Source organism: Alosa pseudoharengus, unplaced genomic scaffold (genome assembly GCF_046254945.1).
Source record: "Alosa pseudoharengus isolate Yale_2024_CS ecotype anadromous, Long Island Sound unplaced genomic scaffold, YU_APseudo_1.1 YU_APseudo_1.1_scf_5, whole genome shotgun sequence".
In the NCBI taxonomy this organism is placed as follows: domain Eukaryota; kingdom Metazoa; phylum Chordata; class Actinopteri; order Clupeiformes; family Clupeidae; genus Alosa; species Alosa pseudoharengus.
Window position 1 is genome coordinate 25809499 of NW_027468837.1, and position 141895 is coordinate 25951393.

The following is a 141895-nucleotide window of genomic DNA, read 5'->3' on the forward strand; positions in this document are numbered from 1 at the left end:
CCAAATTGTTGTGAGGAAGACCTATCAAACTGAATTACAGTCAATTTCAATCAGACTTGAGGCACTGCAAAGTGGGGGGTGGGAGTTGCTACTTGCTTGTTGACATTTACAAATTGTTAAAAATATATATAGGAATATTTTTGTGTAATTATTGTGTTGTGTACTCGTGTATGTTAAATGTGAGTTTGGCATAAATAGTTAAAAGTGATAGTGGACACTGAATTGTTGTCCCACGGTGGGTCGCCAAAATGTTTATCTTGATGTGCGTCACATCTTACGTTCTTACCATAGCATTCATTTTACTGGTTTATTGTTGTGCTATGCTCTGAGTGTGTTGTCATTGAAAATAGCAAGAAAAGTCCTGAGTTCCTTTCTAACTACATGTTGTGCAGAATGGACAGTGGCCACACTGTGAAAAACACTGCAAATTACCGGTTGCAAATAAGGCGCAACAGCACGTGACAATAGATACACATTTAAAATGTGTTTTTGTGAAAAGGTCTACTGCAGGCCAGTTAAATACTTTGAATGGGTGAGGAGATAACTATTTTATCTTCTTTTTACAAAAACGAAGAATTACATAATTGGCCACTTATTGGTAATAGGAACAATTCACTGTGATTCACTGTTGCTTGGTAGAACATGTAATACCAAAGATGAAAAGGCCGCACTTTGCATACAACCGTATGAAAAGTGCAGCCTTTTCTTCTTTGGTATTACTTATACGTTTGGCCAAGCACTCTCAAAAATAAGTAAGAAACTGAGTGAAGCCTGCTCCTACCACACAATTCTCTGGTAGGACATGTCACATTTGCCAAAGTTTAGTGATGTAGTAATGTTCTACCCATGTTAATCACAGTTTCACAGCTTTTCATTCGCACTTGAGAGGAACAGCAGAGCAACCTATTTGACAGTGTATTCTGAGATGTATTTGTCATATCTATGTGTGTGTTCAGTTGAACATTGGCGAGGCCTACAGGTTTGTTACCTGTGGATATCAGTGTTCTGAAAAGGAAGAGATGATGCCATTTCACAGCTACGTGTGCTTGAGGGTGGTCCAGATTTAACAACCTCTCTCCAGTAAGTGTTTACGTCATGTTGAACAACTCAGTAAGCGTTTTATGGGGTGAATTAGCTCAATTAAACATCACAAAAGTAAACCAACAGCGTCGATACTCAGCATGCTAACCTAAAATGATGTTCTCTTGCTCTCTTGTTCACCAAATCTCATCACAAAACCGTGGAGGCCTGTCACAGATAATGCAGTGATGGGTAAATAGTCTCGGAGTAGCTTACCTACGTCATTATTCTCAATAAGCAATGCTTTTTTTTAGCGTCTGGGTGACTGGGAAAAGCAACTTGCAGTTGCAGATTCTTTAATTAGAAAGTTGCGTGATAGTTTCTCCAGCTTCAACCCACAGAGCGCCTCTGAGTCACAGAGAACAAAAGTGCGTGCGAGGGAGGGATGGAAGAAAGGAGGGATGGAGGGCGAGAAGGAGGAATGGAGGGTGAGAAGGAGAGAAGGAGGGAGCGCAACACAGCTGCAGTGGAGCCACAGCTGAGGAGAGGAGCCCACCGGCCACCACGGGGACAGACGATGGCTCCTACCGGTGGCGCCCTCTCTTGCTCTTCTGAGTTACCCGACTTGAACACATTCCATCCAGCCAGGTGTCAAAATGCAAGACTCAGAAGAACCCCTTTGGTTCCCTTTTTAAAAGGAACGATGGTGCGTAGTAGCATGCTTGGAGAGGTAGTGTTATCTCATGTAAATAAATGATGGGGTTGAGTGTTCTTGTTGAGATCCACCAGTGTTTTTTTGTAAATGAATATGATATTTAAAGGGAAGCACCAGCAGACTGGAGAAAAACTGGGGACAGGCCTACTGCCAGCATTCTGGTGAACTGGGGCAAAAGTGAAACCTTTAGGTCCCGCTGACAGCAATAGCAGTAATAGTATACTCCAGAGAATCGGCCTTTCAAACTGCTCACTGGACACTGAATGGTCGTTTATTGGCCGGGTTAAAGAAAACTTCCTATTTTCAGTAGATGTTGTTACAATTCAGCATCTGCTTGTATTGAATGGTTTGCCAATATAATGAATAATCTATCAAAACAAACAAACAAACACACAAGCAAAAAAAGTCGTTCGGTGACCCATTTTTAGCAATCAGCAAAGCTGAGGAAAAGGCTGTGGTGTTCCAACAGAATCAACATTGGCCTTTGAACCGTTTATCAACACTAGACATCTGTCACTAGGAGTATGGTGTGTTTGTTGACTTTCTCCTCCAGAGTCCGCGAGCATCACAGGAATTCTCTGCCCAGAACAAGTTCAGAGGGCCTCCTGCTCTCCCTGCCTCTTTCCCTGTCCACCCCGTACTCACACTTAAACTCACTCTCAAGTGCCTTCATGTACTTCTGCTTGCAGACGTTCTGAGAAGCGCACTGGTGCACAAACACTTTACGGGGGAACAAAGAACCCTGCATTGTTCCTTCACTGCGAGAGGTATTCCGGAAAAAGAGAGAGAGACAGACAACAAAACATAACCAGGTGCGTTGCTGTTGGAGTTCAGACACCAGGAGGAAAAGAGGCCCCAGAGGTTGAAAGCAGGATGGACTGAAATTTGAATGAAATGACAACAAGACCCAAAAAAGAATATGAGGAGGGACATGAAAGACCACGACATAAAAAGTAAATTTAGAAAATCTTCGAAGTGCCCCCCCCCCCTTCAAAGTCTACATCAAATCAAAGGACCGGAAGTTGTGAATGAACAGGAAGTTGTAAATGTTTTTGTTTGCGTTGTATTCTAAGTAAAGCATCACCAATATTTTCATCCTGAGACATTGTTGCTATCACCCTTTGTGTTTTTGTTTAGCATTGTTTGTCACTGAACTGGAAGAGCAGTGAATGAATCCTGTAGGTTTCAAAAGCTATAACTTTCCTTCCAGGTCAACGTGGTCATGTTTTCATCTCCCCCCAGTGAATTTACCTGCACTGAAGTCAAAGTACTGTGTGATCGTGAACATTGGTTGCTGCCTATCCATTAGTTCCAGGGATTTGTACCGAATGGGGTGAAAGGGGAAGGGAACTGCAGAATGCCGGTGAGAGAAACCCAAACAATGGTCTACTCCAGGACCTCTGATCTCCCTGAACTCGATGAACGCATCTCCGAGAGGGTTCTCTTCGCTCTCCTACAGAGAGATTTTTCTGCGTGCAGCAGGATTTAGATGAGTGGAGTTTCTTTTTTTCTTCTTTTCTTTCTTCTTCTGTCTTTGCAAACCTTCTCATTTCGTCTTGTGGCTGCCAACAACAACTGACAGGGGCAGAGCAAGGAATGCTGGGTAAGCATGAGATTGAGCATAGTCCCCTACAGCAATGGAACCAATGACTGACTGATTCTCAACATGCTGAGATTCTGAAGTGCTCTACCCTCCCCACCCCAACCCACCTCAATCTTCCTTTCTCCAAAACCTATTCTTACCTTCATCCCTGTAGCTTACGCCACACAGTGCAAAAAAGAGTTGAAGGTTTTATAGTATTACTGGGTTTACAGAGCCATTGCCACCCTTGTAGAAACATGTGGGAAAAAATGTGCAATAAGCAGAGGGATGTCTTCCTGAACAATGAGGCTTTGTGGGATTGAGAAGGTAGACGTCCTGGTTTCTCTTGCATCCTGACATGTGATCCTGACAGACAACACTGGCCTGAGGCAAAGCGTGATAACTCCAAAAATACAGTTTTCCAAATGAGATGTTACATAACTGCTCATTAATTGCACCTCTGCAGGTCCTGGACTTTTTCAACGAATCCTGCATGCTAATGATGCAGAATGAATAATTTTGCATGTTAGCTGTTGTGACATCAACAGCATGCTTTTCATCTCAATTAGAGTTGGGGCTTATGTATTACACACTCTAACACATTGGTTATGAACATGTTCCCAAATCCTATACAGAGTTGGCTGTCATGCCCCTCCAAAAAAACTGCTAACGACTTATTTTGTGATTCACATATTATCTACAACCATGTTGTCCAGTGATACGTTTCACAGGAATCCGCCTCAAGTCCTCATCAATGAACAGATTGTACTTATGCTGATATCGTTTTTCATCGGATTTATCATCTGAAATGCATGTTAGTGGTTGTTTATTACAAACATAAGAGCATTGTAATAATGAACACCACTAAATGTATACTGTACACTTGCTATTACCACTGCCTGTATCAAATAAAACATATTATTTGAAACCTATATAAATTAGTAATACATAATGCAGACATGCAATCCAGCCCAGAATGACGCCATGTCCACATATGAACATCAACACGGGCGGAGACAGAGTACAGGTACAAGGAATGGAACTGAGGAATAAGAAATATTTTCACTCACTTTGTCTCTTTACTCTGAATGTCCCCCATTTCAGCTAATACGAATCTCACTTAAATAACAAAACAAAAACAACATAGATAGTTTTCGCCTGTATGTGTTTTCCAAATTTCAGTTATCGCCTATGTGGTGTGTATAATGTTTCCTTTGTAATTTTCCCCACAATATTAAAAAATGTTGAGTGAAAAAAGCATGAAAGAAATCAGAATTAGGTCTTATTACTTCCCTTGTGCCATATTGCTGACAGAAAAATAAAAACTTTACCAAAAAGGCAATGCATATGGGTCATTCTACTCCTTATGTCACATTGTGGTCCCTCTCTACTCATAAAAACTGCCCTGTCACACATGTCCTCGCATCCACTGGACTGTTTACCTTCATGAATGTAGCCTTCACCAACACTGAAAACTGGTGTGCCTCTTTCTCCATACCAACCTCAACTAATATGTAACATTTCCATCAGCGTCAGTAAACACGCTCAGGGTGGATGGCTCGAATGTTTTAATACTTTGTAAGCCTGTCTCTAGATGTGTCTTCTTTTGTTTCTGAAGGCTGAGTCAGTGGTGTTGTTAGGCTTGGTGGAAGATTAGTTTTGCAGGGCCTCATGGAATCTCCATTCTGTTCATATGAGTACTGGTGCAAAGACTGTAAATGTGTGACTTGAGTTCATAAAAGAAAAAAAATATTTAATAAAATATTGTAAAGTTTCTTATGTCTTTTCATCGCACCATATACTCAAAGTGGTATTTCCTAAAGGCTTTGTTAAAAATCTATTGCTGTCATTGTTTGGGGTGAAAAGCATCACATTTGTTTTTCTAGGGCACTTGCCAAAGAGGAACATGAATCTACAATGAATTAATTTCTGTTTAGTTTTTACTTCATCTCTCATGGGTTCAGTGTCATTTACGCATTTGGTATGGACGTGCTCTTGGAAAGACATTATTGGCTTACATTAATAATATACTATGTGAGACCGCTGCATAAATTTGCTTTGGTTGTTTATAAACTTAATTCAGACAGGCCAGTTGGAACAGGAACAACAAACAGTCTCCCACGAAGGTATTCACAGTGACATTAATGTCAATTAGACTAGAATTTCAATATAAATATAAACATGTGAAGAACAGTACAGTTGAAATACTTAAAGAAGCATATCACAAATTATATTTTACAGCAAATTATATTTTATGGTTGCCAGGCAATGGAGCTAGGAAGCATACAGTATAACGCTTAGATAGGAGATACTCTACTGAGCGACTGTGGCAGGATGCCCAGCACCACAAAACTCCAGCTCCAACCCAGCCATGTCTTTTAGCCACTTGAAAAAGAAAGAGAGATGGAGGGTGAGAGAGAGAGAGAGACAGAGGCAGAGGAACAAGAGAAAGAGGGAGAGAGGTGGGGGAAGAGAGAGACAAGGAGAAAGGGAGAAGAGAGAGAGAGAGAGAGGGAGAGAATGAAAGAGAGGAGTCAGGCAAGGACAAGTCTGCAGAGGTCAGCAGGGGACAGTCAGGATGTGGACATACACAGAGCTACTCCATCCTCATCAGGGCCAGATAGTTCAGCACATCGTGGTCAGACTTAGTCACAGATGCAGCACATTGCTGTGGTGCTAGGATGTGGGTTTGGATATCATTTCACACGGCTTCAGACTGCATTAGATCAGACCTAATAGGAGGCTTAGTTTTGCAAAGTACTGTTTTGAAAATGACACATTACTTTAAAATATAATCCATCCGTTTTTGGTTATTGGATCTTATGCCACATAATGAAAGGGATTCCTCCAGGAGAATTGCATTTCACCCCTAAGTCAGTTCCAAATACATCAACACTGTTTAAAATGCTTCCACTGAGTCATTAAGAGGTTTTCTTTGGCACCAGGTTTTTGATAGAACCATCCCTGCACCATCCACATAACACCTCACTGTATAAGTGGTCTGGATCTGATCTGGCCCAGACGTGCTGCTGGATGTGTGTCGTTTCAGGGCTAGATTGATTCCAGACTCACATGAAATCCAGTAACGTATGGACAGACTTGTCATATGAGAAAACTAATTTTTTGACTAAAAAAAATATTCTGTGTCCAGCACTCATCCAATAAATTTCCCCAAAAATATGTGTGTGTGTGTGTGTGTGTGGTGTGTGTGTCATTTTGTCCCTATTTATAAACAAAGACACATGCATCCACAGACACGTTCAACTCTCCAGTTGGCTTGGAAGACATGAATATTCATCTGTTGCCATGTTTGTGGTCTATCCTAGTTCCCACCACTGGCCCCGAAGGCAGGTCCAGAGTGCCATGGCCTCAATCAGATCTGTGAGCGTGAAGATGCCGGAAACAGCAGATTAGACACGCAGCGACACAGTTCACTTTAGCCATCAATAGGAGCGGAAAAGGAAATTGCACTTTGGACTGCGGTGGGTGCTGGAGAGGAGAGAGTGACGGGGACTCGTGTGAACCCTGCCCTCCGCTGACCTTGAGGAAGCCATGGTAACCAGAAAAGAGTCTTCCGCAAGTGCAGAGTATAGCTTACACGGAAAGTTGAAGAAGAATGAACATGAAGACAGAATACAAATTCTTATCAGTGACAGCCAGGAGAATAGTTTTTGCACTGTGACTTAATTTACGACAATAGCTTTTCTGTGTGTCTGTGATATAGGACATTGTTTCACTGTAAATACAACTTTAGAGGTGCTGCTACTACAAGCCTCAAAAGCTCATGTGTAAGCCTACATAACTGTAAATATGCATGTTGTTCAGCCACCACTGTGTGGTCATGAGTGACCAAGCCTCTCATGAAAGGCCTCTCATGTTCGAATGCATCGTTGGCCTCGTTACTGCTCCAATTAATGCACAATGGTAATGAATCCAGTGTTCATGCAAAAAAACATAAAGCCCCTTTCACAGAGGACTATGCCAATTATGTAACAGGTCACTGAGATTTATGCTGAACTCAACAACGTACCCCCCATCATCCTGCCACGTCAAGCCCTGTTGACTGTTGGCTCTGAAGGAGTTTGCCATCATCCGCTTTAAGTGAAGAATCATTAATCAACACGAAGATAGAGAGAGAGAGAGAGAGAGAGAAAGACATCAAAGCCTGCCGACGATTGTTAATCTCGGGGAGCTTGAGCTGTCACTCTGTCTATCAGAGACACATAGAAAAGGGACTGGAGAGAGCTTAGGCGGCATGCCAAGCTTGTCACATGGCCGCTACAACCTGATGTGATGACTGCTGTGCAAAAAAAAAGGATTTGTGCTAGCACTGTTTTTATCCCTTACTTTCTCTCTCTCTCTCTCTCTCTCTGTCTGTCTTAAATAAATAAATAAATGAGCAGAATGTGCTGGGAGTGTTTGAGCTGGCATGTCTCGGTAAAGCCACGAGAGTGTGGGGACATAATAGTGATGGCACGGACCTCCACCGCCTAACACTAATCCAGCACAGGTTCCTGCCACCACAGCCACAGCAGGAAGCCGGATCCAGGCCATGGACGCAGCAAGTGAGCAGAGAGAGGGGGTTGGGAGGGAGGGAGAGGTGAGGGATGAACGACAGAGTGTTTGTGTTTCATTTCATTTCTCTCTCATGGTCTGTTTGTTGAAATCCTCTTTATTGAGTGGCGGGTGAGGTAGGCTGAGGTAGAATAATATAGTAGCCTATTCTATAGATATTTTTTCATTGTGTTCAGTAATTATGACCGCCGCGCAGCGAAGCAGCGGTCATATAGGTTTAGTCAGAATTTTTTACATTTTTTTTATTTTCTTTTTCGCATGCCCAAATTTCCGTCAATGAGTCCCGGGACACTGTAAGACCGGGGTACACGAAACTTGGTGGGCATGTAACCCCACATGGATAGCATGGAACCATCATTTTTCGTTTTGATCTGTAGCCCCCCCGCTGGACTGGACCCCCCGAAAGGAGGGTAGGGCAGACACAGTTTTCTGTGAATATCTCGAAAACCGTAGGGTTTAGGAGGACCATTTTTTTTTGTATGTTGATCTCAAGGGGCCATGTCAACCCATTCCATAACCACTCATTTCATGTATAGCGCCACCTAGTTAAACACAAAAAAGTAAAAATGAGGTGTTGTAATTGAAGGTATCTGTGACCTATCATAGTCAAAACTGCATGAAATTGGAAGTGTAGGATCATTATGACACCCTCTGTATGCACGCCAAATTTTGTGGAATTCCGTTCATGGGGGGCCACACAATAAATTAATTTATGTTACTATACACCAACTGGCCTGTAGGTGGCCGGAGACAGTTTTCTGTGAATATCTCGAGAACCGTAGGGCCTAGGAGGTCCACCTTTTTTATGTATGTTGGTCTTAAGGGGGCATGTCAACCCATCCCATTACCACTTATTTCATGTATAGCGCCACCTAGTTAAAAATTAAAAAGCAAAAAATTAGGTGTTTTCATCACAATATCTCTGGCTGACAAGGTCAAAACTGCACGAAATTAAAAGTGTAGGATCATTATGACACCCTCCGAATGCATGCCAAGTTTTGTGTACTTTCGTTCATGGGGGGCCTTACAATAAAATAATTTATGTGTACATTTAGTGACGTACACCAACAAGGATTCCCGGGACACTGAAAGACTGGGGTACACAAAACTTGGTGGGCATGTACCCCCACATGGATAGCATGGAACCGTCATTTTTCGTTTTGATCTGTAGCCCCCCCGCTGGACTGGACCCCCTGAAAGGAGGGTAGGGCAGACACAGTTCTCTGTGAATATCTTGAGAACTGTAGGGCCTAGGATGACCATTTTTTTCCGTATGTTTGCCTCCAGGGGTCATGTTAACCCATTTCATGTGCACACATGTGCACAAACAGATACACACACACACACACACACACATACATTCACAGTAATCATACGTATGACACATACTCACACAGTAGACATATGTACGGGCACATACGCAGGCACGCACACAAGCACGCACACACACACACACACACCCACACACACATTTTAACAAGATAACAAACTAAAGGTCTCTGGCCTTCGATGTGTGAATAACACCAATTAATTGTAGAATGGGCTTGAGGATAAGTGACTGAAAACCATCCCAGGTAAGGGGTAGATAAACATAATTACCATATAGAACAACCAACGGTTGCCAGACCCGTTTGCAATAGAAGCCTAATTAATTTACATTTAGAGTGTAGGAGGTACTTTGAAACAGCATACATGGCTAGAATGTGAGATTCTGGCTGCTCACTGCTGAATCTGGAGCATGTTAAACATGCTGCTTTTTACTGAAATAAAGACCGAATGCTGCATCAACCAAAGGAAACTTGGTTGTGCTATTGACGCATAGGAATTTCATTGCATTGTGATTCACTTGCATTATGATGTTTTTACATATACATGCCTTCACATAATCAATACATTTGGTGTTTTTATTGAGTAATGAACAAGATTGAGAAACCAGTGTAACTCAAAATGATTTGAAATGTATGCTAAACATCCATGGTCCTATCCCATAAGCTCCCTAATACTGAATGGGCCTACTAAACACTCATGGTTTTGCTGAGTGAAGTTCTTCCTACCTGCTGAGAGCTGACAGGTGAGCTCATTCCTGTTAGAGCCCAGTGCTGGTTGGGCTGTCCAGAGTGTGAGTTCAGCTTACAGCTGATATGCTGTTGCACGCTGGCTGGCTGCTAACCATGAGACAGATTTGCACACGGTACTGTGTTCACAAGGCAGCCTGTCACACTGACTTCACGTGACAAACTCCGGGGAAGGGAACGCTCTCGCCGCATACATCCAGTCTCGTTGCCAGTGTTTTATAGCTATTCATGAAAATGTACTGTTAAGACATTATTGAATTTAGGCTTTTTTTCTCCTTGATGACTGTTGCATAAAATATTTTGCCATCTTTTGATTAAGACATCGAGCACAAAGACAGTTGCATTTTTATGCATTTATTTTTGTTTTGGAAAGGTGTGCTGTAACAAGAGGTGAAAGTGTGTTTGCTCAGTGTATTTGTATTCTTTGGTTTAATACACATGATACAAATACTGTCCTCTAGTGGAGAATAGGAAGCCCTCAACTCAGTTGTATTTTTACTTTGGGCCATGCCCCAATACAAGTCCTCTGCAATCCAATTAAAGAAATCACATCATGTCTTTGCAAGCTATCCATATTAAACACCATTAATACAAATGTCTGGGTTGCTTCAGTGAGTCGCTGTTCAGAGTGAAATGCATACATAAAAAACCCCATAGTATGAAGTATAGAAATGGTCAAGTGTTTACGGACCAAAATGACAAAAGCCCCCACACACTTAGGTAAATTCTATATTGTTTTGTTTACTGGCACCTCAGGTATCCACAGCCCGAACACACAAATTATACTGGAGAGACCAAACAGTCCCAGTGCTTTTTAGCACATCATAATCATAGGTGCTGCATGGGGTAAACATCCACCGTTGCACAACCAGAGAGGAGCACTGTGTTCTATAAACAGACCACACTCAGAGAGACACAAAAGAAGGAAAATTAGAGGTTTAGAAAGTAAAGAAAGAAAGTAAACACACTGATATGTCGTGTGAACCACTGTGTCTGTGAGTGTGTGAGAAAACTTTAGGTCTTTCATATGAATGTGATTAGCTACGATACAGTAGACTGACTCAAAATACACAGAGCCTCCAATTCATCCAATCAGGAGACCCTGATGCATGATGCTTAAAACACCACTGTTAGGTCTGTGTGAATAAGTTAACTATATCATATCTATTATGGAGAATTATACAGTTTGACGGGTCGAGTGGGGATGTTCAGACATAGACGGACACAGCCACCCGACTGGACCCGGTGGGCACCAGCAGGGGCTGGGCGACCCCTTCCTCTGCCCCCGTGCCACTGGAGGAGAAGAGGGATGTGGAGGTGGAAGTGTCGGTGAGAGATATGGGCACTGGCTCCTTCTTCCCGCTGACCCTCCACCACCACACACCGCGGCGCAGGTCCCAGGCACCGCCACGCAGCACCACCTCCGCCAGCCAGCGCCTCAACAGGTGGACGTTCCACAGCAGGAAGTGGAAGAGGGGCAGGCAGACCAGCGTGAAGCCCAGCACGGAGAGCGAGGCCGTGAGCGGACACGCGCCGAAGTCCAGCACCTTGTAGATGAACGGCTCGCCGGCCAGGTTGGTGAAGCCGGACAGCCAGTAGAGGACGGCAAAGGTGGCGTACGCGCAGCCGACCAGCAGCAGGTAGACGTAGTGGATGAAGTGGATGGGCGTGGCCGAGAGGAAGAGGTCCAGCAACGACTGCAGGGAGTTGCCCACATGCATGTTGACGTTGAAGGCGGACAGCTTGTGGTCCTCCACGGGGTAGACGGCCAGCCAATAGAGGAAGGACACGGTGAGTGAGTAGGTGCTCACGAATGTGAGGAGGAACCACTGGAGACTCAGCGATTTGATGAGGGGGGAGGGGAGAGGGAATGGGCCCAAAGAGCCTATGGAGTTAGCTGGATTGACTAAATGTATGAACAATTTGAAAAAAGAAAGAAAGAAAGAAAGAAAGAAAGAAAGAAAGAAAGAATGGATGAGCAAATGAATGAATGAATGATTGAATGAGTGAATGACACTATATATAGGACATACCTTCGCTAACAGTTCTACACTGATCCCTGCAGTGTCGTCTGACCAGCACTACTGCTCCAGTGAGGTTAGCGGAGGCCAGCAGGTAGTAGACCCCCAGGAGGCAGTAGGTGAGGTGGCTGATGTAGATGAGCCATTTGGGGGTGGAGAAGAGCAGGCCAGAGTACATGCACCAGCCCAGCGTGTAGCCCAGCATGAAGAACCTGTAGAGAAGCCAGAGCCATGGCGATATGTCCCACTGTACACAATACACAAAGGGCTAGGGGTCAAACACAGGGAAATTGGAGCTGTAAGGCCATTCCATTGGACTTTCATTGCCAATATATGAACAGGGTGACTATTATTACAAACCACCTAACAGCAAAACAAAACACTTCTAACAAACAAAATACTTCTAAATATATTATATGCTATTCTGACCATACAATACAAAATACAGATCATATCATTTGATATGAAGGCCCAGGACTTAAGTTGCAAAAATAATTCTGTGCATAAGACTGTTTGAGAGGAAACACTCTCCTCTACTAAAAATGAGATGTGTCTCCATACCTGTGGGTGCAGCAGCAACTCAGGTGTGTAGGGGTGAAAGGTCAACTTCCTCCTGCTGAACTCCTTCCTCCAGCACTGAGTCCAACTCCATGTCATCTTCTTCTTCACTGGCCGGAGACAGGGAGGAAGAGCAAGAGCCTGCACATGGGCTGAAACAACCTCTGAACTTCCACAACTCTGTGGATTAGACTCACGAAGAAAAGACACACAAGATTAACTGAGGTGATGTTCTAACGTTTTGTGCGAATTTAACTACATTTTCGGACGCTCATGACTTGGCCTGTTAAACTTAAGACAACACAGAGCATTGCCCTCACAGAGCATTCCACACCACCTTGGCTATTTCTGCACTGTAATGAAGTAACTACATTATGCTAATTTTTCACCGTGACTAATGTTTATCTCTTCTCCCAAGGCACACAACAGAAGTATCTATGGAGAGAGGTATCTGTATGTTCTATGCTTCAGTATGAAAGCCACGGATAGTCAATACAAAGAAGAATGATGGCATTAGAGAATTGTGAACCTTTGTTGTCTAACTTCAGATAGATCAGTGTCAACAATAGGCAGGCTTGTTGACCTTCGACACAGTGTCCCTTTATGTGGAGGTCGTGCAAACAAACTCCCCTGTTCATGTCATTCGCCCAGCTGTGAGGGCTGAATCGGACATCTATACAGTTAGACATTACGAAATCAAAAACTCCTGACAAACTCCAACTGGACACTGGTGTGCCTTTTAGGCCTCACTGTACCAGCTAAATCTTTGCCAAAACTTTCAGTAGGCATACACATTCAACCCCCCCCCCCCCTCACACACACACACACACACACACACACAGACTCACACACACACCCATCAAGTCGATTCCTGATACATAAACCAAGAGAAAAACAATTACCTTCTAAGGAATGATTTCCCAAGAAATCAGTCTTTGTTCAATGGATGCAAGCTGCAGGAAAGCTCTCTCTTAGGGATGGGTGGTGTGTCTATATCAGGAGGTCTTCAGACACCTTTTGGATTTTATGTCTAGAAGACTCATTAAGAATGTAGTGGTCACACCTCCTTGACCAGAATAGAACCTAACTGGTTTCAACGAAAAATGCTTTCATCATGCAAAGCATCAGACAAAGACACGATTCTGCTCAGCAGCGGTTCTAAAATCACATAGCAGCTGAAGTTTACAGATCTGGACCTGGCACAGATGTAGTAGATCTGTGACTTCTAGACCCTAGTCAGATGCACCATGAGTAGCCATTGCAAAACATCATTGGCTTAATACAAAAAGAACATGGAAAAAGCAATCATATACATGTTTTAAGAGATAGCAACACATGGAAATACACATAAAATATAGATCAACTAAAATGAACAGATCACATAATGGCAAATTTATGTTTGCCAGCTTGACACCATTAAACTATCCATACCATCATTGGCAGCAGTATCGTGCTAGAGCAGATTTAGTCTGCTGGGATTCAATCTTGTAACAAAAGCCTTGTAAAATGTCAGTACTGTTGCATGGGGAATGTGCACCCATGCCAGAGAAAGGCTGTGTGTATATGTGATGGATACTCTGTACATATGGCATCAGTTGTGTGTCAGACATTGCAGAAACCTGCCACCGCAGAGAGGTGTTTAATCAATCTCACTGAAACCAGCGAGCATGACCTTTTGAGCAGCTTCCTGGTATGTGCCTGCCTGGAGCTGACTGGTCCATATGAGCCTGTTTGTGTTGAACGTGCACCTTTATTACACCTCAATGAGACCTTTATTTCTTAATGAGACAAGACAGAGAGAGGGGGGGGGGAGGAGAGAGAGAGAGAGGGAGAGAGAGAGTGAGAGAGAGAGAGAGAGAGAGAGTGACAGACAGGCTGAGAGAGATGTGGGGAGAGATTGGGAGGAAAGATAGTGGGGAGGGAGGGTTGTTATTTGAAGCACACCAGGCGAGAAAACCTATTCTCCTAATTAGGATCCCATAGACACACACACACACACACACACACACACACACACACACACACACACACACACACACACACACACACACACACACACAGTGTACCCTTTCATGCACACACAGCACAGACAGAATGCAACCTACTAATATTTGAAAAAGGCACCTCTGGAATCCTCTCACACACACACACACACACACACACACACACACACACACACACACACACACACAAATGAATACATATACAAACCACTGCCCTTCTTTAACTCATTGTCCATTGCTTGAGAGAGAGAGAGAGAGAGAGAGAGAGAGAGAGAGAGAGAGAGAGAGAGAGAGAGAGAGAGAGAGAGTGTGTGCATGTGTATGAAGGTATCATGAGTTGTAGTGGCTTTAGCAAATCTATCATATAATATCTGATTATGCCTAGGTACATGGTCCTAAGAAATAAATATGATTAATCATCTTCACCTGTTCTATTCCCATTACACTGTTCTACAAGCTTTGTCTTTTAAGGTGTGAGTGTAAATGTGCCTGTGCTGCTGAACTGGGGGAGCCACTGAAGCACATCTTCAACTGGAGTCTACGTCTCAGACAAGTTCCAACACGCCATGGCCGACCAAAGAAGTTGAGTGCACATGCTCAGCGTCATATCCAGATGTTGTCTTTGGAAAATAGACGTATGAGTACTGCCAGCATTGCTGCAGAGGTTGAAGGGGTGGGGGTCAGATTATACACCGCACACTGCATCAAATTGGTCTGCATGGCTGTCGTATGGTTCCGTATGGAACCATATGGTCTGATGAGACCAAGATAAACCTATTTGGTTCAGATGGTTTCAAGCGTGTGTGGCGGGAACCAGGTGAGGGGTACAAAGACAAGTGTGTCTTGCCTACAGTCAAGCATGGTGGTGGGAGTGTCATGGTCTAGGGCTGCATGAGTGCTGCACTGGGGAGCTACAGTTCATTGAAGGAACCATGAATGCCAACATGTACTGTGACATACACATATCACATAGTGAAGCAGAGCATTCGGAAACTGGGCCGCAGGGCAGTATTCCAAAATGATAACGATAACCCCAAACACACCTCCAAGACGACCACTGCCTTACTAAAGAAGCTGAGGGTAAAGGTGATGGACTGGCCAAGCATGTCTTCAGACCTAAACCCTATTGAGCATCTGTGGGGCATCCTCAAATGGAAGGTAGAGGAGCGCAAGGTCTCTAACATCCACCAGCTCCATGATGAGTGGAAGAGGATTCCAGTGGCAACCTGTGAAGCTCTGGTGAATTCCATGGCCAAGAGGGTTAAGGCACTGCTGGAAAATAATGGTGGCCACACAAAATAGTAACACTTTGGGCACAATTTGGACATTTTCACTTAGGGGTGTACTCACTTTTGCTACCAGCGGTTTAAACATTAATGGCTGTGTGTTGAGTTATTTTGAGGGGACAGCAAATGTACACTGTTAAACAAGCTGTACACTCACTACTTTACATTGTAGCAAAGTGTCATTTCTTCAGTGTTGTCCCATGAAAAGATATAATAAAATATTTACAAAAATATTAACTCAGTTTGTCCTCATGAGTTTTACATTTTGTTGATCACCGTCCACCCTCCGCATTGGACTCTCTCTCTCACACACACACACACACTCACACACACTTTGCGTGTACTGTAACACACTGGTACTATAATCACAGATAGTTTTGTCTCAACATGGTGTGTGTGAAAAAGGACATTTTGCATGTGTGTGTATGTGTGTGTGTGTGAGAGAGAGAGAGAGACAGAGAGAGACAGTGTCAGTGAAGGTGTGAACTTTATTTGTAAGTGTGTGCATATGTGTTTGTGTGGGTGGGTGGGTTGTTGTGAATGTGTTTGTGAGAGAGTCCATGTGCATAGGTGTGTGTGTGTGTGTGGTTGTGAATGTGTTTATAGATGTGTGTGTGGTTGTGAATGTGTTTGTGAGAGAGTCAATGTGCATAAATGTCAACCTCTGACCCGGGACTTTTTAAACCTCCTCCTTTAAACCTAAATTTAGTTTAAAACAAGCTGTCACCGGCCCAACTCATGAAAAGGGTCACATTTTAGATCTTGTGCTGTCCTATGGCATTTCTGTCTCTGCTATTGAAATCTGTGCCATGTCTTTTTCCGACCACTCCCCAATTCTGTTCACTCAGTTCCATGCCCAGGTAATACCCACAGTGTATCCAAACAGGTATCCCACACGCTAAACCCCTCTACTGCCGGGCATTTTTCTACCATGTTCAATGACTCCCCCTTGTGTAGGCCCTCATTAGACTCTAAGTACACTGCTGATGAGCTTCACTCTATGCTCTCATCATCCTGCACTGGCATTCTGGACTCCATCGCCCCTTTCAAACCCAATCGCAAAAAAACACAGTCAACTCCATGGCTCAACGACGCAACACGCGACCTCAGACGCACCTGTAGGCGGGCGGAGCAAAAGTGGCAGAAGGACCGGCTTCACGTCTCCCTCCAAATCCTCCATAGCTGCTTTTCGGACTACTACTGAGCCGTTAAAACTGCTAAAACTCAGTACATTTCACGTCTCCAGAAACAGACCCCAGGTTCCCCCAGGTTCAGACCCCAGGTTCACAGACCCCAGGTTCTTTTTAATACACTGAATTCTCTCATAAATCCTCATAATGAATCCCTTGTTGTGCCATCACCCGCCCTCTTCAAAAATTCTTCATTGACAAGGTTGCTGCTCTAAGGCCTTCAGATACCCCTGCCATCCCACTCCCTGCCCCTCCACCCCTCCCCCTGCCAGCTGTCCTCAAGCAGTTTGAGCCCATTTCCCTATCCTCCCTCTCTGACGCAGTCAGACATCTGCGGCCCTCAAACTGCCCCTCTGACTGCCTACCCCCCCGTCTACTCAAGGATGCTACTGTCCTCGACACGGTTGCCCCCTTCCTCCTGCTGCTGATAAACACCATCCTCACCTTTGGTTGCGTCCCGGCTGCCTTCAAGCATGCTGTGGTTCAACCATTACTAAAAAAGCCCAACCTTGACCCAGCTATACTCTCAAACTTCAGGCCTATCTCCAAGCTACCGTTCCTATCCAAAGTCCTTGAGCGAGCGGTTTATGTCCAGCTGCAATCCTTCCTGTCCAACAATAACATCTATGAGAAGTTCCAGTCTGGCTTTAGAACAGCCCACAGCACAGAAACTGCGCTCTGAGAGTCCTCAATGACCTGCTCCTAGCCGCTGACTCAGGTAGCCCTGTGATTCTGGTGCTCCTAGATCTAACAGCAGCCTTCGACACGGTGGATCACAGGATCCTGCTAGCTCGGCTCGAGCATCATGTGGGCATCAAAGACTCAGCCCTGGAGCTCTTCCGGTCCTACCTGGCCGATAGGAGCTTCTTTGTCCAGCTAGGAGACTCTATCTTCTCTCCTGCCCCCCTCACCTGCGGGGTCCCTCAAGGCTCTATTTTGGGTCCCATCCTCTTTTTACTGTACATTTTACCCCTAGGGGATATCCTGGCAAAACATAACATCTCCTTCCACTGCTTTGCAGATGACGTCCAGCTGTATATCCCTCTTAAGGCTGATGGGCAGGCTGCACTGCATCTACTGCGTGACTGTCTTGCTGACATCAAGTCATGGATGGGTGCAAACTTCCTCAACCTTAACGAGAGCAAGACTGAGTTTATTGTCTTTGGCAAAACCTCTACGGCCTTCTCCACCAATGCCCTGGTCCCCATTGCCTCTAACATCAGGCCCTCTGTCAGAAATCTGGGCGTGATTTTTGACAGCAAATTCAAGTTTGAACAGCAGGTCAGTGCAGTAGTTAGGAAGAGCTTTTTCCACCTCAGAACCCTAGCTAAGACCAAAGCCTACCTGCCCCAGAGCGATCTTGAGAGAGTCATCCATGCCTTCATCACTTCACAACTGGACTACTGTAATGCTCTCTATACTGGCATTGATCAATCCCAGCTCCGCCGCCTGCAGTTGGTTCAGAACTCAGTCGCCCGACTCCTCACCTGCACTAAAAAACGTGAACATATCACCCCAGTTCTGGCTTCACTCCACTGGCTCCCCATCCGCTACCGCATCAATTTCAAACTCCTCTTGACTGTATACAAATCTCTCCATGGTCTGGCCCCCACCTACCTGTCTGATCTTCTACACCACCATTTCCCTTCCAGAGCACTACGGTCAGCAGACCAACTGCGGCTGGTAGAGACCCAGGGCGAGGCTGAAAACTAGGGGGGACAGAGCCTTTTCAGTGGCAGCCCCTAGACTCTGGAACTGCCTCCCCCTCCACATCCGTTCAGCTTAGTCTCTAAATGTTTTTAAGTCCCTTTTAAAGACCCATCTCTTTTCACTTGCCTTTGGCTAGTGTCTCCCTTTATGCTCCAGTGTTTAGTTTTAAATGTTCTTTTTTCTGCTTTTCTTAATTTATTTTAACTGTAGCCCTTTTTGTTTTGTTTTTGTGCCTTCCTGTTTTTATTTATTGCACTTTATTGTGAAGCACTTTGGTGCGGCTAAGCTGTCTGTAAATGCGCTTTATAAATAAAATTGACATTGACAAATTGACATAAATGTGTCTGTGTGAGAGAGAGAGAAAAGAGTGTCCAACGTGGAGGGTAGACAGTGAGCAACATGTAAAACTAATGAGGACAACATAACTAGTATCAAGCCTCAGAAACTACCTCCGACTACAGGAGGTGCAGCACAGCACTCTCTGCGGGCATATCTCCAGACCAGAGATTGGGTACTGCTACAAAATCCATCACTAGATGTCCTTGAGTGTGGATAGAAACAAGGAGAACATGATTATGCACCAGTCCCTACACCAGATCCCATTGCACCAGACTACTTTCTGAAGTTCGTCAACTGCAACTGTGCAGGCGTCTGTGACACTCTCAGGTGCTGCTCAAGTGTATTTCTGCTTGTTGGAACTGTCATCTTAACTCTTGCCAGAACATCAACCAGCCAGATGATAACAGGAGCGAGGGAGTTGAGGGATGAGTTTTGTTAAATTTTAAACTGATTAAGGAAGTTTTGTTTTGCAATTGTTTAATAAAACCACTTGTTATGGATTTGTTTATGGACTTGGAGTCATTTTTACTCAAAACTAATGGCTGGGATAGATTCAGCACCCCTACAAACCCCTAGTTAGACATCTCAAAAGCTAATATTGGAACACAACCTATAGGAACACATAGTAAAAAAAGCTATTGGTAAGATTTTGTTTTTGCAGATTGGCGAAAAAAAGCGTAACTTTCCCTAACTATAAGATTCCATTCAGATCTAAAAGTAGTTTAAAAGCAGCACAGCAACTCTGCATACACAAATGCACGCATCCTGTCACTTTCATCATGGAAAGCTTACTTAGTTCTCTGAAGATATACAAAGGAAATATATAGATGAGATATATGGAGATAAACTAGAGATATAATGAAAGTTCCCACTAATGCAATGTTGTATAACCTGAACAAAATTGGAGTGCATCTAAGTTTGATTGTTCCGAGGTACAATTTAACTCTTGAATCACACAAAGAATAAAACGATATCTTCTCAGTAATAACATGGTCCATAATTATTTTTTTCTGTACATTCATTAAAGCACATTAGCCATCACTGCCAGCTCTTTAGGGCTAATAAATAAGCATGACACACACCAGTTACACTTGATCAGCCCATCTGTATAGATTCCAATGAAAAGAAGTATGAACTGTTGTCTGTATTCATTAGGCTTCTACTATTCTACATTAACTCCAAACAGAACAATTGACAAGCTAAAATTATTTTCAACTTCCTTTTAAGCATTTTTTTAATACAAATGTAAAATCAAATACCATTGCATACAAAAACGAAATTAAAAATGACAGACAATTACCACAAGCGAACAAAGCACTTTGGCATCTCTTCTGTGGCATGACATGCTCAACAACATAAAACACTCGTGGGGGCAGACATCCATATGCAATATACGAACCACAGTATGCAAATGGAGATCGTCTCAGGACAGTCAATTAAATTTAGCCTACTATTTGTAAAGCAATGCAGTAGGGAGGGATAGGGTGATCCTAGAGATGCTTATCTGTTTGATATAACTCAAATTACAAAAACTGGCAGATTTATTAAATATGGTTTCATTGCATGATTACAGTATCATAGTTTGAAGTTCAAAATTGAGCAGTAACATCAACAAAGTTCACAGGATCCAAATAAGCTGGCATTTACAGTGAAGGTGCACAAAAGGGACATTCCATCTGACAATTTGTGGATAGGCTAGGCCTATTACTTTACAAAAAAGGGTAAACAACAACTTCCAGTCAGTATTAGTAGGAAAAATGTAATGCCACTAATTGACATATTAAACTGTTATTGATGGAAACACATTATGTGATGTGTATGTGTGTGAGGTATGGTTAACAGACTTTCAAAAAACTGACGGAATATAGGAGGATTTCAGGCAGAGGTTCTGCAGTCTGGTCATCCTGGTTTAGGTCAATGTTTCACCCTTGGTGACCTGAAAAATATGGAACATTTCCAAAATGTCAACGTGCTGAAAAAACAAACAAAAATTTCACAACACTGCCGAAAATTGTAACGTACTCTGGCCTCTATGTACTCAATCCTCCTTTCCAAAGCAGTGAGCTTTTCATTGAGTGTGGCCAAACGAGACCGACATGACATATCTGGGGAAAAAGAAAAGGAATATATGTATCATGAAAATAGTCTCCAACGTTAAAAACACGGATGTTACGAAATTAGGGAGGCTAGCTAGCAATTCCGGTTAGCTTAGTGAGCCAACGTCAAAGAGCTTTCAACATACATACACATACATACATATTTATCGTTAACAGTGCAATATCCTTCTGCAATACCTAGCTAAGTTGAGGGGCTCCATTAAATGGGCAGCACAACAAATGTGTTCTCTTTGCTTAGCTGCTAGAGAATTGATGCTAGCTAGCTTGGCAGCTAACGTGAAACGGCTAGTTAGCATTTCACTAGGCATATCCGAAACCTTGGCATATAAATATGATTGGCTTCGATGTGTGTTATTCCTTACCAAATGAGTTAAGAAAATCCGCGATTTTCTTAATGCTGCTTGTAATAACTTCGATATATTCTCGATTTGCCCAGTCTTGGTGAATCTCTCTTTGAACAGGATCTTCCTGGCCTGCCATTTTTTCCAGCTGATATTTGCTCCACCCAAAGCGGAGGAAGGTATTAGAAATTCAGCCAGCGGAGGGCGCACACAACCACTTCTCGGCAGCTCTGCTTCTCGGACGAAAATAATAATAATAATTGCAATTATGTATATGTTGCAATTATGTAAGTACATAATGTAATCTGAAAACTGCTGCCCTGATTAAAAAAAAAAAAAACATTGCAAATGCTCTCAACTGGTATTCTGTCTATATGGAGTGGAATGGAAATGTCTAAGTGTCTCAAAACTTTTGACCGGTAGTGTAGCCTATATAAGGGGAAAGTCGTACGAGTGTTCTGTTATTAAACAATATAATGTTATATTAAGTTAAACCTGGAGATAATGAATGTGAACCTTGAAAGATGTTACCGTGAGCCAGCTACATTTTTATCACTAGGTGGCGGTATTATTCTACGTAGCCATAACCCCTGTCGCAGTTTTCTGTCATCAGTACACGTCATATTTCTGCGTCCAACCGTGTGGGAACAGCGATACTTTTCACGGATTCCGAGGTCTTCTTTCAACTGCGAATATGGTATGCAAACATTTATGGACTATTGTAATTATATGATACAAACACTATTTTCGTCTCCAAATGACTCGTTAGCTTTAGAAACTTGTTTTCAAAGTCATTTTGTACTTATATTTCCTCTCGCCAAATGGCTAGCAAACGTTGGCTAGCATATGAAGTTGCTTTTCAGAAGGCTTCTCTAAGTGTCGATTTTGCTTGTGCAAAGTTTGTAATTATGCTATCAGGATTCTCATATTAACAAGCGATGTGAACTATTTTGATTTATTTACCATCCTCTGCTCTTGAAGGGAAACCCTTTTGGCATCCGTTCAGTACTGTTATTGTTACGATGTTGCATCGTCTCAAACTTGATTTGAGTAGAAAATTCCTAGATGTGCTAACGTTAAAGAGAATACGTGTCCAAAGGTGCTCACCAGAAAAAAGTCAACACCTTAGCTGTTCTCAGCTCAATGTTTTTTGAAGGGAAGTTCTGTCACAATGTTAGCTATACGATTTTATTTTCCATTTGGATGATTGAAATGTTCTTTATTTTTTTGATCAGGCTCGAAATGCAGAAAAGGCCATGTGAGTATCTGTCATTTTGACTGCTTAAAGTTGTATCCTCTAGTTACTAGTAATGCTATTTCCTCTGAGTTTGATGGTGACAGAGAATGTGTAACCAATTTCCATGACTTGTGTGTAACAGGACGGCCCTGGCTCGCTTCAGGCAAGCCCAACTAGAAGAAGGCAAAGTTAGGGTAAGAAAATTGTTATAGGACTGTAGTGGATAGAACGGTTTTGATTATATTTGGTATATTTATGAATATGTGGAGAAATTGTTTGATGTAGTGTCTAAACTCACTGTTTGAAATATTACAGGAAAGAAGACCATTTCTTGCATCAGAATGTAATGAGCTACCCAAAGCAGAGAAATGGAGACGACAGGTAGGAAAACTGAGCTTTCCCTCTCCAACAGTGAAACTCTTTCCAGGTTGTGTGAAATAGCCCGATTTTGACCTCTGGAATGTGCTAAAGTACATTAGGAAGAAGTATGCTCAATTATAAGTTACAATGCAATATTATGTGCATTGTAACCTGTACTTCTGCAAATGACAAGCTAAGAAGTTTTGTTTCTTTCTAACTTGCCAATTGTGAAAAATGGCAATTCAAATTCAGCTGAATAGTGTGCTTATCATGATTCCCCACATATATAAATGTCTGTCAGAATAAGTATGTATCTCAACATTGAAGCTCTAGGATAGAATTCTGAAAACTGATTCTGTGTTTAATCCTTATTGTAGGGATGCACGGATTGTGAAGTTTGGGCCAATACTGATACCAATGTTTAAAATAACAAATTTGCCTATAACCAAAGTAACCAAACATTACTTTGTTTTTGTTGTTAATTATACCCTTCAGTGGCAGGGAAGCAGAAATATAATTGACTGAACCATTTTCAAGTCTTTCAGCCCTACATAGCACCATCTCTGAATGTGACAGTCCATGTATAACACAACATTTAGCTAGTGTAGTACTGATGCAACGTAACAGATCAACATCAGCCACGGCCACCGGTAAATGTAATGTTTTTTGCCGATATGCCAATACGAGGGAACAGGCCAAACGGCCAATATATCAGTGCATCGTTACTTTATTGTCTTCTAGGCTTTTGTGATGTGTCGTCACCTCTTTGATGCAGCCCTTAGCATGGAATGAAGATTAAAAAAGTTGAAAGTTTAGTGACTGCAGAGCCCGTCTACGGAGAGCCTTGCCACTCCGTATTAAGTCCCATTGTACCGAATTTTGGTTGCAGTTCCACCAGAGTTCCACTGGGGGCGATCGCCATGAGTGCAGAATGAATGGGAGTCAATGGAGCTAGACGGCTAAATTTGCCTCTTTCACCTGATTGTCGTTGACAAATCTCAGATTTGATTGTAGTTTGTATAACTTCAACATGGGTTATAGGTCAAAAGTTGAATGAACGAGTACTTATGTCCTTTTGATTTCTTACAGGTTGGGTCGTTGTTGCCCATAACACGCTAGCATTGTGCTAATGAATGACGTCATTGACACGTTTGAAAGGCTTTTTAGAACAATTAAGTGACGTTAAAAAATATAATACTCAACCAAGTGTATTTTCTTTGCCTCCCCTTTCGAAAACAATATTCAAATTACTTGGAAAAAAATTATATCCCGAGAAAAGTGGATTTTAAGGGGTACAGCTCCATAGACCTCCATGCATTCTGCACTCGTGGACGAGCGCCCTCATGTGGAACCACAGAAGGAACTGCAACCAGTTCAGAACAGTTTAGAAACCGGAAGTTTTCCGAGAGTGGCAGTTCTCCCCTTATTAGACATTCTCTGGTGACTGTAACAAATGTGTAATTACTATTTCCTCCGCAACATATTTGTACATTGTGCTGCATTCCACTGATTCTGAAGTTGTGCTGTGTATGCATGCAGAAGGTTAATGAGAGGTTGTTTACAATTATGATAGAGAAAGCCATTTATTAAACCCTTTATTAGTTTGAAGTCTACTATATGAGCTCATGTACTACTGAATGAGCTGAGGTTACTAAACAAACTCTTTTGTAGATCATCAGTGAAATCTCCAAGAAAGTGGCACAGATTCAGAATGGTGAGTCACTGTCATGATTGCATCAAAGATTTACACCATTTGTAGCACATGCTAGGTCAGACATAACACTTTCTCCTCTCACACTTCAGCTGGTCTGGGTGAATTTAAGATCAGAGACCTCAATGACGAAATCAACAAGCTACTCAGAGAAAAGGGCCACTGGGAGGTTCGGATCAAAGAACTCGGAGGACCTGACTATGGGGTGAGTGTTCATGAAAGACACCTAACATCAGATGCATGTTGCAGGTTCAACTGATCATAGTTTGTGTGTGTGGTGGAGCAGTGGAAGCCGTCTCACAATATTTATACTATTGATCTTTTTTACAATATAGGACAATAACTTTTGCAGACCTCGATATCGCCTGGCTGTTGTGTTTACATTGATGTCTTTGGTCGAACATCATATTTGTGATCTTGTGCTCAACATGTTGTAGATGTCTGTTCGACTAACGACTAACCTAACCTAAAGGCCTGCCTTATGGTTATAAAGTTGTGCATATTGATGTCTCCAAAGTATACTCCTTTTGCTGTTGCGGATACATCATCCAATCATAGTGTTTGAGCTGAGAACAAAAAGTACCATCGCAGGGCCCCAGCCGTGGCGCAACTGGCTGGGCCACCTGCAACGTACGCCGGTGACCCGGGTTCGATTCCCGCCCCGTGGTCCTTTCCGGATCTCACTTTCTATTATCCTGTCAATTAAAGGCATAATAGGCCAAAAAAATATACTTAAAAAAAAAAGTACCATTGCAGGTGGAGAGAGGCCTTGTAGGTGCATTGTTGTGCAGTTACAGTCAGTAACATTAGGCAATGATAATTATGACCGCCGCTAGCGAAGCTAGCGAAGCGGTCATATAGGGATTGTCAAAGTTTTTTTTTTTTTTTTTTTTTTTTTCCCCGTCATCTACTTCCTGAAATTTTGGTCAACGATACCCGGGGCACCGAAACACCAGGGCACATGAAATTTGGTGGGTATGTAGCCCCACTAGACTTTTACGGAAAAATTTCGTTTGGTCCCCGGGGGCCACTCCCCCTCCGCGCTGGGCCCCCCGAAACCCAAAAAATGCAGTTTTTCCTCAATAACTACCTGAACCGTGGCACCGAGGATGAAGAAATTTTTATGGTATGTTGGTCTCAAGGGCCCACATCAACTTAGCCCATAATCACTCATTTGTGATTTGCACCCCCCCGGTAAAAAATGAAAATGCAATATCATTCTGCTTTAATCGCCCCTCTCTTCAGTAAAGACGTTCAGAACTGCACCAAATTTTATGTGTATGATTAACCTGACATTCTCTGGGGGTATGCCAAGTTTCATAGAATTTCATCCATGGGGGGGTCTAAAAAATTAAGTTATGTGTACATTTAGTGACTCTACACTCATTGGCCTGTAGATGGTGGTGCACACATATACACATGCACACACACACACAGGCACCCACATACTATCGGTATTAGAACGGCCGATACATAATTACAAATTCAGTAGGATTAAAAGAAAGCCAAAATAAATATTCATCATCATCATCATGGCTGCATTTCCAGTATTGGCGATAAGTAGTCGTTTGTCCACTAGATGGCGCATCGTTGCAGTGAGACGTAATTTTGTTGGAAGTTAATCTTAAATGGGTTGGAAAGACACTATGCTTCCTACAAGGACAAGACTGTAGGCTACAGTAGTTTACCGCAGAGAACGTCTAAGAGTAGGATGATTTCTGCATGACATGTAATTCCCATTTCCTCTTGAAGCCGAAATAAATCTGAGAATGTTTATCGGACATGCTTGTTTTTTACTGCAGGTAGGCTACGTTAATCCTATCAATAGCAGAACGTAGGTAAAATAATGTTACCGTTAGCATGGTTGAGTGATGGAGGCCAATTTGATTATTGATGTATTTGTAGAAAACCATAAATGCGTTTATAGGCTACCAAGCAAATCGATAACAGCACTAATTGTATCTTTCGACTGTCATCTCATTTGCTTATGACCATAACCTAGGCTACTAACAGGAGCTAAGTGAGTTAGCCACAACACGTTCGCTACGTGATGGTTTTTTAATGGAAAATATATAGGCTACCTGAAAGATAACCTGTCTATGATCGATCTACAATCTCCATTTAAACCAGATGTTTTAGAGCGCACGTTGAGATGTATTCAGGGCAGGGCTGTACCTACACATATTTGTTGCACGTGCTACAAAAATCATTCTTTGCGATGAATGATTTAGTACCAACGTTACAAGGGTCAGATACAGTTTTGCCTATGGCTATTCCGTGAGACTGAGGCGCTTTTTGTTTGTTCGAAGTGCGTGTTTAGGGTGTGAGAGGGGAGTCGATGTGCTTTGATTCCAGCTTGGTAGTTGTAGTCTATGCGATTAAAAAACACGTGTGTGTGAAGTATCCAAACAATGATAACGCTTTCATTATGGCTGCTTTAGCCACAGACCTTGAGCTACTGTACAGTGGGTTGGGTTCCGTTTAGAAGTGTCCACTTCATTCGCCCTTTCCGTGATTCACAGCTACGTGAAATGTATTACTACTGATATGCAAAACTATTAACTTTTTCGCCAAGGGGTGGCAGCTTGATACTGTAAGGTGTAAGCCATTGGTTCCAACGGAGATTTTATTTGGGTCGCCAGCATAGCCTAGCAACAATTTGTGTTGTGTAATAGGCCTAGCATAGGGCCTACCTTATATAGCTTATAGTTTGTTAACAGTCACGGTTTTGTCATAACTCCCTCTATGCATTTTTGCATTTAGAATAGCTCTAAAACCGGGGGGCGAACACGTCGCAGGGGGGGCGCCAGTGCGTGGATATCTCAATCGCAAAATTAAACAATATTTCTATCGGGCGCCTACCATGGACTAGGCTGGGTGAAAATCAAAAGATTGCGTCAAAAGATTGAGCTTAACCATTGACCTCATGGTTGCAAAATGCAAGGGAACATGAATCAGCATATTATTTGCACAAACAATAACGGAGAGTAGCTCTTCAACTTTGCCCGTTAAAATGTGTATGAACAGTCTCGCAACGCATTTCATGAAGGCCCTTTGGACATGTCAGTTATTTGCACCACTGGGAAAAACGGCATTTTGTTTTAGACTACTGGTATTTCATTTGTGCATTGACAATAAAGCTGAATATCATTTGAACTAGATGACTAAACTTATGCATATGTAGAAGAAGAAACATTCACAAAAATCCATGACATGACCTCTCTTCTTGATAGCTGTTGAAAACTGCATGGAACTGACAGGGATTGTTTTGTTTAATAATAAATAAATAAATACATTATGCTGCTACCTTCTGCTTTTCCCAAATACAATGTAGCCTACAGGTGTACCTTTCATCAGTCCAGTTGCAATGGATGGACTGTGATGAACTGCCCTACTTGTGATTGTTTAGAGATTTTAAAGGTTTTATAACAATGTTACAGATTTTTTGGCCCAGAAACAAATCTATTCACCTTTGCAGCGCCAGTAGGCTACTTTGTGTGCGGAATGTGTGCAAACACACATTTCAAACAAGCATACACAAAAGTTTCAAGAGTGAGGAATGGAGTAGAAGATGGAGACAAATTCATTAATATGATTTATTTTCGCGGAATGGATGTGCAGGACTGAGCGGCGGTCATATTTTGTACCGCTACGCGGTACATCTAGTTATTGCTTATCACAGTATTTTCTGAGGCAGGATATCGTCCAAAAAAACGTCATTATGAGAGGCCAAAACAATAGTGTCTCTGTCTGACTATTGTAAAATCAGGTTTCTCGGCCAAGTATACTTGCGTATACAAGGAATTTGGTCTCTGCATTTGTCCAGTCCATGAATTAGTGAACACACAGTGAGGTGAAGCACACACTAACCCGGAGCAGTGAGCTGCCTTGCTACAGCGGCGCTCACTGACCGTTCCTACTGGTCAGGGATCGAATCGGCAACCCTCTGGTTACAAGCCCAAAGCCCTAACCAGTAGGCCGGGGGCCTGTACTACGAAGCGGGGTTACTGGCTTATCTGGGTAACTTCGAGAGTAACTTGATCACGTGTGGCGTAACTTCCCGATTAACCCGTACTACGAAAGGTGGATATGTTTTAACCGAGGTATGCTGCCATGGCAATTTACGCTGCATCTCAAACCTGCTCCGACCAGGTTATGTTCTTGGTTAACCCGAGGTTTCCGTTAACCACACCCTTTATAAGTACCACCCCTCCACTAACAATTTCTCCCGAGACATGTCGGCGTACCTGGATGATCCATACGACATTGGAGCGCAAATCGTGAGGGACTCTCTTCGCAGGGCGAGGGGTTTTAGAGACCGCCAGAAAATATATATAGCCTACCCGGACGATATTCTCTATGAAGATATATACATTGTCAGCCAAGGGAATTCGTTATCTTTGTCAGATGATCTAGGAAGACGTCTCATAGCAATGCCCGTACGTGGACATTCATGTATTCCATCGGTGATGCAAGAATACTGTATGTCCGAAAATAAATTGGACATAGGCCTACAGTATGCTGACAATCTGAGCAAGAATAGCCTAAAATAAATCGGACATAGCCTACAGTAGGCCTAATAAATTAAAATCACAATTTTAACAAACTTGTTGAATTGAATGTCATATTACTGTACTCTGCACATAAAAGCTACACATTTCCACAGCACCAGAATCCGACCGAATGCCTCCCTCAACCCCCTCCATAATCGGCCTTTCACTATTATTTGCGATGGCCAACTCTTCTGCTACTGTAAAACACGCTGGTGCCTTTCCTCCTACAGTAGTGTTCAAAGACACCTTTTTCTTGTCAGCTGTAAAACAGAGGCCAAGTGAAGGCTATAAGCTAGGCCTACATGTTTTCATAATTAAGAAATATTAATGCAAGCTATAACTATATAAACCTACTATTCTGAATAATGTTTTTGTGTTTCATTTTCACCTGCTGCCATGTGCGTTTGGCAATGGTGTTGCATCTGAAATGTTCACAGGATTAGGCATACACTAAATCAGTCATTGGGGGCTACTTAACCCATTTACTTCTAAAATGCCTGCTAAAAACGCCTATAGAATCCTATGGCATTCTAGACTAAATAACCTTATTTCCTGAGGGTTTTCTGAAAACATACTAAAAATTGTCAACGTCTACCAAAATGTAATATCTAAGCCTCTGTAGCACCTAGAAACATGAAATAAAAAGCATGCTGCGCTACGCAGCATCCAGCGGGAGAGTCAATGTTGCGCTATCTTAACACCACTTAAGATAACCAGGTTTTGTCAACCCTGGTTTAACAAAGTAACCCTGGGTTACATCTGGGTAGGTTAAGCTCCCTTCGTAGTACAGGCCCCGGGACTGTTGCCTGCTTGGGAAGCCTGGGTTTGAATCCTGAACCCACCATTGAGTCTGTGTTGCTTTGGATAAAAGCGTCCGTTAAATAGTCACTTTACTTTCCATAATGTATTTGTTATTGAGCTTTTTTTCTGATTGCTCCTGTTTGTTTATCGATCAACTTAATATGAGTTTTACTCTGATGAAAAGTCTAAAATGGTAACCTACACCATTCTTGGTGTTTTTATTACAGAAAGTGGGACCAAAAATGCTTGACCATGAGGGCAAAGAGGTTCCAGGAAATCGAGGATATAAGTACTTTGGTGCTGCAAAAGACCTTCCCGGTGTCCGAGAGCTGTTTGAGAAAGAGCGTGAGTAGATCTCGTATCATGATGTGTGAAAGCTGTGGCAGAGCACCTTGTTCTACCCTCTGAACTCACTTGGGCCCTGTCCAACTGTATGACCACAGTCTGTTGAAAGAGTATGTTCTTCTGTACCCTTTGACCTAGTTGTGGTGTTGTGTGCCGGTTTTGTCATAAACCTACTGCTCTAAACTAAAACGGACCTTGGTCAGTCGGTTATGTTCAGTGTAAATCTTTCTAATTTTTGTCTTATATGCATCACCATCCAACATGCGTGAATTGATCACAAAACAGCAAAATCCCTGCCGTGTTCGCTTGGCCCCTGACGTGTTCCCTCCCTTTCAGCTGCCCCTCCACCCCGAAAGACCCGTGCCGAGCTGATGAAGGACATTGACGCTGAGTACTATGGTTACAGAGACGAGGATGATGGCGTGCTGGTACCTTTGGAGCAGGAGTATGAGAAGGAGGGTAGGCTGTGCTCCACTTCCTCGCAAGTCTTGCAGTTCGATTTCTATACTTGTATCTATATATGGGCAATTCCACGCAAAACTCACGTCCATAAAGCCAAAACAGTGCCATGGTATGGTATGATGTGAATGATGATTACTTTAAATTTGAGCAGTCACTCTTCTTTGTTGTAGAACTTACATGAAAAACTTTTCACATAATCATTCGCATCATACAAATACCATGGCATTTAGTTGCTATTATGGACATGACATATGGACATGTTTTGCGTGGAATTGCCCATATACAGAATTAGTGTAGCAGCATTCAGAGTTCACCTCCAAGTAGGGTTGGGTGTCATTACAATTTTATCGGTTCTGATTCTGCTTATCAATTCCAGTTTCTATCCATTCCTTATGTACCGAATGTACCAAATGCAGTGTTTAACAGTAATCAACAGTAGGCTTTTTTGCTTGCGGACCATGTTTCAAATTTGAGTTCCTACATCTGTTTTGAGCAAGAATTACTTGACTTCCGGAACATCCTGTTTAAAGGAAAACCCTTCTTAAAATGAAATATCACTCTGAGAATAAACTGCATTTGTCATTATATAATATAGCTTGTGTCCAGAATCTGGGTAGTTGATATTAATCATTAAATTATGTGACGCTATACGCTAAACGTTAAACGCTGACGCTAAAAATCCCAGGCATCTTGAGTATCTCGTGCCTCTGGAATAGTAAGGAGCCACCACGAGGCTCTCAAATTTAAACGTGACTTCATTTCCAGTCTTATACACACACACGCACACACACACACACACATTTACGCACACTATCCACTCTTCATTAGGGCACAATGGGGTCTTTGTGTCCTCCTCGCTGTACAGCTTGTGTCTGTATGCTCCTGATGCTACTAGCAGGGGCATGTGTTTCCGATTTGTACAAATGTATTAGAGCTGCTGACAGCTAGCAGCATGGCAAGCCTGAGGTTGCTCATAAGAGGCAGGTCTGGGTGCCTCGGCCATTGGCCTTTTGGCCATTTCAAGGTCATACGGTTTCTGGTCCACCATGTGACTGACATTGCTGTGCTTTTTAAAGTTTTGTACTGTTGCCAATTCTTAATGATTATTCTTCACAGACTTCCTGTAGTTGAACGGGTAATGCAAGGTTTTTACATAGTTGAATTGCAAGGGGCTATGCATAATTTATTCCTATAAAATAAATGCCTTTTGAAAAGTATGCATGTCTGTACCTTGTTGTTATAAAAATATAATGTATATAATCTGCATTGATTTATCTGTTGTTGATGGTATGTGTTTGTTATGCTTATGAAATATAATATGTATTAAGTGGTCACGTGATCATCATTATTTTTGAAGATGTGCTGGGCCTTACTGTTTGTATACCATGTTGATACATGAATGTCTTTCCTTTTAAGTTAACACTGATGCGTCTGTCGTTTGCGTCTTAGCCATAGCGGAGGCTGTGGCGAAATGGAAAGCTGACAAGGAGGCGCGTCTTGCTGGAGGTGGTGGAGGAGAAAAAGAGGAAGAGGAGGAGGAGGAGCACCTCTACGCCGTCCAAGCCGAAGAGGTAAGTGGTACTTGGTTTAGTACCAGGGCTGAGAGTCATTTCCCAAATGGGGAACAGGTCTCAGATCAGTGATGGTGACTCAAACTCATTTATGGCTGTGTTGGTGGTGACTCAAACTCAGTGATAGCTGTGTGCTGGACATGTTGACCATATATCAGCATTGACCTGAGCAGATCAACAACAGCAAATGATTATGGAACACGTTTGGGGAAACTGTCAACTCATAAATGTTTTTCCTATCTTAAGTCATGTTATGCATGTGAATAGACAATGATATGACATATGACTTCTGAATTAATTGTAGAGATGTGTGTGTTGGTTAAAAAAAGAGTGCAGCATATATTGTGTTAGCCATCAAAACTTTAATCCAGCGTGATTTTGTAAGCTTCACATTATGCAACCACTCCTTGTTTCTGTCTTTAAGCACTCGGATGAGGAGACGCGGGATCAGATGGAGGGAGAGGAGGGCATTCAGACCTTCATCGCTCACGTTCCAGTGCCCTCACAGAAAGAGGTGCGAGACATTAGCTTCTGCTATTTCTGTTTCATTTGTGTAATGAAAATATAATAATATAAATGTGTCATTTTACCACATTTAAAAATCATACTGAATTGTTTCAGAGTAGTCCATTTTTCATTCAACATTCTGAATAAGTAATTGGAGGGTTTTGGACAAGTGTCCAAAGCACAGAGGACAAGTTTGCATGTTTCTGAGGACACCATTGCAGGTCTGTGCCCTTAGTATTCATTTTTTGCTTCTCCAGATTGAGGAGGCCTTGGTGAGGAGGAAAAAGATGGAGCTGCTTCAGAAATACGCCAGTGAGAACTTGATGGCACAAAGCGAGGAGGCTAAAGCACTACTTGGGCTGTAGTCATCTACTCTCGTCTACAATCTGTCCTGTGTTGTTTGTGTTTGTTTGCGTGTGTGTGTGTGTTTGTTGGAGAGAGAGAGAGGGGGTGAGTGAGCAAGCGTGAGAGTGAAAGGGTGTGAGAGAGGATGATGGAGAGAGTATGAAAAAGTTCAAAATGATGTAATAGCCAGAGGAGAATGGTGGTGAAAGAGGACTGTTTTAATGTGAAACATCTTTGTTACCATCTTTCTCATCCAAGTGTTAATCGTGGAATATCTCACTGTAAATATCTGTTTTGTATACATTTCTTTTGCTGAGTAAACTATTTTCTATGAAATGTAAATGTGGATTATGTTAATTTGTAAGATTCCCAGGTGATAATTGCAGTGGTTGATAAGCCTCTTTTACTCTCTGTGCTTTTTAAACTCTAATCTATTAATATGCTCCTCTGTGCCAGAGCTCAAAATACATCCATTCCAGATAGCACAAGTTACTAGACGCAGATTCAATTATGGCCTTGAAATGCAAGGCTGCTTGCTGCATGTGACTGCTCAAGCCATTGGCGTTTGAAGAAACCAGGGTCACACACACACGATCAGGGCTAAATTAAATCAAATCATTGCATTTACAAAATCCACCAGCGTGGTCACGTGCTTCACAGCTCCTTCTGAACACCTTTCATGGAATTTCCATCATGTGTGAAGAGCTCAAATCTTGGTGGTGGAGGTCGTCAGATGTGGATCTGGCCTTCTGTTAACTTAATGTCCAAACTCTGGACAATTATATGTGGGGAACATTTTCTGTTGCTGAATATTGCAACTTACCTATTTCCCCATGCAGAAATGATTTAGGACTAAAACTTAGACGACTTAAGAAGTAGAGAGGGATTTAACAAAACAATGGTGCATGTAGAATGTGTGATTATAGTAACCACCACCACAACATGAAGCCTCAGATTTAGATTAAGGGCGTACTCATACTGGGCACGGCTCACTTGTACCATGTCGGAGTACAGTTCTCTCCAGTTGTTGGTCCGCACTCGCACTGAATATCAAACTGCCCAGTCTACCTCCTCAAGCAGACCCGGGAACGGAAGTCCAAACATCAGGCCCTTCATGCATAGGGCTACATAAATATAAGTTAACATTAACTCTTAACCCATTAAGTAATCTACAAGTCTATGATTATATTGAACACAATTTAGCCCTATTGCCACTAGGATTTCAAATGACAGCCGGTATTTCACATATGACATCACTATCCGTCGCACAGCGGTGCTGGTGGCCTTTGTTTCCTTGTTGCGCGGGCGGTGTTGAGATGCTATTGTTTTTTATAAGCGCAAAAAGTGGAATTGAAATTGGTTAGGTTATCCGTGGACGACGTAAGGCGTTAAAACTGTATCTATGCTTTTGTTACATTGTTATGACCGAGATAACCTCGAGAGGATGATGTTCTTTCCTTCTTCCTCAACGTCGGACCACCTCCTCATGTCGTCACATCTCAAAGCTACAAAAGCTATATGGAGGAATTAGACGAGGCTAAAATCGGACAGGAACAACAGGCGGTGTCAGGGAGGTTGTAAACCGGCGAAATACAACCAAAATGAAGGCCTTACATTCAGTTTATCGCACGGTGAACAGCTTATGCAGCCGGCGAGGCGAGAGAGTGGCCGCGCTGGCCCGATGCGGTTTGTGTGGCACTGCAACGTCAAACAGCAAGGTAAGCTAAGCCCTTGTTTATGTACATTCCAATGGCAGTGCTGTTGGTGTGCATCTATGCTATGAGATCACTGAAATGTTAGCAGCTATTGGTTTGTCTTACTTATGTATGTCTTATCAAGGGGCCGTGCTATTTTTTTTACCAGCTGAGCTGAGTGTGAAATTCTTGTCCTGGTCTAATTCGAGACTGGGTTGTTGAAGACCTACCGGCATATTCAGCACTTCTAAAACTCGCCTTGGAGCTAACCGTTCTTGTCTTTCAATGTATCCACATACCTTAACTAAAATAAAGTTAAAATATCTGATTTGGGGTAGCGGCATGTGTTTTGTCGCAAAAGCCATTAACTGACACTACTATCTGTATCAACTACCATCTGCATTTAATTGCCAGGTTTTTTACACGTCTTCCAGTAATGGAGGCGTTCTGAGGCAAACGTAGCCCTGAAAATGGGATTGTTTATCAGATTGCAATACGATGGAAAAATCCCACTTTCATGTTTAAAACGTCGCAGAGTGGCCCTCTGAGTGTTTATTCAAAAGCAGGGGCTGTAATATTAACATTTCCCAGCTATGTTCCCCGCGGGATTAGGGGGTCAGATAAACTGAGTGAGGGTCTTCTTAGGCACAATAAAGCCTCGTAAGTACACGCATCATTGCACATGCAGACCATTCTTTACATTCGTCCACAGTTTTGCTTAATTGCTGTTTAGTTGGAGCATGGAATCCTATGCATCATGTTGGTTAGCCATATACCATGAAAATGTGTTAATTGACGCATATATTGCTCCTAACAAGACAGAAGGGTAGGCCTAATTCACAGGTTGTAGCATAGGTCAGATGCAAAAATCCCTTCTTCTCTTTGTGAATAGCCTGTATGACATTATTGGAACATAACTGCTGGTGAATTGCCTAATCAGTGTATGGTTTGGAATGCATTGGAAACAGCACAATTTGGAACACTGCAACCAAACCTGAAATGGGTCCTTCTCTTGTTTCCATGACATGTTTGTGTTGTTTCTAGCCACACAAGACCGGGCCTGACTTTTGGGCCTGGGTTTGACCTTGTCCCTGAAATTGGACCTTTTTGGCCAGTGAGGCATACCTCAGACTCGTGTCAATGCCTCTTACCCATTTGATGTGATTGCAGGACTCCTCTTGAGCCACTGACTGCACTGTGCACTCTTTGGTTTGGCCTTGGAATGGGAGGTAGACTTAGTTAGTGTATGTTTAGAGTTAGTGTATGTTTTTAAAAGCAAAAATTAAGGGGGGAAACCGACAGTGCCATAATGGACTCAACGCGTGCTCTGTGTCATTTTCAACGGAAAAGGCCAGGTGGAAGGGAAGGCCCTCTGTCCATTTATAGTCCTCAGAGTCGAATCCCCAGCACGGAGGAGGGTTCCAGTTATACTGGCAGGACACAGCCTGTCCAATGGTTCCATACAACTAAACAAGTGTTCCCAGAGGGAGGGAATTCACAGATGTTGACTCTTGGCGGGCTCTGGTCGCGGCGGACATCATAATCCTCCAGTGCGTGCGAGGAGAAGTGTGCGCCTACGACCTATGCTTGCAAAACGAGGGCTCCGTGTCCGAGAGCTCTGACGGGATGGGCGGGGAGGGCAGCCGCAGTTCAGCAGAATACTCTTCTCTCTGCCACTTGTGTAATCAGATTCCTCGGACAGAGCTCCTCGGCTGTCTTTACTATCCTTCTGTTTGGTGGCGGATTTGGAGAATCTGCTGTGTCATTTTGATGTCTTAAAGGCCATGATTTCAAGCTGTGAGCACTAATAGAGGTTATGTAAATGATTTCAGAGGAGCTGTGAATGACCAGTAGGCCTAAATCGTACTGGTCTTTATTTAGTAGTACAATATAGACTGTGTTATTGATTCTGCAAGGATTTAAGTCATGTTGTTGGTACAGGGATTAATGCACAATAAGACATCCTGATGACTTAATGTTCTGCATCATATTGATACTGTGTGTGTGTGTATGTGTGTGTGTGCACCTAAACGAATCCGAAACAGTTCCAGCCGGACTTTGGCCTGCTGTTTGACATTGATGGAGTGCTCGTCCGGGGGAAGACCCCCATCCCTGCAGCGAAGAGGGCCTTTCAGAGACTGGTGGACTCCAGTGGCCAGTTTGTTGTCCCCGTCGTGTTTGTCACCAATGCTGGGAACTGCCTTCGCCAGAAGAAGGCCGACCAGTTGTCCCATATTTTGGGAGTGCCTGTAAGCTACTTTTAGTTTCCTTGCATGTCTTATACAGTGTTTCACTTCTCTGTTCTTAGTGCTCTGTCTGCGTTTAAGCAAAACAGGCTCTGCTTTGTCAGCGACGTATGAAGATGCCCTTATTTGAACTTGTGTAATATTATAATCTTGTCTGTTGACATGATAATGTTGCCATGCATATAAGCGGTGTTCCGTGAAGTATGTTGTATGTTATTGAATTCTCTGACAGTGCAGTACATCATCTCAATATTTGGCGTTATTATGGACTTGTTTGCACATCTTTGTTACCTCCCTACAGATCTCCCAAGACCAAGTCATGATGTCCCATAGTCCTCTGAGAATGTTCAGGAAGTACCATGACAAATGCGTCCTCGTCTCTGGACAAGGCCCCGTCCTGGACATCGCCAAGCAGTATCCTTATCTGTTGTGAAAGAAAACGTACTAACCGCGTATCACATTTCAGACCAACAGAAAATAGTGCTTCCAAAAGGCCTCTTGTCTGAAATTTAAGAGCTGCTATTCGACCCGGAAAGCAAGCAATCATAAAAAACAGCTCTCCGGGATGAAAAGGCTGTGAATATAAAAAAAAATCACAGGTGTTACTGAAGGGCCATGTCACAGTATTCAATTCCAACAGACCATTGGAGCAACTATTTCCATCAGAAAGCAATGTCCCTCCCCCTGCCGTGTTAGAGAAGGGAGAGAGAAGTGAGCCTTGGTTATGTGGCATGTGTGCGTGCTTTGTGACCTGTGCTGCCTGTGTTAAAGAGGGTACTCTGTCACCTGCAGCACAAACACACACAGACACACACACACACACACACACACAAGGCCACATGACGCTGCATCTGTTTCGCATGCAAGAGGGGGGATGCGATGGTTTGTTTTGTAAACGCCATTTGTCTGTGCTGCATAGATTAAAGTCAACCGCTGAGGTGGTCTGTGATTATGAGGAGGAGCAGTCATCCAGGCCTCAGCCTAATAAACAGTTATGCAATGCAGACCGACCCAAATCTGGGTTAGTCTTTGAGTAATGCTGTCGTCATCAAGACTGATTGTGAGACCCATGATTGCTTTTCTTTGAATAGTGGTTAGTCGGGGGGTAAGCCCAGATAATATCCACGTCAGAGGAATGTAAACACCATTAAGGGGGTCACATAAAAGAGAATGATAATGAATTTGGTTTTGTTTTGTGTTTAAACACAACTTGAAATACTTAAAATATTGTTCCACAGCAGTAGCAGCTTAACTTATTGGGACTCTGGCTAGCAACAGTTTCTGTGTGAGAAAAAAAAACAGTTGTCATCAGTTGAAGGAAAAGCTAATTAAAGGTGATAGTCTGTGTGTAATGGCTCACATAGTAAATGTCTTTAAACAGCCCAGTGCACATTATAGTATGTCATTATGTGATCTTGGTTATGCAAACTAAAGTATTTTGCATCAGTATTATTATCTAGTTTTTGGTGATATACTGTAGTTTTTGGTTATATGAATTACCCTGTCTCTCAAAATAACTTTCTGCTGTGAGAATACATTTAAAACCATTCAAACATTTTACCATTAAAAATTGCAAATTATTTCACTCACCATTACAGTTTCATCCACAAAGAAGTAACTGCTGTGGGTCATATCAAGTGTAAACTCCAAACAGTGCTCAACAGCAGAGATTGTGACTTTCACTTATCCTCTAAACATGTGAATGAGTAAGTGCCATCTTAGTGCTTCAGCCTCAGTGTTGAGTATGGATCCTTATATCGGAACTTGTAGCTTGGGCTTCATGAATGTGATCAGCATAGACATGCTGCGTGAAACCTTTCCCCTGCTGGACATGGTGGATCACAACAGACGCCCCCGGCTACCGGTCAGTTCAATAACCCCTGTCTTCTCAATCTAGAGATGTCTGACCACACTATACACTGTCCTTATTGCAGTGCACTTATTTAAATAATATGTAGTTATCATGTAACTATAACTCATTATATGTTAGTAATCCTAATTGTATCCATCTCCTCTTAATAACCTGATTCTTATTTTTATACCAAATTCTAAATCTGTGTAAATAGCTGTTAAAAATACATAAGTATTACTGTGGTTTTGTTATCTTAATGGGTCTTTGTACTTAAAGGAACCATATGTAAGATTGTGGCCAAAATTGGTACTGCAATCACTTTCAAATTACTGTAGAGCGGTGTATCCCCTCTCCCTCGAGGTTGCCAACCCAGATGCCAAAACACTACTGACTTCGTCATTAGTAAATAGGTGGAGGGTGGCGCATCAGGCCAAAACACAACATGACATGACGAAACACAACATCAACATCAGTTGAGGGCTGCAACTTCACTTTTTAAATGGGTCATTCCGTGTCAAATCACCCAGTGGCTGGCAGGTCACCCTCTCCCAAAAAATCTGAAAAAAATCACAGGTGTTTGTAGACCAAACCTATGCATAAATCTTAAATAGTATATCTGTATCACTAATGGTTCCAAAACTACAGCCCTTTGAAGTTTCAAGTCATTTTAAGCATCGTGGTGAACAATCCTTTTTGTTCAACTTCCAACATTATTGGCTCTTTTGGTATTTCACACACATTAGTGAAACTATGTGAATAGAAGTACATTTTCCTGTTGAATTAAACAATCCAATCAAATCAGGTGTATCTTGTGTAATGTCCCCTCTGCAAAGCTCTGAAAATGGCTATAAATTCATTATGTGAAAAAACATCACCACCTTTGAGGGCTTGTCATTCAAAAAGTATGTGACACAAATTCATCAGATTTTTTTCCCACTCATGTATGGATTATAAGGTCATGTCCATGCATTAACTTTGGTTGTTAACATTATCATATTGTCAGAGCATTTTTATTAAATTGGGCTTGATTTTCAAAAAGCCTGTTTTCATCTTCTCATTTCACCACGTGGACAGTTAACAGGATTTTTTTTAATTTTACCATATATCATTCTGTATGTGAGGATCATCTGCCCAAAATGTCGGCATGTTGCTGAGTTTCTTCATTGAGATAAGATTTTTAAAAAATATTGTCTATAAATCCACTGAATTTGTACTGGATCTGCAGTACCACTTTGCACCACATGTGGTGCTCTTTTAATACAATGGAAGTCAATGGAAGAGTAAGAGAGTCACTTGTTTGCTGCACATATCCAATCTAAACACACAGTTTATGGTTCATATGTTTCAAGTAAAAAGGGGTTTCTAAAATTCAGTGCATTGTCAGATGCAGAAAAATCAATACTAAAGATTTATCATCTTTTTACAAATGCCTCTTGGATCCACGAGTCCTCAAACCTTGTTATGAATACTTGTGATGGAAACACACATGGTCATCTTCATCAAGTGAAATACCTTGATGAACTGAATTTTAGAAACCCATTGTTTGATTGTTTGTTAAAGCACTGATCTCCATCTTGATGCTCTTTGTCTATGTATCACAGAGGACTGCATCCCAAGCATATGACGATGAATATAGACTTTGCCTAACCAGCTGGCTAAAAATTATTAAAGTGCTCACATAGGCACTGATAGGTTGAAGCTGGTGTAGAAAACTCATTACAAAGATGGTAATTATGCTAAATCCTCTTGCTGCATGTATGATGACCAGTCAGTCTTATGTGTGTATAATTTACTTGATCAGTTTATTTTCTCTAAATAAGATTTATGTATGAGTAGTATGTTGTTCATGTTGCAATAATTATTTGGACCAATTCAACTATGAACTGTGTGTTTAGATTGGATATGTGCAGCAAACAAGTGACTCTCTTACTCTTCCATTGACTTCCATTGTATTAAAAGAGCACCACATGTGGTGCAAAGTGGTACTGCAGATCCAGTACAAATTCTGTGGATTTATAGACAATATTTAAACAAAATCTTATCTCAATGAAGAAACTCAGCAACAAGCCCAAATTTTGGGCAGATGATCCTCACATACAGAATGATATATGGTAAAATTAAAAAAAATCCTGTTAACTGTCCACGTGGTGAAATGAGAAGATGAAAACAGGCTTTTTGAAAATCAAGCCCAATTTTAAAAAAATGCTCTGAAAATATGAAAATGATAACAACCAAAGTTAATGCATGGACAGAACCTTATAATTCATATATGTGTAGGAAAAAAATCTGATGAATTTGTGTCACATACTTTTTGAATGAGAAGCCCTCAAAGGTGATGATGTCTTTTCACATTATGAATTTATAGCCATTTTCAGAGCTTTGCAGAGGGGAAAGTATACAAGATACGTCTGATCCGATTGGATTTTTTAATTCAACAGGAAAATTTACTTCTAATCACATAGTTTCAATAATGTGTGTGAAATACCAAAAGAGCCAATAATGCTGGAAGTTGAACAAAAAGGATTGTTCACCACAATGCTTAAAATGACTTGAAGTTTCAAAGGGCTGTAGTTTTGCAACAATTAGTTATACAGATATACTATTTAAGATCTATGCATGGATTTGGTCTACAAACACCTGTGATTTTTTTCAGATTTTTTCGGAGAGGGTCACCTGCCAAATTGCGCTGAAATTGGGTGATTTCACACGGAATGACCCAAATGACAATATCCTGGCTGGACTACTGTTGTCAGTGATATAAGTATTTGAAATGAACATGATTTCTTAATGTCTAGTGACATATCAGGGCCATTTTATGATTAATTGAAATACATTTCTTACATACGGTTCCTTTAACTCCCTAGTGCCTCAGTGTTTATTTTATGTGACTTCCTGTATTGGTGAATATAAGCTTTGAGCTTGTCGACTATTTAGCCCAAGTCATGATTATTAAGTGGGAGCAGTCAAACCAGGGCAAGCCAAGAAAAACAAAGCATGATTTCCTCATTTTTGAGGAAAGACATTTAAGACTTAAGCCTGTTGTAACTGGAGCTGAGAGTGCTATAGAAGATGTTCCCGTGTCTTACAAACAGGCTGAACTAGGTTAAGGTGACTTTGCACCTTGACTAAGCACTTTGTTGGATAGAATGCACAGTTGTTCTGAACACACTCTGTTCTGACCTGTAAGTTAGGAAACCAAAGTTGTTTTTGTTTCCATCACCTTGCTATGTCCCGCTCACCCCGCACACCCCACACACACTAGCTACAATGCAGGTCATTCAGGCCTCAGCCTAATAAACAGTTATGCAATGCAGACCAACCCAAATCTGGGTTAGTCTTTGAGTAATGCTGTCGTCATCAAGACTGACTGTGAGACCCATGATTGTTTTTCTTTGAATAATGGTTAGTCGGGGGGTAAGCCCAGATAATGTCCACGTCATGTTTCCATCACCTGGCTATGTCCCGCTCACCCCGCACACCCCACACACACTAGCTACAATGCATGTCATCCAGGCCTCAGCCTAATAAACAGTAGCTACAATGCTGACTGACCACTTAGTCGCCTTGGGCTGCATTTATTGGAATATCTGATGATCATTGATTGCACTGTACTTCTTAGCCACAAGTAGGCAAGCCAAACAGCCAATCAGTGCAAAACTTTTACAACGGCTTTGTAAATAGGCCGATGCAGGTCTATCGGTGGTAGTACTTCGCACATTGCACCGATTGGAACCACAGACGCTTATCATCCAGCCGGCCGACATATCCGACGACTGACCGTGGCCTTGGTGAGAGAACTTGACAGGGGTGGCAGATAAGGGCAGCCGTGGCCCACTGGTTAGCACTCTGGACTTGTAACCGGAGGGTTGCCGGTTCGAGCCCCGACCAGTGGGCCACGGCTGAAGTGCCCTTGAGCAAGGCACTTAACCCCTCACTGCTCCCCGAGCGCCGCCGTTGTAGCAGGCAGCTCACTGCGCCGGGATTAGTGTGTGCTTCACCTCACTGTGTGTGTTCACTGTGTGCTGTTTGTGTTTCACTAATTCACCGATTGGGTTAAATGCAGAGACCAAATTTCCCTCACGGGATCAAAAAAGTATATATACTTATACTTATAAACCAAGCGTCTCCAAGATGCTTAAAATATATCCCTTCACTTTAGTGAGTCCCTCCCCCACATGATTGATCGGCAGGCCAGTGTTCATGTTGTTTGGGATTAAGGACACTATTATTGCCCCCACCCCACAATTATCTCCTCCTCCAGAGCTTCCCAAAGCAGTGTTTAGTAACATAGTATTTCAGGAATAAGAAGGTCTTTTGATTTGTCACACACTACATTGAAATAACCTGTCATTCGGATGATCTAAATGTACTCACAGAGATTATATTTTATAACACTGTTTATGTTTTACGTTGCTGTTTGTGTTTTTCCTCTGCAGTCCTCTCCCATTGTGAACCTCCCCAAAATTGAAGGTGAATTTTCTCTCTAGTCATTATCCCACCTGTTGCTTTATAAACACATGGTAATGGGGTGAGATGTGGTTCCCTAGTGTACAGTATTTACTTTACCATGCATTGACCACTGCTGTATGTAAACACGTTACTGATTTAACAAGCATGCTTGTTAATTATTATCGAGTTTATCGATCCAGGCTTGCATTTACTTACAGGGTCGAATGTTTGACCTAGCTCCATGGTAACAGGCTATTTTACTGCAGTCACTCGCCATGCTAATGGTAAAGCCATTGGCCATTAGCCATTAAATGTGTAACCTCTCACGGCTCAGTAATAGAGCTATTTTAAGCCATTGAAATATTATTACATAATCACATGAAATGGAATAGTATACTGAAAGACATTCAATGAAGGGAATGAACACAGTCCTCTCTAAAGCAACAGGAAGGGATTTTGGTCAAACACTACCATGTTAGCTAGTGAAAAGGCATGCAAAACTTTACAAAAGATGTACAAACACCAACAATAGCACAGTTTGCCTTGCTGGCATGCTCACTCATGTCTTTAGCAATGTAGTGGATGATGTGCTGTGGGAGCTTCTTTATTACATTTTTGTGGGGTGATCGTACCCAGAGCTGCATGCTGCATAGTCTAAGCAGCTAGTTGCAACGGCAGGTGCAACACCCATGACCACATACCATTAAAATGAATGTGGCAATTACCCAAATACAAGCTTCTTCTGCCAAATTGTAACATACTGTAAAGATTTTTCTTTTTGTGAAATCCTCTCAGACAAGAGCTTTCACAGAGTTAAGATAGATAAGCTGTTTGTTTTCTTGGAAAGAAAGTTGGACTACATCACTGAATGATGAATCAAGTATTGCTTGCCCTCAGGCCAAGGTGGACAATTCTGTCAAGTTGTTTTCCATTTAGTCATTGACGTGCCAGTTTCGATTGCACAAACAGGGAGACTGCCAGTGCAATTAAGACATGTGGATTTGCAGGTGTTGACTGAACTGGATTTGGCCTATATTGTTTATATCCTGTAGCTGTTATCCTGTTTGGCGAGCCCATCCGATGGGAGACGAACCTGCAGCTAATAGTGGACGTGCTCCTGACCAATGGGAGCCTGGGCAACCCCTATGTGAACTCCTCGCCCAATCACCTCCCTCTGCTGGCCTGCAACATGGACCTCATGTGGATGGCCGAGGCGCCGTCTCCACGGTATTAACTCAGCACGGGGCATACAAGGCCACAGGATAGCCGAGCACTGGGAACTGTACATAACCTGTAAACAAACTGCTGGAATCCACCACTGCAATTATTTCTGGAGAGATGAGATCTCGGTGACGGATGGATTTGGTGACTTGAAATGTTAGGCAGTATGATATCTGAAGTGTAAAATTTGTTGACGTTTTTAGCTTTGATGCCATATTTGATTGCACCGCACCGCACACATGTCAAGACAAGCTGAACCTAGAATGGCCCCCAGACTATTGCCTGAGTTTCCACATGTAGTTAAAACGAGCCCCTTCGTCTGTTGTCCAGGTTTGGTCACGGCACCTTTCTGGTGTGTTTGGAGAACATCTACAAGAAGGTTACAGGAAAGGACCTAAAGTACGAGGCCCTGATGGGGAAGCCCAGTGAGCTGACCTACCACTTTGCCGAGTACCTGATCCGGGAGCAGGCGGCAGAGCAAGGCTGGAGGACGCCTGTCAGATCGCTCTACGCCATCGGGTAAGCTCTTGGCATGATGGGCAAATACAGGTAGTAAGTGTGGTAGTGTGGTAGCACAGAGAGACTAAAAAAGTCCTTTGTCCCTCGTGCCATTAGGCTGTACAACTCCACCTGTGGGGAAAGGGGGAGAGAAGTGAGGAGCAAAGGCCTGAACATTCACACAGTGCAAGGACTGGACAGATTGACTAATTAGTACTATAGGATAGCCTTGTAGTATTTATTGATTGACCTTGTGATGGCCCTCTCTCATAGTGCATCTTTGAAGTAATACTATTGTTATACTAGTAATAATATTTATGCATAAACAACACTATCCTACTGTATACTTATCAATAACTATCTATCTTTATATATATATATATATATATTTTTTTTTTTTTTTTTTTTTTTTTTTTAACACATTTTTATTTTATTTTTTGATGTGCTTTCCTACTGTTATTTGTACCATTGTGGTGCTGAGCGACTGGAAGTTTGACTATTTGGACTTTTTGGAGATTACTAAAGTATCTATCTATCTATCTGTCTATCTATCCATCTCTGTGGAGGATTTTGCTGGAAAAGTGCTGGCAATTATCCAGTCAACATTTATGAACAGAAAATATTTTGACTTGTTATGTGAAACAAATTTCATAGAATGTTCGTAAATAATTTGAATTATTACAAAGCTGTAGTCTGTAGTCAAACCTGGCAAACATTGTACGTTTTCCCTTTACGCTATGCCTATAACCTACCACATAGTAAGCATGAATAAAGACATCTGTGTACTGTCCAAAAATGGTTATATTGGAGGTGGCACAAATACCTCCTGCTCTTCTGAAAATAATGAGCCCCCCCTTAGAGATTGTTCTTCCTCTTTCCGGAACTTTAATTAGTGTGGATATCGCTGAATTTGCTTCGTGCCCAAATTAACTGTTCCTGTTTCTTTTCTCTTCCTCCGCTGTGCCATCAGGGACAACCTCATGACCGACATCTACGGTGCTAACCTCTACAACCGCTACCTCGAGGAACGGGCCAGTTGCAAGAGCGCCAAAACCATGGCCAAGGCAGTGGCGGGCGCGGGCCCCTCTTCCACAACCACCACCACTGCCACCAGAGCCACCTCACAGGAAGTGGACTGTGGCTGGGAGAGTGAGCTGGCGTCACCCTCGGCCACCTCATGCAAGTCCATCCTGGTGTGCACGGGCGTCTACAATCCGCACACGGAGGTGCCACCCGACGCTGGCCAGTCCATCAAAGAGACTGTGTTCCACGGCCACCGCGACTTCCGTTTTGACCCAGCGCTCGTGGAGCCGGGACACATCGTTCAGGACGTTGAGGCAGCCGTTGAGCTCATCTTCCAGCAGGAGAAGCTTGGAACCCCCATCTAGAGTTTAGTCTACATAGGATGATATTTAAGAAAGATAGAGAATGAAAATACGAAAGACTGGACTGGGCATTTGGTAGGAAATAGACATCATTCTAGTCAGATAAGTTTGCTGATCAACCATTTCATTAGATCAGTTTTTATTCATCATATACTCAGCATCAGGGTCATGCTGTCCTGGTTAACCCTGAAAAGGTACATTTATAGTGAGTTGGAACCTTCCAGAAAGTTCCCTGTGCAGGCTGTCGCCCTCACCCCAGTTGCACACTTTTACTGATAGCCTTCAGAAGGTCTGATCTGATGGTGTTGTTGATGTTAGCGGCTCAGGCTGGGTGCATCTGGGCCCAATCCACTGAGCTGCTATGAGAGGAAAGAAATGGACACATGGAATGATGATGTCACCACTTTCAGCCCCCCAGTAACCTCTCTAGAACACGCAGATTGCTAACATCTGCATCGTCAGTCTCTGTTGTTGTTGTTGTTGTTTCTTTTCTTTTTTTTTTTGCATGTTTTTCTTCAAGGTGAGGCGCTGTGTAGGAAAACAGACTTGACAAATACCCTGCGATAGAACCACATGGACACAGCTAGTGCTCTATTTCTGTTCCAACTGCCATGGAGACTGGTTAACTGCCATGGAGACTGCTTTAAAGGCTTCACAATCATACTTAGGTCGTAAGAATGGCATCAGACACGCCAGTGGGTGCATTTACAGGTGTCTTTCAGGTGGTGACCGCAACTTTGCTAATATTATCACATACCCGTAGGTCAGTACAACATAGACATCAGTGTTTTTTTTTTTGGCAGGTGTACTCACGAAGAGTCTTAGTCTTATTTAAACATTTTAACTGTAATTTAAGTTAACAAATGATGTTGTTCTTGTCTAAATAAGTGTAAAATAATGGTTAAATGTTACATGTTCAGGTGTTGAGAGTCCGTGAGTAATTGGGAATAGCTTTGACTGCACTGACCAAGAAACTATGAGATGCACACATTTTTTAAAGATATGGTTTTAGCTTTGTGTACTGTTTTTATTGCCCGTAATCTGTCCATAATGAGTTATTCTTGCTTTACCTTTTGGTCATGAACTTTGATCTTATATTTCCACCCATCATGTGTGCATATGGAAATTATATGTGAATCAATGAATCCGTCTCTTAAAAAGAGACATGAAGCTGTGTACAAAGCTCGGCATCTGAAGCTCCGCTTAAGCCATGCGTTACTGGTGGAGACCAGGATCTCTTTCAGATAAACAGACAAACATTCTGCACAGAGTCAATGGCTTAAAAGCGGTTTCAGCCACCTTCCCTCACTTTTCCACTGCTCACATTAAAACAGCAGGAAAATGTTTTTCTTTATTTGAAATAGGCATCCCATTATGCAAAGGGGCTATGGGTCAACCTTGGCTTTATGCATATTTTTCTTTTGGGTATATGAAAATAGGATATTGGGCCTGGGAGAGACTAGTCATTCTTGTTTGTTGTGCAATATGGTGTTGTTTCGATGTAGTAAAAAACATCAATCAAGACTAGCCCACAGGCACCCAAACAACAGTTTAAGTACAACCAGCTGGATGGTAAACATTTGGGGTAAGGAACACAAATAAGCATGCTAAGGTGTCAGGGAACTGCTATGTGTGTGTTTGTGGGGGAGGGTGGAAAAACTACTGTGGCTTCAGCATCTGCAATCATGCACAGTTTGTGTTACTTGTGCCATTGTCTCCTATCCTAAATTGCACAAAATACATTAAGGTTTAAGGTCAACAGTATTAATGCCCAAATAATCGAAGGGCACAGAGGGATGAACTGTTAATGGTCTCACTTTCTTTTTGCAGTGCCTTACCTATGGGATAAGCAGGTAAAATATTTACTTCAGACATGTTTTTCTAGGGAAACATGTAACATTATTATATATTGCATACAAGTTTAGATATTTTAGTTCCCCACAATAACATATTTATAAAGAAAAACATTTGTAAAATTACAAATATTTTTTTCTTTAAAGATATTTACCTTCTTTTCGAATATATAAGGTAAAGAAAAGAAAGTGCTACCATTGAAACAAAGATGCATGTAGAAGGTATTTATTTTTATTAACAACTTTAGATTTATTCTTAAAAAAAATAAACATTTCCAGATGTTAATAAAAGAGTTTATCACTCAGATGTGCGTAGTTGTTATCTGTGTTATTGGTTAGTGTGTCCACCATTTCATTTCCTCACATAAAATGACAAACATATCTGATTATGACGCAATGTATTGTATTATTCATCAGTTATTAGTCCAGTAAAGTTCCAGGATTCAGGAATTCTCAAGCATTCCACAGCATGCCGAGTGTGGTCTCATTTGTCATTGGTAGAACAGTATCCTAGGACACACCAAGTGGGACACACCAACATGGCAATTATTTATATTATGTTTTATTCAATATGAACAGATCATTCGGAGCATCAAATTACTCAAAACATAAAAGGATTACAAACAGAATTCAAAACAATAACTTGTGTCATAGTATTATCAGATAATGCATAGTAACATGTCTTATGGCTATTGCTATCAGTAATTGTTTTCTATTGATATAAAAATTATTTTAAGGCACTCAAAACCTCTAGAACCAACCTTCATATACATTTAACCAAGGTCACATCCTTGTACATAGCATCCAAGAGACAGATCTGTCCTGGGTAACAAGAAGGCATTTTCAATCAGACACCTTTCTTTTCCAATTTAATAAAAGTGAATACAAATCTTTGAAGGTCAATATAAAAATCCATAATTCACAAAGGCCTTCTCACTTGGAATCACTGGAAACATTCAGAAGGTGTACTGAGTCCTGAATTACAGTACCTGAATATGTGCTTTTCAAATATCAATTTGCTAGAATAGTCAATTAAAATCCTGGCTCTGGTACCATAATTAACTAAATGTAATGATGCCATGTACCTAAATAAGGTTGGTTTTCACTAACGAGTGATGAATGTACTGTGTGTGGTAATATTTTCAAGGCTGGATATGGATCACTGCAGTTCAAGTTAACACTGGAAAAAAAGTGCTTCAACAATGCCTCCCGACAGAAACGACACCAACAATGCTTCCCGACAGAAACGACACCAACAATGCCTCCCGACAGAAACGACACCAAGTATGATTGAAGAGAACCACAGCAGAATGGCTGGTCTGCAGACTTATCAGATGAGTATAAGGGAAGTTTATGCTGATGTATCCCTCACATAGCCTACCTTCTTAAAATCCTCTAAATAACTAAGATGACAAAATTCAATAGGCTATTTTACAATGCATAACGTTGCAATCTCAATTCATGAAGTTGTTTTGTACTTTCATAAAAAAAAAAAAAACTACACACACTCACAGTATGCAGTCAAATATCATTGCCTTGGAAATGTGAAACAATATCTAGCATTTCGACATACATGAACTGAAACATTGGACTGTCCGTGGAAATAAAATGGACATCTGGTCACTACTCAAACCATGTTACAGCTTATTAGGAGAAAATGAGGACTAGTCCAGTGGCTCTGATACACATAATATATCCTTGTCTGTGCACAGACAAACTTCATTACACTTTCAGCTTTCAGAATACACATGCTCAGTGGCTTTGAATACATCCATACCACTCAAATCACATGATCGCCTCCTCTCAACAAATTATAGCCAACTACACATCTAAGTAATATATCATTCCACCATGTCTCTCTCTCTCCCTCTCTGTATATACAGTGTGTGTGTGTGTGTGTGTGTGTGTGTGTGTGTGTGTGTGTGTGTGTGTGTGTGTGTGTGTGTGTGTGTGTGTAGTAAGAAGTGGCAGTTGACATTTACATGCCAGTTATAAATATATATATAAAAAAAAACTATTTGAAAGGCTTTTTCCTTCACACACTCCAAAAACACAGCCCAGTAAGGGAGCTTCACAGCATTGGTTCAGAAAGCAACACCACAGTAGTGTTGTCTGTGTGGATGTCTGGTCTCCAGCTGATCCAAACACACGGCCCTCTCTCCCTCTATACTCAGGGGGGGAGGGAGGGGGGGAGAGATACACAAATACCAAAGTGCAGAGGGCTCTCTGCTCTCCTCCAGCCAAGCGACATGTGGGGCCTTTATGACATCACATCCTGGCCACAGCAGCAGAAGCCAAAAGGCCACCAATCAGAAGGCCAAAGAATCAACTCAACTCAACTGCCCCCACCCCTCCCCCAGGATTACCCTCAGAATGAGGCTCACCATCGCCAGACTTTTTTGTGGCACTGATCATAAACAATAAACAATAATGTTATATTCTTTCCTGTTTCTGTTGTTCATTCTGTGAGATGTAAAAAATCCAGTTGGTCAATATTTCCATTATTGGTCACGCCATACCAGAATACCTACTCCCCCCCCCCCTCCCCCCACACACACAAAAACCTAAATGATATGCGGTAAAATAACAAATGAGAGAGCAATGAAGAGAAACGCTGCCCAGTTTTGTTGGAGTGTGTCAGTAATATAGTGTGTGTAAGGGTTTACCTGCGTCAGTATTTATGAGAGACTTTAAACAACCAGAATTGTTGTCAATAGCTCTGTAAATGTGCACTCAGTCTGGGATGACTACTATCTTCTATTAGTACTCCTTGCTGTGGCAATTTTGTTTTTATGGAAACAAAATGAATGCAAGAAAACTAGTTGAAAATGTAACATTTGAAGATGTTTCATTACTTTAGGCAGCAGCAATCGCTACACTTCAGCAACTCTGACTGCCAGTACTGTGAGGGCCACATTCAATAAATGAGACATGTGAATGCATTAGCCAGACTAGTCCATTACCGGACATGTGATTCAAACTTGCTTAAGAACATTCTGAAAGACCTTTTCGTTACATGCCAAACCGTCTGCACACACAGGTCAGGGTTTGTAAGCTGAAGATCCACTACTTTCTTTCTCCTGAGCTTTTCCTGGTGAAAGAATTCCCTCTGAGGGCCGACTGTGATCAATCTGCCTCTACAGTAAAAAGTATTTATTGCTAAATTAAAAAATAAAACTACTGGTCCCTGGGAGAATAGAAAAATAAATGTCCCTTTACAGGAACTCGAATGGTGTGCCTTAAAAGACTGGCAAAAGAAAACGTTCCAGTCGGATAATGAAAAAGATCAACCCGGTGTCTGTCTTCAGGCATCAACAGCTGCAGCCCCAGCCTTCTGCAGTCACATCCTTGCTGTTGAGCTTGAAGCTGTCAGTCACGTTCTCATTGAACATGGGACCCCCGTGTCTGAGAATTAGTTCGGCGGCCATTTTGTTGAAGGCCTCTTCCACATTAGTAGAATCCTTGGCTGAGGTCTCAATGGCGCTGATAAAGTCCAACTGGTGAGCCATGGACTGGGCCTCCTCGAATGGGACTTCACGCACATCGCTCAAATCAGATTTGTTACCTACACCATGCAGGACAGAGTTAATGGCATGCTTTATAAACATTGACATAGTTTTGGATATGACCAAGATAATGAATGCATGTCCTAAAGTTTCAAAAGATACCAGTCTAAATCCTTAGAGCTTAGTGTCACTTTTCTGGACAGGCTAATTAAGACCTCCTTCAGAGTGTGTTCTTTCCAATGAACACTTCCATTTGCCTTAAGTGGCAGTGTTTCTCACACAATATTCTCACACAAATCTCTTCTGGAATTATTTGACAGAAATACTAGTGAAACTGAGGACTTTCAACATAGTGTGAAATGAATAGTAATTACACACTGTGTGGCACAAGTCTCAGAGTTAGATAATTAGGGCAGCACAGACAATCTATGAAGACCAAATTAAGGCACACACCGACTTTTTGGAAATGCTGGGTTGTCGCCTCCACAGTTCATATTTAGCCTACTTTAACCCTGCCCAGGGACACTCACCGACTAGCAGTGGGACGATATTGGAGCCGCCATATTTCTTCACGTCCTCCATCCACTTGGGGACGGACAGGAAGGAGGGCCTCTTGGTGATGTCGTAGGTGATGATGGCGCCGTTGGTGCTGCGGTAGTAGCTTTGCGTTATGGTGCGGAATCGCTCCTGCCCTGCTGTGTCCCAGATCTGCAACTGTTGCCACAATGTTGCCTCAACATTACTTTAGGCAGGGCACACTCACACTTATGGTTTTATATCATAAGGTATGTAGAGTTCAATTATGAGCAAAAGGTTATACATAATGTGTTAAGCAATGGCATTGAACGTATGTGCGTGTGTGTATGTGTGTGTGTACAATTTGTAGTGTTAAAGTATGAGAATAGTCTCATATTCATATTCACCATATCAACTCATATTCATATACACCATATCAACACCACATATGGAGAACCTACGTACCAAACTTATTCACACTGATTGAAATCTACCCTGTCCACAATATATGGTAAAGCAAGGGCATGCTGGCAGCAGAGGTACCCAGCCTGTTAACCAAGGCTAGGCCCGGTTGAGAAAAAAAAGTGCTGACATTAGCTGACTCAGCTACAGGGCTCAACGTGAACACTCGACACAATTCAACCAAGAGTGGTACCCTGCTTATGAGAACCAAAACACCAAAAACACACAGGTGCATTCAAACAAACAGACATGGCTCCAAAATGGGGTCAGATGTTTGGTAAAGTGGCATAGCTGTGGCATAAACATGTAACAATGAGTTGACATATTTGGCCAACCTATGTCACGTTAACAACTCAGTACAATTATTAGATTGTTGGAACACAGGGGAAAAACATATTTTCTAAAGTACAGTAAAAAAAAAAAAAAAAAAACATGACACGTCAAGTGACAAAGTCTGCATCTCAAGGGTCAGACAAATAGGTTATAGGCCTATAATCGAATGACAGCTGAACATTACATTTTGATATGTTTAATACGGTCACAAATAATGAGAGGGAATAGTGTTGTCTATTTCAAGTCATACGATAAGTTTCACAGTCCAATGTCAGTGTTCTGTCTTTACTTTGGACGAATAATAATAATACTTAAAAAAAAGTTGCAGAACCCTGTAAAGTTATGTAGCTCTGTGGATTTACAAATCTAACGCCCTGACATAATAACTGCATAATTTATAATTGCTGTGTAGATACAAGCTTTAGATTTAGGCTGGGTATTTACATCGCATGTCCACATTCAATGTAGCCTACTGCAGTCTGCCCCATCTAGAGCTTCCTATGTGGCTAATCTTCACATTTCAATCTGGACACAAAGTTCGAGCGTAACACGCTAATAATAAAGATTCTAAGAAACAAAGACACATTGTTTCCAGTCGTCTCAATCATTTCTCGATCTTGCTTAGCCTACAGGTAGCATTGCATTCATTCGACAACATTTTGAGCTATCAGGGGGAAGAAATTATTACTGAGATCCACAAACCTTGACTCTTTTTCCTTGAATATCCACAGTCTTCATGGTAAAGTCCACTCCAATAGTGTTGCCCTGTCTTTCGATGAAGATCCCAGTTTTGAATCGTTGCACTACACAAGTTTTGCCAACGCCAACGTCTCCGACTAAAACAATTTTGAAGACGAAGTCATAGCTGTCATCAGAATCAAGCAATGACATGTTTGCAAAAGCTTGTAAATTTCTGACGAGATGTATGTCCGACGGCTATTGCATGTGTGCCGTCAGTGGTCGTTAGCTCTGTGTTTATAGTTCTAAAAGCAAAACTGACGTGGATCTAAATCAGCACCTGCGGAATTGCCAACGCGGAAGGGACGAATGACAGCACAGTTTGTTAGGTATCCCAGCGCCGTGCCTGTCTGTCCCTTTTCAAAATTTGAGGCTAAGATTTTTTTCTACTCATTTATCAGTGATTTTGTTTTGTCACGGCACGAGTTCCAATCAATTAAATCTATGTTTCAAGTAAGCTCTCATAGGCCTACCTTTATGACCGTTGCATCTCGTTATGTATATTGGCCTACGCGTCCTGATAAGAAAAATGTAGCCTACTGCACTAGAAATATTCGTGTTGCATAAGCTTAATAACAACAATCGCCTCACTACAAACTTGGAAATTATGTCTATCACAGGGTAACTGGGCGATGGTACGTTTTTTGGGGGTGGAAGTCGTCGAATCCTAAACAATGACATTTTAATTTCGAATACTGTGAAAAATGAAAAGTTAATGAACTAAAATAGTTTTAGGCTAAATGTTTTAAAGAGTGATGCAAATGGCCTAAATTGGGAAATCTGAATAATGTACGTCCGTAGCATATGTGGTCTTCAATTGGACCTAAATAGGCTACATTACCATCACTGGATAATATATAAGTAGCGATATGAGTAAATATTTGTTATGCCCAGTACACATCTCCATCGTCACATCGTCCATCTCACGACCAAACGCTTGGGGTCAGCAGTAATCATTTCATAGTGGATGCCATACCATTGGATCATTACCATCGAAGAAGAAAGTGGGAAGTGACGACAGAGGCGCCAAAAATCAAAATTATTTCTTCCAGCGGACCATCGGCTGCAGGTAATGAATTGTTGTTGAAGCGGTCAGTGATAAATGAATTATTGTCAATTAGATTTGAGGTCTTTGGACAATGGCACATTGTGCTGGGACTGATGGTAAGCTGAAACGTTGGTGGCAAAGAATTTCAAATGTTTTGATTGCATGCTAATCATTAGCTGGCGCAAGCTAGCATAACCGACACAAATTCTTGTTGCTCTTGTTAGCAAAGTTGTTACGATACTGTTGTTCCTGTTACTGTCAACATGACACGTGCAATATAGATAACGTTACATCTACCTTCAACAGTACAGTTAAAAGATAGCTCTGTCTGCTTTCTGTGCAGAGTCGTTTTATGAATGATTTTAGGCATTTGTTTACTTGGCACGAACAATGCAAATGACTTAACGTTAGCCAAGTTACAACAAGGATGAATGCTGTGCAGTATATTTGGTATCCCATTCCCATTCCCTATAGTCTCAATCAGACAAATGATCGACATAATTAGTTTTCTTTCTCTGCATGTTGGTGACGTTAACGTTCAGTTTACCCTTAGCTCCGTGGAGTGTGCTTACTGTCCATAACGTAGAGTGGGTGTGTGGTCATATACTAGGATGTAGAGAGCTACCCGACACATTATTTCATACAAGCTTACGTCACAGACCACTTGGAGGTGCAAACTGAAACAATATCGGAGTTTTGGTTGATTTGATCATCAGTTAACTTCGAAACAGGGACTTTACTTTGGATATACAATAGCAATACATCATAGGAGTGATTAACGTCAAAACTCTAGACTGGAGTAACTCAACATCTGACACCTCCAATATATTTAGTTCTAAAGACGTCAAATAGCCCATTATAGTTCCCAAATTGATAGCCAAGGAGCCAGAAGTGAACACACATGGATAGCTATAAAACTGGGCTTTCATTATACAACTAAACACAACAAAATACTTTTAGAACCCTTGAGGCAGCTCCTTATGTGACCTCAATGGCGATGCAGCGTTTGTTTGCACCAGAGAATGTCTTCAAAACAGCATGGCGTACGTTGTTACCGCCTGGTTACCGCCTCAAAACGCCCACAAACTCCCGTATGTTTGTGTAAAAGAATAGGTTTATCAAATTAATAGATAAAAAAGGTCATAAACTAAAGTGTAGAGTACTCGAGAATACTAGGGGTTAACAGTGCACAAAAATCAGGTTCGGTGCGTAGCACTATACCTCAGTTTTAAAATCACGTTTCGGTTTATTTTCGGTATGGTAAGCCTGTAGGTACGGCAAGCCTAAAATTCACTGACAATATTGCTGATGCACAACGGGAATAGAATTTTGAAAAGGTTTCAAATGTTTTTTGACATTAATTGACTAACCTGACATATGGTCTTTCACTTAATGTTTGTGTGGTAACTCGAATTTGAAGCATACTGTTGATTCAAGACCTCTTGGTACACATCTGTATCGAACCTAATGCCCTGTACCTAAGCGATTCAGTACGAATATGTGTACCTTTACACCCCTAGAGAATACTCGTTTGTCTTCTTTGCCTTTTTCTTTGCCTTCAGTACCTTCTTCGTTTGTCTTTGCCTATCATCTTTCATCTAAACACTATACCTTTAACCAAGCTATTACTAACTTATAATCCTACTCTTCTCTGAACTGATGTGGCCTTCTTTTAAATGTGTTTCCTCACAGAGGCAATGTGTGACAGCGCAAACACGTTCCCGGTTTACAAGGCGGACGCACTAGTCCAGTTCTTTCGTGCAGAGGTACTTATTGGTCAAGAGGCCAAACATTTTGCTAAAAGTGATATCACACCAACACCCAAGGTAAGTAAAATGTTCAAACCTTCAAATACGTCTCATGGCAACAATAGTTATTCCACGTTGTCTCCTTTAACCAGCTTAGACTTCCTGACCTTTTTTGATGTTTGCCATCTCATTTGCATTTTTTGCTTCTCTAATTGGACTGTGATGATTGCCCCTTGTGGCTTTATTTATGATTTCTTTTGGTCAGGTAAGTAGTATAATTGTGATTATGGGTTAAACTGTCTTTGCAGCCAGATGTCATACAGCGGCTATACATGAGGGTGCTGCAACTGGTATTTCGCATCAAGCCGGAATCCCTATATCTGGTCAGTGTCTTTTAGTGGACTATGCCTGCATTACTATTTGCCTAAATGAGTTAATATAATGCCTAAATGAGTAAATAATAATGTCAAAGTTCTTGATTGATGATTAGTGTGGATGCAAAAGAGTGAGGTGTGACACTGTCATCTTTTTGTGTTTCTTTCAAACAGGCACCTTTGTCTGAAAACATCCAGCATCCTTCACTATATGAAGGGGCTGCCCCAATCATGAATCTCTTCTTGCGCATGTGAGATATTTCTCTGATTATGTGCCTTTGTGTGTAAACACTAGGCAACACAACTGTTAATTTAGACATTCTGTTCTTTTTCTAAATTAAATTAATTTAGTTTTGGGTGATTGTTTTCATCCAGTGTTTAGCTTTATAATTTCTTTTGTCATATTGGTGCATCATTTCTCTAGTGTGTAAAAAGTTGTTTCTTTGTGTTTCAGGCGCCAGTTCTTGCCAATGTGCCATGTGTATGATTTCTCACTCAGTGACCTGCTTACTCCCAGTAAGTCGTTTAATTGTTTCACATATATCTTTATCTGTGTCGACCATTTGCATTTATTCATTTAGCAAATATTGTTGTCCAAAGTCACTTATGTCAACTATATTACAAGGGATTACATTGTCCACGGAGCAACTTGAGGTAAGGTGCTTTACTCAAAGGCACGGCGGTGGAAGCTGGGACAACTTTCAGGCTAATGCACGCTATCCCAGCTCCTTAACCACTACACTACCACCACCCCAATTAATTGGTTATTTTCATGAATTACCCTGTGATTAATGTATTTCACATGTTTGCATTGCAGGGACCAAGCAGACCATCACTGTTATGAGTGGCATCATGAATTTCCTCCACTTCCGGAAACAGAGGATGGAAGTGACTGCAGCACACCAGCAGAGCTTTGTAAGTCCTTTCTCAGTGCTTCAGTCTGCTGCACAGTGCTGCTTTATTAGGGAGCAACATATATATATTGATTGACATACAGCTGACAGATGACTAAATCGTCTGATCTCCATGTTTTGTCACTCTGTTTTAGCGGGAGAACATGGATAGGCAGAAAGCCTGCACACAGGGGATCAAGGATGCAGAGAGAAGAATAAAGGAATTGACGTAATTTTGTATTAATTAATATATTTATTTGTTTACCTATTTATCTGTTTATTTGTTTTATTTGTTTGTTTATTATATTGTGCTATTGACAAAATAATACCTAAATATTACTGGAGACAGCAACTATATCTATAAATAGTTACATTATATGAACATCATTATTACTAATTAGTTCATTAATTTAATGTCTTAGTACTAGCACTGTTCCTTGTATTTATTCATAGACATATACACTAGATGTCGCCTTGACTACTGCTGTTCATTGGAACGAATGCGTCAATCGAGACGCCATCTTGCTTCAGTGATCCACTCCTCTATAATGCATTAGCGTCAATCTGGGCAAAGATCTAGCGAAAATAAAATCACCATAAATCGTCAAAATCTCAAGCAATTATCTAGTTTTTTGGGTTGTTCCAACTGACAGGCATGTATTTATGGTTGAGTCTAGAGAAAACTAAGCTTAAGACGATAATAAAGATACATTTTACCCGTCTAGCCCCATAGACTCCCATTCATTCTGCACTAGCTAGCGGCGGCCCCTAGAGGAACAATGAGTAAACTGCAACCAGGTTCGATACAATGAAAGTAAACAGGCTCTTCTAGACAGGCTCTGGTTGAGGCCACATACCCCTCGTCTCGTTTACTCATGTAAGTTGTAATCTCACCAGAAGTTGCTGTAGATCTGTAGAACATTTACCTCTGCTACTACATAGGCTACGCCAGTCGTTACTTTTATAATCATGGGTCAGTGCGATGGGCAAACGAGATGTAGCTGAATTCATAAATGACAAAGCCATGAGAGGTGATTTTCTTACGTTTCAACAACAAAGAAGCCGATCTGCCATCATTGTGAGAAGTTCCCAAATTTGTCGCTAATCGCTAAAAAGGTTTTCTATCGCTGGGGATGGCCAAACGTCGCTAAATAGGTAACGCTGACAATACAGGAGAACTAGTTTAGCGCTTCAGATCCCTGTACAAAGATGGCGGCGGTGTTGACGCATGCTGAGAAGCAGAAGGCGACATCTAGTGTATATATCTATGGTATTTATTATTGTGCACAATTAGAAATGGTGTTCTTTTTTAATATTTTGCTGTTGTGCACAATTAAAAATGGTGTTCTTTTTTTAATATTTTGCTTCTCTTGACAAAGGACCATCCCTCCTGAACAGCAGGCCGAAGCTAAAGAACTGGACAAAGCTCTAGCTGAGCTACATGAGAACACAGCACAGGCGTATCAGGAAGTGGTGAGTAGGGAACTTGTATGCATACACGCATGTGTGCCATTTTTAGGTTCTATATGTAGTCTGTTCACACACCGTGCCACCATTGTCCTGCACCCTCAGACCCTGGCATAACTCTGCCAAACTGCACATGTAATACTGGCTGGAGAGTTCTCATCCTCACCTCAATGTATCAGAGACTGTCTGTATGTATTTTCCAAAAAGGGCAAACACCAATACAGACCCCAGCACTCTGGTGTGGGAGGGTAAGCTTGAGGTTGTGCAAGAATTTAAATACGGAGTGACCTTTGACTCACAACTCAGCTTCAAGCAGCAGGCAAAAAAACAAACAAGGAACAGAATGAAGTTTAACCTGTCCAATTTTTTAGACATAGAAGAAACAAATTAACCTTTAAAGCGGCTAGATTATATTTTATTGCAATGATCATGTCACTTATGATCTATTGCATAATGAGCTGAGCGTCGGTTTGTAAGACAAGCCAAGTTTTAGATAGAAAACTCAAAAGATTCCACCACTGGCCCCAGCCGTGGCGCGGCTGGCTGGGGCACCTGCACCGTACGCCGGTGACCCAGGTTTGATTCCCGCCCCGTGGTCCTTTCGGGTCCCACCCCGACTCTCTCTCCCACTCGCTTCCTGTCATTCTCTACTTAAGGCATAAAAGGCATAAAAAGCCAAAAATATATATATATATATATATATATATATATATATATATATATATATATATATATATATATATATATATAAAAAAAAAAAGATTCCACCACTGTCAGATTTTGAAAGAACTGTCAGATTTAAAACGTTTCATTGTCTGGCCCAGTGTTTCTCAAATTGTGGTCCGGGGACCACTGGTGGTCTGCGAGCAGACGTGGTGAAATATAATATAGATCAGTTGTTTGCCATATTGAACCCACTTGTATGTAAATCCAAACAGTTCTGCAACACTGCTTATGTAAGCTACGCCAGTAAATCATATGAATCCCCTGACAGCTGACACAATAAGCACGGTTAAAAGACAAGCAAGGTTGTTCAGTGAGTAGGCCTACTGTTTTTTTTATCTAGGTGGTCCGTGAGGTTATTTTTTATTGGCTTTTTTTTTAATTTTATTTTTGTATATATTTTTTTTTTTTTTTTTTTTTTTTTAAGTGGTCCTTGGTCTGAAAGTTTGAGAAACACTGGGCTAGCCCCACATTCACTACAAGATTGTATTATAACATGCTGTATTTTCTTATAGAGCATCTCAAACCTGGAATACAATACCAAGTGCAATACATGAACTGTCAACCCTTACCTCATTTACCGAACACCTAAAAACATGGTTACCGGAAAACCAAAACTGCTGTCATAACTCTGCTTAACTTATTTTTATTTATCAGGGTCCATCAACCTGCCCAAGGGACTAAAGATGGAAATTAGCCAATGGCTACAATCTTACATATTTACATTTTAATGTTTATTATTATGTGCTGTCCCTTTTTTTAAATAACTAAATTACAAAAATTACAAATTTATATGTGTGGCTTGGCAAGTACTCACTCACACACATCGTATGTTCTGTTGAAAGACTAGTTGTAAATGCCTAACATCTTTCCTCTCTCTCCCCACCCAAACAGAATAACCTAAAAGCTGAAGTCAGCGATGGAAAGAATGAAAATAATGAGCGGATGCAGAAACTGGTTTGTCTTCAAATACATACATACCTCTTGACGTATCAGCTGACCCTAGGTCATATCAAATGTGGATGTGGACCAGGGGCCTCTTTACAGAACAATATCCTAACCGCTTGTCCTGTCTTAACTAAAGTTTCAGAATAGTTAGGGAACATGTTTCTGTAATACCAAATCCTAAATGCTATCCTAAACTATGATAAGATGTGAATTCAGAGTTAGGACGTTTCTGTAATGAGACCCCAGGTCTTTTCTCAGTTCTATCTGTACATCAGCCAGTTATCTCAATCTTAGTCCTGTACTCTACTGCACACCAATAAAAAAGGCATTGTGGTGTTGCTGTTCTCACTTGTGCCATTTTGTCATCCTCTGTGGACAGAGTCAACTGAAGACAGATGTCAGTGCCCTCAAAGAGGCCATCAGCAAGCTCAAGTCCCAGATTGTGGAGTCGCCTGAGGACCTCAAGAACGAGATGATGAAGATGAAGGAAAACATCAAAACCATCAAAAATTCTAAAGTACGTAACTGGGACTTTTGGTGATCAGTGAACCCATTTACTCCTAAAATGCCTGCTAAAAACGCCTATAGAATCCTATGGCATTCTAGACTAAATAACCTTATTTCCTGAGGGTTTTCTGAAAACATACTAAAAATTGTCAACGTCTACCAAAATTTTATATCTAAGCCTCTGTAGCACCTAGAAACATGAAATAAAAAGCATGCTGCGCTACGCAGCATCCAGCGGGAGATTCAATGTTGCACTATGCAGCATCAGGCGGGAGATAGAATGTTGAGTCATGCAGCATCCAGCGCGAATGGGTTAATTTGTTGTGTAAAGTGTTTGTGAGTCAAAATGTGCATATACTGTATTTACCGTATGACTTTGCACTGTTGAGATTTTCTTCAAAATATCTTTGATCTTGATGTAAGTGATTTTTAGAATGCAATTTCTCACATAAAAATGTACTGACAAATTCAAAATGTTCAGGAAGTTGGTCATGCGACTTTCTTTTGCCTATTGAATATATACCGTCAGTGAAATAATGTTTCCATTACATTATTGTGTGTGTGTGTGTGTGTGTGTGTGTGTGTGTGTGTGTGTGTGTGTGTGTGTGTGTGTGTGTGTGTGTGTGTGTGTGTGTGTGTGTGTGTGTGTGTGTGTGTGTGTGTGTGTGTGTGTGTGTGTGTGTGTGTGTGTGTGTGTGTGTGTGTGTGTGTGTGTGTGTGTGTGTGTGTGTGTGTGTGTGTGTGTGTGTGTGTGTGTGTGTGTGTGTGTGTGTGTAGGAGCTGGCAGATGAGAAGCTGGTGGAGTGGCAGATCAGTGTGCAGGCGGTGGAACAGAGCAAAGTGGAGATCCAGCTGCTGTACAAATTGCTGCAGGACCTCCAGACCAGCATGACCAAGGCGCACCACCAGCAAGAGGAGGTGAGGGAGAGACCGTCTGTCTGTGGTGAATGCAGGGAGGCCTGACGTATCAACGGGGTGAATGAGTGTATGTACAATATAATTGCATGCTGCTAGTGTGAATAACTGTGATTTTGTGACTAATGCTCTCCTTACACTGAAAGACTTTGCAAAGATTAGGAAAATAATTTTGAAAGACTACAGCCTCATGCCCCTCACATCTAAAGACAAGTCATAGAGTTTTTAAGTCACAGACTAGTCACAGACTGATTTTGCAACGACTAGGGATCTTGCAGGGTCACTGATTACAAGACTGCAACTAGATTCCTTTAAATTATTTCCCATCGTGCACTAGATATCAACAGGAACTCAAACGATAGCCTACTCATATCAAAGTTGTGTTTCAGCAGCACTGTTTCATGTGACATCCCTAACAGTTGTTCTGTTCTGTGGAATAGCCAACTAATAATATATAAGAAACTAAATAACAAATAATCATATAGGCTACAGCTACAACTTTTCCCCTTCCTGTTTGGTGTTGGAGAGAGTTCACTATTGTTTTTTATATTGTTCTTGTCACCATTTTCATGAGCCACAACTAAAAGACTTGTGATAATATCTAATGTTTGATATTGTCATAACGCCAAAACTAGAAAAAGACTGACTTCAACTGACTTAAACCGTTAAGATTGGCACCTTACACTAAATGATCTAGTTGAAGGGAGCGCACCGCGGCTCCAGTACAACTCCCATGATTTCTGTCCGACTTTGGAAATTTAGTTGCCGACTGTGAAATCGCACGAAAATCGTACATGTAAGAATAGCACAACTTGTCAACCAAATTGACTTCAAGCCGCTTTAGTGCATTGGCTTGAATCCTTTGTTGACAAGGTCGGCTACCTTGTCGGAAGGTCGGCTACCTGTATTTGCCAGGGCAAACAAGAGGACATGAGACTGGTGCAGCAGGCTGCGTTGCCCATGGTGCCTTTGGGATCGGGTGTCCATCTCTCTCTCTCCCACTCGCTTCTTGTCTCGCTCTTCACTGTCCTGTCACATTGAAGGCAAAAAGCCAAAGAAGTATATATTTTAGTGTGTGTGTGTGTGTACAGATCCAACAGTTGGCTTCTGAGTACGAGCAGCATCTGAAAGAACTGAAGGCCGTGGGCGTGGAGGAGGCCCAGCTGAAGAGAGCGCACGCCATGAAACAGGACAAAGAGTCTAAGCAGCAAATCCGCCGGCAGAAGAAGAAAGAGATGAAGGACCACCACCTGCGCAACATCATGGGGTAAGCACTGTTGCCCTGGAAACACATACTCCATCAGCAGAGCAGAAACAACCCAGGGGCAGCAGGTATTCTTTTCATGCACTTTGGAGGCAACTGAACAGCCTGAAGGCAGAGCCTATCTACTCAAAATACAATGACTTCTGGTCCACACAGTTGGCTGGATAGGCCAGTCATACAACACAAAAGTAAGTGTGTGTGTGTGTGTGTACCTGCCCGCTCCCTCTGTGCTGCAGGGAGTATGACCGGGTCCATCAGAAGCGAGAGGAGGTGGTGGAGGAGATCCATGAGCTGAGAAAAGAGACCCAGAAGCTCAAGGCCAATATGCAAAACATGAAGGACACCTGCAACAAGGAGATCCAGAAGGCACAGGTACCACGCACTACCTCCGCATCTCCACTAGGTCGCAGTGTAGTCTATTATGAGATGCCACCAAGACCCATTGACTGCTGCCACTAAGATATAAATAAAATTAAAAAAACTGATGTGATTTCGACAGTACCCTGTTAACATAATGGATTAATAAGGTTCTGACTCATGAAATTATGATGAGATTCAAGAAAAAAATTGTTTAGTTTAATTGTTTGGAAAAGACCTAGATATGGATACAAGTTGAAGTGGTTTGTTTTGCAGCAAGTTGAAATGTCTGTCTCCCCTCTTTTTTTTCTTTCTCTTTAAGACCCTCTACGACCATCTGTTAAGCAACCTGGATCAGTTCCACAAGCGCATTGAAAATCACATCGTTGAAGGCAGCGCAGATATTCACAAAATAAAGTCAAATTTCTAGCTGTATTTTTCTGTTACCCTTCCTTACCGTCTGTTATATATTCTGTCCTGTTGTTATGTTGATGTAAGTTTGATTGATTGATTGATAAATGTTGTTATTAAAGACATTGAAACTGTCCTCATGATTTTGTTGCTTATTTCATAAACGTTAATACCTAGACTTCAAGTAGCCTGCTGAAGATATATTTATTGTTTTTACCAATCAGTTGACGTTTAATGCTTGTTTTGGTTTTTGGTGTGAAACACCTCAGTGGTGTAACTGATTTGAGTTTTCAGAATTATACTTTAGTTCTTTTGCTAAAAAATATTTTCAAGATGTAAGTGGCTGGATTGGTTTCCTTTAAAATACTATCAGTTTAATGCGCTCAAGCCTACTGCTACCTGCTGCTGCTTGCAGAGCCCAAAGTAAGAGCGGTAGACTCAAGCTTTCATTTTCGATTCTTCAAAATCATACCGTTTACAAACAGGTCACATGTTCACTGATTAGCTTAGCTCACCATTTAGCCTACCCACAGACGTGGTTGTCTTGGCCACCACTCGTTTGCAATCTTTCTTTTGCTTTACAGTCTGAAACATTACAGGTTTTGGATAACTATTGAGTCGACACATGGATGAGGTGGATGAAGTACCGGTAAGTTGTGGATGGCAGAAACACGAGAAATGTCAAGTAGCGATAGCGATTTCTAGAGTGAGACACGTAGGCTATTTCGAAAACGCTTCATTTAGTTTAGAGTTATAACTAGCAGTTAGGTTTTGAATGTAACGTGTCCTCGTTCTTTAGTAACTCTTTGTTATGTTTTTTTTTTTTCAGGATCTGTATTTGTCAGAGGATGAACTGGGAGCCGCTTCACCAACTGCGCCTCCTGACATTGGTTCGCTATATGTTAAACTCCACTGGCCTGAGGTAGACCTACCAAAAAGGTGGGCGCATATGCTTCAGAAAGCTCTCCAGTCGTGGTTTAATACAGCTCTAGTAGATGAAATGCACATCAGCTGCAATATTCATAGACTAGAGCCTTTGGAAACCCCAGGTTGTGCAATGGCAAAGATAACACCTTTCTCAGGTAAGGATGTCTGGACAGGTTTTTTCTTGTAATCTAGAGGCTATAGCGTATATTTTAATTAACTGTCAGGCCTAACACTTAAAGCCGACAGAATTATTAAATGCAATAGCAAAGTAATCAAAGACAACTAAGTATTTTTTTACTAACTTAAAGTTAATTTGCAACTTTGTCTTAACAAGTTCCTTCCTCACATGTGCAGCTCTTGATGTTCTACTGAGCAAGAAATCATCCAGTCTGACTTTTAAAGACTTGAAACAGACAGCTGTTGTGCACTTTTACAGTAGTGTTCAGATGATCAACGCAGCTGAAATTTCTACTGCCACCGAAATAAAAGATCCCACATATTCCGCTGGTGAGGGGTCCCTCTTTCAGGTGATGAAATATAGCAAACAAGATGTTGGTTTTCATCCATGACATAGCCTAATTACTCTACTTCAAGTGAACTTCATCTGTTTTATTCACTCTCTTATCTAGATCCCAATTAAGGTGAACGCAGTGGTGGATGTGCAGAAATGTAGCTCCCAGATACAGGCTGAAGTAATGGAGAAGTTTGAAAAGCACAGCTCAGGGACACATTGTCTATCCATGCAGGGGACCCTTGAGGAGGTCAACATGTTCTATGCAGAACTCTGTCAAACAGTCATGCAGAAGGAACATGGTGAGAATGATGCGTCACTTAGTGCAGCTCCTATTGAGACACAAGCCTCTGAAGAGGAAGGGTCTCAGGAAGTGAGCTGCCGTGCCCCCCTCTCCCTGTACCGGGCGGCCTGTCAAACATATAGAAAGGAGATGGACTTGATAGAGAGAGAAAACAGTGTGAGGATTCAAGCAGAAATTATTCTGAACTTCAGAAACAGAGGAACTGGCAGGGATATGAGATCGCAAGCCTGCGAGGACATGACCAGACTTCTTCAGAACTGTGTGGAGCCTCCTCGCTCTCGATTAGACCTTCCTGTAGGCACAACTATGACCAATTCAGAATTCCTTGTTTCCAAAAAAGATGCAAGCTCTCACTCGAGGGGTCTTGATTGTCCTCAACTTGATTGTCCAGATAAAACTGAGCACATTTCTGAGGTAGTATGCAGAGTAAAGGGGCAAACTGAGGGAGATGTAAAGAACCACGAGAGTGGCCAGCCAGTAGGAGTAGACATGTCAACGGGAGTTTTGGAGACAGGAAAAATGAAAGAGTGCACGAGATCAGGAATGCAACAAGGAAAGAAGGCAGACTTGACTGCAGTTGGCAAGCCTGGTGCTGTAGCCAAAAGAGCCACCTATCCTACAGGGAGTCTTGGAGACGGCAACATGTTCATCCGCAAAGAGAACGAGAGTCTGCCAGGCTTTCTAGGTCATGACACCCTTGTGATCGATTATGATATCCCAAGTGCTGTTCAGACTGTAAGTTGACTACTGTATTTCTGTCCTTTTTCTTTATTCAGCCATGTTGGCATTAATTCTGGTATATTAAGACATGCAATGACTTAATGGAAGCGTTTAATCACAGGAATTTCACATTCAGTAAACAGGGCTTTTCCACCCTCAATGCCTTTTTGCTTAGAATGATCATCCCAACCCAGGAAAGCCGTTTGATGGTCTCCAAGTGAGTGCTTACCTACCAAACAGCCCTGAGGGACGACAGGTGCTTGAACTCCTGAAAAAGGCCTTTTCACAGAGGCTTGTGTTTACTGTGGGGGTATCCAATAACACTGGAAAAGATGGATGTGTCATCTGGAATGGCATTTCTCACAAGACAAGCAAATATGGAGGACCTTTGAGGTAGATGAAACCTAAATGTTCCAAATCTGTAACTGATGTTTTAATTGCTTTAAAGGTAACATTACCTAAACTTTGGCTTGAGCTCCTTTTCTGTATGTTGTGGTTGGATTTCTTAGAATTCCTAATTGAGTGATATTCAGTATACATTTCCAATGACTCCAATGTTCATTCAACAACATTTTTGATCATGATGAAATGGAAATTCAACAGATGTTTTCATTCTCTCCACAGTAATGGCTACCCAGACCCAGACTACATAAAGCAGGTTAAGCGGGAGCTGAAAGCAAAGGGAATTGAATGAATGAATAAAGCAGCAGTGGTATGGATGGTGGACTTGTACGTAGGCATGTTCATCATGTACATACATCCTGTGAGCCATGCATGACCCTCACTGTTATCTGTATATGAGAGATAAACTTATATGTCTATTATGTATCAATAAATTATATCAAGATATATAAAATAATGTTTTAATAAATTACAACAATTGTGTCATCAAAGTTTAGTATTGTTGTATCAAGTGAAATTGTACAGATTGGTCATGGTGGTGAAAGCAGATTTATGTTTATGATAATTAATTGGCCTAACCCAAGGAAAATTTGTATCCAAACAGATAATTTTTACAATGATTTCCATTATGGAAGAGTTAAGTATAAGTATGTATAAGTATACATTATCGTGAGGGAATCCCGTGAGGGAAATTTGGTCTCTGCATTTATCCCAATCCGTGAATTAGTGAAACACACTCAGCACACAGTGAGGTGAAGCACACACTAATACCAGCGCAGTGAGCTGCCTGCAACAGCGGCGCTCGGGGAGCAGTGAGGGGTTAGGTACCTTGCTCAAGGGCACTTCAGCCGTGCCTACTGGTCGGGGTTCGAACTGGCAACCCTCCGGTTACAAGTCCGAAGCGCTAACCAGTAGGCCACGGCTGCCCCAAGAATTTTTTAATTAGAATTTAATTAGAATTTTTATTTAATTAGAATTTTATTTTTGTTTCTGTGATATTATCTTTGTCCCTGGGGTAATCATTGGTGCAAGTGACTGTTTATGATAGTCAGTGACTTAATCAAGGCAGTCAGTATTCCTCTTTAGTTTCCCCAATAACAAATTTGAGTGCAGGAATAACCAAAGAGTGCTACACTCTAAAATCTTTGGGAATAACTTTCTCCACTTTGGCTGGCGAACCTACAGTCCTCTTGAACAAAATAAAGATAACTGTTTCCTAATGGCAATTGCAACTTCATAAGGAGTGACTGAGGAAGCAACTCAAGATAAAAGTCCTGAACCTATTTTGCTCTGAAACTGAAGTACTTCCTTCCAAGCCAGAAATTCCAGGGGCGAGTTGTTCAAAAGTGATCTGATCAGGTTTCAGCTATTTTGAAAATGGTTGTGCATAGAAGGGAAAGGATTCAGAACAGATCACATAATCCAATCTTGTTTTCAATCTATATCGATTTTTTTTAGTATGCTTTGTTAAAAATGTTTTGGAAGGATTGAGATTCATTTTATTTTTTTTATTTTTTTCTGATCCCATCAGAAGGATGAACAGGATGTGTTACAGGCGCAACATGTAATAAAACATTAAAATTGGTCAAATAATATAACATTTTTGTTATGTATTTGCTCTTGATGTTGCAGTAATAAATAAGAAAAGTGTAATTTTATTTATTTATTTTTATTGTCAATTAGATGGTTCTGACTGTTTAAAAAAAGAACTGGCAATGAAAGGGAATGTTTGTATTGTTTTATTGTTTTCTTTCTCATTAGATAAAACAGTTAAAGCAATACATGCATACATAGCCACTAGTTATGTTTTGATGGAGTCCCATAGAGGCACTGGTAATCTGGACTTAATCCTGAAAATGTGTATCTGGATTAGGGTGATCTAATCCAAAATAGCAATATAAGTAAAGTGGACTACCTGATCTTGGATAAAATGTGAGTTTTCCAAATCCGGATCATTCATATCCAGATTAAACTGTTCATCAACTGGCCCCTAACATAATTATTCTGCACCTGCATGTCATTTACTGTCACCTGATTGGGAAACACTGCACCAAGGATGTCAGTGGGCAGTTAGCAGTACAGTGTTGGCTTATGCCTTTAGTCCTGCACCTCATAACCCACTGTGTGACTGAACACACAGCATATGTTTGTGGTGAACTTCTTGACAGTTTCACTTTCATTCAGTTTCATTTTCAAGGAATAAGAAAGGTGTACTTCCTCAGATGGAATCAGAAGAGCTTGAAATGGAACCGTGTGGGTCAGAAGTGTAAGTCTTTTCTGATAACATAATTTCTGAGTCTTTGAGGTTTTTTTGTTGTGTAGGCTACAAGTCTTTAATTTTACAGTAATATACTTCATAACTGATTATTAAAATGTAGGAGTTTGCTTCAATTCAGACAGAGGCACAATTAATGCCATATTTTGTTGGATTTATCAACCCTTTCCTTTCATCCAACACAACTCTCAGTTTGCTCTTTACCTCAATTTACACTTCTCAGCACTTGTGTAAGAACATCACATGAAATATAACTTTCAAATTCAAAGTAGCACTTCTGTAATGAAGATACTTAATTCAGTCATTGAAATTATCCTGCAGAAAACAGAGCAAGTACTAGGAAAATAATAATCAGAAGTAATCCCATCTTGCTTTGTGTCTATTGGTCACTGAAATCATGACCACATATTTATTTTATTTTCATAGGTCTCATCATAAAAGGTAAGGATGGATCAATTAGTGGAGCCAATGGAGACGGATCAGGCACTGAGAAGCGTGAGTGGCCTTGTTTTTAAAGGCCATCATAATAATCTAGAAAATGTAGAACTCAGGGACAAGTATGTATACAGTAAGTGGGAGATTAACCATTCCCCTTGTCTTCTTAACTAATCCATGAATCATGTGCACATGAAATCTCAAGCATGGATGCCAAATGAATAAAATAAACCCACCAATTACTTGGGCCACTAGGCTGTGCTATATAAGCTCTTTTGTACTTACAAATAGAACCTAAAAAAGGCTGTTTCTTTTGATTCCTTGAGAGGTGCTGAACCTTCATCGGGGCAGTGATCAGAGTGTTAAAGTGGGGACAGTCAGTGTATTGTTGCTACTAATCTTGCTTGCTCAGTTTTGTCTTCTCTGACACGGGTTTAGGCAGAAGTTTATACAGCCTGTCCGAAGTTCAAATATTTAGAACTCAACCATATAACAAGCAGAAGTTACAAAGTTATCAAAGTCACAGAACCTGTTTTACTGACACTTGCTGCACACTCAGTTCCCCAGAAAGAGCCGTGTTGCACATAATGACTTTTTGGCCTCTCCTACTGTCTCATGCTGATCAGGATGTGGAGATGAATGAGGATGAAGGCACAACCAGTAATGCTCGCAAAGGTGAACAGGTTGGTCCACATTTTTTAAAACACATATGTTAATATCTGCTCTGATGTTGTGAAGAGGCATACAATACACAACTCACTTTGACTTCAACTGAAATGTGAAATGCTGCCAGGAAAAACATATCATGAATTGCTTGAATGTAGATCTAATAAATTTAACATTCAGAATAATTCCTTCTTATCATTCAAGTTCACGTTCCCAAGGGTAAAAGCTGTTTATAGGATTTGATCCCTTTTTGATAAGTGTTTTGGTTTCTTAAGGAGCTTGCACACTGCTCCAATAAACTCCAAAATTCTAAAGTTTTACTCAATCCAACATGGGAAAGTTTGTAAGGGTGCTGCACTCCTACAGTAAGTTTACATGAGAATGGTCATATTGTAAATGCTTTTTAGAAAAAATGGAACCACAGTACTGTAATCGAAGAAATCAGAAGAACATTCAATGATAAAATTCCTCAAGATGTCAGATAACATTTCAACTCAGTTGTTGGTTGTTGATTGAACTGCATGATATTAACCTTATTCACGGCAATGCCAATTTCGCTATTGCAGCCTCTCAGATTGACGTCATTCAGAAATGCAAATTTAGCATAAACAGATCATCGGTACTGGATGGAGCCATACGTGGCTTTAAACGACCATCTTACAACCCAAATTATAGCATCAGTGTCATTTTTTAAGATGGGGAATGAAGAAGGGTTACATGGAGTTTTCTGTGATATTTCACAGGCTTTTTATTTTGCAAATAACACACACACACACGTTACCTTGCACATAGAACAATCCTCAATCACATAACATTTAAAGAAAAGTTGTGCTAGCTAGACTATAAAATATAGGCCTACAGTAGGCTAGTTGGTAGGGTAGGCCTACATGTAACCTTTTTGTTTGTGTTGCAATGTAAAAATATAGTATGTTCAATGTAAAGTGTCATGTAGCCTACAGTGCATGTTCCATATGGTTTAAGTGTAAGCTTTTTTCATTTGCATGTGCAAGAAAAAAAAACAGTGTGCATGAGCTTTTCGTGCATTGCAGGGAAAAGTAGGCCTAGATATTATCACGTGCCAGCTTTTTATTTGTAAGTGCAATCTTTCTTGATGTAGGCTATACAGGACTCATCAAATGGTTGCGTTAGTCTTCAGGTAGGCGCAGAGCGCTACAACGTCATGTCGTCACACGGTCAGTCTTGTGATCGCAACTGCTTCCACTTTCGTTTTTGTTGTCTTACATTTTCGCGACGAAAGGCGGGCAAATTCTGTGAACATGCGTGTGTCTCTTGGAAAAATCCAAATGGAGAAAATTAAAGAACCATGTTACATAGTGATTGTCGAGTATTTGGTGTTTTAGTGGTAGCCTCTTTCACCTGCGTCACAGGTAAGGAAGACGAATGAAGTATCGTTGAATGCTGTCAAGTGTAGGCTTACTATGGCCTATTGTGGAGATAAGCTGTATGTCACAGATGGTTGATATGCGGGGTTTTTTTTTTATCTTAATAGTATTATACACTATTACGTATTTCCAAATACTTTCACATTCCCTTGGGGTTGTGGGAATAGTGAATTGAGTATGACGAGAGATGATTATGCGAGTTCCTAACACATCTCTTCTCTACCATGACTGTCAAATGTCTTTGACCCCCCCGATCATCATTTTCAAAGATTGTGTGGAGTCTCAGGCTTTCCTGAGGACACAGTAATGAACCCAGAACAACGCATGGGTGCATCAGGCTCAGAGGATGGTGTATGTATTTGATGTGGTCATTTTCCTAAGTTGTCAGTGTGTCGTTTCGTCTTGTAGTGGTGACACACAACTATTATGTATACAGTATACATTACTATTTTATATACAGTATGATTTATCTATTACATCACCTATGAACACAAACATCTTTGCATTTATTTATTCCACGCATTTTACAGAATTTATACAAAGAAATCTATTTGTCATCCATGACTAAGTTGTATTATACAGAATACTCACCATATCACCTTTTGTGCAGGAGCTGTACTTGTCAGAGAATGACCTGACAGGCAAAGTACCCTCAGCCCCTCCTCTGGCTCTGGGCACAGCTGTGTTACACGCCAGGGTGAAATGGCCAGAAGGGCATATACCAAGGAAGGACTTTGCTCTAAGGAAAGCTCTTCAGACATGGCTAAGAAAGGACTTGGGCTCTGCAGTGGAAATAGAAGGCTTGCAGCTTGAGGATACTACGGAGTGGGCTACGGTTGAAATATATCCATCAACAGGTTAGGTTTGACATATCTTTTTAGGTGTCCACCAAAATGTTGTGTTCTATAACATGTTGTTAGCCTGGCCATCAGTGTTGGGAAGTAACGGCATACATATAACAGGATTACATATTTAAAATACAAAATGAGTAACTGTATTTAAATACGTATACATGTGGTGTATTTAGAATACAGTTACACTGATAATTTTAAATCATTCTAACATATAGGCCAAGGCTTTTCAAACTCAAATTATTATTTTTTTTTTAACCACTAACTATGTTGCCTATATCTATCTCTCAGGTGGCTCCTGTCTCTTTCCCTCTGTGTTTATATTGATAGCCGAAATGAAAAACCTATCAGGGAATGTAGAATGTGAAATTAGTTTTGTTGTAGGTCAGGGTCTATATCTAGCCAGCATATTTTAGGCCGTGTTATAATGTGACTAGTGTTTGTATTAATGTGAACTATATATGGGCAGCGTAATTATTAATGCATAAATGTATAAATACATTTTAAATTTAAACTGAAGTCAGTAAATCACTTGCACTACAAAATTTACCATAAAGACATAATTTGACAATGTTCTTGTTTTAGCTCTTGACATAGTTCTGGACCAGCAGTTTGCACAGTTAAAGTTAAAAGACTCCCGAGTCATCACTGTGGAGTTTCACAGAGACAATTCACAATCAGTGACTTCAATAAAAGACCCAGAGCAGCATGCAGTAACTGAGACAGCCACCTCTACATCAGAGGAGGTAAGATGTCACAAATCACCCAGTTTGTGCAGTATGTCTGCTATGTTGCAGGCTCAATGCTTTTATCACTGCAAATAGTATAATCCCATCCATTTAGGCTAATAGAAATTATATATACTATCAATAAGATCCTTAATTTTATCATATTGTTTCAAACTTTGAACAGACATACAGGAGACGCAAAACAGGAGATGTTTCATTTGTCTGATGTATTCTTTCCCAGATCACTCTCCCAGTGGCCCTGACCATGGCAATTGATGTGCAGAAGTTGGCGCCTGACATTCAGGAACATTTAGTTGAAAAATTCAGCAAATTCAACTCAGGTGCCAACACTTTCACAATGTCAGGAAGTTTACCAGACGTGGATGAATTCTTCACAGAATTCTGCAGCACTGTAAACCCCAAGACAAATGGAAGGGGCAGTGCTTTACAGAGCACACTATCCAAGGCGAACCATCACATGACAGTCCCCCTTGCTCATTATTGGTACCTGAATCAGGTGCACAGAAAGGAGATGGAAAGGCTAAAGCAAAAATATAGAGTCAGAATCCACAGTGACGTCTCTATGCATGTTGAAGCTGACAAGGGTGCCACCAGTGACTCACTAGCAAATGCTTGTCAGGAATTTGCTGAACTTTTCCAAAGGTGCTCTGATAATCTTGAGACCATTTCCCTACCAAGTGTGCACCAAGATCCTAGGGTCATGATTGATTTCATGAAGGACATTTTGAGAGAGGAGAGAAAGTTAATGCTCAATGTGTCCGCTCAGAACTGGAGCCTCTTTGGGCCAGAAGAAAACATTTCCACAGTACAGAAAATAATGGATGTAAAAGCCAACATGGATGATCCCAGAGTGAAGACCAAAGGAGGCAATCCCAAGAGTACAGCCTCCATGGAGCTACACAAAGAATCTGAGGGGAATAAACCAAGACAAGTCCAAATGCCTTATGCATCTGTCCAGAACGTCGAAGAGTGTGTGAAGGTCCATTATCCTACTGCAGAGAAGCCCCCCAAGAAAGTGTTGCTTAAAGAAGTTAAATCGGATGCTCTCATTGACCCTCTTTTGACCGATGGGATTCTCATGAATGACATCCACTGGGGGATAATGACGAATACTTTCAAGATGCAAATAGAAAGCATTAAGACTAGATTTGGAGTGGCTCTGAAGGAGAACAGGTTAAAGGACAGTGTTACAGTCAGAGCTGTAGGGAATCGTGCGAGTCTGGAGGTGAATGCTCTCAGGGCATTGACGTCTCTTTACCAAAAGGTTGTCACGAGAGCTATGTGCTGCCCTTTGCAAAATGTATCCCTCATTCAAACAGAGATGGTAAAAATGTATCTAAGTGACATCCGTGAACAGAACCCATCTCTTGCTGTCAAGGAAGGCTCTGGTAGCAATGGAGTCTGGATGCTGATTGGCCTTCCAGATCATCTACGTTTCGCAGTAAGAGAAATCGAGAAGAAGCTTGATGGACCTGTCTTTGACGAAAAACACAAGGACATGATTGGATTTGACCGACATACTGAATTCCTGAGACCGTTTTCTGATTTACCAGCATGGAATGGATCAAAGGGTTATGAAGGAGTGCAGTGGGGAAAGGGAGCAGCATCTGGGGGGGCAATTTATGAAGATGTTGAAGAGCCAAGGGGAGCAGATAGGGGCGTTTTGGAAGGGGCAGGGAGTCCATTTCTGGGAAAAGAAATATTGAAAGGAGGAAATGGATCAAAGTGGGACAAAGAAAATGTGTGTAAAAAGGTGTTTCAAAAAGTTGAAGGAGACCAGCCAGATGGAATAATGACACACTTAATCAAGAAATCCACACTTCCTGGGTTTAAAAGATGTGACACCATCGTAATTACCTATCATATTCCCAGCGGCATTCAGTCGGTAAGATTTTTAAGAAGTGTCTTATGCAATGTGGCCTGTCATAGATTTGCTTGTACCTTACAAAGTAACCTTGAGAGATCTTGGGAGATTCTTTTAGATACAGAAACAAAAACCCTAAGGGCAGCTAATTAATTGCAATCATCTGGCACAGTAGAAAAAGTCATACCGTTTAAAATAGTGTCACTTGACAAAGTGGTTTCATTGTAAAGGGCTTGGGTGTTTATGCTTAATGTTATCACTTATTAATTCTTGAAATATCACTTCAATTGAGATATCATTTCAATTGTGTGATAAATGGTGTTATATGAATGATTTACATTACATTACAATAACATTCCCTTATTTGTATTTAGAGAAATCATCCCAACCCAGGCAGACGTTTCAAAGGGGCTCACCTAACAGCATACTTACCTGCCATTAGAGAAGGACGGGAAGTGCTTGAACTGCTAAGGAAGGCCTTCAATCAGAAATTGGTCTTTACTGTTGGGACCTCACAAACAAGACAGGGTGACTATGTGATCTGGAATGGCATCCATCACAAGATCAACACTCATGGTGGACCAGAAAGGTACAGTAGGTGATCATTAAAGAGCATGTTGATACTTCATTCATTGTTTCTTGGCAGGATTTCAGTAAAAAGCAAACCCATATAATCTGATAATGACTAATTAGCCTAAAAACAAAAGGAAAAATGTAAACGGATGAATCCTAACCCAAACCCTGAAAATAATTACTATTACAGACATCAGTGTGATTGTTAATTTGATCCTGAATCCTTTATTTTTTTCTTCCTAGTGGCGGCTACCCAGACGATAACTACTTAATAAGAGTAAGAGAAGAACTCCGAGCGAAAGGCATTGAGTGAAGAATCCCACGGCTCAACTCATAACCCAGAACAATTCATTAAAATGCATACTTTTTCATATAATGTACCAGAATCTGTAATGTGGAATTTAAGCTAACATTTTGGGAGGACTAACTAGGCATCTCATTCTTCACAGAGATGTGACCTCTGGACTGTCACCTCCACAACACTAGGTTTAATCATAATAGTAATATAATATGTTCAGATTCAGAGTATATTTTTTTAATATATGTTAATTGTTTGATATGACTTTGATATTGTATCGATTTTACTCTGTCAATAATTACCTTTGGCCAGGAAAGCAACTTATTTAAATAAGCATCAATGTTAATTATAGACAGACTCTGAGCACTCCATGGGGCAACACAGGGTTAGTGTCAGCCGCACATGTAACACACAATAAGGGTTTACCACACACATCAACACGGGGATAAACACATGAGGTAGGCTACAACCAAAGAGACTAACACGCTAACAAATACACAACATGGTAAACGCAAATACAACTACTATAACCGACATTACACATTATAGCATTCACTCGCACTGCATTCTGGGAGACACTTATTCAACATCAGACATATGTACATCCACCAACGCTACAATGTTTGCTTAAATTAAAAATCTATGTTTATTCTTAGTTAAGGGATGTGTTAGTTGTTATAGGCTACTGTCATTGCAATATAAAAAAATGAAAGGAGAAAAAACTCACCTCCACACTTATTCCATACTAATATCTTGTTCACCACTTGTTCACATGGTTAGCCTAACCTACACTATACTTTTTTTTATGGTAGCACATAGGCTACTGTAGGCCTAATCAGTGTGCAGATCTGCCATTTGTCTCTGCTAGCACTACTCCACTGGGATGTCAAAACAGGGCCTATACTACACCTATAATTTATTTTATAAGAATATTCCACCACTCCAGATTTCATATCAATTATAGTAAATATAGATAGATAGATAGATACTTTATTGATCCCTATAGGGGAAATTCAAGGTCAAAGTAGCATACAGACAACATACACACACGTTCACTAACAGCAGAAAAAGTAATTAAAAGTATATAATATAAAAAACACAACTAAGCAATAAGGACTGTAGAAGATAAAGAATATACTAAAATACAAATTATACTAAATAAAACTTAATCTAAATCAATTCTAAAAAACAGCATAGTGGGTGATTAATCAATCAGGTGCGCTTGCAATGAATGAAGCAGGGACTGAGCCTGTGGTCCTCTGTGCATAAGGTAAGGTAGGTGCTCTTTGTGAATGAGTGTCATGGTGATGGTGCAAATGAGTAAGTCAAACAGTGCAAGAATAACGTCTATATATCTATATATAAATAACTATATTAAGAAAGGTATAAGTGTGGTCACAGTTCGGCTGTGGCATGGAGGGAGGGGTTGTGCATATGTGCTATAAAGCACGCAAACAGTGAGGCAGAAGACAATGTAAAGTGGCTAGTGGACAGACAGTTCAAGACATGGAGGTGGTGAAGAGGCAGACAGACTATGCGGAGAAGTCTATTTCTCCTCTTCCCTTAAGTGATGAATATAGCAGCCTATGAAATGTTTTTGTTGATATGACAGGTTGTTTAAATTAAAACAGGCAAAAGCACCTTTGGTTTCACGTTTCGTCTTGATTGACCGAGGCTACAGAATATGAGGGGAAAGGTTTGTCAGTTCGTCAACAGATACAAGTCTTTTAAAGTCCATGAATCTTGTCTATGCATGAATCTAGCGAAAGGTTGTGCTCAACAGCCAATCTAGTGCACCTCTAATGCGAGTGGCTTTCGGTTTCGTTTTCATTGAACAAACAAGGTGCAACCAGAGCCCGTCTACAGACATTATTAGACATTCTCTGGTGCAACTAAAGGCCACTGTGTGTAACTAGCCTACCCCAGACAAGATCCCGAAACTGACAACCTGGAGAAACGTAAGGAAAACAGTAAGAACCCAAATGCAATGTGTATTCGTAACCTTGTATTTAGTAACCTATCTCGTGTTCCGAGACCTTCCGTGTACCTTTACGAGAGAGCTGCGGTATTAAGAGTTTCTGAAAAGTTAATAGCCTCGCAGTTGACAGTGACCAGGACCATGCGACTCTGCACATATGACGAACGACGGAATCATTTGCTTAACTTGTGATTTTAGACAGTTGCCATTTCCAAAACTTGGGCCATGCCTTTTTTATCACACGGTTGAGTTTTGGCAGTAGCAGTCAGCTTTCATTAGCTGATGTTTTCAGGATGTTAAAAGTCATAGCGTGTAGGCTGCCAAAATTAACACATTAAAGGAATGTATTTCTTTAGATTTTTGTAATTTGCTTAATATCTGTGCTTGATGAAACCAGAGCCCGTTTACGGAAAATCTCTGGGCTAAACCGAAACGAAAGTGTTCGTGAGCGCTTGTGTAAGAAATATCAAGTTTTAATAGTGTGCTGACTATTTGCAACCATGTTGTGCTGTTTGTTTAGGCCTAAGCCTACTAGTTTACTATGTTTGCTTACTTTGGCGAAAGTCAACATTCAAATTCAAAATCCATTTTGAAAAGACTTTGGACGGTCATGTGTTCCAGGAAGCGGCCTATGTCTGATGGGTCGGAATATGTCATAAATGGACGTTCTTTTTGTCTGATATCTTAGACTTCTGTGCACTGATATCCAGGACATATTAAAACAATCTCTCAGTAGGTTGGAAAAACATCTGGTGAAAATGGCTATGAACGGTCGTGATTCACAAGGAGATCATAGGCCTATGGAATGTGATGTACCAGGAAGCAATGTAAGTAGCCTAATGTTTGGACATTTACATCAGAAAATATTCTGTAGAATCATTAAGGGTCGCATCCTGAAATTTGATTGACTTGTTAGGCTAACTTGGATCCAAAACAATCCAGTTTATGATGATGTTTAAAATGTCAACATCCGATAAAAACAAAGTTGTATAAAAGGATTCTACAGTCCAGGCTCAGAGGAGGTATTATGATAATTGGTGCAATCGCAGCAGCAAGTCAGAGGTAGGCTGGTAGGATTATGCAAATGTACACTTATACACTTGGGATGTATTCTTTGGTGTACTGTTTACTAGGGTCTCTGTCTCACTCATTACAGGGATTGTGGCCATCTTATACTTAATTATAAACGGCTCAGGTTCTTGAAAAGTGTAGCTCTCACACCAAGTGTATTGTGTGTATCAGTTAAATAAGCAACACCATCAGCCACATGCAAAGGATCCACATAAATATCTGCATTGTATATGAATAAAAATATGTCTTTCTTCTTTACAGATGGAAATACCATCACTGATCTTGCTAATTCAACATTCATTATCTTAAAAGCCTCCCACAGGTCCACCTAAGTCAGCTGCAGTAGGGCCTCCAAACCAGGGCACTTCCATTCACCATGAGCAACAATCACAAATGCAACAAGACATGTCTTCCCAAGCTGATGGAGAAGCAGTGCCACACAGAGAGGTAGATATATTGACACATTGGTGATATTGTTAGTTGCTGTATTTTGATTTAAAGTTTCTGTAAAAGGTTATGATAATTATATCTATAATGTATAATGTTAGTTACGTGTACCAGTGGGTACACCTAATTTTTCCGCTGCAAAATATAAATAATTACATTTAGTAAAAAAAATGTCATTGATTTCTAGAATTGCTATTTTGTTCTGTAGCTGTTCCCCACTACAGGATCTTCATCTGGTGTTGTAGACCCAGCAGTAACACAGGCACACAATCACAGTGATACTCCCCAAAGTTCTACGATATCTGAGGTATAATAATAATAGATTTTTGTGTAGATTTTCACCAGAGGTGCTATGGCCCTGTACCATTCATGCTGTTCAGGTTAGTATAGGGATAGTATCCAGGGTTTCTACGTAGTATTAGCCTGGGTTTTCCCATGCTGCCTTACAAGCGCGATTTTATTCACGCTGCTAGGAAGCCTGGATTCCATGGACTTTGTTTTAACTTCAACGAAGGAACCAATCACAGAACGGGGGGGGGGGGGGGGTTGGGGGGGTGGCAGCAAGACGATGATGACCAAGCGGCAACATTCTAATTTGAACAATGAAGCCTACCCAGAAGTGCGAAAAATTGTAATACATCAAAAATCCGCTAGTCTATGAAGATGACACACCGAAGCGGTTATTAGCTATGTACAGACGCATTTGATAGACATTCGTAGCGCCCAATAAAGTGCTCTGGGCATTCGTTAACCACGTTTCAAATACGAGAAAATGTACATGTAGTTCCCAGACCCCATCTCAATGAGATGAGGTTTGGCGTTAGCCAGGCTAACGTAGTATGGAAAACCTGGAAAAGTATGGAATTAGATTTTTAGTAATTTCCAGGTCTGGATAAGTATGGGGAAAGAAAACAAGGGTATGGAGAAATATTTGTGTTTCCAGACTATTGCATCTACAGTACTAATCGCTTCACTTAGGTCATAATGAACCATCACTACTGTTGTGTAGCTTAACTGCCAGTCCACATTGTCAATATACAATTATATGGTGGTCCTCAGAAAAATGTCCGACAAGGGGACCCTGGCACCAAAACTAAATTGAGACCCCCTGGTCTATGCAAGTGCCCTACACCATTGTGCACTGGTATGTTTGTGTAGCTCTGCTATTTTCGGCTAAAACACTGGTAGACTTTTTCATTTAGATTTTGTAAAAGTTACCAAGACATGGATACTTAATTATCAGATAAATCATTATTGCAAACAAAAAATACTGTCTAAGGGTATTTCTGAGGCCTCTGCCAGCAGTGAACTAGTCTCTATCATATGTAGGTTATGCTGTAGCTACGGAGAACTAAAAATGTGAGTGCACCTTTCAACACAGCGCTTCCTCAATGAACATTATCCAACAATCGTCTTTTCTGAGGGCTAATAAGTTGTAATAATAATAAATAGTAAAGCCTGGTTAGCTATAGATCTAAAATGGCAAAATGTGTACAGCTCTAGGTCTTATTGCGCCCATGTCTTGTCACAGTCTTATGCAACATAGTAGCATATTATATTATATTATCATATCTTTAAAATAATTTATTTAAATAATAAACATTGACTTTGCACTTTCTCCATTGCTGAAATTAGGGCTCTCAGTCAATGAGCAACGTGTCTTATGCATTAACTACTGTAAAGCTTTTGTGTGGCATGTGGGAGCATTCAACTGATCGACTGATTGTTCGTGCTTAAGAGGATCTTTGTCATAGTAGAATTAAATCAAATCAAATAGATTTTGCCTCAATAAAAAGATAGCTTTTTGTAGACTTTAGACTTTTTCCATAATTTACCTTTCATTTGAGACCAGGATTATGCTTCTACACAAAGGGGTTCATGTGCAGTAAACATTTGATTGTCAGTATGCATTTTGGATAACCAATAGGCATTTTCACCAAACGTATGAGCATACCTTGGCAAATAATGGTCTAAAGCACTCATATTTTCATTCTATATTGATCTATTTTTGCATACAGCTTCACAAGTACGGTGCTAAGGCTCAGTTGTGTTTCTAAGTGATATCGAGTGACCTAGGGCTGAAATGTGGTCAGTTCAGAGATGCTTGTAATCCGACAGAAAGAAAAAACTATATTCTACCTATTTTGAAAGCAGTGGCCTAGTAGATTATTTTGGTACCAGGGTCAGTGACAGATAAGGGTTGGTAAGATGAGAAAATTAAAAATATGTTTAAACCTTTAAAACAAAACATGCCTGAGGTTTGCTAAAGTGTATACTTTGTATTTCTGTTGTATTCATATTATTCAATATGACATGTATGCTATTTTTTAACAAAAGATAGAACTAACAGCCTGTTAAATTGTCAAATGGTGTAACCACAAAAATTACAAATATCTAATATTTCACACCTCCTAGAGTTCATGCAATTGCTCTCATGAAATTATTAGTTTATTTTGTAATATCCTATGAGAATGTTTTATTATATTTATTTCTAAATTTAAATTATATGGGTTTTTCATTGTACTGAGCAAGACCATATGCTGTAAATATCTTGTTTTCTGTCTATTCTTTGGCCATTTGAGTAAAAATGGTTTAAACAACCATTATTACAGTAAAGTAGAGTATTAAATCATTATCCATATACATTTTTTGTACATTATTAGTATTTTAGACAAAATACTGGTTACACCAATTGACATAAATCGGTTACACCAATTGACCATAAAACGTTTATAGCAATAGGACAAGAAATTGACACAGAAAATAGGCATCAAGGTAAACTGAATTGGATATTTTGATATGTATTCATGTCATTCATCATATTCCATATCAAATATCATTTTATAACATCAATGAAGAAACTTGTGTTCTATTTGATTTCAATTCAGTTCTCATACAATTTCAGTCTATACCCATTTTTTTCAAAGAGAGTGAGATAAAGGGCCCTATTTTCCCGATGCAAAACCTGGCTCAAAGCGTCATTATTATTCTGACGCAAAGTTTTTTTCCTATCTTACACTTCACTTAAATAATGCGCCGAGGGGTGTGGCAATTACCGACATAAGGTGTGGTCTGGCACATGATGTAAAAATCGCTATCTTACACCGTCTAAAAAGCATTATGCCACTGACCAAGAAAAGCCTGGTCTATAGCGAAAGGCGCATATGAAACACGTCACTGTCACAAGGTGTAAGCAGCAATTCCTCTGCAGAATAAATGTCCTTAGGTTATTTATTCAGTCATTCGAACATTATAGGGGGAAGTTTTGCTTATTTCAGGCTATGTTTTTGCTGGTAACCCATTGTCAGTCAATATTGAAAGTAATTAACTGTGTATAACTGTTTTGTCGTTGACTATGACACCACAGTGAAGTTAGTTTCACTTTGCCTATATGTTCAATTAATAGACAAGTGCAGATGTGTGTAGCCTATACTCTACTCGGTTTTAGTAAAGAATGGCTTAGTGGAATACCTGTTCCATACGGTCTTGCGTACAAGCAAATTCCTTCAAATACACAGCTGACTATCAAAATACTGATGCGCTGTTTGAAGTTGCCCTGCTTGCTGTTAAAGGGAATGACAGATGTCCTCCTCATTGGTTTAAAGGATGTTAAGCCCAAAACACACCCATGACTGATTAAGAAACATAAGAGCCACCTTTTTGCTCCAGGCACCTGACGTTTGATAACAAAACCACCCCAAATGTGGACTGGACAAACCCCTAAATGTATTTACGCTATTTGCTAGTGACCATGCATTTTATATTGCTAAATTAGGGCCCCAAGTGTGTGTGAGAGAGAATAAGAGTGAGTGAAAGAGTGGACATGATAATTTCTTAACAACCAACCGGATATGCGTTCACATGCACTCTGTGGCGAGGCACATTTTATATATAATAGATGTATTTATATATTTGTATTTATAATTTGAACATACTGTTTACATACATCATAATAAAATATAAAAAAATAATTATGGAAGTTTAAATTTAAAATGAAAAGCTTTGATATTTCAAAAATCACTTAAATTGCAATCTAATTAAACCTAATTAAATTGCAATCTAATTCAAATGTAACCGGTTACACCATTTGACTTTTCTATTTAAAAGCAAAATTTGCAGGCATTATTATGGACAACTATGTACACACTTCACCTTTATGTGAATATTCAAACACAGTTTTTACATTACATTGAATATTTTATGATTATTATGATTTATCAACATTTTTAAAAGGTCATACCATTTGACATGTAACCTAAGCTTGCCTGGCCATGGCCTAAAAACACTATTATGTTACTTTAAGAGAGTTGCTAACCTTGACTCATAGCAGTTGGGGTCTTGAAGGGTCCTTCTCTATGACATAATTTCCTGTCACATGATTCTCTGACATAATACATACAAAATTGCTCCTTAAATGGTGGTTCTACTACTTGACATTTTAAGTGGTTGATGTGAAAGACACGATTCCCCATATTAATTAAAACATTCAGAACAATGGGGTTTCATTACTTGTATTAAATATAGAAAAGTTCTTGTGCAAGATCATGCCAGATTATTTTAGAAGGGATTTTGGAGAGAATTTCACATTTTTTTCAGCAAGTGTAATTATTTGGTTCATGTTTTTGTGGTTACACCGTGTTGACAATTTTACCCAAATTCAGTTAATACTCTTTCAAAATGAAATAAATCCAAAACTTTAAGATTAGGGTTTGATGAAAATTATATTTGAAAATAATTTGTCAAATGAGCACAAAAAAATGAGTGTCACGTCATTGACCCACCAATAGATTGACAGTGTGATGAACTGTCAGAGAGTGGCAAAGGGTAGAATGATAGGTTTTTTTGTACATCTCTGGAAATTACCACATTCTGCCCTCTTGGTCATTTATTTTGTCTTGGAAACACAACTGAGGCCCACTACCAGGTCTTATGAATCTGTATCTCAAAGTAGATCAATATAGAATGAAATATGAGTACTTTAGACCTTTATTTGCCAAGGTATGCTCATGCGTTTGGTAAAATGCCCGATGGAAACTCCCCATAGGACTTTTGGTTACCCAAAATGCATACTGACAATAAAAGGCTTACTGTGTGGCAACCTCTTGGTGTAGAAGCACAATCCTGGTCTCAAATGAAAGGTAACACTTTGAGGTTTCTTGTAGACTATTTGGAATGTATATCAGGGGTTCTGATATAGAATGACTACACAAAATATGAAATGATTACACAAAGTCTATATTTTTGCATTTTCTTTGTTGCTTCAATGGGTGTGTATTAGATGGACTATACATCTGCACAAGTAATATTGGATAAAACATGAATGTTCAATTTCTAGGGATTCCTGTGAATACTTCAATACCCAATAAGCTGCATCTACGTATTGCTAAGGGATATACACTGCAGCTAGAAAGTAGGCTGGCACCAGGCATTTTTGATCAAATTTAATCGAGACATAGTAAGATTAATCTCACAATCTAAAACACTATACAGATTGTACATGAACGATGTTGTCATATATGGATTCCCAAGAGTCCAAGCTTTTAAATGCTGTATAATATTATTATGCTAAATAGTAATATGGTGCATACAATTGATTTAGAATGTTGGGGGGAGGTGGGGGCACTGCAATAGTCTATGAGCTCCGCTTGGTGAAAACAAAACCTTGTGGTTGTATTTATTCATTGAAAACTATGATGCGCTAGATAGAATGGCAAAATTATTTGTTCAGTTATAGCTGAGGTTTAGAGGGAGCCATTTCTGCTCTGAGTTTAGTCATTAGAATACGGCAATGTGATTAGTGTGCCATGACTCTTCTTGAATTGCATTGACACCTGAAAGCCACAACTGTTAACTTGCTATGCCTCCATGCTTTCCTCACAGGATGTTCCCAAACATTTAGCTGCTATAACTCAGCAGCCTTCAAAAAGCCCATCATCCCCCTATACATCACATCAACACTTTGGACAATCCAGTAGAGATAGCCCGGTAAGTACAATGATATTGTTTGAGTAGTAGTACAGCACTGTGATGTACAACAGGACAGTATCTGAAGAACACTCTAGGATAGTAGTTTTCAGCCTATGCTTTTTACTGGTGACAAAGAAATAGGTCAAATAGATATTATGTAGAAAGCTGAAGAGTAAAATATCCATCTGCAGAAAAGGTAATGGTTGTATAGATTTATTTATATTTCATAATTATCAGTAGTTTTAATCTTGAAATATATCCATACTTTCCAGCAACAGGCCCCCTTGACCCAAGGAAATTCCAGTCATCCTTCCACATATGGAGAAACAACAAGTTCAGTCCCAAAGAAATTCACTGAGGTAGGTTGAGTCAAGTTATCAACACTTCTGCTATCTTCAGAATCACTTACAGCAGAGATTCCAAGACTCCTTTCTACCCACAGCAAGCTCCAAGGCTAGTGATGTTTTGTTAAATCACCAGCAGAAAATATTTACTTGAATGGGTTAAAGGGAAACTTGGCAGGTTTCCCCCTCTGCTTCCCTTCTCACTTCTCTTTCCGGGATGGTAGTCTCAATGTTGCAAGGTTGGTTTTCCGCCTGGGGACCCTAGGTGCAGCGGGGAAAGTTACCATTTTCACCGGAACAGGTCATGTAATCATCCAAATGATTTCTTAACGGGTTTATTACGTTGAAATAGTTGCCAAGTTCCCCATTAAATTTTAAGGTACAGTAATATCAACAAGCCAAAATAAGTTCATGTATAGTGTATTTTGCACTATGTATTATCATGCAAAAAACCCCAAACATTCATACATTTTAATGGTCTCTCCCACTTTTGGATGCACTTAAGGCCCCTACATCCAAAAAGCACCTCTCACCATTTGATGCAGAGATGGCTGTTTCCAAACAGTACAAAAAGTGCTAGAGATGTATATTAAGGTCTATTCATGAATTTTGTGCTTTAAAAAATGTAAATAATGGTCAGATGCAAATGCAACTTTATCCCAGCCTCTAGGAATGACAACAAATACCCTGGAACAAATACCAAGAGCACAAGAACAGTATGATGGGGCTAAAGGCCAGATGTCACAACAGAGTCCCTTTGGCCAAGGTTCCCAAGATCAGGATGAAATGGTTAGCGAAAACTCCTGCTTTTCTGTACTTCGGTCAAATCAGCGCTGCGCAGATCTGGCTAAACGTAAGGTTTGGTTGTATTGAAAGATTCAGCCACATCTGTGCAGCACTGCATGATCAAACACACCCGCTGCTTTTATTTTTAAAGAGACACCAGGCAAGCCTGATTTTTTTTCTCTATGAAACTCCCCAATCAGTGCTGCTCTCATTCAGTAATATTATCACATTTTGCAATCTGAACACACATGGTTATGGTGGCCTGACCTGACAAGAAGAGGCTACAAGGCCTGTAAAAATAGCTGAAAACCATGTGCCGGTAGGCTAAGGTTTTATCTGGTATGGTTAACAAAACTAAACCATGGAAAAACATTAATGTGAACTGTTAAAATCTGGATGATTTGATTAATTAGAATTTCACATTTAGGGTGATTTATTTGAATGAAAATGGGTTTTCTCTTTAACTTCCACCACCGACAGGCTCCCCTTGTGCTCCCCTAGTTCAGGGTGGGCTCACCGCTTCCCAGCTCCTACACACAAACAACATGGCAGTAAACAGGGAAGAGCTCATTCCCAGGAGGGGCACAGTTTCATCAGTTGTTTGAAAGTTGGTTCGGTTATATGGTGTCAGATCCAGAACAAACAAAGCCAAAGCCATCTAAACACTTCACCTGCTCATGCTACATGATTTAATTTGATGTCGTTATAGCCTACATCAGTGTTTCCCAAACTTTTTTTCTGGGGACCCACTTTTTAAAAATGACAGACCATCGCGACCCATTTCACTTCAAATCTACCCTGCAACCACCAATATTGTTTTAGGCCACAGGTTCTCCCAACTTTTCTATGCCTCCCCCAACCATACATTGCTATAGGATCTAGATAGATAGATCCTGCTTTGAACACGGTTGTGTTGCATTTTGAGCACCATCAAAAGTTGGAAATGACTACTGAAAAGATACGTTTTAATGCGCATCCGAGAGTTGGGGAAATTCTCGCATGTTGCGCAGTCGTCATTCGTCAGCATAGTAAGTAGGGGTGTGATTCTCTCATGTAAAAGACGATATGATTCGCATCTAGATACATGGGCACGATTCGATACAAGAAAAGATACATGTTTATAAAAAACGATTCAGTACGATTCGATGCGATGCGATTCGATGCAATTCGATGCAGTTCAAGAATGGAAAGCATTCTGAAAGATTTTTTATCATTTGCTCATGGTGCATATTAATTTTATATTATCAATTATCATGGTCATGGTTGTCAATTAGGCAAAAAAAATGTGTGAATATGATTATCTAAACGAGGTTTGTTTCATATACTGTATTGAAATGAAAAAAGAATAGTCTACATTTCAGTCAAACACAGCAGCCAAATACAACATAAAAATATTTTTTATAGACTTTATAGATCTTTCACAGATTTTATAGAGGTATATCTGATTGTTTTCATGGAGCTGTAGCCTTGTTGAGGTAAGACAAGACCAAAATAAAAGTGCTTAAGAAACTCTTGACCTTTTCTCATATAGCCTAGCCTACCCTACAAGAATAAAATAGGTCTACAAATCAATAAACTCTCTGGGCTTATTTTGTTCCAAAAGTAGACCTAATGCAGAAACCTATAATGCCACAAGTCTGAGTGAATATTAACAAAATCATTGGCTAATAATTTGTGCATCGTTTTAGCAGCAAGGGCCAAATTATTATTTAACATTAAGGAAATCCCTTCATCAAAGGTAAGGCTACTCTATCATTGCTGTTTAGGAATGCTGTGTTTAAGTGTTTAATTTCGCGCTGGATTTCGAAAAACAAAAGCCGACCGAGTGCAAGTTGTCACATGCTTAAGTTGCAGTAGATGTATGGTTAATGAGGTCATTTGACAACTTTGGGCAATGAATGTAACCAAAAACGAACTGCATTACCCACAATTCCGTACCACGTATAGTTTCAAAACCGGAAGTGGGACGAACGCGCTGCTTGGAACGTAAATGAGAGTCTGAGCGAGCAGAAAACGTTGTTAACCGATTCATAACAAGTAAATCGATATAACGACCGGTTCATTTCAGTTTTTTTCCGATACGGGGCTTTACGTATCGATGTAGCCGTATCTTACACGTTAAAAACGGATACCGATACGTATCGGTTAATCTTTACACCCCTAATAGTAAGCTGTTCCTGTATTTCTAAATAAAAATGTTGTAGGCCACGTTGCGTTGCAGACAAATGGGTCCATAACACTGTGGACGTCAATTCTGATGTCAGACAGCAAATAACTCAAGTAGTTATATTGTATTGTTGTATTATATCATATTGTATAGTTGTTATATCAGAACAAGAGGCTTTTGCGCAATAGCCGGAAGAATGCGCCTTTACTTTGGAGTTAGTGAGGTAGAAAACGAGAGGAATAGTGTTTAAAATGTCCATTTAAATTGTAGCCTAATATAATGCACTGTTGTGCATTTTAAATCAGAAATAAGAATGTGAGGAGATTGCTATTAACTTTAAAGATTGCATCTGCAATCAAAACTATACATGCAAATTGAATGGCCTTATGTCCGGTCTATGGATGTCTGCTTTAGTTGACAGCACGGTCACTAGATTTTAATCGGTAAAGTTGAGGAGCTGGTATCTGTTAATGTTCGTGCAAATAGGCGGATTCATGTCCCTTGCAGTTTGCAACTGCGAGGTACATGGCAGGCGCCCCACATAACGGTTTCATTTTGAGAGGAAGATATATAGTCATGCTGGCACCCCTCTGTGATGCGTTCGTCCCCCAGTTTCATGAGCTTTTATGACAAAAACGTGACTGTGGTAGTTAACAAACTACATCCTAATAGAAAACTGTTAGCTTCCCTGGTATCAAATGACAAATGGTATCAGTTAGGCCTATAACACAACATAAATTGTGCTGGCGACCCAAATAAAATCTCCTGCGACCCACCCGTGGGTCGCGACCCAGACTTTGGGAACACTGCTTTAATCATTCGGTTCAAAGATAAAATGCAGTACAGCATAGCATTATGATTATTATGGCTCTTTGCCTAGAACTGTAGACTTTTACAGCACACAAGGCCCGACAGGTCCACATGTTTGCGCCTCACACGACTCTCCTGCTGCAGTCAGTTGAACATTGTGTGTATACAGCAACCAACACTTGTTACTGTGCATCTGTGTAATCTGTGCATATATTTGTAGATATGTCTTAAAGGGATCTTTTGATTAAATAAACTGTATTTGTTCGTTTAAAAAATATAGCATAGTTGCAGGTTCTGTTGCATGTTTGATAACATGTATGCTTAATTGTTTTCAAACAGAAACCATCAGAGGATCTGATGCAACAGTCTCCCCCCCAAGATGTTGCAGCGGTCCTTGTGGAAATAAAATGCAGAATAAAAGAACAGCCACAAAAATGGCAAAAGAGATTACAGAAGGCCCTCCAGACATTTTGCAATAAACTTCCTGGGAATGTTGAGATATGCCGCCTACACATTTTGGACACCATTTCAGAACCATTGTCAGCAAAGATTATCGTAAACTCTTCATCAGGTAAGAAAAGATGCCACTACAGGGGTCCCCAAACTTTTTCTTTCGGGGGGCAAGTTCACTATGACTGGCTCTAAGAGAGGGCCAGAGACTCTGAGTATATCAGCTTAGTGCTGTGAACAACAGCAGTCTACCTCAGTTGAATATTCCATTACATTTAATAGTAGGCTACTGCAATTTAATACCATTGTTAGCTGTGTTTCTGTTGCTATCATGCCATGTCATTGTAAAATGTAGCTCAAATGAAATAATACTAATAAAAAGACTTTAGCATTCCCAGAAGTATTAACAGGGAGTCCCAAAAGTATTTTATTCAAAATGTGTGAACTCTGAACTCTGTGTCTTTGCATACACAGCTCAAGTTTTGAACAAGCAATATCCTACAAATAATTTAAAGGAGAATTCCGGTGTGATATTGACCTAAAGTGTGTTGAAACATGATACCGAGTGTGAACGTATGTCTCATAGCCCATCTCGGCTTGTCCCCTGCACTCCAAAATCTGGCGCTAGTTTGCCGATGCTACCAACAGCTTTTTCAATGGTGCTGCTTCGGCATCGGGCTAGCCATGCAAATAAATCACTGTTTTACACCATTTACGAGGCTCAATGTATCTCCACACTTCATTGGTAGACTACCGAAGGCCCTGACATTTAAAACAAGACATTGAGAACTTTTAATTCCGTGGAAATGCATGGATTCCAGTTGCTGCTACTGGAAGAAACTGGAATCCATGCATTTCCACTGAATTATTTTTGGAATCTGATCCCTTATCATACCTGTTCATTCTTACTCGTCGCTCGACTTATCGTGACTAAATTCAAGATGGCTGCAAACGCTAAACTTCGTGAAGATACTGTCTGTATAAATCGTCTTGTAAGTAAACTACCAGTGCTTTTTCAAAGTTCTCAATGTCTCGTTTTAAATGTCAGGGCCTTCAGTAGTCTACCAATGAAGTGTAGATACATTGAGCCTCGTAAATGGTGTAAAACAGTGATTTATTTGCATGGCTAGCCCGATGCCGAAGCACCACCATTGAAAAAGCTGTTGGTAGCATCAGCTAACTAGCGCCAGATTTTGGAGTGCAGGGGACAAGCCGAGATGGGCTATGAGTAGGGTTGGGTATCATTTGGGTTTTATCCGATACCGGTGCTAAATCGATACTTTTAAAACGGTGCCGGTGCCTAAACGGTGCCTGAACCGGTACTTTGTTTATAAATTAAAATGGTCTAAAGCATTAATTGCTTTTTTGTATTGATAAGACAAATTTGAACATGAAATTGAACTGTTATATTCAATTTACTATCAATATCTCATTGCTCCTACGCATAATACATTTAAATGTTAAAACAGCTTGCCATGGATGCACACAATGGTAAGCTCTGCTTTCAAGTTTACCCAGTGTAGGCGGTTTGCCATAAGGTATGTTAAAACCGCTTGCCATAGAACTCCCAGGTCATGGACAACGGCATTTGCAAGCAAGCTTATCTAAAAAAACAGGGACTCTACTTTCCAGTTAATTCATTTCAGTGTGTTCCCAAATGCTTCAAGAAATGTCATGTCTTCCCCCATAACACGCAATAGTTTTGAACATGTAAGGCTACATTATGTCGGTGTTGAAGTGTTTAGATTCCCAGCGCTAGTAAGCCTAGCAACTATGGCTATGCGCTAACACCAGTCAGCTGAGTTTAATTAGCGATAATGTACGGAGAATCTCGGAGATGGTTCTGTAGCCTCTTTGACAGCTCAGTGACATCAGGTATGTAACCTACATATTTATGTTTTTGCCAGCTAACTTTTAACATGATCTTCATATTCATATTCATATTTACTGATAACATTTCAAATAAATGCCAGTTAGCGCATTAGCAAGGATATTGTGTAAGGTATACTGTTGATGTTGTTTCATAGCCTTTTGCTTGTGTGTAGTTAGGCCCACTGCTAGATTTAAAGTAAGCTACTTGGGCTCACGCAAGCTGTCAAACACTGTCCACTCGCCTATGTGGTGCACCCCTCTGGTTTATACATCCAGTGTTTATGTTAGCTAACTGTATCTGGATGTGTTGCTATCAGAGCAAGACGTTAGAGATGGCGCATGACATGCAGTGATGCCTCGTAAAAAAAAAATAAAAAAAACGATTTAAGCACCGAAATGAGGCACCGAAATCCACGTTGTTATTCGATACAGTTACTACCGTTTGCGTCGGCACCGGTGCCATATTAGAACCGTGTTTCGGTGCCCAACCCTAGCTATGAGACATACGTTCACACTCGGTATCATGTTTCAACACACTTTAGGTCAATATCACACCGGAATTCTCCTTTAAAGTTCTCAAACAATGAGAGTTGTATGAAGTGCTGGCAAAAACATCTGAAATGACCACCATTCTAACTTTCACTCACCTGATGAGAACTTTGAACTCTGTATGAACATTTGAACGAGTGAATAAAAAAATAGAAATAATTATCCCAGAAAGTCCCAGAAATATGACTTGAATAGAAGTTCGGTAGTTATTAAGAAATTAATTGATAAACTTTTAGAATACTTTGAGCACTGATGCAGTCAGCATAGGTCTCTTACATTGTTTGCAGGTAAGCCTACATTTCATTCCGTTTTCGATGGCAAATGCGTAACAGCGGCAAAACAACCACCAGTGGACAAAAAGAGTATTACATGTGTACTGTTAAGACTCGCCATAGAGAATGAATGGGGGAAATTACGGAGGTTATAGTTTGACTGTGTCGTACTCCTGTGCGGGCCAGATGCTATATGCCACGGACATGTTTTGGGGGAGCCACCCAAAATGAGGTGGCGGGCCGTAGTTTGGTGACCACTGGTCTAGTACGATGGTATTATAGTTTGTATATGTCATTGGTCCAGAGTCTTGATATTATGTCTAATCTCAATTTAATAATTCATTCTAGCCTGTGAAATGCTGTTAAACGAAAAGAAAGTAACACTAAAGCTCAAGGACATAAATGAAGAAGCTACAGTGCTCTTTAAAACTGAAGTACCAGTAGATGAGCCTTCTCCAGTGCCAGCCTTCCGCACAAAATATGCAAAGTCTGGGGAAAAAGCACGAGAGGCATGTATAACAGTTACTGTTATTGCAATTAATGATTATCATTGCATTTTCTCTTTTTTGAAAATAGTATTTTGACAGTAACCAAACTGGTAATTCTTCCCTTTTTATAGATCCCAATGACAGTGAGTGCGGTTGTGGATGTCAAGAAGTATGACCCTCACCTTGCTAATGAACTCCTAAAGAAATTCAGACAACACATTACACAGAATAATATTCTCACTGTGAGTGGGACCTTTGAAGAGGTGGAAGAATTTTACAAGGAATTCCGCCAAGTTGTTGGACAGCCAATAACAAGTAATACCTACACAGTGTCTGAACACACCAACCCCGACCAGATGGAGACTAGTAGAGAGACTTGTAGCGAGACTTTGAGGGTGCCACTGTATCAGTATTGGTACTTGAATCACATGTACAGGAAGGAAATAGAAAGTATTGAAGAGAAACATGGAGTGACGATCAAAGCTGATGTGTGTGTTTCAGTTGAAGATACTACTGGAGCCAACAGCAAGTCAGTCACAAATGCCTCTCAGGGATTTCAAGAAATGTTCCTGAAATGCGCTGCTGATATTGTTAGTGTCCCAGTACCAAGTGTGGTTGATTTGGTGAAGGAGATTCAGAGCTTGGATGACAAACTCATGCTTAATACCTCTGCCCAGAACTGGAAACTAGTAGGGCCACGTAATCATGTAGCCGCAGTACAGAGAGAGTTGAATCTGATGGATTACAAGGATGATCCAAGATCAGAGAGATCTGAGAGGGGACGGCAGGACACAGCTCAAAACATGAATCTCCTTGAGAGATGGGATGCACCCAAAAGTATTCAGATGAACATCAAGGACCCTCTATTATCCAGTGGGCTGTGCATTACGAATGGCTGTTTGGAGCTCATGAAGAAAGCTTTCAAGAAGCAAATTAAGGATCTTGAGAATAAATTTGGTGTTGACTTCCAGGAAAAGAAGACCGATGAAGATGTAACTATCACAGCTCAGACCAGGGGGAATCAAATAGTCAATCTGGAAATGAATGCCCTCAGGGCACTGATGTCTCTTTATCAAAAAGCTTTCACGACAACTATGTACTGTCCTTTGCAAAACGCATCTCACAACCAAACAGAGATGGTAAAGAAGCATCTCGGCGACATCCGGGAACGAAACTCATCTCTTGTTGTTGCAGATGGATTAGAGAATGGAGTCTGGAAGATGATTGGCCTTCCAGATCATCTACGTTTTGCAGTAAGTGAAATCGAGAAGAGGCTAACTGCACCTGTCTTTGATGAAAAACACAAGGACATGATTGGATATGAGCGAGGTATTGAGTTCTTGAGACCATATGTTGATGGCCCAGCATGGGAAGCTGCGAAAGGGCACGAAGAAATGGAGTGGGAACATGGAGCAGCAGGTGGGGAAGGAGTTTATGTGAACATGGGAGAGCAAGGAGGAGCAGGATGGAAAGCAAATGGGGGATTTGAGGGTGATGCAAAAGGATATGGATCGTCAGTGGATGGAGCCACCAGTCCTGATCTATATGGAGAAGAGGAACGAAAACTAGGATCACCTAGGAGGAAGGCAGCAAATGGATATGAAGGACAAGAAAAGCGGGAGGCAGGTTCAAGAGAAGGACCAAATGATAATCATAAAGCACTATCTGGAGGAAAAGATGGAAGTGGACCCTCAGAGGACGAGACCTGCCCTATCTGCATGGATGAGTTTACCGATAAAGACAAGCTGTCGTGTGGCCATGCTTTCTGTAAGGACTGCTTAAGACAGTCAGTGGAAAGCATGGGTGCCACCTGCCCGGTGTGTAAGAAGGTGTTTGGAAAGATTGTGGGAGACCAGCCAGATGGAACGATGACATACAATTTTCAGAGTCTATCCCTTCCTGGGTTTAAACAAAGTGGCAGCATAGTCATTAACTATAACATTCCAACTGGCACTCAGTCGGTAAGGGGTGTATTTTTAAAATCTTTTTTGTCTATATGTAATTTTCCCAATAACAAGGTAGCATACCAGAAAAGTAGTAGGTTAATATTCTGCAGTAGATGTTCAGTACCGTAATAATACGCAATTATATTGAAATTATATTTTCTCTCATTCTTTTTGGCAGAAGAAGCATCCTAAGCCAGGAAGGCCATTCCAAGGTGCACATAGAACAGCTTACTTGCCAGACAACAAGGAAGGGAGGGAGGTACTGGCACTCCTGAAGAAGGCCTTTGACCAGAGGTTGATATTTACAGTGGGCACCTCACGCACCAGTGGCATGGATGACTGTGTGACCTGGAATGACGTCCATCATAAAACCAACATCCATGGAGGAGCACAAAAGTAGGTGGCTAATAAAATAGATGTTTGCAGGTTGCAGAATTTACCAAATTTGGTACATTTGCTAGCTAACACAGATGTGGTTACCAGAGTTTCAAATGTCTATATAACTCATGGAAAAGTGGAATCTCAGGTTATATGCCTGGTGAGCGTGCTTATTTCATTTTATGTTGTCTGAAAACATAACTTAAAAGGTTGTCATTAATGTAACTTTTGCTTCCTTTGTCAGTTTTGGCTACCCGGATGATGACTACCTGAAGAGAGTGCGAGATGAACTCAAAGCCAAAGGCATCGAGTGAAGAAGCTGCAATAATAACGGCTTAGATGCAGACAGCAAGAATGGTTGTCTGAGAAAGTATCCAAGTATTTAGTCTTCTGACCTTTCTGTTCCTAAGATTACTTACATATTTGATTAATATCGGGCTGTTTGAATTGTTTGTGTGATCATAGCAATGTAGGGAACTAGCAGAGAAATGTGTCCAAAGTTTATTTTACTGAAAATGTCTAGGTTTTTCTTGCCGTTTCTTTTCCTTCTAATATCTCATGATGGAGAATTATATATATTGGGGGTCTTCAAATCAACTATCGTAAAAAATAAACAAATCGTGTTAAACTGAGATTCATTTGTGTAAAACATTTCTAGTGTATGAGGTATGAGGGCAAATATAGTTGAAAATGTTTGTTGCCATTATGAATAATAAAAATACAACTGCTAGTTTGGAATATCTTGAGTGTTTTAAGTGTCATTGTAACAGCAAACCATATATATATATATATATATATATATATATAATATATATTTCTGGTGCACGTCAGCTCTTCCTGTTCACATTAGGCCTTCTGGGGCCTATATATATTATATTTTCAGAATGAATTGCTGAGTTATTGATCTGAGTTTGTTTAGAAGGCTGAAAGTGTGATGACTCCGCACCCTTACGGTGCATTCATGGCACCTGGGAATGACCGCCCCCGTGATTACGTTGTTTTTCCCACTGCAAGTGTTCATGTGCTTTGCCGTCGGAATGTGTGAAAAACATGGATGCCACAACAAAGGTTAAAACATACGCTCACTAATCCTAAACAAACAATTGTATTTGCTTAAAAATATAGTGTAATGCTTATGAAAGAAAGATATGCAGCTTTCAAGTGACAAAAACGGCAAATTCCCAAGTTCACATTAAAACTGTTGGATATGAAAGGCCACATGGACTACAAACGAACTACAATGTAACGACAAAAGTGATGATGAGCCCCTAACTGGGAAACTGTTAGCAAAATCTAGCCCCAGTTTCCGACCTCTGATTCCCACATGAAGTGTTGTGAATGATACGGAATGATGACGTTTTCACTGGGGAAAAGTTTTTTCCGATGCCCATGAACGCACAGATAGTGTTGATGAAAACATAGCAGACACTCATCAGAGGACCACAGCAGGTGACTGCATCCATTTCATTGGGCATTCACCTGTACAGTAGATACTAGCGGCAACCTGGCGGGTAGATTGCCCAAGGGGTCTCTGTAAGCTTCCTGGATTTCTTCTATGGACACAGTTCGCTAACCTCACTACATTATCCAGACCTTCACATCCCTGTCCCTGCCTGGTTGGAGGTTGAGGGCATTCAGCCATTGCTCCAGGGTACGAGTACCAAGATGGCCCAGTGGGACTCTGATGCCAATATCATGCCCAGCAGTTTCTGAAAGTAGACCAGCTCTAAACATTTGCCCAGGCTAGCCAAAGGTGCATATGACCGCCAGAATTCTTGCCCCTCTATGAGGGGGTAAGAGATGCCCTCACTGTGAGTTCAGGCAAAGCCCTAGAAAGACTGCTCTTCTTCAAGTTCACCATGAAGCCAAGGGACTGAAAGTGGGGCAAGACTGTGTCTTCATGAGATGGAGTGCAGACCAGTTGTCAAGGTATGGCATGATCTATAAGCCTGCCCTATCATTACAGGTGCCGTCACTTCATGTGATGCTCACTGTAACAGGATGGACGGCGGCGGAGTAGACAGAGAAGGCCAAGTGATTTCAAAAAGTTATTTTTTTTATTTTTCTCTTTCTTTTTTTTTTCTTTTCTAAAACTATGTGCAAATCATTACCATGTCATAACACTCAAAAAGGAAAACAAAAACTGATCAAAATCCCAAAATAAACAGGCACAGAAATTCACCAGGCTATATCTCACTAGACCCTGAGCAATTCAAAAAGACATATTACTCTCACGCCTCTCTCTCTAAGACTGAGCCCATGGGGCCTAATACAGACCAGAACTAGCTGTAGCCCCACCTACTGGACACATCCACTGTCTAACATAAATCAATTATCCCCCCAAACATTTTATCACTACAAAATAATAATTCAAAGAAACAAATACAAAATAAACAAGAATAATTTCCTTTCCCCAAAATAACTCATAAACCAATACAATTCACCTTAAACCACAGAACATCAAAACACCCCTGTCCAGGGGCGCAGGAGGCACGGGGGACGTGGGGGATATGTCCCACGCAGTGCTGAAGAGACTGCCGTCGTCCCCCTCACTTTTGATAAGGAAAAAAAGCCTTATAGGTACGCTAAATAAATAATAACATATAGGATTTGCGTTAACTGTAAAACTCCCCATTAACCCTTAGAACCCGATTGACGCAAAGTGCGTCAAAAAACACACCCTTTCTTCTCTGTTACATTGCTCCGGAACGGTTCATCGCAGCGAGATGAAACCTTTATTGCACGACAGAGCAGAAGTGGGGCTTTCCAACGAGACTACACACTTGTCTGTACGATCAAGTATGAAAATTAAAAAAAAATCATGAAATTAAATCAAATTGCATCATATTTACAGTCTATACTTCTCTGCTTTCACCTGCACACACATTACTCTAGTTTGAATTACTCGCGAACCCGTGATCGCATCGATATGGCAAGCATATCAGATGAAAGAGGGGGCACAGGGCTATCCATTGGTACCATAAAACCAGACGAAGTGACTGCAAAATAATAACGTCATGTACACAAACCAACGCTGCACACTCATTACTCTCGTTTGAATTACTCGCGGACCCGTGATCGCATAGATATGCCACGCATGTCAGATGAAAGAGGAGACTCAGAGCTATCATTTGATACCAAGTACATCCTTCTGAGTTAAAAAACAGACGAAGTGACAGCAAAATAATAACTTCATATAGCTGGACTTACCCCATGTTTTTGTCTGTTCTTGTGGCAAAGCATGTTTATAATCCAATGCTATCATGTGTTTCTCTATGGCAAAGCATGTTCATATTCCGGTTTTGAGATCCTAGCAAATTCCTGCATGGCATCCAATTCAAGGCTCACATTGCATCCCAATTTGTTCAACAAATAAACACCTTTTTGCCTTTACTTTGTTCATGGCAATGCAGTAAAAAGTTGAGAATTATTATGACTGCATACACACAGGCACGCAGGCTAACACGCAACCTCGGGTCAAGTCAAGTCAGATCAGTTCGTGTCACAGATATGGAGCGCATAAAGGTCATTTTTCATCACTAAATAAAAAATGCCATTTATTTCCGAAAATCACACAGCAAATATTTCTGTAAATTGCTTAGCCCCAGAGTATCCCTCCAACATGGCAATTATATAGCCCGATTCAGGACAGTCTGCCCTATACACACATGAAATGCATGTAGAGCTGTGAGCTTGCTGTGGTGAGATACATGTCGAAATATAAGAATTTTTATAATACACTTTTTATATTTTAATTCTTTAAAAATCTAAATAAAATCAATGCTAGTATTAATACATGAAATGATGGCAGATCTGAATAGCCTAGACTCTCCTGAAAAAAACAATATTTAATATATGTGTGTGGCACTTACAATGACCAGAATAAATCCTTATGAATAAAGGTAGTGAAAATGCCCTAAAAACAGCTTAGGGTTCTAAGGGTTAACAGCATCACATCACTAACCACAGCCATCTACAGTACTGTAAGACTGCACAATCTCATATTCACTCTGTTGGATATCTGAAGCCAGTTTGTAACAATCATAAAATAATCCAGGCTACTTGCTTAGCATAAATCATTTATCATCATCTTTATTTGAGGCAGGCTGGTATTGGAGGCAGGCTTTTTAAAATATGTCTAACCTGCATTTAGACATGCATTTCGTTTGGAGCGGCATGCATACCGGTAGGCTATCAAAAGCATTTTCGGTTTGGTTTGGGATTTAATTTACTTTTGGACTGTTTGATTATATTGCTAAATGTTGGGACTGATGGGCACTGAAATCTGGGAGATATTTGATGGTTCACTGTTAAGTTTCATGCAGTTGAAAAAGTGTCGGGATTTCCACTGCTGTTTATTGCGAGACAAGGCAGCCCTTCATTGAATAGAGGCTGTGCTGTAATGGAAACCTTTTTGGGTAGACAAGTAGCCTAAATTGAGTTATTGTTTAATTATGCATGATTTAGTATTTAAAAAATAAATAAAAATCGTAGGCTGGAATGCCTTGAGTCGCAACAATTGTGTTTAATAGGCTTCAGCCTCTGGCAATTAGCTCGAAAGGGGCGGCAAGAGAATGAGCTTAAGAACGTTTGTTGGAGACCCATGGTAGGAAAACGACTTTTCTTTGCCAACCATAGGCTATTAATCCAACCAACATAATACAATACAATACAACATATAATAAAATATTAAGAAGAGGTTATTTCATTGACTTAAATCGAACAATGTCTTCTAGTGGACTAATGGCAATTGTTGGTATGGTAGGCAATTGTTACCCCGTCTTGTATGGGAACCTGCCTTTATTTGTCCTGAAATAGAATCAATCCCGGGCATAATTTGAGGATTTATGGTAGCCTAGTGCTCAACTTCTCCTGCTCAACATGACGTTAGCTGTTATGTTTATGATAACAAACTCAACTAGCCTATACTTATCAACTTGTTTTCACTAGCCTAAAATACAAGTCTATCAACGTTTTTGTTCAAGACACAAATTGGATACTTCAGTTACCTTGGTGCATAAATCCCAGAGAGTAGGCTACCACACCCCAGAGTGATAGGCCTAGCGTTCTTATGCGTTCAGTGTGGGGTATAAACAAGCTGAGAATTTAGCAGTGTCACGTCTGCCTGTCACAGACGTGGGGAGCTCTTTGAAGCTTGGGATAATGTGATAGTCACTACAGTAACAGTATTTTATTTTACTTCTTATGTAATTTTTTTTCAATTTTATAAATGCTTTGTTTAAATGCTGTTGGAACAAATAGTTGATTATAAAGGCAACTTTCTGTTGCAATTTTCTGAGTGTTCTGGACTGGTAACTTGTTAAACCAACACTTGTTAAGTTCTAACGTTGCATAAATATTAACTGCAAACACACAGTGGAGAGTTGATTTGGTTTATACCAGACAATTTAAGTAGGCCTAACTAGGCTATTTGATCATGTAGTCTATGTTTGGATCATAGGCATGATGATTAGCCCATTTCACAAGATGGGGTCGCTGTGTAAATCAACTTCCTGTGGAACAGCACAGTCCCATACACAGCAAAAGAAAAGTCCACAGGAAAGACAAAAGAAGGAAGACGTTTTACCCTGCCAATTAAGGCATCATTAACATCAATGAGGCCGGACACCTGGACACTGTGAAATAGGCTTATTCATTCATGGCTTCATAAAATATCAACATCCCATGTTGCTTTTTTCTACCATTGGCCCAAGTAGTGACCAGTATTCTACCATTGGCCCAAGTAGTAAAAACAATTGTTTGAAAACAATTAATGGTATTATCTTAATATTCTGGCAAGTTTAAAATATGATGGTCGAAAGTGGGCCAGAGGTGGCGATCCGATATCTGGAAATCTGATCTCACTATGGGTTTGTGTTCACAATTTGCTCCCCCTCACTTTCAAAATATCTCCTGCGCCCCTGCCCCTGTCAAAATGGTCAGGCCAACATCAACCCGGGAAACCCCTCTACTTGTACCCCTAGTGGTAGTGTCCCTCGGGTTTCCAAGCAAGGAAGTAATGTACGATGCGGTATGGTGGTGAGTAAAGTGAATACAGTGATGTAGTTAGTTTTAACAAATAAATGAGAATGTTTTTAACGGGCAGTGTGTACAGTTGCGTTTGTCAAATGTAGATGGAGTTAATACAGATGAGATGTGGAAATGACAATGAGTTGTGAACGAACTTTTCAATGGAATACTGCATACCCACAATTGCCCTCGCGATATGCCGGTAGATGGCTACCTGTCGCTATGCACTGCGCATGGGTCACGGCTCAGTCTGTGACACTCACTCTTGTGCATAATGTCTACATCCTAGCAGTATTTGTAGTTGCTAGATTTGGAGAATAGGTTTGATACATATTCATCCCTATTGTCATGATTTTTGCATCACAATTCTGTTCAAACTTTTTGTAGAGCAAACATCCAAAACCGGGATCCTTTCAAGGTATATAGGTATATATACTTTTATTTTTTGATCCCGTGAGAGAACAGAGAACAGCTTACTTGACAACAAGGAATGGAGGGAGGTACTGGCACTCCTGAATTGGCATTTGACCAGAAGCTGATATGTAAGGGATACAGTAATGTATTGTCTGTCAGAAAATAAATCCTGACAGTGAACAGGATCCCAACTCAAAAGCAGAGGACCACTGGGTGGTCTCAGTTTAAAGTGGCTGAACCCTAAGACATTGTAATGTGGAGTCGAAAAGTTAATCTTTTGTCTTGTTGGGCTTTTGATTTCATCCTTACATGTACATTATGTTTCAGATAATGCATGGAAAGAGTTTGGTACTAATTAATAACAATAATAATGATAATCATCATCATGACAATCTTTATTGTTCACAAAAGTGGAAATTTGGAATTATTTTTTTTTTCTTTTTAAAGTTGTGTCTACTAAGCTGCCCAGTGTGCAAGAATTTAAAAAAAGTTGAAGGAGACCAGTCACATGGAACAATGACATACAACATTCGCTTCCTGAGTTTAAACACTGTGCATAGTCATCAACAATCCAATTTCCAGCTAGTGGTTAGTTTGTTTTTCTCTATTTTTAGGCTATAGTCCAGTAAAGCATTTAAACGGGTAACATATTTGGGTAGAATTTGAGGTGGTGCAGTGTTTGCTCTGTTGCACAGCAATGATGGCCAGGACAGCCATTCATGGCATGAATTGTATGTGTACTGTAATAACACTGTAGGGAAGCTCAGACTACTGTACAATGAAGAAATGTAAATCTTATCTGGTGAAATCTCGAGGATATCCCCTCTGTTCAGGGGCGCAACTACCCATTTGCTTATATGCAATAACAACATTGCCCCCCCCCCCAAACAAAAACTAGGCTGCTGTTTTAGTTATGATTGTGATTAATCTTACATGTATATGATAGATGATAACAAAAATATAACACAAACAACTAAAGATAAAAAAGGCCAATAATGTACCCTATTAGTGTGTATTTTGATGAAGTTTTGATAATTGGTGCATTGTCACTTTAAGAGGTGCTGAGTCTAGACGGTTATCAAAACGTCCTTTTGCCAGCTCTTGCTCACAAAGGATAAGGCTGATCCAACTCTAGCCTTGTTTGTTTGCGCCACATTGACAACACAATATTAAGTTAATACAAGCAGCTTTCATTGTTAGGATGGAAACATGTAATGAGTTGTTGCTGGCTTGACATTTCTATTTGCAATTAAAAGTGCATTATGAGCCTGGTAGCCACGTAGCTATCTGAATGGAATAGGCTACGTTTCAATCGGCATCTATATGCTTCATGAAAATGCTTAGCTTAAGGAAAACTAATTATTGAAGACTCACCAACTCAATTATTCAGAAGCAAAGTAATTTCAAAGTATATTCTTGGCCATGTTACAAATCAGTGAGTACAGGCAATATTAAACAGCCCTTTCACCGACCTGAGCTTATAAATGGTGAGACAGTGGGAACTTGATAACTCTGTCACCTATTGTAGCCTCATCTTTCTTTAATTCGTAATTTCCTTTTAAACTTTTCTTATTAAATAGGAGATGGCAACAATGTCAAGCCAGCTGGTGCCTCTGCCTTTGTTTCTTATGCATGCTCAAGATGCGTTCCAAATTAGGCTACACATAGGCCTGGTACTCAAGGTAGAGCTGCATGAAGATTGTGAAAACCCAAAGGTATTAATTATTCTTGCTCGTTTGATCGATAACTCATTTCGGAAGGTTTTGATGCACAAACGAAATAAAAACTATAAATAGATGCTGCGTTGTTTGCGTTATTCTACTAAGTGTGAGATCCGGGGCTGGTGCTTGCCATTAGAGCTAGATAAACTTGAACGTTAACATGAATAGGCCTAGGCCTATTTGTAAGCCTCCATGGTAAACCACAGTTATTGCATTAGTTATGTTTTCCAGATTCTTGTCAGTTATTGTAGCCTACATGCTACCTTATAGCCTATATTTTCTAGTTGTCAGCGCAGCAACATTGATTTTGCAATAAGCTAGCCGTAAACCCCAATTTGGCCATAGCTAGTCTGTTAACATGAATATTTGCAAGCCTCCAAGCCCACACTTTAAATCCTACCTGTTGCCTTTCACCATACACTTATTTAACTGCTGTCCCTTGACATGCCATCTCCTTTTTCCTCTTTCTTTTTCTATTTTAGCCCCGACAGCTTTTTTGTTTTATCCATCTTTTTCCATAGAAGGCAACTCGTCTGTTCGCTCAGGGCGGCCTCCCTCTTCTATGTCCCCCCCCCCCCCCCCCCCCGCTCCCTCTTCTATGTCAAAATTCTATGATGGAATCTTATAAGATAGGGTGCCTAGCCTGTTAGACCTCTAAAATGCTATATAACATTGAGGAAATCAGAAATGATTATTTAAAATCGCACAACAGCAGCTACATATAGAAAATACCAAAAAAGATTGTTTTTTTTTTATTAACTAATTTATTTTTTACCATCGCTTTGGCGCCCCCATGGTGCTGCGCCCCTATGCGCCGCATATAGTGCATACCTTAAGGTTATTCACGTAACCCCGGTTCTCTGATAGCATGAGTGAGGTATCTCACTATGGGACACGCCCCCTCGCGAGTTCCCCAGAAGCCATTATTTCATTACGCCAGCCACCATTGGCTGGACGACTGACGTATGCGACGTGGAGGAGGTACTTCCTCCTCCTTTATATTCTACGGCGCAACGTCATTTGTTCAGTCTAGCTAACCAACCTCTTCTCGCCACCGGCAAGGAGGGTGGTCTGGTGAGATACCTCACTCATGCTATCAGAGAACCTGGGTTACGTGAGTAACCTTAAGTTCTCTTTCAAGCATTCATTCGGTATCTCACTATGGGATATTGTGACTCCCGGATTGCCAGACAAGCTTGTGATCCACAACAACATCAGTGCGCCCCCGGCGTCCCAGTGCCTAACACTGAATGCGCCAAAGTCGGGGCAGTGACATCAAGTCTGTAAAACCTGACACACGTTGTCGGGTTTGCCCAACACGCTGCCAAGCATACATCCTCTATGGGGAAGCCCTGAAATAAAGCCCATGATGTTGACATTCCTCGAGTGGAATGGGCTCGTAAACCGACTGGGGGTTGTAACCCCTTAGTCGTATAGGCCAGGGCAATAGCCGCCACAATCCATTGTGATAGACGCTGCTTAGTGAGCGGTCTACCCAGATGTGACTTTGCACAAGACACAAACAGCTGTTCCGTTTTCCTTAACTCCGCTGTTTTGTCCACGTAGCCTACGCACGCAACGCCCTGACCGGACAGAGCGCATTCAGCCGCACCTGCTCCGGGGAGGCGAAAGGCGGTGGGTTAAACGCAAATAGTTCAATCGGCCGACACGACAGTGACGGGTTGAAAACCTTCGGAATGAACGCTGGGTTGGATTTTAATACAACCCTCGAGTCACCCGGGAAAAATTGCATACAGGCTGTATTCACAGATAGGGCATGAATATCGCTTACGCGTTTAGCCGTAGCCAAAGCCACCAACAAAGCCGTCTTGAGTGAGAGCACTTTAAGATCCAACTGTTGTAATGGCTCGAAGGGAGGGCGAGACAGAACATCCAAAACCATCGGCAGATCCCATGAAGGGGCCAGTGGTTTAGAAACCGGGCGGAGGCGTCGACCCCTTTTCATAAATTGACGTATGAGAGGGTGCTGGCCCGCTGTTTTGTCCCCAAAACCTACATCGCAGGCCGAGATGGCAGCCAGGTAAACTTTTACAGTGGAGAAGGACTTGTTTTTATCCAGTAAGTCTTGCAGAAACGTAAGGATAACGTCCACAGAGCACTGGAAGGCTATCGTCCCTGTTTTAATGCACCAGTCACCAGGCAGTCCTGCAGCTGTCAGATTCAGCCTTTCACAGGCCAAACCCAGAGGGCCAGGCGCTCTGGATGAAGGTGAAATATTTCCCCGTTCGCTTGGGACAGCAGGTCCCTGCGGGGGGGGCAGCGGCCACGGTGGGGAGTGGAGTAACGGGATTATTTCTGCTAGCCAGGGTTTCCCTGGCCAGCGCGGGGCTACGAGAATGAGTGAGAGGCTCTGTACCCGCACCCTGGCGAGCGTTGGAGTGATCAGTTCCAACGGAGGGAAGGCATAGAGCAGGACGTCTGGCCACTGGTGTGCCAAAGCATCTATCCCTAACGGGGCTTTCTGATCGCGCAGGGAGAAAAACATCGGACATTGCGCATTCTCCTCTGAGGCGAATAAGTCCACTTTCGCTCGACCCGTTCGCAACCAGATTTGAGCCACCACATCGCTGTGGAGTTTCCAGTCTCCGTAGCGGGGGTTGCCCCTGGATAATAAATCTGCACCCAAATTCAATACACCGTGTGTGGCTTTCAACGACAGGAGCTGTGTGCTGCTCCATAAGATCAGTCTGTGTGCCAACGTGTGCATATGACGAGACCTCAGTCCCCCCTGCTTGTTGACATAAGCCACCACAGTGGTGTAGTCTGTTCTGACCAAGACATGATGCCCTCTCAGGATGGGCAGAGCAGGAGTGCGAGCCAAACCGCCATCATGGTGATCTGACATGGGCGTAGCACGCTTTTCTCCCAGTTTATTCTGAAGCCTAGTAACAACAGGTGCTCCGTTAGGAGAGCCGTGTGCTGCTGCGCTTCCTGGTATGAGTGCGCGGCCACCAGCCAGTCGTCGATAAAAGTAGCCAGACGTAAACCCTTTTCCCGGAGCGGCGCGATAGCCGCTTCGGTGACCTTGACGAAGACTCTGGGGCTGAGCGCAAGGCCAAATGAGAGGGCAAGCCACTCGTAGGTCACACCTCGAAAGGCAAACCTGAGGAACTTTCTGTGGGGGGGATAGATCGGGACGTGTAGGAACGCATCGGTCAGATCCCCTGAGGTGAACCAATCGCCCGGGCGCACGAAGCGCATTAATGCGTCGTTGGTTAGCATCCTGAACCTGTACTTTCTTAGGTATCTGTTCAGTGCACGCAGGTCCAATATCGGGCGCAAGCCCCCCCCTTTCTTTGGGACCAGAAAATACCCCGAGTAAAAACCGTGACTGCTTTGCTCGATGGGGACTACTCTGATCGCTTGTTTGTTTAACAGGGAAATTATTTCCCCCCGTAGAACACGGGCAGATTCCCCTGTAGCGTGGGATTGTACAATCCCATTGAACGGGGGTGGGGGTGTAGCGAACTGTAGGCGGTAGCCGCTATAATCTTTATTATCCAGTCTGACTTCACGTGCATCCGCCAGTACTGGATGCGCTCGGTCAGTGGCGAAATGACGCCATCTAGTGGCGCTAACTGGCGCGACCTAGCTGGCGTGGGCTGCAACGCTAGCGTGCTTATGTTGCCCATCGCCCCCGGTGGAGCTTTGGCTCCGCCTGGTGGCGTTATTAGGGAGTGATTGCACGCCATTGCCACTGAACATGGCTCGTGACTTTTTGTGAGAGCTTTTTTGTTCATTTGACAATTTTTTGCATTCTTTTGACGGATACGCCCTCGGCCCTCGGCCTGGCTGCTCACCGAAACATTTATTTTTGAAGGGGGGCACTGGTGTATGCTTGTGAGACTCTGTTGGGGCTCGAACTGGCACTCCAGGTCTCTTCTCCGCTTCAGTGGGCTGTGAACTGCAAGCGCCTCTGTGGCCTCTGCACGCCTCTTGGGGGGCAGTGAACATGCCTCTTTGAACAGGCCCAGGAACGGGGCCGGTGAGTCGAGGAGGGGGGAGCGTCTGGCTGGACTCGCCCCCCCTCGCCTGCAAGGCGCGTACTAGGTGCGCTTCTTCTTCCTCGCTCCCTGCGCGGGTGGGGGGTTTTGCTGACCTCCCTGTGTCGCGTTAGGGTTAAAGGGCTTTTTAACCCAGGCACCTTTGAGCTCGGGGGTCTTACCAAGGCTCTGAGTGGCAGTCTGGGTCGGGAGCTGACGTTTGGTAGCGGGGGCTTGTGCCTTTCTGGGGAGGCACAGCTGCAGCGCTTCACCGTCCCGTTTCTTTTCCTCACACCGCTTTTGCATAGTGGCCACGGCTGGTCCAAAGAGGCCTTTGGGGTCCACGGGCACATCTAGCAGCTGGGTCTTCTCCTTGTGGGAGAGGCTGGAGAGGTTGAGCCAGCGAGCTCTCTCTTGGGAGACCATGAGGGCCATAGCCCGTCCCGCCGTTTGCACCGCACACCTGTGTAGCCGTAGGCAGAGGTCTGTGACCACACACATTTCGTCCCACACAGCTGGCTGGTTGGGGGCGGACGAGAAGTCTTCCTCCAGCTCGGCTTGGTAGGCCATGAGCAGAGATGAGGCGTTGAGAGCTCTCACCGCCGACGCCACTGCTTTGTAGCTATTTACAGTCACGGCGGACTGTAAATTGTCGGCTTTGGAGGGGAATGCGGGTCCCAAGGGGGTCATCGCAGACTTCTGGGTGGGGTGGAGATGGGCGGCCACGAGCGGTTCGACAGGAGGCAGATGGGAGAATCCACTGCTTTCCATGTCTGGCCATTCCAGCGCCGCGAGCCCTTGAGCCGGGTTTTTCGCTGAGAATGGGCTGCTCCATGAGCGTGTGGCTTCCTCGAGGCACTCGGGGAAGACGGGCAGCAGTTGTCTGGTGGAGCTTTTAGCCTTCGGGAGCCTCTTTCCCTCGTAACGAGAGGACACTGTCTCCTTCTGGGCCTCCGGCCAGGGAACGCCGAGCTTTGCAGCTGCTCTCTTGCAGACGTCGTGAAGGCCCCCGCTTGCGGCTTCATCAGCCCCAGTGGCGGTGCTATCACTTCTCACGCCGCTCGGGCGAGCAGCCTGAGTGGCTGGGAGGAATAAGTCGTCGCCATCCTCATCCCCCAGGGATAGTAGGTCGACGGAGTCATCCTCTGAGATGAGTTCAGCTTCGCCAGTCGCACCTAGCATCCCCATTGGGCTGTCTTCGGTGTCGGATATAGGCGATAGAGCGACGAGCTGGTCGCCCCAGCTAGCGCCCAGTTCTCCAGCGCCGGCAGGCTCCTGGGAAAGGGTTGCTGACTCAAGGGGAGGGAGGTCATCCGCTCCTAGCATGGGGTCGTCGTCGGTGAGACTAGCTAGACGTGCTAGCCTACGTCGGCGAGACCGGAGGGAAAGTCGGGCGCAGTGTTCACACACTTCCGGGGATGTTAACGCGGTCTGGGCGTGTTGCAGCCCCAGATACGCGGCACACACCTGGTGGGTGTCAGCGGCCGAAATCTTGTTCCCACACAAACACATCCTAGCCGGGGCTTCGCACTTCCTCGCGGGGAGGGGGGGCACTGGCGTCGACATGTTTCGCTACTGTTTGAGGACAGACTAGCGGTTGCTACTGTTTGGTGACAGACTAGCTTTGGAGCTACTGTATGGAGACAGACTAGCTTTGGGGTTTGGAGGCTACTGTTTGGAGACAGGCTAGCGGGCTACTGTTTGGAGACAGGCTAGCGTGCTACTGTTTGGTGACAGACTAGCCAAGTCCAAACCAGTGCTCTTCGAAGATGAAGCGGCGTTAAGGTAGCGTTCGGGGACCGAGTCGTTACCTCGCTCAATGAACAGTTAAGCCACCAAGCCACAGCACCTGTATACGAGAGATCAAGCCTCTGGGGGCGAGAAGAGGTTTTAGACTGAAGCAATGACGTTGCGCCGTAGAATATAAAGGAGGAGGAAGTACCTCCTCCACGTCGCATACGTCAGTCGTCCAGCCAATGGTGGCTGGCGTAATGAAATAATGGCTTCTGGGGAACTCGCGAGGGGGCGTGTCCCATAGTGAGATACCGAATGAATGCTTGAAAGAGAACCACTTTTTGCGCCACTGCCTCTGTGGATGGTAGTTTTCTGTTGATGGATTATTATGACCGCCGCTAGCGAAGCGGTCATATAGGGATTGTCAAAGTTTTTTTTTTTTTTTTTTTTCAGTCATCTACTTCCTGAATTTTTGGTCAACCATACCCGGGACACCGAACCACCGGGGCACATGAAATTTGGTGGGTATGTAGCCCCACTATTACGGGAAAATTTTGTTTCGTCCCCGGGGGCCACTCCCTCCCCGTGCTGGGCTAACTACCTGAACCGTGGCACTGAGGATGAAGAATCTTTTATGGTATGGTATGTTGGTCTCAAGGACCCACATCAACCTGGCCCATAATCACTCATTTGTGATTTGCACCCCCCCCCCGGTAAAAAATGAAAATGCAATATTATTCTGCTTTAATCGCCCCTATCTTCAGTTAAGATGTTCAGAACTGCACCAAATTTTATGTGTATGATTGACCTGGCATTCTCTGGGGGTATGCCACGTTTCATAGAATTTCATCCATGGGGGGGTCCTAAAAAAATTAGGTTATGTGTACATTTAGTGACTGTACACTCATTGGCCTGTAGATGGCGGTGCACACATATACACATGCACACACACACAGGCACCCACATACTATCGGTATTAGAACGGCCGATACATAATTACAAATTCAGTAGGATTAAAAGAAAGCCAAAATAAATATTCATCATCATCATCATGGCTGCATTTCCAGTATTGGCGATAAGTAGTCGTTTGTCCACTAGATGGCGCATCGTTGCAGTGAGACGTAATTTTGTTGGAAGTTAAAAGTGGGTTGGAAAAACAATGGACGCTTCCTGTTTACCGCAGAGAACGTCTAATAAGGATAGGACAATGTTCAAATGAAATGTAATCCCCATTTCTTCTTGAAGCCGAAATAAATCTGAGGATGTTTATCGGACATGCTTGGTTTTTACTGCAGGTACGTTAATCTTATAATATCAATAAGGACCTAATGTTACCGTTAGAGTTGGTTGAGTGATGGAGGCCAATTTGATTGATTGCATTTGTAGAAAATTATAAATGCGGTTATACCAAGCAAATTGATAGCAGCACTGTAATTATATATTTCGACTGTCATTTGTTGCACGTGCTACAAAAATCATTCTGTGCAATGGAAGATAGCCTGGCTAGCGCCACCACTTCTCAATGAGACGTGGTCTGGGAACCAAACGTTAATTTTCTCGTAATTTTCTGGTAAAAAATGCCCAGATCCGTTTATTGGGTGCCACGGATGTCTATCAAATGCGTTTGTGCATAGCTCATCATCGTCTTGCTTTCCCCCTTGTTCTGTGATCGTTCCCTATCTCAGGCGAAAATTTGCTCCATGGTCTTCAGGCTGCCTTAGCAGCGTGAATCAAATTGCGCGCAAGGCAGCATGGGAACACCCAGGCTAGTGTGAGAGGGGAATCGATGTGCTTTGATTCCAGCTTGGTAGTTGTAGTCTGTGAAATTAAAAAGCACGTGTGTGTGAAGTATCCAAACAATGACACCTTCATTTCATTATGGCTGCTTTAGCAACACACCTTAAGCTAGCTACTGTGTAGTGGGTCCCATTTAGAAGTGGCTACTTCATTCGCGCTTTCCTTGACTCATGGAGCTGCGTGAATTCTATTACAGCTTTGCGCCACGATATGGCAGTTTAAGTCCGCTTGATGTGTCGCCATCATAGCCTATTGACAATTTATGTTGTAAATAGGCCTACCTTATAAGCCTACCTGTAGCTTAGGGAAGCTAACAGCTTTCTATTAGGATCTAGTTTGTTAGTTACAGTTTTGTCATAACTCCAGGGTTGCCAACTTTGGGTGTTTGGCTGGAGTGAGATTTTGTGAAGTCATAGTGCGTGTGCGTTAAATTTTTCCCTAAACCTAATTTTAAAAATGTCTGTCTCCTGACTTTTTTGCTATGTACTATGTGTTTTTTTTTTTTTAAACCTAATAGAATGGAAAAGTTTCTTCAAAATGTACAATTAAATTATTGATTGCACTTGAAAACAAGACCAGTGTTTTAACCCCGTGGCATGGAAGGATTATGAGCCACTGGGCCCCTGGGCATGCACAGACATGAAAAGGGTCCCCCTGCCCAGCTGAAAATGGTAGTAGCTTAGTAGAAAAAAATGAAAAATGATGACTTCTGGCAAGTTTTGTGGAAAGAAATGGACAGATTGAGACTTATGAATGTGTGTATGAGTGTACATATGTATCAGGGATGGAAATAGCCTAAAATATTTTTTTCCACCTACCATTGTGGCTGGTGGATTCCAAAGTCTACCAGCCACTAGAGATACAGTATGAACATTTGATGAAAAATCATGACCAAAATGATCACGGTTATTGGTATTATTGCAATATGATTAAAATGTGCTGACTTTTTTTCTAAACCTACCATCAATGTTGGACAGAACTCATAATTGGCCTGCCCTTCATGCCCAGTATAACAAATCTAAAGGTCAACAGACTAGATTCATAAAAGTGGTGTGGCTCCTTTAAGACCCAATCCACTGGTGTGAGTTCTGGAGCCATCCAACTTTATCTAACTCTATACTATCCTACATCATCTGATTTAATATTATGTCTAGGCTATATTTAACATTTAACATTTATTTTCTATTTGGCCTGTTATGAAATTATGCATTGACCAATATAAGCACACTTTTTTAAGACACTTAAATACATGCTTAGCATTTTGTGAAAACAAATCATTATGGCTACATCGACTCTTAGCCATGAGCTGTATATCCTCTGATTTTAATATTTACACATATGTAGGTATTTAAGCACAGCTCAGTTTTAAGACACTTAAAGCCCAAAATTGGAGACCATATAGAAATTTGCTACCATTTCAAAACCGGATTACTCTGGAACGGCTTATTGTACAGGGGATTGCATTACACCTTTGTGTTCGGTAAGGTCTGCTGTTTATTCTGGTTTACGGTTTGTCATGTGTGGAACGAAAAGTTTGTGAAATATTCCTCCTATATGAATTGAAATGAGCGCAGAGCTATAGTAGCCGCCCTAATATGATTATTTCTTGAAAGTTAATTTTCTCGCGAACCGTTTATCGCAGCAAATAGCCGCTATACCTTATAAAAGATGAGAAAAAGTTATTTCATGTGATGTCTGTGAGGCTACTTCGCGAGTAGTTCCTAGAGAAGAATGGGCGGCCACACTTTATGTCGGTCTGCCTCATGTCTAAATAGCAGCGTGTTCCGTGAAGGTGTCGCGGACCGGATTAAACAGTCAGCGAATCAACAATCAGAGAAAACTGCGCTGAGAACGTTGTAGGCTGATATTAGAACTACCTGCTGTTGGTCTAGACATATGTATGCCTTAAACTCGTATCCTGTCATTTAGAAACAATGCTGTGGTCTAGTCTAGTCATCAACAAAAAATGAACGGATTGCAAAAAAAAAGAATGGATTTGGCGTGACATTTCTTGAGTGTGCGTGAGAGCGTGAGATTGGTGCTGAAATCGTGAGTGTCGCATGGGCGGATTATGAACTTTCGGGCCCCTGGGCCCAGATGTATTAAGGGCCCCCCACTAATTGTTGTATATGTGGGAGGGGGGGTTTGGGGGTCCTCCCCCAGATTTTTTTTTAATTTGTTTGATGTGATTTCCTGTATTCTGGTGCATTTTGGGGATGGCCAATACTAAATTCAATCAGATTCATAGCCTACATCCTGATTTGTTGATATTGAGGCAATGATTCCATGCAAAGGCTTGGGCTTCAGGGCCCCCTGACCCCTTGGGCCCCTGGGCCTGGGCCCAGTAGGCCCGTGCAGTAATCCATCCCTGGTGTCACGCCAGATGCGTGAGAGTTGGCAACCCTGTAACTCCCTGATGCATTTTTGCATTTAGAATAGCCAGAGAGTGGATATCTCAATCGGAAAATTAAACAATATCGGGTGCCTATGGACTAGTGTTCGATCTGCCCGCTATTTATTTTTTGATTTCTTAAAAGATTGAGCTTGGTCTGGTGAAAGCCAGACTAGCCATTGACCGCAGTTACACAATGCAAGGGAACATGAATCAGCCTATATTTGCACGAACAATAACGGACAACAGCTCTTCAACTTTGGCCCGTTAAAATGTGTATGAACCGTCTAGCGACGTATTTCATCAAGGCCCATTTGGACATGTCAGTTATTTGCACCACTGGTTAGATGTAAAACAGCATTTCGTTTCAGACTACTGTTACTTAATTTGTGCATTGACAATAAAGTATTAAATGAACTAAAGATGACTAAAATCTTATGTAGAAACATTCGCAAAAAATCCATCCATCCAAAAATGACCTTTGTTTTTGATAGCTGTTGAAAATGGCATGGAACTGACAGAGATGTTTTTGTTTATTTATAAATAAATAAATAAATAAATAAAATTATGCTGATACCTTTTGCTTTTCCCAAATACAATGTAGCCTACAGGTGTAAGTGACCTTTCATCAATCCAGTTGCAATGGATGAACTGTGATGAACTGCCCTACTTGTGATCGTTTAGAGATTTTAAAGGTTTTATAACAATGCTACATCTTCTTTGGCTAATCTACAATCTATTCACCTTTTCAGCACCAGTAGGTTACTTTCTGTGCAGCCGCACACACACACTCAGGCATGCCAAACAAGCATACACAAAAGTTTCAAGAGTGGGGATGGAGTAAAATATGGAGACAAATTGAAGTGTGATTTATTTCCGCGGAACGGATGTACAGGACTGAGCGGCGGTCATATTTTGAAAATATTCAAATAAAAGGAAATGCATTCCATGTTGAAGTAACATTAATTTGTATAATAAATGTAATTGTGTTATGTCTGAGCGGTATCAGGAGAAAATATAGCTGAAAAGGTTCGGAGCCATTATGGATAATAAAAGTGCAGGCTAGGCATATCTCACTAAATGATGTAGTGTTAATGGTAGCCTAATATAATGGAATAACAGAAATAACTTGTGCTGTGTTTGCTGATTACCAAAACGCATTTGCTTTCGATTTCGTTTCATTCCAGAAATAGCCAGCCAGACACGTTAGGACTACATGCAGTCCCATAGGAAAGAGCGTCGCGTAGGCTGTTACCTGTTTCCAAAGTGCGTAAGGAACGGTTTTTGGGTAAGAGGGTCTTGCTTACTTTTTAGGTTGAACTTATCTACTTATTCATTTTTAAATAAGAGTTGCTGTCCTTGCTAAATGGTTCGTGCATTTTTGCGTTCATTCATTAGGGCTATTCTATCTCGGGTAGTGAAATAGAAAACAAAAAAAAGTGGTCTATATGACTTTTTGAAATTCCCACTTACTAAATGAAAATTATGTCGTATTTTGACCTAATTTCATGGATTAAAAAGACAATGTTGACTGAATGAATGAATTATGTGAAATAGCCTTAATGCAATAAAGAAAGGAAATGTCAACAGCGTTTGGACAGTAGGGTCAGTCAACTGGAAATACAAATCAGGTTTTCGCTAATTCTTTGATGGGGTGGTGGTATATGTGCCCATCCGAAATAATATGGCATCTCTTGAGGCATAGCCTACAGACATAATCTGTGATGTGTTGGGAAGAAATGCGACGCGTGCCGAAATTTCCAGCTCCTCGAAATTTCACAGCACCTCACAGACATCGGCGTAGGACGTGAATGCGTGAATCCGTATTTTGTGATGTTCACCAACTCAGGCGAGGAGCCTATCTGATGCGCAGTTGGAACTTGACGTTTCGTCAGCAATGGCAGAGGTAGGCCTAAGCTAGAATGGAATTCTGTGTCTGAACAAGCCTATTAACCCCTGGTCCAACCTTTGGTCGAAAGGACTGCTACCTGGCGGCCAAAAGGAACCATTGTTGTTGCAGAAAACCGGGTTGGTCGAGTCGAGTACGTTAATTGCAAAACATTCTAAACATTTATAACTGGGCCTAGGCCTATATTATGAAAATATAAAGGCGTTACAAAAAACAAAACAAAACAAAAAACCGGCCACCTTTTCTAACATTTTATTTCACTTAAATAAAATAATGAATGAACGCAAAAGTACACGGACCCTGAACCCAGTCAAGGCATTCACGCGATGTTTTTGTGTCTGTGCATATGAAGAAAAAAAACAAGGTCAATCCATCGGCCAATAGCGGACAGGTGGTAGGCGACGGAATTTAATTGGTGTTAAGATCAAGTGTTTGTAGCAGTCTGCATTCTTTGACGTCTTTTGGTTTGACTACATCCTGCTTTCCAATTCCATCATAGCCGAGGTCAAGGTCCCCTGCAAAATTTCTAACGAGGTCCATCCAGAATCTTGTCTACAATAACTGCCAATGTAGGCTTATGCTTCGTCATTTTAGCCTTAAGAAAAATAAAAAAAGAGCAAAAAGGAAAATGTTTTATATTTCAATCTCACTTAGCCTCTTAATTCAGGTAAAATAGTGAATTGACCTACCTGAATAAGTTATCATGGCAATTGGAATACCACTGAAAATGTCCTGAATGACCAAATGACCAGGAACACTTGTTCGAACCAACTCAGTTCACATCTTGGATCTTAACTTAGATAGCTTATGTGTTATTTTCCAGAAACACAATACATATTTTTGAGGCCTATGGATGTTCTGGATATGCACTGGATATGAAAAAAAGCAACAATAAAACAATCCTGGCTTTTTTAAACAGGGTGCAAACATTGTTGGATTGATCCATAAATAATTTAAACCAATCAACTGGTTGTTTGTGATAGACTGCAATGCATGCCAGAATTGTAAGAATTGTGGTCTTGTGACATTGGATAGTTCAATGCAATATGCAGAGTGATTACTAGCGGTAAAAATATTTGAATGGGGATGTTCTGTCAAATCGCCACTATTGATGACTCATGGAATGCCTCTCGTCCAATCAGAAATTAATAAAAAAAAAAAAAAGTTTGACCGGATAACTGTTTTATAAATGTTGATGTGTTTCATCAGAGACTATTGTTGTTTTCTTTTACATGGATGAACATGAATGCATGATGCAGCTTCAGTTGGAACTAGAAGGAGACGGTACAAAAGTGTCAAAAAATGCAAAATTGAAGCATTTTATGCAGTATTAAACACATTTAAAATAGTAATTGTTCCGGATTTGTGGTATGTTTACGGTTCTTTTCTTTGTCAGAAATAAGATGTAAACAGAGAAGATGACACACACATTTCATACTTTTTTCATTTTCTCTAGCTTCGTCACCACAGTGGGGGAGGTAGCTTATGAGAACACTATGGGAGAGCAACGAGGAGCTGCATGGAAAGTGAATAGGGGACTTGAGGGTGGTGCAGCAGGGAAAGGGACATATGGAACCAGTGCTGGGCCATACAGAGGACATGGATGGATATTGAAAGAAGGATTTTGGAGGAAGGCAGCAAATGGATATGAAGGACAAGAACAGATGGAGGCAAGTTCAAGAGAAGGACCAAATGGTAATCACAAAGGACTATCTGGCGGCAAAGATGGAAGTGGACCCTCAGAGGACGAGACCTGCCCTATCTGTATGGATGAGTTTACAGATAAAGAGAGGCTGCCGTGTGGCCATGCTTTCTGTAAGGACTGCCTAAGACTGTCAGTGGAAAGCATGGCTGCTAGCTGCCCGGTGTGTAAGAAGGTGTTTGGAAAGATTGTGGGAGACCAGCCAGATGGAATGATGACACACTATACACAGAATACATGCCTTCCTGGGTTTAAACAATGTGGCAGCATAGTCATTAACTATCACATTCCCAGTGGCATTCAGTCGGTAAGGGTGTGTGTGTGTGTGTGTGTGTGTGATTTGAACAATAACAAGGTAGCATACCAGAAAAGTAGTAGGTTAATATTCTGCAGTAGAGGTTCAATAATATAATAATATGCAATTATACAGAAATGCTATTTTCTCTCAATTATTTTTGGTAGAGCAAACATCCTAAGCCAGGGCGGCCATTCCAAGGTGCACGGAGAACAGCTTACTTGCCAGACAACAAGGAAGGGAGGGAGGTACTGGCACTCCTGAAGAAGGCCTTTGACCAGAGGTTGATATTTACAGTGGGCACCTCACGCACCAGTGGCATGGAGGACTGTGTGACCTGGAATGACGTCCATCATAAAACCAGCACCCATGGAGGAGCACAAAGGTATGTGGCTAATAAAGTACATGTCCTTTACAAAGGTTGTTAAGTATTAAAACCAAATACATGAGAGATATATTGCAGGATTTTCCAAACATGGTACATTTGCTAGCTAACACAAATGTGGTTACCTGAGTTTCAAATGTCTATAGATCATATATGAAGAGAGTGGAATAATAATTTATTTCATTTTATGTTGTGTCTGAAAATGTAACTTAAGAGTTTGTCATTATTGTAACTTTTGCTTCCTTTGCCAGGTTTGGCTACCCGGATGATGACTACTTGAAGAGAGTGCGAGATGAACTCAAAGCCAAAGGCATTGAGTGAAGAAGCTGCCATAATAACAGCTTAGATGCAGACAACAAGGGTGGATGTCTGTGACAGTATCCAAGTATTTAGTCCTCTAACCAATCTGTTTTTTAAGATGACTTACTGTACATATTTGATTAAAGGCGCCTCAATACATCCTTAGTAAATTCATGTGGATCCTTGTTTTAGTATCTTTAGTATCTTATACTGTTCTTTTTAGTCTTAGTTCTTTTTAGACTCTGGATTTGTTATTTTATCATCCTGTTTATGTTGTAGTGTATGTTGTGTGTGGTGTCTTAAGCTACTGGGACCTTGAATTTCCCCTTGGGGATCAATAAAGTATATATCTATCTATCTATCTATCTATCTAAAGGGACAGTCAGTGATTTTGCAGGAAGTCGCATTTGTTTGTGTTTATGTTTGAATTTATTTCAACGCCTTTGTGCTAAAAACATTATTTTTTAACCAAGGACCAAGCACAACACAGCAGAGAGGTAGCTCACCCCTACCTTCAGTATTCCCAGAGATATTCCACACAGGGTTTCGTTTTTCTTTGGGGGACACAAGCTGCCTCCACTGATTCCAGTTTTTGGAGCCTGGGCTGCTTACAGAGAGTGCTTTCTTTTTTACAGTGTAGCCTAATCAATGGGTAGCTATAGCGGTCGTGAGGAGATTATTTCTGAATGTGAAAAAAAAATGTTGTGGGCTGGAAATCACATAAAATCCCTGACTGCACCTTTAATATTGGGTTGTTTGCATTGTGTGTGATCATAGCAATGTAGGGAACTAGCAGGAAATGCCAGAATTTTATTCTACTGAAAATGTCTAGGTGTTTCTTTCTGTTGACAGTTTTCTTCTAATATCTCATGGAGTATTACATATAAAGGTGTCTACTGTAGGCTACAAATCAACTATAAATATTGGGAACATACTAAAATAAAACGTAACTATTGAACTGATATTAATTTAAAACATATCTAATGTCTCAGACGTATGTGGGAAAATTATAGTTGAAAATGTTAGTTGCCATTATGGAAAATACAAATACAACTGCCAGGGGGGCACTGTGGCTACAACTGCCACATCATCCATAGGATAGCCTACCATGTTTGGGTCCGAGTGCCCAGGGTCGAGTCCGACCTGAGTTCATTTTCCGATCTCTCTCTCCCTGCTTGCTTCCTGTCATACTACTTTGTCCTATCTGAATAAAGCAAAAAGCCCCAAAACTATAATGGCCAGTTTGGAGTAGGCCTATGTTGAGTGTTTAAGTGTCATACAAAGTGTAGCCTACAGTATAAAGTGTCCAAAGTGACAACAATAATTATTTTTTGCCCTATAGCAGGGGTCTCAAACTAAAATGAGCTGGGGGCCACTTCTGCCAACGTCATCTGATTGGAGGGCCGCGTCAGTGTTAAAGAATAATACAAAAAAGAATGGCTATTTCCTAAAATGCAATGTTTTTTTTTCAAATACTGTAGGCCTATTTTCAAATACAAAACTGCAAACAGAAAGTGCAAGTCTTTTTATCTATTTTTAGACACCTGTGCTATAAAATAATGATAAAATAAATATAAATACAAATTATGAAAAAAAAACAGGTATGTGTGTGTTTCACACCAAATAAAAAGATTTTCCTCTCATAACTTATTTAAACCTGGCATATCAAAATTTCAAAAGGCCATGGCTTGAAAGTGGTCAGAGATAAAGTAATACTGTAAATGTAAAAATCTTTGAGTATGAACAAAAGTTTATGAAGGGGGTAAATTTACCCATCTAATTTGCCACTGGATGGTAAGCACCTCAAATTATGCAGCTTTCAGTAAATACTGGATGTTGAACTATTTGAGCAGGTTTACTTTCTTTTTGTCATATTACCCAAATAACAAATTAACAGGAAAACAGTAGGCCTAAGATGTAACAATAGTAAACTATTACTAGTCTGTTCCACAAACCGTTCTTATAGGTCTACAATAAAGTAGCCTGGTCAAATCAGTTCCTATCGCGGGTGACTTTGTAGTTCTTTAGAGCTGTCTGTAAACTGTCCATTACGGACACTATCATCACGATTACCACTGCCACCTCGAGCTATTTTGGGCAAAGGGTCGAAATGGTATGCCTAGTGGACACCGTCGTACGCAAAGACGCCCCTCCATTCACAGACGCACCGTGACTATCACTGTCAATAGACGATCGATCATAATATAATCTCCAAAAGGCAGATATTCTCAGCGGCAGATATGCAGCGATTTTGGGCTTAAATCTAGCTCTGGATGTCTAGCAACTAGTGGAGGAGAGTACAAATGAGATTTGTTACCGTACTTGGATCAATCGTCTATTTTAATCAGTGTCGTTGTTTGTCGCAATTAAAAATACCCTCAAGGGCCGAATTACATTATTATTTTGAAATAGGCCGCGGGCCGTAATTGGGCCGGGCGCGGGCCGGATTTGGCCCGCGGGCCGGGAGTTTGAGACCCCTGACCTATAGCCTACTTTCACTCTTACCATTAGGCTATGTCCGTTCTTATCATTGTAACGTGCCAAACCAACCATAATAGCTTAGCAAGCTTTGATGAAATTGTTTCCAAGTTTAAATCCATGCCCCTCAGTCTTGCACTGAGTTGAAGTTAGTTTTATGTTGGATGCTCGACAAATATTCAATGCTGCCGGTTTCACCAACCTACAGTAGGCTACTTAGGGGCTGTCTACAGTACCTTCTGAATTACCTTCATAGTTTTGTACCGAGTTTTTTTACATCATGTGACCTACCGACACCAAAACAATGCAGAATAGTTCTCCTATATGGGACTAATGATACACACATGAAGACACACCTCTTTTGTATAGGCCTTTAATGCACACACTATGTATATGAATATTTTGGAAAATCTATTATTTTCTAAGGAACAATCTCCTTTTTCTCAATACCTCCCAAGCCACGTGACCCAGTGACTCCAAACCAGTGCAGAATAGTTCTCCTATATGGGCTGATCAGACACACCTCTTTTTATAGGACTTACTTGCACAATCTATAATTTTAAAGAAAATCCATTATTTCCTAATAGTTCTCCTAAATGGCACTAATCGGACAAAATTCCTTCTATAGGCCTTTTATGTACTCCAATCTATATGAATAATTCCTAATATTGTGGGACTTAATTTTTAGAAGCACTCACTGAGAATAGTAAGTGTTTACAAACCACTGATACTTTGTGCTCTGGTGAGAACAAAGCATGCTCAAAGCATAACAGATAGATACAACTCAGTTCCAAATTCTACTGGTCTCTAAGCATAACCCTCTTTAAGAAAACCAATGAGATAACTTTTGGAAACACTGTTAACTGCGTGATATCTCACTGCTCTTGCAAAGGCTCATAAAAGGCTCATGGAAACACAATGAAATTGTGACACCAAGGCATCCCATGTTCATTTGACTAAGACTTACTGGTTCAGTACTTAGGTGACTTATTGGTTCAATACTTAGGTGCTTCACATTGATCTTACATGATTCTGTTGGATAACTTCATTGCTGTGGCAAAAATGTCAGTTCAACATATTAACATTGTGTTTGAAAGAAAAACATGAGTTTTCATGGTTGATAGTTTAGTAAATGTGCAAACTCTCTTTTCCCTTTTTTCGCTGGCCTATATACGCGTATCTTGTATGATTCAGTTAAAAAGTGGATGCTTGATTGGAATTACTATTTGAACACAATAAGGTTGTGTTTCATTCAAAATTAATTGTTACGTGCTGTTACGTGTGTGATAGCCCTGACTCCTTCCTTACAGTGTAGCCGGTATTTTTGTGTTGTAACATTGAACTGCTGTACTTTAAAACAAAAAACAAATTCATCATAGCCAAGGCCAAGTTCCACATCAAAATTTCTAGCAAGGTCCATATCGGTCATCCAAAATCAAGTCTACAATAACTGCTAATATAATTATTATACCTCATTTGAACCTTCAGAGAGAATAGGAAAGAGAAAAAAAGAATGAATACCCTATTTCTCAATCTCACTTTGATACACAATTCCATTAAGTAACCAGGCCTATGCTGTTGTCAGTTTTTTAGCCTACTGACAACTGGTAAAATAGTGCAATTAGTCTACTTTAATATAGCAAAGTTATTATCCCAATTGGAATAGCCTACCATAGAAAATGTCTTGTCAAATCATTGTCAAAATGTCTGACCAGAAAAATGACTTGCTCAAACTGTATTGGTCCATTCCAACTCACATCTTGGGTCTTAACTTTCCTATTGCTTATGTATTATTATCACAATGCCAACATACAGCCCACTACCCACTGTGTAGCCTTCTAAAGGGATCTCAATTTGAGAAGATACTGTAAATTCTACTCCACTATCCATTTTGTATTTGCAGGCCTGCTGAAATGGCTGAAGCAGAAGTAAGCGATCAGGATCCATATCAGTGTCCGGTGTGCCTGGATCGATTGAAAGAACCAGTCACTATAGCTTGTGGACATAGTTATTGTAAGAGCTGCATTAATGGTTGCTGGAATCAGGAGGACCAGAAAGGTGTGTATAGCTGTCCACAGTGCAGAGAGACGTTCAGCCCAAGACCTGTTCTGAAGAAAAACACGGTGTTGGCTGAGCTGGTGGACAAACTGAAGATTGTTGAGACACAGGAAGCTTCCTCTGGGCCCTGCCTTGCTGGACCAGGAGACGTTGAGTGTGACTTCTGCACAGAGAGAAAGCTCAAGGCGGTCAAATCTTGCCTGGTGTGTCTGGCGTCTTTCTGTGAAACCCATGTCCAGCCTCACTATAAATCTGATGCCTTTAAGAAGCAGAGTGGTCAAGCTGGTCAAGGCGTCTGCACACCTTCAAGAGAAGATCTGCTCTCAGCACGACCGACTTCTTGAAGTGTTCTGCCGCACTGATCAGAAATGTATCTGCATGTTGTGCACCATGGATGAACATAGAGGCCATGACACAGTCTCAGCAGCAGCAGAAAGGAATGAGAAACAGGTGACTCCTAAACTCCCATTGATCACAGAGACCAAATTGTTTTAAATTCATGCTATTTTCATAGATAGGTTCATAGATAGAATGAGCAACCATGTCCACCATGTAGGTATATAAAAAAATAATAGTGGACAATGTTGGAGTATAGAACCATTTGAGGTGTTATAACGTTATTTACCACCCGGAGAGAAGAAATACTCCTTTCTGATTGGTTGGTGGGTTGGCTATTCAGGTGGCTGGGTGGGATGGCTGAATAACAGGGCACCTATGAAGTAGATCTGGTAAAAAAGCTCACTGTTCAATATCAATGCTTATGAATGCAACTATAGCAACCAGCTGCAGTAGGATGACGGTTAAGCCTGGAAGCAGACTTCGCAACAATGGAATCAACTGTAAACAAGCTAACTGCACTAACAGCTACTGTATCACTGTTAGGGCCAAAGAAAGTTGTACAACAAATTGAACAAGTTGACTTCTTTTTAAACGTAACTGCTTGTTTCCGCTGTACACCAAGTGTCACAGTATTTACTTATTTAAAATTATTTCAATTTCAGAATACGTCTTTTCTGATAATATTGCTTAAGTCACAATATAGTTTAAGACCTTGTAATAATATTGTATTATGGCCCAGATATTATAATAGTATGTATTGATACCTCTGTTGCAATTGCCACTTCTTTGTAGAATACAAACACAAATGGATCCTACTGAATGTTAATGCATTTCAACAGATGTCACTGCAGGAGGCGAGGAAGAAAGCCCAGCAGCAAATCCAGAAGACAGAGAAGGAACTGCAGGAGCTGAAAAAGGCTGTGGTGTCTCATAAGGTGAGATGCAGAGTACATATGGCAGACCAGGGTAACCTCTCTAGGGTAACCTCTCTAGTCAGGGAAAAAGAGAAAACATTGCAAGTTGATGCAACCGTTAGAGACTAAGAAAGGCTAATTTAAAACTAGCAAACAAGTGATTACCTAAAAAGCTTATAAAAACCTTGCAAACACCACCAAAACACAGGTACTGATAAAACCTTGCTAGAATAGTAAATGGTGGTCAATTTTGTGACATTTTCATGTAGTGGTTCTATTCTAATTTGCCTCACTAACAGTATAGATAGTTTCATGTACAGTAGATTCCCCTATCTCTTGTCTCTGTGTCTGTTTACAGAACTGCGCTAAGGAGGCTGTGAAACGCACTGAGATGATCTTCAGGGAGCTGCTCCAGTCCATTGAAAGGTGCCGTTCTGAGGTGATTCAGCTGATCAGAGATCAGGAGAAGGCAGCGGTGAGCCAGGCTAATAAAGTCATAAAGGACCTGGAGCAGGAGATTGCTGAGATAAGAAGAGAACAGGCAGAGCTGGATCAGCTCTCACATGAGGAGGATCATGTCCAATTTCTCCAGGTAGCCTCATTATTCGCAATTAACTTGATTATTTTGATAAATTTGATTACACTCTCTGTGTTCTGTGGGGAGTCCCACACCACTTTAAACATGGTGCACCTTTCAGGGTATTCTTCATCCTTCATCCTCCAGACATAAGGTCAGGAGACCCAAAAAGTTCTAGTTTTGTTCCGTTGCTCTATAGAATTGAACTGCCAAACCTATTGTCACTCATATGGTTTTGGTTCAGCATTCTGTTTTGTTCATGCTTATAGAACAGTAGTATGTTTAGATAAGGAAGAATGAAGAATACCCTGAAAGGTACACCATGTTTAAAGTGAAGCATGGTCATGGCCAAGTGATGCTCTAGGCCTATTTTGCTTCCTCTGGCACTGATAATCAGCTGCATATAAAGGGGTAGGTACAGTCATTGAAATGTTTGGAAATCCTTGTCAGTTTGACAGTATTCACTTCCCACAGCGTTTCGGTGATATTTTGTGTTGAATTTGGATAAACGAATTGTTGTTTCAGTTGTCAGTTGTGTTGAGCTATTGAAATGGTCCTGGGCCCAGTTCCCCGAAAGCATCTTAAGCCTAAGAGCGTCGTAAAGTCCCTCTTACGAACGTCTTAAGATTTGCCGACTGTTTCCCGAAACCATCGCAGCTTAAAGGAACACGCCACCCAAAATCAGTAGTAATATATGTTCTTACCTTAACTTTCACGAGTTGAGTCATACCTCTCCCGCGCCGGTAGGTGCACTCAAACGCTCTGTCGCGCGGTGCGAATGTGTTAGCATGTTGCTATGCTAGCGGGCTCTGCCGTGGCCGTAGAGAGAGGAACATAGCAGTAATCAAACACCTCCATTTTTTCCCTACTTAAATACAGTTGCATGAGTAGTTGATAAAAATGTGTACGTCACACAACATGAAACGTGGCCAGCGCTCAGAGGGGAGGGAGAGGCTGAGGGTCGATCCAGCATGGATTCTAAACTCTGTGGTGGATAGGATCTACAATTAGGTGTTAATAATATTACCACGCTAGGTCGAAGTACTCCCAAGTGCTATTGCGCCACACATTGTAGTTCTCCTGTTTATTCGCTTGGAAAATCGCCACGTTTCATGTTGTGTGACGTACACATTTTTATCAACTACTCGTGCAACTGTATTTAAGTAGGGAAAAAATGGAGGTGTTTGATTACTGCTATGTTCCTCTCTCTACGGCCACGGCAGAGCCCGCTAGCATAGCAACATGCTAACACATTCGCGCCGCGCGACAGAGCGTTTGAGTGCACCTACCGGCGCGGGAGAGGTATGACTCAACTCGTGAAAGTTAAGGTAAGAACATATATTACTACTGATTTTGGGTGGCGTGTTCCTTTAAGAGCGTTGTGAAAACACTCGTAGATCTACGAGTGCTCCAGAGTTCTCGTTACCGGCTAAGATCGTCTTAACAGTACTTTTCACTGAGGTCACCAACAGGACATATAGTCCATGGGCCAGAGCAGAAGTTGGTATCACCAAAGGTGGCAAAATCTAGCAATGATTTTCATAATCCTCTATGTCTGAGAGATATGTTTTGGTATGATAACCTTTTCTAAGTGGTAGCTTAGTTGTATTTTTACTGACTTTTATACCCATACCCAGTACAATTCACAATACATGCCTATGTGTAGGTATAGGTGTATGCAAGTGTGTGGGATGATGCGATATGTCTTAATCTATGTTATATCATATGTAGATGGCATAGGCTTTTAGAAAATATACAGTTTAGATGGATAATTTAGCTTTACATGAATTACATAGGCTAAAATGTATCCGTCATACACTTTTTCACCTATATAATATAGGATTAGATAGAGGCAAAAGACTAAAAGTGGGTGGGTCAAATCCAAACTCTTGCTATATCACATCTAGAGAGTATAGGCTTTTAGAAAAGATATGGGTTAGATAGCTGAATACACTTTACACAGCTATTTTAGACCCATAACTAATAGCTGTCCATTGAAAATCAATGCATTTCAATGTAATGCAAAATACATTACAGAACTAAGGTATAGTGGTATGGAGGAAGTTGGGAGATGTCTCAATGCACATAATATCACATCTAGAATATATAGACAAAAATATATTTTAGGGTAATTAATCTGTTTTCCTTAATGATACCAAAACTATAATGATCGGACATGCCATGCTATTTCAATTCTAAAGCACTATTAGGCCTAAATTAGCCCTTTTCACAAGATGGGGCCGCTGTGTAAATCAACTTCCTGTGGAAGAGCACTGTCCCATAGACATCAAAAGAAAAGTTGAATGGTTCTCTATGACAAAATCGTTGTTGGGGCGTTTTTTTGCTGAAGAGGGCAGGTTTTTGAGCGTGAATGGGCGGAAATCACTCAACCCAATCTGGCAACACTGGTGTTGGTGTTTGCTGGGCCACAGGGCCAGTATGTGGATGGAAGCAGTTTAGTTAGGCTACAGAACAACAATGGCTGTTGTAGTGTCAAAAACAGATTACAAGGTGAGTCCTGTTTATTTTTATTTGTGTTATGATTCAGATGTGTGAGAATGAGTAAGGATGACCAATGACTAGGCTACTTGTGAAAGACTAGATATAATAACCCAACTGGCCCAAGTAAGGTACTAACATCATTATCAAGCAATGATGTCTGCTGTAAACCGTACTGTAGACTTCCCCAATTTGTGTGTGAACAAAAGAAAGGACAAAAATTAGGGGCAGCCGTGGCCTACTGGTTAGCGCTTCGGACTTGTAACCAGAGGGTTGCCGGTTCGAACCCCGAGTAGTAGGCATGGCTGAAGTGCCCTTGAGCAAGGCACCTAACCTCACTTAGCGCCGCTGTTGTTGCAGGCAGCTCACTGCGCCGGGATTAGTGTGTGCTTCACTAATTCACGGATTGGGATAAATGCAGAGACCAAATTTCCCTCACGGGATCAAAAGAGTATATATACTTACTTACTTATAATATACAGAGATGTAGCCTATGTTTGAGAGAGCAGTTTCAGTTGGTAGGCTAGAATACTGATGAGAGTGGCAAGTGAACATGTTCTCTCCCTCACATACACACACACTCTCTCTCTCTCTCACTCACACACACACTTCATATATTCCCTCTGTCTCTCTCTCACACACACACACACAGTCACACACACTGTTGCTGAGTAGGAAAAGGCACATCATCCCTGATATATCTCTGTTGCTTTCAAATTGTTGTACATCCCAGAATAGAGAAGCATGGCAGAAGGAAGTAGTGGTATTCGGGGGGAGTGTTTAATACATTGTTCAGATGATAAACCTTGTGGCACCTACTGTATGAACATAAAGTCATGATACACACTACTGAGAGCAGCTGAAATTAGAGCCCCATCCTTGATCTTGCTAAAGGTCTCCCTGAGGGTAGAATACCATCCATATTGTATCACAGAAAATGCCGTAGCATCTTTACTATGAAGAAACTGCTTGACAAGATCCTTGACAAGATCCTTGCAAAAGACATATCTGCAGAACCATCTGCAGAACCGTCTGCAGAACAGAGGACCTAAGAAAATCCGCAAGGGAAGGTCCAACGACTTTAAGAGTTTATGAGGCCAAAGGTATACAGGTGCTGGTCATATAATTAGAATATCATCAAAAAGTTCAATCATGTCAGTAATTCCATTCAAAAAGTGAAACTTGTATGTTATATTCATTCATTAGACTGATATTTCAAATGTTTAATTATTTTCATTTTGATGATTATAACTGACAACTAATGAAAATCCCAAAATCAGTATCTCAGAAAATTAGAATATTACTTAAGACCAATACAAAAAAAGTTTTTTTAGAAATGTTGGCCAACTGAAAAATATGAACATGAAAAGTATGAGCATACAGCACTCAATACTTAGTTGGAGCTCATTTTGCCTGAATTACAATGCGGCATGGCATGGAGTCGATCAGTCTGTGGCACTGCTCAGGTGTTATGAGAGCCCAGGTTGCTCTGATAGTGGCCTTCAGCTCTTCTGCATTGTTGGGTATGGCGTATCACATCTTCCTCTTCACAATACCCCATAGATTTTCTATGGGGTTACGGTCAGACGAGTTTGCTGACCAATTAAGAACAGGAATACCATGGTCCTTAAACCAGCACTGTGTGCAGGTGCCAAGTTCTGTTGGAAAATGAAATCTGCATCTCCATAAAGTTGGTCAGCAGCAGGAAGCATGAAGTGCTCTAAAACTTCCTGGTAGACGGCTGAGTTGACCTTGGACCTCAGAAAACACAATGGACCAACACCAGCAGATGACATGGCACCCCAAACCATCACTGACTGTGGAAACTTTACACTGGACTTCAAGCAACGTGGATTCTGTGCCTCTCCTCTCTTCCTCCAGACTCTGGGACCTTGATTTCCAAAGGAAATGCACAATTTACTTTCATCAGAGAACATAACTTTGGACCACTCAGCAGCAGTCCAGTCCTTTTTCTCTTTAGCCCAGGCGAGACGCTTCTGATGCTGTCTCTTGTTCAAGAGTGGCTTGACACAAGGAATGCGACAGCTGAAACCCATGTCTTGCATACGTCTGTGCGTGGTGGTTCTTGAAGCACTGACTCCAGCTGCAGTCCACTCTTTGTGAATCTCCCCCACATTTTTGAATGGGTGTCTATTAATGTGCTTGGACACAGAGCTCTGTGAACAGCCAGCCTCTTTAGTAATGACCTTTTGTGTCTTGCCCTCCTTGTGCAAGGTGTCAATGGTCGTCTTTTGGACAACTGTCAAGTCAGCAGTCTTCCCCATGGTTGTGTAGCCTACAGAACTAGACTGAGAGACCATTTAAATGCCTTTGCAGATGTTTTGAGTTAATTAGCTGAGTGTGGCACCAGGGGCCTGTACTACGAAGGGAGCTTAACCTATCCAGATGTAACCCAGGGTTACTTTGTTAAACCAGGGTTGACAAAACCTGGTTATCTTAAGTGGTGTTAATCGGTACTACGACGCTAATTATGAAGTTGATTTGTTGAGCCGGGGTTAACCTGTGCGCGTTCACATAAAAGGGGCGGGTTGCAGCGTAAGTCACCACTTTCAATGATGACGCGATCACCTTATTTTACGGATGAGGAATGCACAATTATTATGACAAGTTATGAGGAATTAAAACCCACTCTACGACAAAAATCAAATACGTCGGCAGTGAGCAAGGCTGTTGGCAACGTATTACAGATCGGGTAGCCTAAATGCCTAAAAGTAAAGTTTTATTCCCACATGTTCTTCAAATACGGAGGATTAATAGCTTGCGGAATGTATTTAATGAGTTTAAATAATTAAATTGCTTATTTATTTTGAGTTCATAGAAATGCCTACAGATGCAACACAATTTAGATGTGGGCATATAGATTACAGTAATAAGGATAATTGAATGTTTAAGTAGCCCCATTGACTGATTTAGTGTAGCCTATGCCTAATCCTGTGAACATTTCAGATGCAACACCATTGCCAAACGCATGGCAGCAAGTGAAAATGAAACACAAACACATTATTCAGAATAGTGGTTTATATAGTCATAGCTTGCATTAATATTTCTTAATTATAAAAAAAAAAACCTGTAGGCCTATGCTTATAGCCTTCACTTGGCCTCTGTTTTACAGCTAACAAGAAAAAGGTGTCTTTAAAAACACTACTGTAAGGCACCAGAGTGTTTTACAGTAGCAGAGGAGTTGGCCATCGCAAATAATAGTGGAAGGCCGATTATGGAGGGAGTTGAGGGAGGCATTCGGTCGGATTCTGGTGCTGTGGAAATGTGTAGCCTTTATGTGCAGGGTACAGTAATATGACATTCAATTCAATACGTTTGTAAAAATGTGATTTTAATTTATTAGGCCTACTATATGTCCGATTTATTCTTGCTCAGATGTTCAGCATACTGTAGTACTATGTCCGATTTATTTTCGGACATACAGTAGGCTATTCTTGCTCAGATGTTCAGCATCACCAATGGAATACATGAATGTCCACGTACGGGCATTGCTATGAGACGTCTTCCTAGATCATCTGACAAAGATAACGAATTCCCTCGGATGACAATCTATATCTTCATAGAGAATATCGTCCGGGTAGGCTAGGCTATATATATTTTCTGGCGGTCTCTAAAACCCCTCGCCCTGCGAAGAGAGTCCCTCACGATTTGCGCTCCAATGTCGTAGGCCTATGGATCATCCAGGTACGCCGACATGTCTCGGGAAAATTGTTAGTGGAGGGGTGGTACTTATAAAGGGTGTGGTTAACAGAAACCTCGGGTTAACCAAGAACATAACCTGGTCGGAGCAGGTTTGAGATGCAGCGTAAATTGCCATGGCAGCATACCTCGGTTAAAACCTATACACCTTTCGTAGTACGGGTTAATCGGGAAGTTACGCCACACGTGATCAAGTTACTCTCGAAGTTACCCAGATAAGCCTGTAACCCCGCTTCGTAGTACAGGCCTCAGGTGTCTTCAATATTGAACCTTTTCACAATATTCTAATTTTCTGATAAACTGAATTTGGGGTTTTCATTAGTTGTCAGTTATAATCATCAAAATTAAAATAAATAAACACTTGGAAAATATCAGTATGTGTGGAATAAATGTATAGATTATACAAGTTTCACTTTTTGAATGGAATTACTGAAATAAATAAACTTTTTCATGATATTCTAATTATATGACCAGCACCTGTATTTTGTGACAAATGTAGCAAGTATTTGAAAGGTCAAAGGACAAAAGAGAGTCTAACAAAATGTGCAGAGTTAAGACCTGATGACAAAATCAGAAGAGCAGCCGTCAGGAAAGGTTACAAAAGAGTACTATCCATAGCCAGTCGTGACTTAGTAGCAGCAGAAGTCCATTACCATAGATCCTGCTACAGGGCGTACACAAAGGAAGATTCAGACATAGACAAAGATGAAACTAACTTGGCCTGCAAATGTGTACGGACCTGCAAACTTCCTGACTGCTCCTGCCTTTCAAACAAATTAAAGTGCACGGAATTGTGTATGTTACAAACTTGTAGAAATCAGATGGAGGAAGAGGAGGATGAGGAGAACATAAATGCCGGTCTGGATGAATATAATGATAGTGATGAAGATTAAAAATATATTTTTGAGTCCTCATTAATCTTGTCTTCAAACGTTTGAGCACATCCACCTATAAATTCCACTGTAGCCTAAAGTTGAGTCATTTTTGCAGCCAAGACATTATGGTCTCTATCAAAGCCAAACATGCCTATTCAGCCATTTAATCCATATATTTTCTAAAAGCCCATACTCTCTAGATGTCACAAAACATGAGTTTGGACTTGATCCACCCTTTTCTATCCTTTTGCATGTATATATTAATGTATTATATAGGCGAAAATGTGTACATTTTATTTAATTTTGCCTGCATCATTAATGAAAAACTAAATCATCCATCTAAATTTTATATTTTCTACAAGCCTATGTCATCTAGATGTGATATAACATGGATTAAGACATGTCCCACCTTCCTCCAGACTTTGAGGCACCCATATCTGTACATAGGCTTGTATTGTATAATTTACTGTGTGCCGGTATAAAAGCTAGGAAAAATACAACTAAGCTACCACTTAGAGAGGGCTATCATACCAAATAATGTCCCTCAGGCATGGAGGATTACAAAAATCATTGGTAGATTTTGCCACCTCAGGTGATACCGATATGTGATTTTTTGGGTCCTGGCCCATGGACTAATACAGAGGAATTACAATTTAGAATACATAATCCAACTTTAATACGTTCTTTATTGTGTTTACCTGTGATGAATCAGATTTTAGCGTGCAAAATAGCATAGCCTACATTTAATGGTCATAATAATGTGATGGAAAGCGGACAAAAATGCAATCATTAAGTTATGAAATGAGACGTTGCCAGAATAGTACTTTGCTAAGTGAGGGCTATATTTTATTAGGCCTATAATATAAGGGTAGGCCTACAAGCAGAGAAAGGAACATGTGGTTTAGTCTGTAGGCCTACTGCATCAAAATCTAAGCCTACACATTTCCTCACTTTCTTACTCGACTTCTTTCTTATCTTCAAACGTGTTCTTAAGTGACACAGTGAAAAAGTATTGCATGGTGCAACAATCTAATCTTAAATAATTACAATTATTTATGTCTGTGTGTGGTATATAACCTACTTGGGATGCTTACAGTACATGCAGATGTCAAAGTGTTTCTATTTTCGTATTGATGTGAATTAATGTGTAGATCCGAAGTTTAAACGGTAGGCATATAGCTGTGACGTGCAGTCACCTGACATCACCATCAAATCAGAGGATATTTCAGAACTATTAACGTGGACAGCTCCCCTTAATAGCATCTTCAGTGCACGCGCGTTCACGCTACGAGCATGTTCGGGAAACAGTCGGAAAAACCAAACAAACGATCGTAAGATGAATCGTAGAAAACCCTCTTAAGAGCGTGTCTCCGTCGTTATCGGAAAACTGGGCCCTGGTGTGTTTGTTTTCTCAAAAAGAAACTCCAAAAGTGTGTCTATTTTACTTAAAAACCAACATTTCAAAAAGGGTGACAAGACTTTTGTCAGTGATTGTATATAATGTGCAATAATGTATTCATACAGTATATTTGAGTTGGGCATTTACCATGTCTATTCATGGTCTATTTCCTTGTGGAAAGGCCTAAAGAATAAGTTTAAAGGTTTTGTTTTGGTAATCTTTACTGTCTTTCAGAGTTACCAGACCCTCCGCCCGGCTGCTGTATGTAAACATTTACCCAGTGTCACTTTCAGTCCAAATCTGTCATTTGAAGACCCAGGGCTCGCTCTCTCTGCTCTGAAGCAGAAGGTAGAACACGTTTTGCAACTTCAAATGGCAAAGATGACCAGACAAGGTAAGAAAAATGAAAAAACATCATTCCTTACATGAACTCTCTGACTTACTGAAACAAATGACTTGCTGAAATCAATTCAATATTAATCCATATTTGTTTTTTAGAATATGTAGTGGATGCTGTGGTGCAAGTGGATGCAGCGTCCATACCACTTTTGGGTCCAAGTGCCCAAGGACCCAGGTCTCAGTCTGACCCAGGGCCATTTCCTGATCCCACCCAGGGATGGAGTGGTAAAATAAGAGGTGGGTACACTATGAATTCTATGATCACGGTGAGGTGGACTGCATTATGCGGTATCGGATTTTTAAAGTACCGTATGTAAGATTGTGGCCAAAACGGGTACTACAATCACTTTCAAATTACTGTAGAGCGGCGTAACCCCTCCCCCTCCCCTCTGACTGGCAGAGCTGGCAACCCGGATGCCGAAACACTACTCACTTTGTGATTAGTAGATAGGTGGAGGGTGGCGCATCAGGCCAAAACACAACATGACATGACAAAACACAACATCAACATCAGTTGAGGGCTGCAACTTTCTTATGACTTTACTTTTTAAATGACAATATCCTGGCCAGACTACTGTTGTCAGTGATATAAGTATTTGAAATGAACATGATTTCTTAATGTCTAGTGACATATCAGGGCCATTTTATGATTAATTGAAATACATTTCTTACATACGGTTCCTTTAAAAAAGGCATTCAGAACATGTTTGATGATGGTGGAGGTTATTGTCCAATGTTTATAACAATATCAATGGTATTAAATGGTTCCTAGAGTGCAATTGGTGAATAAACTCTTTTGACAGGTGGATCAACTCTAATAAGAGGTGGATAAACTCTATTTCTGAAATTTCAGAGGTGGACAAACTGTGTTTACTTGCGTTTAGCCTCCACTACATCGTGCTTTTAGGTCGTAGGCAGAGCAGTTGCCCTACCAAACTGGGACACAGTTGGTGAGGATGCTCTCTATGGTGCAGTGGTAGAAGTTCACCAGGATCTGTGGAGACAGGTGGATCGTCTTTAGTCTCCTCAGAAACAAGAGACGCTGGTGAGCTTCCTTGATCAGGGTGAAGGTGTTGAGGGTCCAAGAGAGGTCCTCAGAGATTTATATTTTAAAAGAAACTTGAAGCTGGTGACACGCTCCACCTCAGTCCAGTTGTGCTAGCTTTAGACTTCCTGAAGTCCATAATGAGCTCTTTGGTCTTCTTGGTGTTGAGAGCCAGGTTGTTGTCAGTGTACTACGATGTTAGGACCTCTTCCCTGTAGGCCGTCTCATCGTTGTTGCTGATGAGACCAATCACCGTAGTGTCATCTACAAATTTGACAATGATGTTAGAGCCATGTACAGGTGTGCAGTCGTAGGTGAAGAGGGAGTAAAGGAGAGGGCTCAGCACACATCTTTGTGGTATGCCAATGTTCAGGGTGATAGTTGAGGATGTGTGATTATCTAACCTAACAGACTGAGGCCTGTTGGTTAGGAAGTCAATAATCCAGTTACAGAGGGAGGTATTGATGCCCAGTTCACTGAGTTTGGTGATCAGTTTGGAGGGGATGATGGTGTTGAATGCTGAACTAGTCAATGAACAGCATTCTCACATAGGTGTTGCTATTGTCAAGGTGGGACAGGGCAGAGTGAAGTGCCGTAGAGATGGCATCCTCTGTGCTCCTGTTCTGACGGTAGGCGAATTGGAAGGGGACCAGTGAGGGTGGTAAGCAGGTCTGGAGATGGGCCAGGCCCAGCACTTCATGATGATGGGGGTGAGTGAAACTGGACGGAAGTAATTAAGGCTTGTTGCAGTGAAGTGTTTTGGCACTGGCACGATGGAGGTGGTTTTAAAGCACGCGGGAACAGCTGCCTGGGCTAGTGACAGATTAAATATGTCAGTCCAAACTTCAGTCAGCTGCACAGCACAGGCCCGGAGTACGCGTCCGGGGATACCATCAGGACCAGCAGCCTTACGTGCATTAGTCCTGCTCAGTGCCGCACACACATCGGTGGTGGAGAGTGTGAGGGGCTGGTGATCTGTAGAGACCACAGCCTTGATGACCACCTCCTTGTTGTCCCTATCAAAGTGGCCATAGAAGTGGTTCAGCTCATCAGGCAAGGAGGTGTCGGTGACAGGGGGGATGGAGTTAGTAGTTTTGTAATCTGTGATGGCCTGGATGCCTTGCCACATGCGTCGGGGGTCAGAGTTGTTTTTGAAGTGAACCTCAATCCTTAGCTTGTGGTTGTGCTTGGCCTTTTTGATGCCCCTTTTCAGGTTAGCCCTGGATGAGCTATAGGCTTGAGCATCACCTGATCTGAATGCGATGTCAGCAGGAGTCTGACCTCACTGTTTATCCACGGCTTCTGATTAGGGAAAGTGGAAATCCGTTTGAGGGTGGTGACACTGTTGATGTTTGAGTTGATACAGTACAGAACGGAGGAGGCATATGAATCAGTGTCCGTGTGGGAGTCATGGGTGGCCTGAGTTGCGAACACTCTCCAGTCAGTGTTTTCCCAAACGCTGCTGAGTGCTGATCAAGTCAGACAACATGGATGTGCCTTAAATACTTAAAAAGAAGTGTGTGTGTGTGTGTGGGGGGGGATTACTGTTTGTGTGTGTGTGTGTGTGTGTGTGTATGTGTGTGTGTGTGTAATATGTGTGTTTAGGACGACTATGTGTTTACATGTTGACGTATTTAATCAAAGATGATTGCTTTCTTTTACATGGATGAACATAAATGCATGATACAACTTCAGTTGGAGCTGGAAGGAGGAGGTAAAAAATCTTCCTGGATTGTCCAGTAAACATCATAGAATCAGAAAATGCATTCCATTGAAATGATGAATCGTAAAAATGGAAACATTTTCTGCAGTATTTACAGCATTTAAAATAGTAATTGTTTCAGATTTGTCGTATGGTATGTCCACTGTACTTTTCTTTGTCTGATATTTAACAGGCAAGACACATCTGAACACACCAACCCCGACCAGATGGAGACCAGTAGAGAGACTATGATGGTGCGACTGTATCAGTACTTGTACTTGGATCACATGCAAAGGAAGGAAATAGAAAGTATTCAAGAGAAACATGGAGTGATGATCAAGGCTGATGTGTCTGTTTCAGTTGAAGAGACTACTGGAGCCAACAGCAAGTCAGTCACAAATGCCTCTCAGGAATTTCAACAACTTTTCCTGGAATGCGCTGCTGATATTGTTAGTGTCCCAGTACCAAGTGTGGTTGAGTTGGTAAAGGAGATTCAGAGCTTGGATGACAAACTCATGCTTAATACCTCTGCCCAGAACTGGAAACTAGTAGGGCCACGTAATCATGTAGCCGCAGTACAGAGAGAGTTGAATCTGATGGATTACAAAGATGATCCAAGATCAAAGAGATCTGAGAGTGCACGGCAGGACACAGCTCAAAACATGAATCTCCGTGAGAGATGGGATGCACCCAAAAGTATTCAAAAGTATCAAGGACCCTCTCTTTTCCAATGGGCTGCACATAAATGATGTCTGTTGGGAGCTCATGAAGAAAGCTTTCAGGAGGCAAATTAACTATCTCAAGAATAAATTTGGTGTTGACCTCCAGGAAAAGAAGACCAATGAAGATGTAACTATCACAGCTCAGACCAGGGGGAATCAAATAGTCAATCTGGAAATGAATGCCCTCAGGGCACTGATGTCTCTTTATCAAAAAGCGTTCACGACAATTATGTACTGTCCTTTGCAAAACGCATCTCACAACCAAACAGAGATGGTAAAGAAGCATCTCGGCGACATCCGGGAACGGAACTCATCTCTTGTTGTTGCAGATGGATTAGAGAGTGGAGTCTGGATGATGATTGGCCTTCCAGATCATCTACGTTTTGCAGTACGTGAAATCGAGAAGAGGCTACCTGGACCTATCTTTGATGAAAAACACAAGGACATGATTGGATATGAGTGAGGTAGTGAGTTCTTGAGACCGTAGGTTGATGGCCCAGCATGGGAAGCTGCGAAAGGGCACGAAGAAATGGAGTGGGAACATGGAGCAGCAGGTGGGGAAGGAGTTTATGTGAACATGGGAGAGCAAGGAGGAGCAGGATGGAAAGCAAATAGGGGATTTGAGGGTGGTGCAAAAGGATATGGATCGTCAGTGGATGGAGCCACCAGTAGTGGTCTATATGGAGAAGGGGAACGAAAATTAGGATCACCTGGGAGGAAGGCACGGTAAAAAAGCATCGGTAAAAACGCATCTCAGCGACATCCGGGAACAGAACTCATCTCTTGTTGTTGCAGATAGATTTGAGAGTGGAGTCTGGATGATGATTGGCCTTCCAGATCATCTACGATTTGCTTTAAGTGGAATCGAGAAGAGGTTTGGTGGACCTGTCTTTGATGAAAAATACAAAGACATGATTGGGTATGAGGAAAATGCTGGGTTCTTGAGACCATCACAGGCAGATATGGACTCTGAAATAAGGGCCAGGAGGGCAAAGAGCATACGGTTCTTTAGTGGATGGAGCCCATTATGATGCTTTATATTGATGCATCAAGGGCAGTTATGGAATTTGAGGTGTGTTTCAAGTAGTGATGGGCAAATGAAGCTTTGGTGAACCACTAAACCACAGCAGTGTGAAGCTAGCAACACTAATGAAAAAATCCAATATGGCTGCCACATGTAGATTTTATAACATAAAAGTCCTTACCCAAACCAGTATATGTAACCAAAAATATTGGTTTGCTAAGGACTTTTATGTTGAAAAATGTATGTGTGGCGGCCATCTTTTTGCTTTTCAGCTAGTGTCGCTAGGTTCACACTGCTGTGGTTCAGTGGTTCACCAAAGCTTAATTTGCCCATCACTAGTTTCAAGTGATACAGAGTGGACTTGATTAATGTTTGTTTGTATTGTGTGTAATTATAACACTGTAGGGGAACTCAGACAACAACAAAGAAATGTCCTGTGTTTATTCTGCTGAAATCTCTAGATCCCTGCTGCTGACTATAGTTTTATTTCTGGTGATGGATTATTATACTGGTGTCTACAAATCAATTCTAAATATTTATAATCTACAAATCAATCAATTATATATTATACCGTATATAAGAATGACTTTAAAATGTGTAAGGGGTATAAGGGGAAAATATAGTTGAAATGTTTTGTGTCATTATAAATAATAAAAATACAACTATGCTAGATTGAAACATGTACTGTTTAACTGCCATGATAACAGTGTAAGTGCAAACTTAGAGTGAATGAATTGTGTGTGCAGTAGGAAATATGATCACACAGACATATGCCTTACAATTATTCTAACCCCAGCCTTTTGGAAAATGACCATACTTGCTGCCTAACCCAGAGTTAAATAAGAGGATGCATTCCCTTCTGGTATCTGTATGTGCAATTTGCCTTATTCACCCGGCGGCCATTGTAAGCCAGAACGTGTACAGCACAGTCCTGGGCTCTCAGCTGGACCCAGTGGAGGTGGTTGGAGAGAGGACAACGGTGGCGAAGCAGCCATCCACTGAGCAGCTATTTCAGTGACAGGCTGATCATCGCTTTGTGCTGTCAAAATGTCTTGCATTGGTTGTGACTTATTTCCCAGCATGGTTGGAGAGGAAGCAAGGACCTGCTATGTCTCTCCTGTGAAGGAGCGATATCGCAAGTCCTTCCTTCCTGCTGCTGTTAGACTGTACGATCAGCACCGCCCCAGCAGACATAATAATACAATAGAACTAATCAAAGTGCAATTTTAAGGCATCTCTGTATTTATTAGTACTTTAGATGTTAAATCATCTTTTGAGTATTTCCCATTTGTCCTTTAATATGTGCAATACCTGTGGGCAGTAGAAGGCTCACCAGTGTCTCTTCTTCCTGAGGAGACTAAAGAAGGTCCACCTGTCTCCTCAGTTCATGGTGAATTTCTACCGCTGTACCATCGACAGCATCTTCACCAACTGTGTCACAGTATGGTATGGCTACTGCTCTGCCTCCGACTTGAAAGCACTGCAGAGAGGGTGGTGAAAATTGCCCAATGCATCACTGGTACCTCACTCCTCTCCATCAAGGCCATCCAGGGCAAGGGAAGGCATAAGGCGCGGAGCATCATGAAAGACTGTTCTCACCCCAACCACAGACTGTTCATCCCACTGCCCTCTGGGAGGCGTTACAGATCTCTCCGTACCTGAACCAGCTGGGTTCAGAGGAAGCCCTGACAGGTACAAGGAGACGGACGTTCTGCCCCTCAACAGTCACCCCCCCCCCCGGCAATTGTACTACCCTATCCCATCCATAGTGTTTATTTATATTTATAAAATGTACATGTTGTAATTACACATATACAAAGCCATATTATACTGCTCTACTGCTCTACTGTATACTGTTCATACTGCACATAACACATATTTTTACTAGTCTTATAATGTTACTGTTATACTGCATATCCACATCTAGTCTGCTCTTATAACATTGCACATATTTATATATAATTTATATTACTGTAAACCATACCACTTTCTTAACTGTATACAACTGTCTACACTGCACTATGTGTGTATATCACATTGCACTTTTCTGCACTTCTGGTTAGATGCAAACTGCATTTTGTTGTCTTGTACTCTGTACTCTGCACAATGACAATAAAATCTAATCTAAAGCCTGTTAATGTTGTTGTACATGAATATGTACATGACCATGTACAGTGCTTGTCCATGTAGTGTGCAGTAGTTGCAACCCTGATGATGTGTTGTTTGGTGGTGGTGTTCATGTGCATGTCCTGGTCAATTCTATACTTGCGGTCACTTTTGCTGCTGTAACAATGCAGATTTCTCCATGGTGAAACAATTGAAGGATTATCTTATCTATATTTTATCTTAGTTACTTCTATCCAAGATCAGTGAAAACACACACTGAGTCTCTGAGGATTTTTAAAGTTTTATTTATAACAATATCTGTTATTTAGTTTGTAAAGTACTCCAGCAAAAAATTAAAACATTATTCTCTTTCCAGAAGAAAGTTTGAGCCTCCATGCATTCTGTACTATAAAAGCTATGTGTACTTTTCATTAAAACTGAACAAAAATCTGATCAAAACCTTAAAGAAAATGCATGTACAATTTTGCACATATCTTAAAGTAACATGATTGTACTCATTTTTTTCTGAATTGATAACAAAACAAAAACAAGCCAGAGTTGAACTGAAGAAGCATCCTTGCTTGACTGCAGACAAGTAGGTTAAAAAGATTTGTTAATCTACATACAGTATGTTTGCTTATTTGTTTGTTTGTATTGAACATGCATTAAAATATGGCTGATCACCTTCCAATAGAAGCAGCATCTCAGACCAGCAGCTGAGCTAAAGCAGGAATCAAAAAATGAGTGAATAACGGCATTAGCTCGTAGGCGAAGAGCGACAACAACAACAATAAAAGGGGAAAAAAAGAAAGGCTACTTGAACCATCTACATGATGGAAAATGTGCAGTTTACTCTGACCTGTTGTAGAAAACACTGCTAGCGCAGAGAACGAACAAATCTGTTACTGTAAAAAGAGACATTGTACAGCTCATGTTTAAGTGGAGAACACGCATGTATCATCACTGGATTTTACAGAGAAACCAAAGCAGAGCCGAACGCAGCACGGACACACATTGAAC

The 141895-nt window shown here is 41.3% G+C and overlaps 11 protein-coding genes and 1 pseudogene across 22 annotated transcripts in view; 8 read left to right on the forward strand and 4 right to left on the reverse strand.

The window, feature by feature from the left end:
• Positions 1–11175: 11175 nt before the first annotated feature.
• LOC143104861 (uncharacterized) lies at positions 11176–15655 on the reverse strand. Its single transcript, XM_076269196.1, has 4 exons — positions 15593–15655; positions 12550–12726; positions 12001–12235; positions 11176–11873 (listed from the first exon to the last, which is right to left on the reverse strand). The coding sequence occupies exons 1-4, from the start codon at positions 15653–15655 to the stop codon at positions 11176–11178; spliced, it is 1173 nt and encodes a 390-aa protein (XP_076125311.1).
• Positions 15656–20290: 4635 nt separating this feature from the next.
• Positions 20291–21712, reverse strand: brk1 (BRICK1 subunit of SCAR/WAVE actin nucleating complex). Its single transcript, XM_076268456.1, has 3 exons — positions 21554–21712; positions 21097–21179; positions 20291–21010 (listed from the first exon to the last, which is right to left on the reverse strand). The coding sequence occupies exons 1-3, from the start codon at positions 21669–21671 to the stop codon at positions 20984–20986; spliced, it is 228 nt and encodes a 75-aa protein (XP_076124571.1). The 5' UTR covers positions 21672–21712; the 3' UTR covers positions 20291–20983.
• Positions 21713–22159: 447 nt separating this feature from the next.
• Positions 22160–33766, forward strand: isy1 (ISY1 spliceosome associated protein). The gene is made up of 11 exons (XM_076268526.1): positions 22160–22229; positions 22768–22790; positions 22912–22963; positions 23085–23150; positions 24801–24843; positions 24933–25045; positions 30422–30539; positions 30876–30998; positions 32451–32572; positions 32997–33086; positions 33337–33766. Exons 1-11 carry the CDS (start codon positions 22227–22229, stop codon positions 33442–33444), a joined length of 861 nt encoding a protein of 286 aa, XP_076124641.1. The 5' UTR covers positions 22160–22226; the 3' UTR covers positions 33445–33766.
• Positions 33767–34696: 930 nt separating this feature from the next.
• On the forward strand, positions 34697–47780 carry LOC143104538 (haloacid dehalogenase-like hydrolase domain-containing 5). Its single transcript, XM_076268635.1, has 8 exons — positions 34697–35142; positions 37164–37367; positions 37666–37778; positions 39135–39228; positions 43653–43686; positions 44718–44892; positions 45217–45405; positions 46355–47780. The coding sequence occupies exons 1-8, from the start codon at positions 35026–35028 to the stop codon at positions 46770–46772; spliced, it is 1344 nt and encodes a 447-aa protein (XP_076124750.1). The 5' UTR covers positions 34697–35025; the 3' UTR covers positions 46773–47780.
• Positions 47781–48919: 1139 nt separating this feature from the next.
• On the reverse strand, positions 48920–54738 carry rab43 (RAB43, member RAS oncogene family). Of its 2 annotated transcripts, XR_012983088.1 has the most exons (4): positions 54142–54738; positions 52659–52842; positions 49885–52187; positions 48920–49828 (listed from the first exon to the last, which is right to left on the reverse strand). XR_012983088.1 is itself a non-coding variant. In XM_076268637.1 (3 exons), exons 1-3 carry the CDS (start codon positions 54328–54330, stop codon positions 51934–51936), a joined length of 627 nt encoding a protein of 208 aa, XP_076124752.1. In that variant the 5' UTR covers positions 54331–54738; the 3' UTR covers positions 48920–51933. The 2 variants fall into 2 exon arrangements, 1 of the variants encoding a protein (XP_076124752.1); XM_076268637.1 differs by having other exon boundaries at positions 48920–52187.
• Positions 54739–54827: 89 nt separating this feature from the next.
• On the forward strand, positions 54828–64966 carry nuf2 (UF2 component of NDC80 kinetochore complex). 2 transcript variants are annotated; one of them, XM_076268634.1, is made up of 14 exons: positions 54828–55246; positions 56918–57051; positions 57282–57356; positions 57522–57598; positions 57802–57863; positions 58165–58262; positions 58396–58469; positions 59620–59713; positions 61325–61387; positions 61758–61895; positions 62663–62803; positions 63892–64067; positions 64301–64436; positions 64744–64966. In XM_076268634.1, exons 2-14 carry the CDS (start codon positions 56923–56925, stop codon positions 64849–64851), a joined length of 1371 nt encoding a protein of 456 aa, XP_076124749.1. In that variant the 5' UTR covers positions 54828–55246; positions 56918–56922; the 3' UTR covers positions 64852–64966. The 2 variants fall into 2 exon arrangements, with proteins under 2 accessions (XP_076124749.1, XP_076124748.1); XM_076268633.1 differs by lacking the exon at positions 54828–55246 and adding an exon at positions 55255–55341.
• Positions 64967–65314: 348 nt separating this feature from the next.
• Positions 65315–68187, forward strand: LOC143104307 (uncharacterized). Its single transcript, XM_076268308.1, has 6 exons — positions 65315–65481; positions 65662–65914; positions 66114–66286; positions 66389–67309; positions 67470–67687; positions 67919–68187. Exons 1-6 carry the CDS (start codon positions 65458–65460, stop codon positions 67986–67988), a joined length of 1659 nt encoding a protein of 552 aa, XP_076124423.1. The 5' UTR covers positions 65315–65457; the 3' UTR covers positions 67989–68187.
• A 1756-nt stretch (positions 68188–69943) lies between these two features.
• LOC143103877 (uncharacterized) lies at positions 69944–77465 on the forward strand. Of its 3 annotated transcripts, XM_076267738.1 has the most exons (8): positions 69944–69962; positions 70398–70466; positions 71033–71089; positions 73086–73332; positions 73912–74072; positions 74296–75960; positions 76314–76528; positions 76756–77465. In XM_076267738.1, the coding sequence occupies exons 2-8, from the start codon at positions 70419–70421 to the stop codon at positions 76823–76825; spliced, it is 2463 nt and encodes an 820-aa protein (XP_076123853.1). In that variant the 5' UTR covers positions 69944–69962; positions 70398–70418; the 3' UTR covers positions 76826–77465. The 3 variants fall into 3 exon arrangements, with proteins under 3 accessions (XP_076123853.1, XP_076123852.1, XP_076123854.1); XM_076267737.1 differs by lacking the exons at positions 69944–69962; positions 70398–70466 and adding an exon at positions 72745–72826 and having other exon boundaries at positions 70516–71089; XM_076267739.1 differs by lacking the exons at positions 69944–69962; positions 70398–70466; positions 71033–71089 and adding exons at positions 71128–72460; positions 72745–72826.
• Positions 77466–78621: 1156 nt separating this feature from the next.
• Positions 78622–97073, forward strand: LOC143104749 (uncharacterized). Of its 8 annotated transcripts, none has more exons than XM_076269026.1 (12): positions 78622–78780; positions 79477–79615; positions 80172–80306; positions 80515–80613; positions 86187–86291; positions 86546–86632; positions 87281–87406; positions 90720–90951; positions 93872–94032; positions 94143–95972; positions 96136–96353; positions 96580–97073. In XM_076269026.1, the coding sequence occupies exons 2-12, from the start codon at positions 79547–79549 to the stop codon at positions 96647–96649; spliced, it is 3132 nt and encodes a 1043-aa protein (XP_076125141.1). In that variant the 5' UTR covers positions 78622–78780; positions 79477–79546; the 3' UTR covers positions 96650–97073. The 8 variants fall into 8 exon arrangements, with proteins under 8 accessions (XP_076125141.1, XP_076125139.1, XP_076125137.1 ...); XM_076269024.1 differs by having other exon boundaries at positions 79522–79615; XM_076269022.1 differs by having other exon boundaries at positions 79525–79615.
• Positions 97074–115659: 18586 nt separating this feature from the next.
• Positions 115660–119381, forward strand: LOC143104750 (E3 ubiquitin-protein ligase DTX3L-like). The gene is made up of 4 exons (XM_076269029.1): positions 115660–115715; positions 117793–118345; positions 118501–118718; positions 118970–119381. The coding sequence occupies exons 2-4, from the start codon at positions 117833–117835 to the stop codon at positions 119037–119039; spliced, it is 801 nt and encodes a 266-aa protein (XP_076125144.1). The 5' UTR covers positions 115660–115715; positions 117793–117832; the 3' UTR covers positions 119040–119381.
• A 4021-nt stretch (positions 119382–123402) lies between these two features.
• On the forward strand, positions 123403–138432 carry LOC143103838 (E3 ubiquitin-protein ligase TRIM47-like; annotated as a pseudogene).
• A 2731-nt stretch (positions 138433–141163) lies between these two features.
• Positions 141164–141895, reverse strand: part of lrp1aa (low density lipoprotein receptor-related protein 1Aa) — a 157017-nt gene continuing 156285 nt past the window's right edge. Inside the window, exon 89 of the mRNA XM_076267757.1 lies at positions 141164–141895. This exon is cut by the window's right edge and continues 1187 nt beyond it. The gene's annotated coding sequence lies outside the window, so the exon portion shown is untranslated.

What these genes read in the sequence shown, in the direction of transcription:
- rab43 (XM_076268637.1), bottom strand. Translation starts at nt 54,330, where the DNA reads ATGTCATTGCTTGATTCTGATGACAGCTATGACTTCGTCTTCAAAATT. An exon ending in TTCAAGGAAAAAGAGTCAAG is followed by an intron (nt 52,843 to 54,141) that starts GTTTGTGGATCT and finishes TTGTGGCAACAG; the next exon opens with TTGCAGATCTGGGACACAGC. An exon ending in TATCGTCCCACTGCTAGTCG is followed by an intron (nt 52,188 to 52,658) that starts GTGAGTGTCCCT and finishes TGCATGGTGTAG; the next exon opens with GTAACAAATCTGATTTGAGC.
- brk1 (XM_076268456.1), bottom strand. Translation starts at nt 21,671, where the DNA reads ATGGCAGGCCAGGAAGATCCTGTTCAAAGAGAGATTCACCAAGACTGG. An exon ending in GGATTTTCTTAACTCATTTG is followed by an intron (nt 21,180 to 21,553) that starts GTAAGGAATAAC and finishes CTTTTTCCCCAG; the next exon opens with ATATGTCATGTCGGTCTCGT. An exon ending in TTGAGTACATAGAGGCCAGA is followed by an intron (nt 21,011 to 21,096) that starts GTACGTTACAAT and finishes CATATTTTTCAG; the next exon opens with GTCACCAAGGGTGAAACATT.
- isy1 (XM_076268526.1), top strand. An exon ending in CGAAATGCAGAAAAGGCCAT is followed by an intron (nt 22,791 to 22,911) that starts GTGAGTATCTGT and finishes TGTGTGTAACAG; the next exon opens with GACGGCCCTGGCTCGCTTCA. An exon ending in ACGCCGTCCAAGCCGAAGAG is followed by an intron (nt 32,573 to 32,996) that starts GTAAGTGGTACT and finishes TCTGTCTTTAAG; the next exon opens with CACTCGGATGAGGAGACGCG.
- LOC143104307 (XM_076268308.1), top strand. Translation starts at nt 65,458, where the DNA reads ATGGATGAGGTGGATGAAGTACCG. An exon ending in ATGAGGTGGATGAAGTACCG is followed by an intron (nt 65,482 to 65,661) that starts GTAAGTTGTGGA and finishes TTTTTTTTTCAG; the next exon opens with GATCTGTATTTGTCAGAGGA. An exon ending in TCCCAAGTGCTGTTCAGACT is followed by an intron (nt 67,310 to 67,469) that starts GTAAGTTGACTA and finishes CTTTTTGCTTAG; the next exon opens with AATGATCATCCCAACCCAGG.
- LOC143103877 (XM_076267737.1), top strand. Translation starts at nt 71,046, where the DNA reads ATGAGGATGAAGGCACAACCAGTAATGCTCGCAAAGGTGAACAG. An exon ending in CATCAGGCTCAGAGGATGGT is followed by an intron (nt 72,827 to 73,085) that starts GTATGTATTTGA and finishes CCTTTTGTGCAG; the next exon opens with GAGCTGTACTTGTCAGAGAA. An exon ending in ACTCATGGTGGACCAGAAAG is followed by an intron (nt 76,529 to 76,755) that starts GTACAGTAGGTG and finishes TTTTCTTCCTAG; the next exon opens with TGGCGGCTACCCAGACGATA.
- LOC143104749 (XM_076269026.1), top strand. Translation starts at nt 79,547, where the DNA reads ATGGCTATGAACGGTCGTGATTCACAAGGAGATCATAGGCCTATGGAA. An exon ending in AATCCAGTAGAGATAGCCCG is followed by an intron (nt 86,292 to 86,545) that starts GTAAGTACAATG and finishes CATACTTTCCAG; the next exon opens with CAACAGGCCCCCTTGACCCA. An exon ending in TATCGTAAACTCTTCATCAG is followed by an intron (nt 90,952 to 93,871) that starts GTAAGAAAAGAT and finishes AATTCATTCTAG; the next exon opens with CCTGTGAAATGCTGTTAAAC.
- LOC143104750 (XM_076269029.1), top strand. Translation starts at nt 117,833, where the DNA reads ATGGGAGAGCAACGAGGAGCTGCATGGAAAGTGAATAGGGGACTTGAG. An exon ending in TTCCCAGTGGCATTCAGTCG is followed by an intron (nt 118,346 to 118,500) that starts GTAAGGGTGTGT and finishes TATTTTTGGTAG; the next exon opens with AGCAAACATCCTAAGCCAGG. An exon ending in ACCCATGGAGGAGCACAAAG is followed by an intron (nt 118,719 to 118,969) that starts GTATGTGGCTAA and finishes TTCCTTTGCCAG; the next exon opens with GTTTGGCTACCCGGATGATG.
- LOC143104538 (XM_076268635.1), top strand. Translation starts at nt 35,026, where the DNA reads ATGAAGGCCTTACATTCAGTTTATCGCACGGTGAACAGCTTATGCAGC. An exon ending in ACAGACGCCCCCGGCTACCG is followed by an intron (nt 39,229 to 43,652) that starts GTCAGTTCAATA and finishes TTTCCTCTGCAG; the next exon opens with TCCTCTCCCATTGTGAACCT. An exon ending in AGATCGCTCTACGCCATCGG is followed by an intron (nt 45,406 to 46,354) that starts GTAAGCTCTTGG and finishes CTGTGCCATCAG; the next exon opens with GGACAACCTCATGACCGACA.
- nuf2 (XM_076268633.1), top strand. Translation starts at nt 55,317, where the DNA reads ATGGCACATTGTGCTGGGACTGATG. An exon ending in ACATTGTGCTGGGACTGATG is followed by an intron (nt 55,342 to 56,917) that starts GTAAGCTGAAAC and finishes GTTTCCTCACAG; the next exon opens with AGGCAATGTGTGACAGCGCA. An exon ending in AGAAGAATAAAGGAATTGAC is followed by an intron (nt 58,470 to 59,619) that starts GTAATTTTGTAT and finishes CTCTTGACAAAG; the next exon opens with GACCATCCCTCCTGAACAGC.
- LOC143104861 (XM_076269196.1), bottom strand. Translation starts at nt 15,655, where the DNA reads ATGCTTGGCCAGTCCATCACCTTTACCCTCAGCTTCTTTAGTAAGGCA. An exon ending in AGGCAGTGGTCGTCTTGGAG is followed by an intron (nt 12,727 to 15,592) that starts GTGTGTTTGGGG and finishes TCTAATCCACAG; the next exon opens with AGTTGTGGAAGTTCAGAGGT. An exon ending in GTGTAGAACTGTTAGCGAAG is followed by an intron (nt 11,874 to 12,000) that starts GTATGTCCTATA and finishes TCATACATTTAG; the next exon opens with TCAATCCAGCTAACTCCATA.